At 52.9% G+C, this 140,115-nt stretch overlaps 3 protein-coding genes across 18 annotated transcripts; 2 read left to right on the top strand and 1 right to left on the bottom strand.

Moving 5' to 3' along the window:
- Nucleotides 1-35,745: 35,745 nt before the first annotated feature.
- Nucleotides 35,746-69,768, top strand: DDX6 (DEAD-box helicase 6). Of its 4 annotated transcripts, none has more exons than XM_055130833.1 (14): nt 35,746-35,842; nt 38,848-39,317; nt 43,742-43,805; nt 44,797-44,901; nt 50,223-50,352; nt 52,142-52,288; nt 53,459-53,553; nt 56,528-56,650; nt 56,976-57,104; nt 57,911-58,027; nt 59,978-60,041; nt 61,556-61,657; nt 63,737-63,919; nt 65,523-69,768. In XM_055130833.1, exons 2-13 carry the CDS (start codon nt 39,118-39,120, stop codon nt 63,910-63,912), a joined length of 1,452 nt encoding a protein of 483 aa, XP_054986808.1. In that variant the 5' UTR covers nt 35,746-35,842; nt 38,848-39,117; the 3' UTR covers nt 63,913-63,919; nt 65,523-69,768. The 4 variants fall into 4 exon arrangements, with proteins under 4 accessions (XP_054986808.1, XP_054986807.1, XP_054986806.1 ...); XM_055130832.1 differs by lacking the exon at nt 35,746-35,842 and adding an exon at nt 36,166-36,278; XM_055130831.1 differs by lacking the exon at nt 35,746-35,842 and adding an exon at nt 36,356-36,492.
- Nucleotides 69,769-81,343: 11,575 nt separating this feature from the next.
- Nucleotides 81,344-89,187, top strand: TREH (trehalase). 2 transcript variants are annotated; one of them, XM_004604732.2, is made up of 15 exons: nt 81,344-81,432; nt 84,756-84,856; nt 84,976-85,120; nt 85,198-85,285; nt 85,771-85,871; nt 85,968-86,060; nt 86,160-86,276; nt 86,375-86,497; nt 86,669-86,718; nt 86,900-87,097; nt 87,577-87,794; nt 88,007-88,118; nt 88,482-88,594; nt 88,809-88,862; nt 89,006-89,187. In XM_004604732.2, the coding sequence occupies exons 1-15, from the start codon at nt 81,344-81,346 to the stop codon at nt 89,156-89,158; spliced, it is 1,755 nt and encodes a 584-aa protein (XP_004604789.2). In that variant the 3' UTR covers nt 89,159-89,187. The 2 variants fall into 2 exon arrangements, with proteins under 2 accessions (XP_004604789.2, XP_054988868.1); XM_055132893.1 differs by lacking the exon at nt 85,968-86,060.
- A 173-nt stretch (nt 89,188-89,360) lies between these two features.
- Nucleotides 89,361-136,154, bottom strand: PHLDB1 (pleckstrin homology like domain family B member 1). Of its 12 annotated transcripts, none has more exons than XM_055130447.1 (27): nt 136,022-136,154; nt 128,643-128,723; nt 126,854-126,977; nt 125,767-125,937; nt 116,215-116,340; nt 113,585-114,933; nt 110,344-110,625; nt 109,444-109,584; nt 109,085-109,222; nt 106,951-107,079; nt 106,477-106,632; nt 104,827-104,937; nt 104,634-104,723; nt 104,091-104,234; nt 102,190-102,360; nt 101,780-101,920; nt 100,699-100,839; nt 100,474-100,576; nt 99,773-99,817; nt 98,986-99,259; nt 98,714-98,804; nt 96,226-96,372; nt 94,315-94,431; nt 94,102-94,204; nt 91,169-91,254; nt 91,027-91,059; nt 89,361-90,378 (listed from the first exon to the last, which is right to left on the bottom strand). In XM_055130447.1, exons 2-27 carry the CDS (start codon nt 128,700-128,702, stop codon nt 90,238-90,240), a joined length of 4,614 nt encoding a protein of 1,537 aa, XP_054986422.1. In that variant the 5' UTR covers nt 128,703-128,723; nt 136,022-136,154; the 3' UTR covers nt 89,361-90,237. The 12 variants fall into 12 exon arrangements, with proteins under 12 accessions (XP_054986422.1, XP_054986410.1, XP_054986416.1 ...); XM_055130435.1 differs by lacking the exon at nt 136,022-136,154 and adding an exon at nt 134,088-134,212; XM_055130441.1 differs by lacking the exons at nt 102,190-102,360; nt 136,022-136,154 and adding an exon at nt 134,088-134,212.
- Nucleotides 136,155-140,115: the final 3,961 nt, after the last annotated feature.

Below are 140,115 nucleotides of genomic sequence, written 5' to 3'. Positions count from 1 at the left end.
ATTCCATTGTATAGATGTACCAGAGTTTCTTCAACCAGTCATCTGTTCTAGGGCACTCGGGTTTTTTCCAGATTCTGGCTATTGTAAACAGTGCTGCGGTGAACATATAAGTGCATATGTCACTTCGACTATACTTTTTGGCTTTTCTGGGATATATTCCCAGCAGTGGTATTGCTGGGTCAAATGGGAGCTCAACCTCTAGTTTTTTGAGAATCGTCCATACTGTTTTCCAAAAGGGCTGAACTAGCCGGCATTCCCACCAGCAGTGTAGAAGGGTCCCTTTCTCCCCACATCCTCTCCAACAGCGGTTGCTTTTGTTCTTTTGGATGTGTGCTAGTCTCTGTGGTGTGAGGTGGTATCTCATGGTTGTTTTGATCTGCATCTCTCTGACGATTAGTGATGTAGAGCACTTTTTCATGTGCCATTTGGCCATTCGTATCTCTTCCTTGGTAAAGTTTCTGTTCATTTCTTCGCCCCATTTTTTGATGGGGTTGGATGTTTTCTTCTTGTAGAGTTCAACCAGTGCTTTATATACCATTGATATTAACCCCTTATCTGATGGGTATTGTGTAAATATCCTTTCCCATTCTGTAGATAGTCTTTGTATTCTGGTCACTGTATCTTTTGCGGTGCAGAAGCTTTTTAGTTTAATGTAGTCCCATTTGTTGATTTCTATTTTTACTAGATTGTTTAGTTCCGTGTCATCTTTGAAGATACCTTTATCTTCAATATCGTAGAGGGTTTTGCCGACCTTGTCTTCAATGTACCTTATGGTTTGTGGTCTGATGTTGAGGTCTTTAATCCATTTTGATCTGACTTTTGTGCATGGTGTCAGGTCGAGTTCTAAGCCCATTTTTTTGCATGTGGTTGTCCAGTTGTGCCAGCACCATTTGTTAAAGAGACTTTCCTTGCTCCACTTCACATCTCTTGCTCCTTTATCAAAGATTAGATGATCATACATTTGAGGTTGTGTGTGGGGATATTCCACCCTGTTCCATTGGTCTGCAGCTCTGCCTTTGTTCCAGTACCATGCTGTTTTAATTGTTACCGCTTTGTAGTAGAGTTTAAGGTTGGGGAGGGTGATGCCTCCCATCATCTTTTTCCCAAGAATTGTTTTAGCTATCCGTGGGCGTTTATTGTTCCATATAAATTTCAGGATTGCTTGCTCCGCTTCTTTGAAGAATGCCATGGGTATCCCTATAGGGATCTCGTTAAATCTGTATGCTTTTGGGAGTATTGCCATTTTGACAATGTTTATTCTCCCTATCCATGAGCAGGGGATATGTTTCCATTTCCTCATGTCCTCTTTTATTTCATGGAGTAGAGTTATATAGTTTTCTTTGTAGAGGTCCTTTACTTCTTTAGTTAAGCTGATTCCAATATATTTGATTTTCTGGGGCACAATTGTGAATGGGATTGCTTTTTTCATGTCCCTTTCCTCTGTCTCATTGTTTGCATATAGGAAGGCCATGGATTTTTGGGTATAATCATTTTAGTTTTTAAGTCTTGGTTTATAAACCACTAAGACTCTCAGGGGCCAGAGAGTTAGTATAGTGGTTAGGGTACTTGCCTTGTACATGGACAACGTGCGTTTGATCCCCAGCACCCCCTCTGGTCCCCTGAGTACTGCCAGGAGTGATCCCTGAGTATTGCCAGTTGTGGCCCAACAACTAAAAAAATAAATAAATCATTAAGGCTCTGTAAATATTCTTTACACGTGTACATTATAGTATATTAAGATTACTTTTCCTTCCCTACAAAAATGTTTTGCTTAACAACATGTCAGTAATCTCTTACAGAAGAGATGGCCCCAGTGTGAAATACAACCTCTTCACACTCTTTCCTCTAAGGAAAGTTTTTTGTAGCATTTTCAGTGGCTTTTCATAACAAACAATATAAAATAAATTATTTCGGTTCTGTTTTGGGGCAGGGGTTAGGGTTCAGGTTGGAAACATCCGAAATATGGTGGTGGGATTGGTGTTTGAATATTAAATGTAATCAAATATTGTGAACTACCTTATAAAGTGAAATTCACTGTATCACTGTTATCCCATTGATCATTGATTTGCTCGAGCGAGCACCAGTAATATCTCCATTTGTCCTAGCCCTGAGATTTTAGCAGTCTCTCTTTACTCATTCTTCCCAGCGGTGCTGCATTGGAGGCTCTTTCAGGGTAAGGGGAATGAGACCGATCATTGTTACTGTATTTGGCATATCGAATACGCTATGGAGAGCTTGTCAGGCTCTGCTGTGAGGGCAGGATGCCCTTGGTACCTTGCCAGGTTCTCTGGGAGGAGAACTAGGCTATAAAATTTGCAGCGTGTGAGCTTCAGGGAGCATTGTTTTATAGTCTCTGGATCTTGGCCATTGATGGGATTACACGGGCGCCAGGGGCAATTTGGGGGTGTGGCTGCCAAGCTACTGAAAAAATGGGGAATCTGGGTAGAGGAGGCCCAGTCTGAATCCAAGCAGGCTTGGAGATCTCAGCCCCGGGTCCCACACACCTGGGTTCCTCTGCCAGTTCCATGAAGCTCGTCTGAACGTGTGGAGAGGGGCCTTGAGCATGGCTGTGGCTGGGTTCTGGAGGTCTTCGGCTGCCGGGGCTCTGCTCGGGACAGGGAGGGAAATTTAACTCACCCTGCTCCAAGGGGCTTCAGTGAAGACAGCCAGGCATAGGGCTTTTTGACTAAAAACTTTTTGACTAAACTATCTAATTCTACAAATTGCAATTAAAAAGCTCATGCGAGGGGCTGGAGCGATAGAACAGTGGGTAGGGCATTTGCCTTACACACGGCCAATCTGGGTTTGGTTCCCAGCATTCCATATGGTTCCCTGAGCACCACCAGGGGTAATTCCTGAGTGCAGAGCCAGGAGTGACCCCTGTGCATCGCCAGGTGTGGACCCCCCCAAAAAAAAAAGCTCATACGATTTTCAGTTGTAGTATCAATATAGTAGATGACTTGCATACTCTCAGAAGTAATAAAAATTGGTAGCTATCACAACACCCTAAAGGAGAGAGAGAATAAAAGGGAATGCACCACATGCTACAGAGGTAGGGGGGGCACGGGGGCAATGGGGGATGGGAGGGATATTGGGAACATTGGTGGTGGAGAATGGGAACTGGTGGAGGGATGGGTACTTGATCATTGTATGACTGAAATGTAAGCATGAACGTTTGTAAGTCTGTAATTGTACCTCATGGTGATTCATTAAAAAATTAAGAAATTAATTAAAAAAAAACAAAGCCTCTGAAATTTTAAACAAACAAACAAAAAAATTAGTTGCTATTAGAAAAAAAAAATGTTTTGCTTCCCGGGACTGGAGAGATAGTACAGAGGTTAGGGAGCTTGTCTTACATCCAGCTGACCCGGGCTCAAATCCCAGCACCCCCTAAGGTCCAGCAAGCATGGCCAGGATCATATCTGAACACCAAATCAGTAATATCCCCTGAGCACTGCAGGGTGTGAGCCAACACCCAACACCTTCTTTTCAATATGGAAAAAAAAATGTTTTTTTGCTTTCCTGAGGTTAATAATGACCTTTCCCCATTTGCCAAGTGCTCGGTTTTCTATGTTCCTTCTAATTCATTTGTAAACTATCCCCCAGCTATGAAGCTCTGGCAATTGCTCTCGGTCCAATTCCCTTGGAATTTCCTCTACAAGGCCTTCGAGTCTTAGGTCTTCCAGAATTGTCTTCCCACCGAGATCTTAGAGCTCACCTTTCCCGAGTCTCCGGGCAGCTTCTTAGCCTATGATGCCCTCTCCCCTTTCTTGTTTTACTTCTCATGTGGGTGAAAAACACTGACTGGCGGGTGTTTTTCTTATTGTTTTCTAAATAAGTAAGTGTAGATAGGAAATCAGGTTTTAGAGATGAATGTCTTTACTCTCATACTTCATTGATTAGGGGAAATTCTCTCTTGTAAATCATTTTCCTTAGAATCTCAAAGGCACTCTTTTTCATTTAAAAGGGTTTTTTGAAAAAAAAAATTTTTTTTTTCCGATTCCCAGGTTCTCACACCTTTAAGGGAAGTGTTCCATCTACTGAGCTGTCTCCCTGACCCATAATTCTAACCTGGGGCTAATTCTCTGGCTCCACATCATTGCCTTTGGGCAGCCCTGCAGGCTCTGGGTCACTCTGTGTCCCTCCTGCTGGCCGCTGGGGCCTCTGCTTCTCCCACCTGCACTGCCACATACGATGGCTGTCACCTGTCACCAATTTCCTCTCCCATCCCCTGTCAGGGACCTGTGTGTTGCATGCACAGAGACCCTCACTAATTTTTGTGGTATGTGTGGTGTGGGGGGGGTAAAACTCAGGGTCTCACATGCAGGAGACCTGTGCCCTACCACTGAGTCATATTCCCATCTAAATATGTGCGTATATACATATTACACATATTGACACATGTTACATACATATGCACACATAACGCACACTATATACAAAGGCTGAATGAGTTTAGTTGTTTGTGTTTGGTCTTTGGAGGCACACCTCACAGTGCTCAGAAACTCCTCTCCAATGCGGTGGGTGCTCACAGGTTGCTCCTGATGGTACCCAGGGCCATGCAGTAATGGGAGTTGAACCCAGGGCTCCAGCATGCAAAGCATGTGCTGCAGCCTTTTGAACTATCTCTGCAGCTCCTGTATTTGTATGTGTGTGTGGGGGGGGGGGGCGAGGGCTGGAACCCAGGGCTTCACATAGGCAAGGTAACTCTTCTACCGAGCTACATCCCAACCCAACAGGTGTTTTTTTTTTTTTTACTTTTCTTTTCAGTTTTTGGGCCACACCTAGCAATACTCAGGGGTTCCTCCTGGCTCTGCACTCAGGAATCACTCCTGGAGGTAATCGGGGGACCACATGGGATGCAGGGGATCAAACCCTGGTGGGCAGAGTGCAAGGCAAGTGCTTTACCCACTGTACCATTGCTCTGGCCCCTGCATTTCCTTCCCATATCAGATCTCTTTTAGCCTCACAGTAACTAGGTATTATTATCACCTCATTTTTCAGTTTGAGAGAATGAAGTCTCAGAAATACAAAGCAACTTGATGCAAGTCATATAGCAATGAAGTGACAGGTTCGGGTAAGTGTGAGTTGGCCTGGCCCTGGAGTCTGTGCTCACAGCCGTCTTGTTCCTCTATTGTCACCTCACCCAGGAAACAGTGCTGTTCCCCTTCCTGCAGGCGGCCAGGCCTGTCCCAGGCACTCAGTTCCTTCCTGCCCACCTACGCACTCACACACATGTGCACGCGCGCATATACACACACACACACACACACACACACACACACACACACACGTGCGCTCGCAGTCTGAAGGCTGCCTGCATGCTCTGGCCTCCCTCCTTAGCCAGGTTGCTAGTCAGATTCAGCAAATAAAAACACAGGAAGTAGTTCCATAGGACTCTCAGGTAAACAACAAATTACTATTATTGCTAAGTCTGTTCCCATGACAATGTTTGACATATGTTTATGCTAAGAAATTATTCTTTACTGAAAGGCTCTTTTTTTTGGTTTGTTTTGGTGCCACACCTAGTGATGCTTATATGCATGTGTGTGTGTGTGTGTGTGTGTGTGTGTGTGTGTGTGTGTGTAATTGTATCTCCTAATTCCTGCCTCTGCACTCAGGAATTACTCCTGGCAACACTCAGGGAACCATATGGGATGCTGGGGATCAAACCCAGGTAGGCAATGTGCAAGATAAGTGCCCTACCCACTGTACTGTACAGGCCCTGAAAACCTCATGTTAAGTGTGTCCTGTACATGATCTGCCAACTCCATCTTGATCGATGTCACTTTTTTTTCTTTTCTTTTTTTTTCTTTTTGGGTCACACCCGGCGATGTACAGGGGTTACTCCTGGCTCTGCACTCAGGAATTACTCCTGGCAGTGCTCAGGGGACCATATGGGATGCTAGGAATTGAACCCGGGTCGGCCCCATGCAAGGCAAATGCCCTACTCGCTGTGCTATTGCTCCAGCCCCAAGTTTGTTTTTTTTTTTTTTTTTGCTTCACTGTCACTTGTTAATCCATCCATTCAGCATATACCATAAATCAGGAACATGTGTGATGTGCTACAGGGATTATGGTGGGGGGAATCACTTCCTGTTGGGCCAGGAGATGACTCAAAAGGCTGGCGTGCAGGCTCTGCATGGAAAGCCCCCGGTGCACCCCAGTACTGCATGGTCCCGCAGCCCTGCAGGGATGGTAGCACCTGAGCTCCTCTGGGTGTGACCCAATTAAAAAAATTAATAAATAACTTTCTTCTTCTAAGTATTTAGTTCTTGTTGTTATTTATGTGATAATCTAGCACATAAACATACTGAAGCCTTTTGTGCCTTTAAAATAATTGTTCAGGGGCTGGAGCAATAGCACAGTGGGTAGGGCATTTGCCTTGCATGAGGCCAACCCGGGTTCGATTCCCAGCATCCCATATGGTCCCCTGAGCACCGCCAGGGGTGATTCCTGAGTGCAGAGCCAGGAGTAACCCCTGTGCATTGCCAGGTATGACCCAAAAAGAAAAAAAATTAAAATAATTGTTCATGGGGCTGGAGCGATAGCACAGCGGGTAGGCCATTTGCCTTGCACGCAGCCAACTGGGGTTCGATTCCCAACATCCCATATGTTTCCCTGAGCAACGCTAGGAGTAATTCCTGAGTGCAGAGCCAGGAGTAACCCCTGTGCATCTCTTGGTGTGACCTAAAAATAAAAAATAAATAAATAAAACCAAAAATAAAATAATTATCCGGGGCCGGAGAGATAGTACAAAGGGTAGGGTGCTTGCCTTGCCTGCTGCTGATCTAGGTTTTCCCCCTTGCATATCATATGGCCCCTCAGAAGTAACCCCTGAGCACCGCCATATGTGGTCCAAAAACAAAACATAAAATAAAATAAAAATAATTGTCAAGGGCCAGAGAGATAATAGAAGAGATAAAGCGTCTACCAGGCTTGCATGGACCTGAGTTCAAACACCCGGCACCACTGAGGGTCCCCCAGGCACCACCAGGGGTCACTCCTGAGCACAGAGCCAGGAAGAGCCCCTGAGATGCCTGTGTGTGGTCTCCCCCCAAATACACAATAAATAACTTTGTCAACATGTTTCTCTTTCTTAAAACTACCTTATATTTCTTCTCTACTCAGCCAAGATCAATTTTTGGGGGGTGGAGGATCCCACAGTGCTCAGGGTGACCTGGGACCACTCAAGCGATACTTGGCTCAGCTGTAAGGCCCAAATAGTTTAATTCACAATGCGGCCGCTGTGACTCATGCCCAGTGGTGCTGGTGACTACATTAGTGCTTCGAGGGACCCTGTGGTAGTGGGGATCAAATTTGGGGCCTCCCAGGCCAGGCATGTGCCCCAGCCCAGTAAGCCATCTTCACAGACTCAGCCTTGATGCTTTTGTTGTTGTTGCTGTTTGTCTTGATTTGGGGGCCACACCCAGCGATGCTCAGGGCTGATTCCTGGCTCTGCACACAGGAATCACTCCTGGTGGTGCTCGGGGGACCCTATGGGCTATTGGAGATCAAACTCGGGTTGGCCTGTGCAAGGCAAGTGCTCTCCCTGCTGTACTATCGCTCCTTCTCCAACAGTTCGGCTGCTGTTTCATTTTGTTCTATTTTTTTCCAGCCGGGATTCTTCAGGGGGATTCTCCCCCTCTTTACTTTTCATTCATCTGAAAGATAGAACGAAGAGAGGTGGGAGAGATTGTGCAGGGGGTAAGGTGCTCTCCTTGCACGGGACAACCCCTGTTTGACCCCTGGCACCTCATTGCCAGAAAAGACCTCTGAGTGCAGAGCTGGGAGTTGCCCCTGAGCACCACTGGGTGTGACCTGATCCTCCTGCCCCCAAAACAGAAGAGAAAGAGAATAAAAATAAAGATCAGTGATTTAGAGTATGAATTACTTTGGGGGTAAGGGCACATCCGGCAGTGCTCAGGGTTTACTCCTGGCTCTGTGCTCAGGGATCACTCCTGGTGCGGCTCAGACACTACAGAGGGTGCCAGGGATTGAACCTGCATCTACTGTGTACAAAGCAAATGCCTTACCTGCTGTACTATGAATATGTACATATTCCAGAATATTCCAGCATTGTGTGACTCAGCTAATGGGCTCATCAGCCATCTATCCCAGAAGCCTTGAGATTTTTCTTTTTTTCTTTTTTTGCTTTTTATTTTGGGTTACACCCAGCGTTGCATAGGGATTACTCCTGGCTCATGCACTCAGGAACACTCAGGAATTACTCCTGGCAGTGCTCAGGGGACCATATGGGATGCTGGGATTCGAATCCGGGTTGGCCGCGTGCAAGGCGAATGCCCTACCCGCTGTGCTATTGCTCCAGCCCTGAGATCTTTTCTTTATTCCACACATTATCCCGCTGAATGAAATTGATCTGCTTTTTTAGGGGGGGAAGAGTCACACCTGGTGATGCACAGGGGTTACTCCTGGCTCTGCAATCAGGAATTACTCCTGGCAGTGCTCAGGGGACCATATGGGATGCTGGGAATTGAACCCTGGTCGGCTGCAAGCAAGGCAAATGCCCTACCCGCTGTGCTACCGTTCCAGCCCCTGCTTTTTTTTTTTTTAAGGAGTATTTACACATTGTCCCCTTAAGTCCTTGCCTAGCACCAAAGCCTACCACAGTATGACTTTGGGTTGTCAGTCATATCTGGAAAATTAATATATGAAAACCCTCTTTTCCAAAATTAATACATGAAAGCCCTCTTTAAGTGAGGTCTGACAGTGAGGATATGGTTCAAAGGTCTGAGAATCTACTCTAGTATGCAAGAGGTCCAGGTTTGACCGCGGGCACCACATAGCTCCCTAAGTGCTGTAGGGGTGGGTAGCCCTCAAGCAGCAACCAGGAGCAGCCCCTAGTACTAAAGAAGGGCTAGAGCAATAGTACAGCAGGAGGAACGCTTGCCTTGCTTAGGGGACAACCCAGGTTTGGGCCCGAGTACCCCATATGGTCCTCCAAGCCCACCAGGAAGGATCCTTAATTGTAAAGCCAGGAGTAAGCCCTGAGCACCACCAGGTATGCCCCCAAACAAAACAAACAAACAAAAAACCCTGAAAGCCAAATAAATCAATAAATTAACAAGGTCTGCAGGCAGGAGTTTTTATGCAGGGAAGAATCAGGAAAGGACATGGCCCAAGCTGCTTGCATCCCTGATGGGAAGTCCTGTAGCTTCTTTTGCCCAAGTGGAAGGAAGAAGAAGGCATGTTTCCCCAGAAGCCCCTTCTAGGGGCCTGAGGGGAGGCCTTGGAATGAGGGAAGTGCATGAAGCGAATGAGCAAAGTGCAGAGAAGGGGCTGGAGCGATAGTACAGTGGGTAGGGCGTTTGCCTTGCACGTGGCCGACCCCGGTTCGATTCCCAGCATCCCAAAGGGTCCCCCGAACACCGCCAGGAGTAATTCCTGAGTACATGATCCAGGAGTAATCCCTGGGCAATGCCAGGTGTGACTCAACAAGGAAAAATAATGGAAAAGTGCAGAGGAGCCAAACCACCTTCTGATGACTCTAAAAACCATTTTGTTGGTGAAATAACTTTGTTGTTTGAGGTCAATGGTTTACATCCAAAAGGATGGGCGCTATTAGTTGCTTGAAGTTCTTGATCTCTTTATGGATCTATTCCTTTGCCTTGTGAAGAGATTCCTGCCTTACGGGGGGGGGGGCAAAGAATTCCCCAAGAAATTGAATTCCCAGAGAATTCCCAGAGAAAATTAATGTGTTCCTTCAAGAGAATGGCAGTAGGCAAGGACAAAGGAGGCAAGGTGTAAATATTCCTTTTGAAAAAAAAAGATCAATTTAATTCAGAGGGATCAGGTGATGAGTAAAGGAAAGATCTAGAGGTTTCTGGAATCGTTGGCTGGTGAGCCCTTAGCTAAGTCACACAATACTGGAAGGGCAGGGCATGGTGGGGGAGAGGGGAGGGCTTGGACATGATGGAATTATTTATAGTCATTAGATGGGAAGATGAGCCTGCGGTGATGGGACTTGGTTATCTACATCATAATGGCTGTGTGACCCCAGACCTGTTGAATTCATCTTCAAAGGAAGACTGAAAACCAGAAGTGTGAGCCCTGGAGACTAGGAAGGAAAGTTCAGGAACAAGGAAGTTTGGACATGGGAACCAGGAAGGAAAATACTGGGAAATCCTGGGTATCTCAAAATAACCAAGAGCTAGAGTTAATCTGCGCTACTGAATAAGCGTGTCATGAAATCGCTCAGGATTTTGTTAGTGTTCTCCTGAGAGTATAAGAGAATAAAGAATTATAAGCAAGAGGATTTTCTAAATTCCTTTTTTTAGGAGGCGTGGGGGGACGGGGTAGCGTGGGGTTCAGACTCTGTGTTGCTCAAGGCTACACCTGAGCTCACATTCTGTATTCTGAAGTCACTCCTGGTGGGGCTGACACTGATACCACCACCACTACTACTACTAGTTATCATTAAACTGTGAAAGAGGGTTAAGGAGACAGAGTTAGGACACTACAGAAGGGAGATAGCACAGGGGTTAAAGCTCTTGCCTTGCATACAGCAGACCCTGGTTAGTTTCCTGCACCTCATATGACCCCCTGAGCACCGCCAGGAGTGCCCCCTGAGCACAGTGCCAGGAGTAGTTCCTGAGTAACACCAGGTGTGGTCCCAACAATAACAAAAACACACTACAGAAGTAAGTAAACTAGTTGCCAAGATTATGTCTGGATGAGGGTAGGGGCGGTGGGGTAATATGTGGATGGATTCAGGAAATACTTTGGTTCGAACCCAAGGATTGGATGATGGATTGTGTATGAAAGATAAGGGATAGATCTAGAATGAGGAAGCAGAGATTGAGATCATGTGTAGGTATGCTGGATGGATTCTTTTTTTTTTTTTTTTTTTTTGCGTTTTGGATCACACCTGACATTGCACAGTGATTATTCCTAGCCCTTTTGCTCAGGAATTTCTCTTGGCCGTACTCAGGGGACCATGTGGGATGCCAGGAATCGAACCCGGGTTGGCCACATGCAAGGCAAACACCCTACCCGTTGTGCTATCGCTCCAGCCCCACTGAGTGGATTCTTGCTCTGAAGAGGCTACTCGAGAAATGCCCATGCAGTGCACATATGCCTAGGCTCTGGGGAAGGACTTGGGTGGGCGGAGAGGAACTCAATAATGAATAACTTTGTAAGTCATGGTCCCTTAATAAAAAAACTCACTGTCACTGTCATCCCATTGCTCATCGATTTGTTCGAGCGGGCACCAGTAGCATCTCTCATTGAGAGATTTATTGTCACTGTTTTTGGCATATCCAATACGCACGGGTAGCTTGCCAGGCTCTGCTGTGCGGGCTCCATACTCTCGGTAGCTTGCCGGGCTCTCCAGAGGAATCGAACACGGGTCGGCCAAGTGAAAGGTGAACGCCCAACCGCTGTGCTATCGCTCCAGCCCATAAAAAAAAAAACAACAAAAAACCCCAAAAAAAAACAATACCACCCTTAATTTTAAAAAAGGAAATGGAGCAGAGATCAAACCTGTGCTGGCAAAGGGTAAATCTAAGAAAGGGGCTCGTCTGTTTGCTGGCAATTCGCAATATGGGCACACAGGGAGGAGGGTTCAACTCTGCCCAGGCAGCAGTGGGAAGAGGGGTCAGGGAGGGAGGCCAAGAGGAATCCTGAGGGGAGAAGTTTCTGGGCTGTGTTCCCATGGATGAGGAACTGTTTTTTTTGTTTATTTTTGTTTGGGGGTCACCCCTGGCAATGCTCAGGGGTTCCTCCATGCACTCAGGAGTCACTCCTGATGGTGCTGGGGGACCATATGGGATGCCGGGGACCCAGCCCAGGTCAGCCGTGTGCAAAGCCTGGGCCTTACCCTCTGTACTATCTGGCTCCGGTGAGACATCTTAATGTGGGTGTTTTTCCCTTTTTGTTTGTTTGGGAGCCATACCCCATGACACAGAGACCTACTCCCAGCACAAAGCTTGGGGGTTGCTCCCAGGGGTGCTTGGGGGACCAGGGAGTGACGGGGATGGGGCCTGGGGGTCTGATGTGCAAAGCTTAGGCTCCAGCTCTCAGAGTGATTTGCCTGTGCCCCAGGCTGCAGGATTTGTATCTTGAACACATCCAGCCTGATGTGGCAGTTGTGTTCACCAGGCACTTGATGTGCACCCGAGACTCCAGCAGAAACTGGCCCCAAGTGACTGCTCTGACTCTGCTTCAGTCTGCAGCACTTAGCACCTATTGTGTGTCTGACATCATCGGCACAAGTGACTAGTGAATGAACAAAGGAAACCCAGGGTGGAATGAATGAACAAGAAGTAGAACTTGTCATTGACACTTGAAATATTTCATCACATTCTTGACAAGTTAATTATCGTTTTGGCTACCTTGCCTTTATTATTTCCATTTTTTTGCTGTGGGGGCCACACAGGTGGTTTTGAGGGAGAGGTAATGCAGTGCCAGGGATCCAACCCAGACCTTGCACATGCCAGGCCTGTGCCCTACTTCTCATGCCACTCTCCCACTCACGGCAATGAGGCTTTGGAGCTGCCCAGATAGCTCATAAAAGTAGCTGTTGGGAGGGCTGGAGCAATAGCGGGTAGGGCAGTATGCCCTGCATGCAGCCAACCTGGGGTTCGATTCCAAGCATCCCACATGGTCCCCCAAGCACCGCCAGGAGTAATTCCTGAGTGCATGAGCCAGGAGTAACCCCTGTGCATTGCTGGGTGTGACCCAAAAACCAAACCAAACAAACAAACAAACAAAAAGTAGCTGATGGACTGGAAGTATGTATAGCAGATAGGGTGCTTATCTTTTTTTTCTTTTTTGCTTTTTGGGTCACACCCATCGATGCACAGGGGTTATTCCTGCCTCTACACTCAGGAATTACTCCTGGCGGTGCTCAGGGGACCATATGGGATGCTGGGAATCAAACCCGGGTCGGCCGCATGCAAGGCAACACCCTACCCGCTGTGCTACCGCTCCAGCCCCTAGGGTGCTTGTCTTGCATGCAACTGACCGGGGCTTGATACCCAGCATTTCACATGGTTCCCCAAGAACAAATCCCTGAGCACAGAGTCAGGAGTAAGTCCTGAACGCAGCGGAGTGGGGCAAAATAAATAAATTAAATTAGAGTAGCTGTCGGCAGAGCCAGAGTGATAGGGGGTAAGATGCTTGCCTTGGGAACTTGGGTGACCCTGCTTCCTTTCCTAGCACCGCCGGAAGTGAGGCCTGAGCACCACCAACACCAATCTCTGCCCGCTCCCTTTCAAAAAAGCTTATTGTTAGTTTGTGGCCATAGTTTAAGGGAGTATGTTTCATCCTGGCATTGCCTGGCATCCGAGCAACACCAAACCCCAAGTACTGAGCCAGGGGTAGTATATGAAACCCACCCAGTGAGATCCCAAGCCCTTCCCCCACCCCACCCCCATAAAAGATGATAAAGTTTTGTCTATCGAGGCTTACAATGAATTGGGATGCTGCGGGCATTTTACATATATTTCTCAGGGACTCTGCTTGCAATCATCCCCCCAGAGGCAAATGTAATACTGTAACAGGTTTAGGGAATTTACCAAGCTTAGGAATCCACGCCTGGGTCTTATTATTCCGAAGTCAGACCTCAACACTCTACATAGTTTCCATTCTTCTCCCAATGCCAAAAGGCACTTTGCTTTTGCATAATTGGCCATCCCAGCCTGGAGCATGTTAGGAGCAGAGAGGTCAGTGGTCCTGCTCTGGCTGGCGTGTTCAAACAGGGAAGGTGATCTGGGCCCTGGCGGCCTGGTATTCACTATTGCTGCCATCCCTGATGTACTGAGCATGTCGCGATGAACCCATTTATATGTGAGAACTAGTTTGGCTGTTAAGAATGGGAATGACAAAACAGCATACTTGCTTTCAAACCGTTTCCATCTGGGAGAGGAGGTCTCCAAGGTCCATCTTCACATGCAGGAACCTCAGGTTTGATTTCCAACACTATAGTGAGTGACACCTGAGCACAAGGAGCCGGGGTAGCCCCTGAGCATGCCTAGCTCCCACAAACAAGCAAGCAATTAGATTCAAAGCTGGACACAGGGGGCTGGAGCTATAGCACAGCGGGTAAGGCGTTTGCCTTGCATATGGCCGACCCGAGTTCGATTCCCGGCATCCCATATGATCCCCTCAGCACTGCCAGGAATAATTCCTAAGTGCAGAACCAGGAGCAACCCCTGAGCATTGCTGGGTGTGACCCAAAAAGAAAAAAATGCTGGCCACAGCACATCAGGACTGGCCACATCCCAACTCTGGGTGTAGAGTATCTCTTTTAGGTCTCAAAGGAGACCTCAAGAGTTCTGGGGGGCCACTTTCAGTGATACTCGACCCACTGGACTGATGGTTCAGTGCTTGGGCCCAAGGATGCAGTGCAGCTGTGGTGTTGAGTACCACCAGGGCCCCCATGCTGGTGCTCAGAACCTCCAGGCCTGAACCTGATAGCCCTGGGGGTAGGGGGAAGACGTACCAGGGTTGGACTCAGGTAGGGTCCTAGCTGCTGTACTATGTCCCACATTCTCCCTAGAAATACCATCCTCAATTGGACTATTTTGCTTTAAAAAAAAATTAAAAGCATCAAATCTAATAGGATTCTAATAAAACACAAAATTAAAGAAGCTCAATAAAAGCACATTAACTAGGCAGTGTATTTTTTAAATTTTTATTTATTTATTTATTTATTTTAGGCCACACCCAGCAGTGCTCAGGGGTTACTCCTGGCTCTACACTCAAGAATTACTCCTGGCGTGCTTGGAGGACCATATGGGATGCTGGGGATTGAACCCCGGTCGGCCGTGTGCAAGGCAAATACCCTATCCATTGTACTATCTCTACAGCCCCTAGGCAGTGTTATTTTTTGTTTGTTTAGTTGGTTGGTTGGTTTGGGGGCCATACCTGGTGATGCTCTGTGGTTACTCCTGGCTCTGCACTCAGGAATCACTCCTGGCGGGGCTTAGGGGATCATATGGAGTGCAGGGGATCAAACCCAGGTCGATGGTGTGCAAGTCAAGATCCCTACTTGCTGTACTATCAATCAGGCCCTGACGCAGAGTGTATTTGGGAAATAAAGTACATAGCACAGTCTATAAAAGTAACATCTATTTTTTTTTCTTCAACCCAACATGTGTGTTAGATAGTGTGCCAGATCTATATCACTGTATCACTGTCATCCCATTGCTCATCAATTTGCTTGAGCGGGCACTAGTAATGTCTCCATTGTAAGACTTGTTGTTACTGTTTTTGGCATATCAAATATGCCATGGGTAGCTTGCCAGGCTCTGCTGTGCGGGTGAGATACTCTCGGTAGCCTGCTGGGCTCTCCGAGAGGGAAGGAGGGATCAAACCCGGGTCAGCCGCATGCAAGGCAAATGCCCTACCTAGTGTGCTATCAGGAGAGGTAGCGTGATCAAACATCTGGCTGAAGTCATAAGCCTAGTTGGCACATGAGTGAGCAGCGAACAGACGTCTTTCTTCTGTCCTTGAGTGGGTACAACTCAGAGATGAGCCAGGGCTGCCCCAAAGTCCCTCATTCAACAGACAGCATGAGGCACCTACTCTGGGCACAGTGCTCGGCTAGGAACGGCTCTGCTCTCTGCCTGCAGGATCACAAGAGAAGGGACCCCACGTGGAGCCGGGGGCACCAAGCATACGCAGATTAGCAGCGCTCAGCCCCACAGTCTCCCCTGCCCCTCCACACTGCATGGTCTGTGCCAGATCTAACATCTATTTTGTGTTTTTCCTTCAACCCAACACGTGTTAGATATTGTGTCAGATTCCTCATATACATCGTCTCATTTGACTATATCATCCAAACCAGCTAAACAAATACTTTTGAGCTTATATTTATACAAAATACCTTAGCAGTTATTTCTAGAGTCCCGATGAAAACAAGTTTATTTTTCTTCTCAGTGAACCTAGAGATGAGACAAATAATTGTGTTTGTTTGCGGGTCCCACCTGTCTCTGCTCAGCATTTGGGGGTTGTTTCCAGCCGTGCTCAATGGACTGTGCTGTACTAGAGTCAAACCCTGCCCTCCTGTATGCAAAGCATGTGCTCTAAGCCTTGGAGCATCTCCCCATCTGAAATAAGATAGAGAAAACTGCAGTGACGTGAAGCTACGAGAGGCTGTGCATATAGTCATTCTGTCGATCGTTGTCCAGACGGAGACGTTTTCAAGAGTAGACTGGAACATGGTTCCCAATGTCTTTGGAGGAACTGGGGAGCAAGCTCGAGCAATCCAGCAGAGTTTGAACAAACTCCGGGCCCCAAGCTTGATTCCTGGCACCACAGTGCCCCCCATCACCAGGTGTAGTTCTGACGGCTCCCAACAGGTCTGTCCGCAGAACCATGAGTCTCAAGGGCTGGGCTGAGCATCACCAGGAGTGGCCTCCAGGTCCATGGGGGTAGCCCCTAAAGCATAAAATCACTATGGAAAACCCCAGGCCTAATGCCAGACTGTTCTGAACAAACCAGGTTGTCTCACCTTAGCAGTGAAAGAGCAGTGAAAGAGGGGACCCCAAAGGAACATGGAGAAGGAATCAGCGAAATCCAGTCTGGAAGGAGCCCCGAGTGGGCTTGCCACTTGGCAGAACACAGACAATAAACGGGAAAGGAAAATATCTTCCTTTTATTTATGTAGAAGGATCAAGAGTGAGGGCCACAGGGCCACATAGAAGGTTCCAGGCAGGCTTGCAGGCTTTGTGGGCTGGAGCCTTTCGGATTGACCCCTGATGAGGTGAAGTCCTGAGGACTGAACTGGGAGGAAGCTCTGAGCACCCTGGGTAGTGGCATGAAAGCTTAAAATAAATGAATAAAATTAAAAGACCTCCAGTGAGGAACGCTGGATCTAGCCCTGAGGCTGTGGCCCCCACCAAAGAGGCAATAAAAAGGGCGGAGAAAGTGATAGCTCTTGACTGGGTTCCCCCACAAAATAATAAATAGATAGAAAGTATGGTTTGGTTCAGGACTATGGCTCCATGGTATAGCACCGGCCTTTGTAACTGCCTCCTGGGGTCGATGCTCTGCACCAAAAAGTACAAAAGAAAAAAAACGGAAAAGAAGAAAGAAAGACCTGGTGTGCAGGAAGGCCTATCCGAGGGGAAACAGGTAAGCGAAAGCTTAAAGGATGAGAAGGATCACTTAAGGAAGGAAGGGTCGAAGTTAGTACAGCGCGTAGGGTGTTGGCCTTGTATGTGGCCAACTGGGGTTTGATCCACGGCACCCCAGAGGGCCCCCCAAGCACCACCAGGAGTGATTCGTGAGCATCGCCACTGCCGCCGACCAGGGTTTGATTCACAACCCCCCATGTGGTTCCCCGAGCATGGCCAGGAGTGATCCCTGAGCATTGCTGGACATAGCCCAACAAACAAACAACAACAAAAGATAAAGATGAGAAGAATCAAGACATTCAAAGCAGAGGTAGGGTGACAAGGACTGTTTCCTCTCTGCAGTGACCTGTGGGTCCACCGGCCCAACCTCTTGCTGGGGAACCCCAAGACAGGGAGATCCCTGGAGTCCCAAACACTTTGAAGGGAGAGGCAGGTCCTGGAGAGGCCAAAACTCCTGAACCAGAGAGGGATGTGGGGAGAGGGACTGGGGGGAGGTCTGATGACCAGACACTGGCTGTCAGCAGGGCTGGAAGAACAGGGCAGAGGCACGTGCTGCCCAGGACAAGAGCAGAGCGGACTCTGCTAGGAGGTGCCAGTAAGTGCTCCTGGGCTCCCCTCCTTCATTTGGCCCAGGGAACATGAGTGGAAGTGGGGACAATGGCTTGTGTGGACTATTTAGAAGAAGAAAAACTGCAGCAAGAATCCAGGCTGAGTGGCTGGAGCAATAGTACAGCAGGTAGGATGTTTGCCTTGCACACAGCTGATGCAGGTTCAATCCCTGGCATCCCATATGGTTCCCCAAGCACAGCCAGGAGTGATTTCTGGGTGTAGAGTCAGGAGTAACCCCAGAGCAGCATCGCTAGGTGAGATTCCCCCCCCAAAAAAAAAACCCAAAAAATTTCAGGCTGAAGGAAGAATAAAATGATGCAGAGAACTAAAATGCAGGGAAAGAGATGGCATAGTGCATTGAAAAAGAAACAGCTTAAAAATCAAAGTGAAAGTAAAGTGAAATTTATTAGTTACACTGGTGGGGGAGCTAAGGGTGGGGGAGCTAGGGGCGTGGGGGGGTTAGGGGTGTGGGGGTGTGGGGTGGAGCTATACTGGGATTCTTGGTGGTGGGATATGTGCACTGGTGAAGGGATGGGTATTCGAGCATTGTATAACTGAGATTTAAACCTGAAAACTTTGTAACTTTCCACATGGTGACTCAATAAAAAATTAAAAAAAAAAAAGAAAAAAGAAAACAAATAGCATTAAAAAAAAAAAAAAGAAACAGCTTAAAGAACCAGGATAGGCCCAAGAGGTAGTACGGGGGAAGGCTCTTGCTTAGCACGTGACTGCTTCTGGTTAGATCTCTGGCACCTCATAGTCCCCTGAGCACTGCCTCTGAGCACTGAGCTGGGACTAGTCCCTGAGCATCACTAGGAGTGGCCTCCAAACCACCATGAACAATGAACAATAGTTTGGGGGCTGGCATCTAGCTCGATGGTAGGGCACCTGCCTTGCATGTGTGAGGCTCTGGATCAGTTCTGGGCACAGGGCAGGAGGACTAGGGTTGGGGTGGGGTGTTACATAACAGGGATTAGCCCAAAAGGCTTGGAGGGAGCACTCTGCATGCAGGAGACCAAAGCACCTCAGAGCACTGTGCCAGAAGCAGACTTGAGCATTTCCGAGTGTGGCCCAAGAAGTGAAAGAAAAAAAAAAAAAAGACGTAGATGTCACCTCAACTATAATAAAACACATAAGGAAAAAAAATAGGGTTGGAGTGATAGCACAGCAGGTAGGGCATTTGCCTTGCACGCGGCCAACCCGGGTTCGATTCCCAGCATCCCATATGGTTCCCCGAGCACTGCCAGGAGTAATTCCTGAGTGCATGAGCCAGGAGCAGCACCTGTGAATCGCCAGGTGTGACCCAAAAAGAAAAAAAAAAAAGAGTCCCTGTGATTTGGGGACTGGAGTGATAGCTCAAAGAATAAGGTATTTGATTTGCACGTGGCTGACCTGTGTTCAATTCCTGGCACCCCTATTCCATATGGTTCCCCAAGCACTGCCAGGAGTAATTCCTGAGTGCAGAACCAGGAGTAACCCTGAGCATCACTGGGTATGACCTAAAAAGTTTAAAAAAAGAAAAAAAAAAAAACCTTGGTTTCCTCCTTGGTTGCACATTAGGGTCTTAAAGATTTTTGGAGACATAAAAGGAAAAGCTGAGGGGCCAGGCAGTTGGCTCTGAGGACTGGAGAGCATGCTTGCGTGCAGGAACCATGGGTGGTCACTGTCCACCCAGCTGGGAGTAGCCCCAACCACCACGGTTGTGGCCCAAAAACCAAATAAAGGAAAATGATGCAGAGTCCCACCCAAGGTTCCTGGAATCTGACTTTTTCCCTTCCGGCTGAGACCAGGTGACAGTGTTTTTGTTTGTTTTGTCTTGTGTTTGGGCCACACCCAGAGGTGCTCAGAGCTTACTCCTGGCTCTGTGCTCAGGGTTTACTATGGTGGTGCTGGGGGGCGTTTAGGAGGTGCCAGGGATCAAACCCAGGTCAGCCACACGCAAGGCAAGTGCCTTAACCCCTGTACTACCTCTCCAGCCTGTGACACTAGTGTTTGTGACTGGGCCTTTGTTGACACTGAGTTGCAGAAACTGTGAACCCCAGGAAGGGTGTTTGGAGCAACAAACAGGGCTGCCAAGTGGTGTGGGGGGCAGGCACTGACTGGCTAGGCCCATCAACCTATTTTTAGGCTCTTGCCAGCACTCACTATGCTGACGGTCCTCACTTGCTGAGTTCGGCAAGGGCTCAGCTGAAGCTGCAAGAGACTATAGGAGCTGGAGCTGGGAAGAAAAAACAAATTACCATAACCAGACTCTAAATCTGACAGAATAAGAAGTGGTCCAGATGAAAGTCTGTAAAATAAGATTAACGACGAGATAGGGTTGATTGTTGGCGGGGCCAGAGGGAATGTAGACTCTAGTGACTGCTAAAATAATGTATGGGGGCTGGACTGATAGCACAGTGGGTAGGGCGTTTGCCTTGCACACGGTTGACCTGGGTTCGATTCCCAGCATCCCCCCATATGGTCCCCTGAGCAACGCCAGGGGTAATTCCTGAGTGCAGAGCCAGGAGTGACCCCTGTGCATCATTGGGTGTGACCCAAAAAAACAAAAATAAAATAAAATAATATATGACTACTGACATACAAGTTCCCACCTTCACAAGAACTCTAGGTCTCCTCCACACTGTTTTAAGTGGGGAAATTGAAGTTTGTTTGCCAAGAAATGGTCGCAGTATGAGGGAGATAGCAAGTGGCAGAACTCAAACTTATCAACTCCAGCAGCTGGACTAGATGAGAAAGGGACAGGGAAAGGGGAGAGGAGGAGCTGGGAGAATCTGCTGGCATTGGCCTGGGCTTCACAAAGGCCCAGCAGAGGGACTAGAGAGATGGTACAATGGGTAGGCTGCTAGCCTTGTGTGAGGCCTACATGGATTTGATCCCCAGCACCCTATACAATGCTCCAAGCCCTCTAGAAGTGCTCCCTGAGTGCAGAGCCAGGAGTAAGCCCTGAGCACAGCCAGGTGTGACCTCCAAACAGAGCAAAACAAACAAACAAACAAAACAACAAAGGCCCAGGGGAAATCAGATGAGGGAGATCCTAAGGAAAATAGTGGGTCTGATTAGAACGAAGGAAGCAGGCCCACGTACCAGATCTGCAGAGGATGACTGTGGACCCTCATCCTAGAGCCCCACCAGCAACTGCCCACGAAACCCCAAGGGGACTAAGGCATCCGAGACAGAGACACGAGCTTATCCTTGATCTGAGAAGAACATATTCAATGGATACCCAAAGAACTAATTTCCAGATCTCATTGTCTTCCCGGGCACACATCATTTTCAAATTAAGGAACAGTGTGGACTTGCTGGTATGGTGATCGTAGGAAAACTGAAGAAGCGAAATAACGAGCATTCTCTGGGTGATGACCAGGACGTAAAGAATGCTGAGACATGGTGAGGACCAAGACCCCTGGTGAGCTGAGTTAGCTGGCAGAGGTGCCCTGGAGCCTAGGGAGATGCTCTCTGGCAAAGAGAATAGAAATTCTGTAAACAAAAGCTGGTAGGTCTGCGAAAATGTGTTTGACCCTCCTACTTATTCACTCACCTTTGATATTGGCTTTTACTTTTCAGCTTGATTTTCCTCTGGAAGGGGGACATCTCTTCCCATAAAATGGTGCCTGGTGTGGTCTCCCCTGACTAAGGAAGTCTGCTGACTAAGCATTATCTGCAGTGTTGCCCTTGTGTCTTTTTTTTAAATTATTTTTTTTAATTGAATCACTGTGAGATAGAGTAACAAAGCTTTCATGTTTGAGATTCAGCCATACAATGATCAAACACTCTCCACCAGTGCACATTTTCCACCACCAATGTCCCCAGTATCCTCCCCCAACGCAACCCTCCCCCTGCCTCTATGGCAGACAATTTCCCCCATACTCTCTCTCTACTTTTGGGCACTATGTTTTGCTCGAATTTTCCCACCACCAATTTAGCCTACCTGCCAGGGGCAGACTCTAGATCATTTATTTTCCAATGCTCATTTTGAATATCATGAGAGCTCACATGGCCGCAAAAACGGCCGCACACTTCTGGGATTCTAGATTGTAAATGGTTGGGTTCCAGAGACATCTCTGTAGGGCACTAATCCACTTTGGGATTTAATTGGAAGTCTCTGGACCAGGGCTGTTGGTGCCCTAAAATGGCCCCCAGAGACAGATTGTGGGTGTGGCATCCAGGATGTTGAGCAGATGGGGAACTGGGGAGGGACAGCCCTACTCCTCTGCCACTGTGCGACCTGGAGACTTAGTCCTGGAACCCCCATATCTGGGTCTTGCTGTGGAAGCTCTTGGACGCTGGGATTTCATCTGGAGCAGGCGGGGAGCCCGCACCTGCTCCATCTGGGGTTCCCTGGTGAAACTGGCTCGTTATGGGACCCAGAGAGATCTTCTTCTCTGTGGTGTCTTCCAGGACTCACTACTGTGTCTCTTGACCAGGGCTGTTGGTGCACTAAGATGCCCTTGTGTCTTTTGAAGGATGTCTTTGCAGAGACACCCCTCAGTAGGAGTTGTGACCTCATTTTCTTCAAGTGAATATGCTGGAGAGGCAATTTACCTGCTATGAAGTCCAAGGAAAAGGGTATTTCACTCGTTGGGCTCATCTTAATGAGTGATTACAGATGCTGCCCAAGCTTTCTGGAGAAGAAGGTGGTACACTGAGTCTCCTTTAGGAGAAACCAGAATATTACACTGCAAATGACGAAAGAGGGAAAATACTCTACGAGAAAGCTAAGCCAGATGTGATATAATAATTTTATTGAGGATATAGTATGTATGGGACGTTTTCTTCTAGGTAATGAACACATTTGCTCATAGTTAGAGTTTAAAATATTATGGTTCTTGGAGCTAAAGCAATAATACAGCGGGGAAGACATTGGCTTTGTACATGACTGACCTGGGTTCCATCCCCAGCATCCCATATGGTCCCTGAGCACTGCCAGGAGTGATTCCTGAGTACAGAGCCAGGAGGAACCCCTGAGCATTGCCAGGTGTGGCCCAGAACCAAAACAACAACAAAAATAGTTCTTTAAAATTAAAAAAAAATTTGTAGAAAGGCAAATATGTTAAATACATTTTAACGTGTTGAAAACATTTTGGATTTTATAAAATGGTATCAAACATGTAGATATTCAGGTTCAAATTACCCGGAATCCTAGATTTGACACATTTTAAAGATAAAACGCAATCAAGTGCTAATTAACCTGTGCTTCTCATTTATTTGTTGATTTATTTTTTGCTCCTAGTTATTTTTAGGTAAACGAGGATAGGAAGGGAGACCAATAAAGAACATTTGCTGGGAGGTCTCCTTATTGTGACTTATTTCCACAAGGATCCTGTCTTTATTTATTTACCTATCTACTTATTTATTTGGGGGGCACACCCCGTGATGCTCAGGGGTTACTCCTAGCAGTGCTTAAGGGAAAATGTGAGATGCTGGGGATCAAACCCAGGTTCGCCACATGGAGGGCAGGCACCCTACCCGCTGTACTATTGCTTGGACCCCAAGGATTCTGCATGTTAAGGAGACTCTGAAAATCTTTGCCAATATTTTTATTTCTTTTTATTTTAAAAAATATTCTTGGGCTGGTCCTTTTGGAAAACAATATGGACGATTCTCAAAAACTTAGAAATTGAGCTCCGGTTTGATCCAGCAATACCACTCCTGGGAATATATCCCGGAGAGGCAAAAAGGTTAGTAGAAATGACATCTGCATTTGTATGTTTGTTGCAGCACTGTTTACAATAGCCAAAATCTGGAAAAGACCGGAGTGCCCAAAAACAGATGACTGGTTAAAGAAACTTTGGTACATCTACACAATGGAATACTATGCAGCTGTTAGAAAAGATAAAGTCATGAAATTTGCATATAATTGGATCAACATGGAAAGTATCATGTTGAGTGAAATGAGTCAGAAAGAAAGAGACAGACATAGAAAGATCTCATTCATATGTGGAATATAAAGTAGCAGAGGGGCTGGAGCAATAGCACAGCGGGTAGGGCATTTGCCTTGCATGCAGCCGACCTGGGTTCAATTCCCAGCATCCCATATGATCCCCTGAGCACCGCCAGGAGTAATTCCTGAGTGCAGAGCCAGGAGTAACCCCTGTGCATCGCCAGGTGTGACCAAAAATAAATAAATAAATAAAATAAAGTAGCAGAATGGGACACTAACACCCAAGAGTAGTAGAGATAAGAACCAGGAGGTCTGCCCCACAGCTTGGAAACTGGCCTCACATGCTGGGGGAAAAGGCAACAGAGATAGAGAAGGGAACACCTAGTAGAGAATGTTGGGAGGACCCAATCGGGTTGAAAGCTGCGTACCAAAAGTAGACTATAGACCGAACATGATGGCCACTCAATACCTCTATTGCAAACTACAACATCCAACAGGAGAGAGAACAAAAGGGAATGCCCTGCCGCAGAGGCAGGGTGGGGTGGTGGGGGTGGAGGTGGGGTGGTGGGAGGGATACTGGGAACATTGGTGGAGGAGAATGGGCACTGGTGGAGGGACGTAAATCAAATGCAAACATGAAAGCTCATAAGTTTGTAACTACTTCATGGTGATTCAGTAATAAAAATTTAAAAATATACTCTAAAAAATATATTTTTGGGCTGGAACAATAACACAGCAGGTAGGGCGTTTGCCTTGCATGCAGCCAACCCGGGTTCCATTCCCAGCATCCCATATGGTCCCCTGAGCACCGCCAGGGGTAATTCCTGAGTGCAGAGCCAGGAGTAACCCCTGTGCATCACCAGGTGTGACCCCCCAAAAAAAATGAAATAAAAAAATACATTGTATGGGGTGCTACACAGAGGGGACCCTGTCCCACGCTCCCTCAGTGGTACCTGCATTGAGGAGAGGATCAAAGGACCCGAGTTTGGTTTTATTGTTTTGTTCTGGGGCCACACCCGGCAATGCTCAGGGGTTACTCCTGGCTCTACACTCAGGAATCACTTCTGATGGTACTCAGGAGACCATATGGGATTCCAGTAATTGAACTCGGGTTGGCTATGTGCAAGGCTAGTGCCTTACCTACTGTATTATTGCCCCGGCACCTTAACCTAAGTTTGGGCAGAAAAAACCCCTGGGTCCAAAATCCCACCCAGGAAAGGAAGTCTGCGCTGGGTGAGTGAGGAATGGAGAGGCGGGATGGAAGCACTGTGGCAGCAGAACCAGAGTGCGTAAGTGGCAGGAGGGAAGAGGCATTATTCTCCCAGGCTTCCGATATCAGGTTCTGAGAAACGAGGCAGAAACTGACGAAGCCTAAGTCCCTACCCCTAAGTGGGGAAGACACTGAGGCCTGGCAGGAGTCAACACCAAGTGTGTCTTTGTTGCCTCTGGCGGTGCGGCAAGAGCCCCCGGACTGGAGATGAACCAGGTCTATCAGCGTGGCAGCTTATCAAGAGAATGCCAGACTGATGCTTGCTTATTCATGCCTACTGACTTGGCACAGCCCCACCCAGGCCTCTGCAAGCTCTGGCGGCAAGCAAGGGCCTTTCCCCAGACCTGTGGGACACAGCAGGGCAGAGGTTAGCCCAACTCTGGACACAGAGAACTCCTGTCTGCCAACACACAGGCTCAGTCTCCCATCCAGCAATGCCCAGAGGTTACTCCTGACTCTGAACTCAGGAATCACTTTTGGCGGACTCGGGGAACCAGATGGGATGTCAGGGATAGAACCCAAGTGGGCTGCATTCAAGGCAAGCACCCTACCCACTGTACCATCTCTCCGGCTCCTCCCTCGGGAATATCTGATCTGAAACCCGACCCCTCAAAATAGAATGAAGTTTAGTTTAGCTGCTATTCTTAGTCTCACACCAGCCTGAATTCTCAGGGGACTGCTACCCAGGTCCTTTGAAAATGGGGAGAAGGTTTTCCCAACTGACAGAAAACGATTACACCAGACAGCTCACAACTCACCCTAACTTGGTGCTATGGGCAGATCAACAAAACTCGAAGCATCACATCATCGATCACCCAGTTCTTCCTTGCTTTGGTGTTGCAAGTGCAGCCAGATACTGGCAAACGCACTGCTGCCACCACCCCAGCGGGAAGGCCGGCCAGCACATTGTATACACATGACCACGATCCCAGGCTACTCAGCCACCTGGACTTTGACTCTACATCAGCTGCCAGATGCAACTAACTCTGAGCCACAGTCCAGGTTGGCCAGACCTCAGTCCTGAGGCAGGTTCGGGTCACTTGTGACCACACGTTCTCAGTAACCATCCAGACCCGCACAAATTCAGAACCACAAACCGGCTTCTTGTTCAGATCTGCTCTTACCAGATCTCTACTGCTAGTCCTCATGTAGCACCAGCTATAATTAAAAAAAAAAAAAATTTTAAACGTAAAAAATTTTTTTAAAAAAGGAGGATTCAACTTCATACATTGGGATGAAAGCCTAGGGAGGGCTTCAAACATACCAGAACTTCTCAACTGCCTGAAGAAGACATCAGTGCAACAGTTTTAGCATTGTTAAGTGAACTGGAGCAGACCCTGGAACTGCTCATTAGTAAGCTTGGAGAAAGTTTGAAACAAAGTATGTAAAAATTCATCCAATCAGAAACAAATGAGCTAAAGAGTATATTAACTGAGCTAAAAAAAAATATATACACACTAGCCGGAATAAAGAAGAAAACAAAAGAAACCAAAACATAAAATCGATGACCCCTTCCTGCCAGAGAGATAGTACAGTGGGTAAGGTGCTAGCTTTGCATGCGGCTGACCTGAATTTTTTTTTTAATTGAATCACTCTGAGATACAGTTACATACAAAGCTTTTATGTTTGAGTTTCAGTCATACAATGATCGAATACCCATCCCTCCACCAGTGCACATTCTTTACCACCAATGTCCCCAGTATTCCTCCCCCTAACCCTGACCCTCCCCCTGCCTCTATGGCAAACAATTTCCCCCATAGGAGCATTACAGTTTGCAATACAGATACTGAGAGGCTATCACGTTTGGTCCTTTATCTATTTTCAGCACACATCTCCCATCCCGAATGATCCCTCCAACCATCATTGACTTAGTGATCCCTTTTCTATTTCAACTGCCTTCTCCCCCAGCTCATGAAGCAGGCTTTCAACTATGGAGCAATATTCCTGGCCCTTGGGTGTCAGTCTCATATTATGTTATTTTATATTCCACAAATGAGTACAGGGCTGACCTGAATTTGATCTCTGGAATCCCATTTGGTCCCCCAAGCACTTCAAGGAACAATTCCTGAGTACAGAGCAAGGAGAAAGCCCTGAGCATTGTGTAGAGTTGGTGTGTAGGGGTTGGTATGTGGGGTTGGTGTGTAGCTCCAACCCCGTCCCGCAAAAAAGAAAAGAATCAGTAGTCTCAAGGACAAGGTTCAGAACACTGTAATAAAGAAGAGGAAAAAAAGAAAAAAATTTTTGAACCATCCCATATGGTTCACCTGTGCACCACCAGGAGTAATTCCTGAGTGTAGAGCCAGGAGTAACCCCTGAACATTGCCAGATGCGACCCTATCCCCCCAAAAAATAAATTAAAATGAGAAAAACATAAGAGATCAATGGAATAGTATTAAGAGAAACAATCTTTACATATAGCTATTCCAGAAAGAGAAAATAACAGCTGAGAGAGGCCATACTTGTAAAATAGCAAATGGCAGTCAAACTAAGAAGGCAATAGAGAAAAAAAGATGAACATTCTTTAATGATTAAGGGATCAGTAAGTCAAAAGAACTTAATTCATATCCAAATGTGTGCACAATTGAAGGGGCTGAAGCATATGCCTTGCATTCTGAAGCTCCGGATGTGATCTCTGGCACAGATGCATTGAACCAGGGATAAGTAAGCACTGCTGGGTGAAGCCTAACAAACAAACAAAATAGAAAAAAAAAAGATTCCTTAAAACGAATGCAAATTAAAATAAGTTATCAAAACTTCTGGGACTTAGCAAAAGCAGTACCAAGAAAGTTCATAGTTATACAGACATGCATCAGGAACAAGAAAAAGCTCAAATGAGGACATTTCATGAAACAAGGGAAAAAATAATAAAAGAAACCCAAAATTATGAAAAGAAAGGAAATAATAAAAATTAGAGCAAAAATCAATGCAATAGAAATCAATAAAACAATAGAGGTTAATAAAATCAGGAGGCAGTTTTACAAAAGAATTGGGGTGGGAGTGATAGCACAGTGGGTAAGACGTTTGTCTTGCACGAGGCTGACCCAGGTTTGACTCCTGGCATCCCATATGGTTCACCTGTGCATCACCAGGAGTAATTCCTGAGTGTAGAGCCAGGAGTAACTCCTGAGCATTGCCAGGTGTGACCCTATCCTCCCCCCAAAAAACCAAACAAGACTCACAACCCCTTAGTTGGAGAATGAAGAAGCAAAAAGAAAACTAGTAAGTCAGATCAGCAATGAAAAGGGAGAAGTTATAACAGAAACACAAAAGACTATAAACAGTTACTGTGAACTCTGACCACTAAACTGGAGAATCTAGAAATAGATAAAGGTTTAGAATCACACAAGCCTCCAAAACTGAATCTGAGGAAGTAGAAAACCTGAACAGACAAATTATTACCAAGAAAATTGAAACAATAAGAAAAAATGTCCCCAAAAGAAAAGGTTAGCCCCAGGCAGTTTCACTTGTGAGTTCTATGAAATCTTCAAAGAGAACCAGGTATCTACTCCTTATGGTCCTCCAGAGAACTAAAAAAAAAATAGGAATTATTCCTAATAGATTCTATAAGGCCTATCTTACCCTAAAACCGAAATTAAGCAGAGCCATTGCTTTAAAAAAGAAAATTACAGGCACTTATCCCTGATGAATACAGATGCATGGATCTTCCACAGAATCTTAGTGAGCCAAACTCAGCAATATAACAAAAGGATCATGTATCATGATCAAGTGGGATTCATTCCAGGTATGTGAAGATGATTCAATGTATGCAAATCAATGTATGCTCTATACCACATCAACAAAAGGAAAGACAAAAATTATATGATCATATCAGTAACATGATACAGAGAAAGATTGAACACTCATTTATCATAAAAAAGAAAACCTCACTGAAATAGACCAGAGTTCAGTGAGTCTCTCACATGCGATCAGAAGATCTGGGTTTGACCTCTGGTATTGCAAAGTTCCCTAAGCGTTGCTGGGAATGGCCCCAGGTGATGAGCCAGGAGAAGGCCCTGGGCAGCACTTGGGTGTAGCCCCCAAACCCAACCCAACCCACTCTCTGCCGAGATGTGACCGGAGCGGCTGCATGTGTGTGGCCTCTCCGTGCTGAAAGACCATGATCCCTGAAGCCACCTATCTACTTTTGGCACCAGCAGCTTCTTGCAGAAATGTCTCTAGACTATAAACTAAGCCACGACCCCATACCGCCCCAGGAGGGGAAAGGTTTTTCTCTCTCAGCTTTTCCTTTCCCGGGGAGGGGATGCCCCCCTCTGCCCCCCCAACCCCTGGTGTGGCGACCGCCATCTTATAAGGACCACTAAAGAGAGGTACGAGCTTGCAATGATGCAATTTCTGGCAGAAATTTCCCTGTACTTAGTTACTAAAACACAGAAATCCAAGAGATATACAGACCTCATACCTCTTCATTCTCAGCAATGGAAAACAAATTATCAAATGCTTCCTTTTCAGCAGGTCTGATTTTGGGGGGGGGAAACTCCAAACAATAATAGTGAGTTTTTTTGTTGAAATATTGAATGTAATCAGAGTAAAGAGAAAGTAAAGTGAAAATTATCAGCTACACAGAGGGTGGGGGTGGGGGTGGGGGGAGGATGGGAATAGTATACTGGGATTCTTGGTGCTGGAACATGTGCACTGGTGAAGGGATGGGTATTCAATCATTGTATTACTGAGACTTAAGCCTGAAAGCTTTGTAACTTTCCACATGGTGATTCAATTAAAAAAAAAAAAAACTCAATGCACAGTAGAATATCACTCCATTCACTGGTAAGAATGACTTACATAAAAAAAAAAAAAAGAAAGAAAGAAAAGACCAGAAATAGCCAGTGTTTTTTTCTTGGTTTTGGTTTTGGTTTTTGGACCACCCCCAGGGGTGCTCAGGGTTTACTCCTTGCTCTGTGCTCAGGGATCACTCCTGGTGGGACTCAGGGGACAATGTGGGATGCCGGGGACTAAAACCAGGTCAGCCTCATGCAAGGCAAGTGCCCTACTTGCTGTACTGCCTCTGTACTGGCTCCAGAAACTGGTATTGGCAGGGATGTGGTGAGAAGGAAGCCCTCCTTCACCTTGCATGAGAATGTCATTTGGTTCAGTCCTTATGAAAAACAGTACGGAGATTTGTCCAAAAATTAAAAATAGAACTCTCACATGACGCGCAATTTGACTTCTTGGCATCTATCCTTCAAACACAAACACATTACTTTGAAAACTAATTTACCTATGTTCACTGCAGCACTATTAATGATGACCAACATGTGGAAACAACCCAAATGTCCAATGATCAATGCGCCTGCAAAGATCCTGTGGTGTACGGGGACTGGAGTGATAGCACAGTGGGTAGGGCGCTTGCCTTGCACACGGCCAACCTGGGTTCAATTCTCAATTCTTAGCATTCCATGTGGTCCCTCGAGCACCGCCAGGAAGAATTCCTGAGTGCAGAGTCAGGAGTAACCCCTGAGCATTGCTGGGTGTGACCCAAAAAGCAAAAAAAAAAAAAAAAAAGAAAGAAAAAAAAGAAATTGTGGTGTACTTACACAGTATACTACTGCTAAGCTGTAAGAAAAGATGAAATCTTGCTGCAACTTGGTTGCAACTACAAGGGGTCAGGTTGAGTGAAATAAATCAGTGGAAGGACAAGTGCCATGTTATCTCATTCATATGTGGTATATAAAGAAACAAACCAGGAACAGTTGATGTCTAATGAAAACAAATCTTAGACTGACAACTAAAGTGAGATTGTCATGGCGGGGGGAGGGGGGAGGGGGAGCAGGGAGGATGAGAGGAGTTTGGGTGGAGAGGGAAGGGGGTGGACCAGAAGTGACATAAGGAGAACAGTGGAGGGGGAAGGAGAGATAGAACAATGGGAAAGGTATTTGCCTTGTACCTAGCCACCTGAGTTTGATCTGTGGCACCACATACGGTTCCCAGAGCCTGCCAGGAGTGACCCCTGAAACCAGAGGCAGAAGTAAGTCCTGTGCACAGCCAAGTGTGGCCCAAACCACATCTCCACTAAAAAAAAAAGAACAATGGAGGGTCTTTGGCACTTCACTGATGGTGGAGGTACAGTAACTTTGTACACAAAACAACATTAACAAGTTGAAACCATGTTACTCTAATTACAATAAACACAATAAAATATACATTGTATAAAAATAAGAATCTTCCAAGAAGTTACCAAATGAGTCATTTGTACTTATGAATGGTCCTGTTAGAGTTAGAGAGACAAAAAAAGGTGTTTTGTTTTGTTTTTTTTTTTTGCTTTTTCGGGATCACACCCTGTGATGTACAGGGGTTACACTCCTGGCTTTGTACTCAGGAATTACTCCTGGTGGTGCTCAGGGGACCATATGGAATGCTGGGAATCGAACCCAGGTAGGCCTCGTGCAAGGCAAATGCCCTACCTGTTGTTCTATCTCTCTAGCCCCTGACAAAAAAGTAATGAGTCACTAAAATTGATTGATTTTGGTTATTCCTGGCTCTGTGCACAAGGGGTCACTCCTGGCAGTGCTTAGGGGACCATAAATGATGCTGGGGACTTACTCAGGTTGGCACCTTAGCTCTGTCACTGAAATTGAACCCGCAAGACCCAAGCAATCATAGCTTAAATATATACTACTTATGCTTCTCATCAGAAAACATGGCTAGCTGACATTGAAAAATTTAAGTATATTCAACTACTTTATGTGTGACGAATATTGAAAAATCATAAAAGATTTTTCTTCATGATTTTATATATATATATATATATATATATATATGGATGCTGGATGCCTAGGTGAGAATGGGCAGCAATTTCTTCTGTTACTACTTTGAATTTTTATCATGGCCTCAACCTGGTCCTTTGGGAAAGTAACAGTTTGTAAAGGCAAACCCCTATCTTTTACTTTTACTTGGTCACATTTATTTATTTTTACTTTTTTTTTTTTTTTGTTTTGGGGCTACACCCGACACTGCTCAGGGTTAGTTTGAGCTCAGGAGGCCATTTGGGATGTTGGGGATTGAACCCGGGTTGGTTACATGAAAGGCAAACGCCCTAACCACTGTACTATCTCTCCGGCCCATTGGTCTCATATTGCGAGCAGTCAAGTGTTTTGAGTGATTTGCTTAATGTCACTGTTCTTATGAAGCACAACACTTGAAGACTTGTGTCTCCCCACAGAGTTAACTTTTATGAAAACATTCCTAACCAGAAACATATCTTTCCCCATGGGCCACACTCAGCGGTGCTGGGAAAGACATGCTAAATCCCTGTGCTCCTCAGCACAGGGATCATACGGTGCTGGAGATAGAACCAAGGATGCTAGCAGGCATAGTATACGCTCAGCCCAGAGAACTATCTCTTGGCCCCTAACAAGAAATGTTTTGGGGCTGGAGTGATAGCACAACGGGTAGGGCATGTGCCTTGTGCGCAGCTGACCCGGGTTCGATTCCCAGCATCTCATATGGTCCCCTGAAAACTGAAAGGGGTAATTCCTGAGTGCAAAGCCAGGAGTGACCCCTCTGCATCGCTGGGTGTGACCCAAAAAATTAAAAAAAAAAAAGAAATGTTTCAAGAAGCACAGAGCCTTGTCTCTGCTTCTCTGCTTCCTTGAGGCAGAGCACACATTTGCAGCTGCTTCAAGATGCTAACAGGTTGTTTGCCAAGGGAAGGAGTGAAGTCCACACGCAGCCTTCCACTCAGGTAAACCGAAGATTCTCATGACATAGCACACACAAAATTGGCGTTACACTCAGAAGGAAAATAGCAATCACGGAATAGTAAAAGGTTAGGATCTTGTCAAAACACGTACTTCGCCAGGCGAGAAACAAGCCGTGACAAGCAACAAGACTGCAGTGTTATCAGCTCAGTGTCCTTTGAAGTGCTGACCACAGGGTCAGCTTTGTTGAAACACTGACCGAAGATGGGCTGGGAGACTGGGAGCAACAGAGAGGAGACACAAGGTGGCCGGCAATTGGCAGCTAATCCTGTGGGCTTTGTGGAGCTAGAAGGTGGTTGTGGTAAGACTCATTTTCTATTTCCCTTCCAAGATGTTTGCATTGTCTAGTCTTGACTATCTGTCCTTTTGTGCTGTCATTTTCAGCTGCTTTTCTCCTTTCATTTTTTTCTATTTGGGACACACAGGGGTTCCTCCTGGCTCTGCACTCAGGAATTACTCCTGGCAGTGCTTGGGAGGACCATATAGGATGATGCTGGGGATCGAATCCGGGTCAGCTGCGTGCAAGGCAAATGCCCTACCCACTGTACTACCGCTCTGGCCCTTTGCTTTTGTCTTTCCCCCTGGCAGCCAGGTCTTTTTATCAGCTCTTTTGATGTATTTGGGTGGGAGAGTGCTAGGGGTCAAACTCAAAATCTCAGTCATGCAAGTGCGCTACCTACCGCAGCTGTGTCATGTTACTTTATTTTGCATTTTGGGCCTCATGTGGTAGTGCTCAGGGCTTATTCCTGGCTCTGCACTCAAGAATCAGTCTTGGTGGACTGGAGCAATAGCACAGCGGGTAGGGCGTTTGCCTTGCCCACAGCCGACCCATGTTCGATTCCCAGCATCCCATATGGTCCCATGAGCACTGCCAGGGGTAATTCCTGAGTGCAGAACCAGGAGTAACCCCTGTGCATCGCTGGGTGTGATCCAAACAGAAAAAAAGTCTTGGTGGGGCTTGGGGGACCACATGGGTGCTGAGGATTGAACCTGAATCAGAGGAATACAAGGTAAGCACCCTACCAATTCTACTATCTCTTGGGCCCCATGACATTTTATTTTTTTCTCATTTTGTGTTTTGGGTCATACCTGGGGGTGCTGGAGGGCTAATCCCTGTTCTATGCTCTATGCTTCTGGAGGTCGCAGATTGTATATGCTCCATAGTTTTGAACCAGGGTAAGGACACAGACCAGGGTAAGCGCACCAGCACATGCATGGCAAATCCCTTACCTCCTAAACTCTTTCTCTAATCCCAGTTGTGTCATTTTGTTTGGGGGCTACTCCCAGCAGTGCTCTGGGCTTTCTCTGGGCTCCGCATTCAGGGATCACTCCTGAAGGGACCAGGAGTGGGACCAAATGCAGGTGTCAGAGATTGAACTAGGTTGGCTGTGTGCAAAGCAAACGCCTTACTTGCTGTACTATTTCTCTGGACCATCCCCGGCTGTGTCATTTTAAAAACATCTTTGAGGACATGGCTCAGCGGTATACCTCATGTCTTGCATGTATGAGGCCCAGGAATCACTCTGACAAAGCCAAAATATAATTTTGGGGTTCAAAGCATCTTCAAAGACAACTTTGGGATAGTTAAACGTTTTTCTCAGTAAGTCTGGCTTACCCTGAATTTAGTCATTTTGTGACTGTCAGCCTTTTTTGTTTTGGGGCCACACCCGGAGATGCTCTGGGGTTACTCCTGGCTCTGCACTCAGGAATTGGTGGCACTCAGAGGGCCATATGGGATGCCGACGGTCAAACCGTGGTCAGACAAGTGCAAAGCCCAACCTTCTGTACTATATCGCTCCCGCCCCGAATATCAGATTTTTTTCAGATTTTTTCTTAACTCAGTTTCTGTGTTCAATTAAAACAACTCTGTTCAGCGCTTCTAAGGAAAGAGGTTCTTTTCTAAACCCTTAGGTTCTTCAGTCTCCTTCCCACCTACTTCCTGCCCTCCCAAGTCACTTCCTGCCAGTTGGGGCAGTAGCAAACAAATCCTCCCACGTTAATATTTTGCTAAGGAACCACTTGACTCTCGAAAATGGGCGTAAAGTACGGTTAATCCCGAGCATGGGTGGGTAGAATCTGGGTGGGATTTAACAGGTTACAAATTCAGGATTTAAGAAAACTGTATTCTCAACTGCCCTTTTCACTTTTTTGCTAACTCTCGTTCAGCCGTGTGGGAATAAACACACCTACCAGCCCTCCAACCCACAAGGAGACTAGGCCCAGTAGTACATTTAGGGAGCCCGAGCTGCGCCCCGCGACCCCCCCCACCCCCCGCGCCCTTAGGTGGGCAGGACTCGCGCAGGCAATGAGAAAACAGGGCACTTTTAGGTGCGCGCGGATTGGAAGATGTGGAGCCGGAGGCGGGTAACTAGAAACCCACTCTTCACTGATTGGCTAACCGAACACATTTGGCTCTCTCTGATTGGCCCTGAGTTGGAAGCTGAGGCAAAAAACTAGGGAAGCGGGCAGTCGGGGAGACGCCGTTCCGGGTTCTCGGTTGCGGCGTTCTTGTCTTGGCTGCGCTGCTGGGCCCAGCAGTAGTTGTGGGGTGGAGTGGCCCGGCCATTCTCCTCTACATCCAGTCTCCGCTGGGTGAGACTCGGGACTTAACTCCGGCGCGACCGAGCTAGCTTCCCCTCACTTAAAACGTTTGCGTAACAGACTAGCCCTCCCGTTCCTCCTGCACGGGTTGGAAAGTCGTGAGAACAAATGCACCAACTGTTTGCCGAGTGGAGAGTCGCGCCGGGGAAGGGCTCGCCGCGGGCCTCCTGGCGCCCCGTTTCCTCACAGCACTCCCGTTTTCGTTAGATCGCTCTCGAGCCGCGAGCCCTGCCTCAGGCCAAGACTGCGTGCCCTCTTTGAGGAGCGCCCCCGAGGCCGGGTGGGTAGGGAGGCGTCCCTGTCTTTCCCCGAGGCGCGCCCCCTCGCCAGGCCGCCCCCTCCCCACTAGACCGCCGATCATCTCCCGTCCCGCGCTCCGCCGCAGGCCCGGGTGTGGCCTCGGTCCCGCGCCTCCCGAATCCGGTCCCCGTTTCTAGCCCCCCTGCCCACGCCCCCTCGGTCGGACCACCCCCCACGGTCCCCTCTCCCAAGCCTGCCACCTTCTCCAAGACGCCTCTCCCGGGTCTTCCCCGGCCGCCCCCTACACCTGCGAGCCCCGCTTCCGGGTCGGCGCCGGCGCCTGCGGGCCACGAGCGCGGCACCTTCCCGGATGGAGGCACGGCTGCAGGGGCTGGGACGCGGCCCGGCCCGGAGCTGGCAGGTCAGCCTTCCCGACCCCGAGTTCCACTTTTGGGGGGCGGTGAGGTGGGGTGTCGCGGGCTGACGGGCCCTTCCCACAGCCCCCCTGCCCCCCCCTTCGTTTCTCCTCAGCCACTTCCCCGCCCCTCCCCCCGCCGCCTTCCCGGCCGCTGTTTTCCTCGCCGGGGCGCCCGGGAGCGGGGGGCGGGGGCGGGGGGGCCACAGGCCGGCGCCCCCGCTCCCCACCGCGGCCCGGCGCCCCGCCGCGGAGCCGCCCGAGGGGCCGTGACGCCGGCGGCCGGCCCGGCTCTCGCCATCTTGCGCGAAGGAGGAGCCGCGGCGGGCGCCATGCGAGGCGGAGGGGGGGGGGAGGGCGGCGGCGGGCGGGGCCGAGCCGCCGAGTGAGCGCAGCCCGGGCGGCGACTCCGGCGGCGCCCTGAGAGCGGGCAGCGGCGGAGGTAGGGCCGGCCGGCCCGGGAGGCGGCGGGCGCGGGCGGCGGGGGCGGAGCGGGGCCCCGAGCGGCGGGGGCGGGGCGGGGGCGGGCGGAGGCCGCGGCGAGGGGCCGGGTGGGGGCGGGCGGAGGTTTCCGAGGAGGAAGGAGCCGCCGCCATTTTGGGAGCTTCGAGTCAACAATAAAGGACCGAGGGTGCCGAGCGGGAGTGGCCTCGGCGGTACGGGTCGGGGCCGCGCCGCGGGGAGCGGGGCGAGGTGCGGGCGGCGGGGGCGGCCGAGGCGGCCGGGCGGCGGGAGCCCCCTGGGGGAACTGGGGGGGGGGTGCGCGGGGAGGCGGAGGCCGCGGGCCTCGGCCCGGCCGCGGGGAGGCAGGCGGGCGGCCGCGGTGCGGGCTGGAAGGCGGGCGGGCCGTGCGCGGCGGCGGAGCGGGCCGGGGCCGACGGGGGCGAGTGGGAGCGGCGAGGGCGGCCGGGACTGGGGGGGGGGGTGGAAGTTAAGAGGGACCGCGGCGGCCCTATAGGGGGCGGCAGGGCCGCTTCCGAGGAGGAGCGGCAGCTGCCGGGTGGGAATTCGGCCTCGTAGGCGGCCGGAGGCTGATGATGGGGGTGGGGGGGAGGTGCCGAGACGTGGCGGCCAGGAGGGGCTTTCGGAGTTGAGTTTTTCTCTCCGTGGCTTTCTCGGGGGAGACCCTATTGTTTCCTCCCCGCCAGGCCGGGGCCCCGCTCTTGTTGCGCAGATACGATTGCAGGGGCCCCAACCCTTTTGTGTTTATGGTCCCAGGGAGCTGCTTGCAAGTGCGGGGTGGGGGTGGGGGGAGCCCCGCGGTGAGCGTGAAACGATTTGCCTCCAGTTTCGGGGCGCGGGTCCTCGGCTTTTCTCTTCACCCTTCTCTTTCGCTCCCCCCCCCCCCCCGTTTGCTCCCTTCCCCAATAAAACCGTCACTCCAACTTGGGTAGACCCGCTCGGAGAAACTGCGCTGCATTTTGCAAACAAAAGCGCTGGTTGGCGATGACGATTCTGTTTAGGGTGTGAAACTGTCAATTGCTAACTACGTTCTGGGTAGTGCTGTAATTAACTCCGCCGGGGGCTCCTCCCAGCCCGGCTACGTCTTGTTCCGGGTTTTTTTCTTTTCTTTTTTTTTAAAATGTAGAGAAATAACTTGCCCATCTAAATGGGGAAGAAGGGGTAGGAGGACTATTTCCTTCGGAGCCCCAGAACTGCAGTGCAGGTTTCAGTTTAATTACGAGGAGCCACCTCGGTCGCGGTCACCTTTTAGATCTAGGGACGGATGGGAGAGGTCGTCGTGCAGTGACGATTGTGTCATTTAATTCTTAGAGGCTGCCCACCCTGAGGATGCTTTGAAAACAAGTCTTGTGCGCCTCTGTGATATTGTTGATCATATTTTAAACCTGTCAACGCAGGCAACGTAGTTCCTTAAATGGAAACGAGATGGTTAATACCGGGTCTCTTTTAAAGAGGACGATCAGTTTTTGGGAGACTTTAGAATAGCTTTGTGTCTGTGATACTCAGTTTGCTGGCAGGTGAGTCTTTTCAGACTTTAAAAATGTAAGACATAAGTCATAATTTAGGGGGGAAATGTGTTGTTTTGTTGTTTGAGAAGCCTTGATGTTCAGAAAAATAATCAACATGGTAATGTATTTTGAATCGTACATAGAAACGTAAAAGAGTTAAAAAACAAACCCCACGCTTTGTCTTTATAATATAAACGTTGTACTTTTACATTTACATTTACTATAAAAATTCACTTCTGAGAGTAAAAAATTGGGAAGGCTGATCAGTAATTGGATTTCTTGGTGAATTTTATTAAAATTACTAGTTTAACTTTCACAAGCAGACTTCTTAAACAGTCAATTTTTTAAGTTTTCAATGTACTTTTTGTAAAGTATTGAAAAACAGCTACTAATTTTTAATTCATTACATTTTAAGATGGATAAAAAGATTTCGTTGGCTGTTTTAGGTAGAAGATTTCTTTTATTTAGATGTTTGTATCTTTTGACTCTTTCAACTTTAGAGGGCAAAAATTTGCGGGGGAGCTTATAGATAGGGTTGTCAGTTTTCCAAAGTCTTTAGCAGCCTGCCTTGTTCATATGTAGATCTACATGTTAATTGTGATATTGACCGAGTTTACAACTGTAATGCAAGGAAGTGTAATGAATCTCAGGGCTGGTCTGGAGACTTGAGAAAGGGAAAGGTGAATGAAAGAGTTTTCTTTAATCAGTAGTGTAACTTAACTATAGTTATCCACCTGATCTCTCTTGCTTTTGAACTATTTGAAATGTTTGTTACTGTCCTTAGCTCACTTGCTTTTTGAGCCAATTCGGGGCTTTTTTTGTGTGTTTTGGACCCTGGCTAGTGATTTGGTTGAAGCAAGGCCTCTTTTTGTTGACTTTCTGTTTCCTTTGGGTACCTGGAGTGAAACCTAGGGTGACATAAAGTAGAAAGCATATCCTATTATTTCTTAAAGTTACTCTGAAGTCCTTTCAAAGGGAAACAAAGTGGTGTTTTTTTTTTTTAACTTGCTGTTGGCTAACTTAACTTTTTCTTTGTTTCAGATTGAAGTGAGTGAATTCAGATAACTCAACCTTGTTAGAGGGCATTTTAAAAAATAAAAAGTTGATTCGGTGCATGAGAGCAAGTTACTGCTGCTTACCGTTCAAAGACTCACAGGTGCTTGCCTGCATTGCAATAAAGGACTCATATATTGAGCAAGACTTATATTTATCTCTTCGTTTTGGAGAGCCTAATAAACTGTTATTACAGTTTCTCTACTGACTTTCAAAAGTTTTGAAGTTTGAAAGAGACATCTTTACAATTAATACAGCATGAGCACGGCCAGAACAGAGAACCCTGTTATAATGGGTCTTTCCAGTCAAAATGGTCAGCTGAGGGGCCCTGTGAAGCCCAGTGGTGGCCCCGGAGGAGGGGGCACACAGACACAGCAACAGATGAACCAGCTGAAAAACACCAACACAATCAATAATGGCACTCAGCAGCAAGCCCAGAGTATGACCACCACTATTAAGTAAGTGTTGGCACTGATAATCAATATGTTTTGGGGAGCAGGCAGTTTCTTTTGTTCTTTATTGGAGATTTTATACATATATGTATGTGTATATATATGTTACATATTTGTATTCGTATGTATCATTTCAGATTGCAGAGGACCGATTTTGTTTTGTAGGTAGTAATTACTTGCAGTATTATATTTCTGTCATGATTGATATTTCATGATCTTAGGTACAGATAATAGTTTTTTAACACCTTTCAGGATTTTTAAATTATCCAAAGTAGTAAAGTTGCTAACTAGCTGAGTTTATTATACGTGATGAAATTATCAGATTCAACTTGGTTTTGGTCTGCACATTTTCTCCCTCAGAGTTAGAAGTACATTATAGCAGGTTCAAGGGGCAGTGAAAATCCATTTAAGTTTTTAAATTTAAAATAATTTTTTTTAGCTTAGAAGACTTGCCAGACATGTGAACTCCAGTATTGGGGAGGTGCTTGGCATGACTACACTGCCAGGGGACTCCATTACCCCTGAGTACTGCAGGACCCTGGAGTGTCACGACATTGCATTGCTGCCCTGAGCTTTGAATCCATTATAAAGTCCCCAAACATGGTGTCTGAGGGAGTGCACCGGGCTCTTCCCCAGCCCCCCCATTGTTGTCCTTCCCCTCCCCCATCTATAGCTTCAAATTTTAGTTGATGAAACTCCGTATTTCTGTTTTTTACTCTACATTAAGAATAAGATTTGTCTTTTACACATACCAAAAACAAGCAGTTACATATAATAGGGCACTCTGAAATTTAAGCTTTTGTCATCTTTTCATCTTTAAGTGTACCTTTAAAATTATTTGAGTGATAACTACCCAAAAATTGTTAATAGAAAACTAACATTTAAAAGACTGTTGACCTCTTTCTGTTTGGCTTTATTGTTTGTTAAGAAGCCAATCACAGTGCCAGAGAGCTCTAGCTGGTTGCATTGCTGGCATGTGGTCTGCTGAGCATGGAGCCGAGAGAACCTTACCCACCTCCACCCCCCAGCACTGAAGGTGTGGCCCAAAACAAAATAACAAAGTAATCTAGTCTTAGAGGACCAGGTGTGACCAGGCCTCAATTACAGAATTTTTTTCTCTCTAAATTATAATTTTTTTTTATTTTTTTTATTTTTTTTTTTTTTTTGCTTTTTGGGTCACACCTGGCGATGCACAGGGGTTACTCCTGGCTCTACACTCAGGAATTACCCCTGGCCATGCTCAGGGGACCATATGGGATGCTGGGATTTGAACCCGGGTCGGCCGCGTGCAAGGCAAACGCCCTACCCGCTGTGCTATCTCTCCAGCCCCTCTAAATTATAATTTATCTACTAAGTATGAATAGGCTAGCTAGTTTAAATTTTGTATATGGTGGTGGTGGGGATTGATCCCAGGGCCTCCAGGGCCTCACGCTGGCAAGACATTCACTATACCTGTGGCACCCCATTTAAAAATTTTTTTTTTTTCGTTTTGGGGAGGCTTCCCCATCGTTGCAGCGATCTGTGCAGGGGAAGCTATGCAGTGCCAGAAATGAAACCCAGGGCCCTGTGCATGTTACGAATGCACTCCAGCCCTTTGAGATATGTCCTGGCCTGACTTTTAAATTTTGTTTGGGGAGCACACTCAGTGGTCATGGCTTAGTCCTGGCTCTGCGCTTAGGAATCGCTTCTGGCAGGCCTTTGGGGACCTTTTGGGGTGACAGCTCAAATACAGGTTGGACACGTGCAAGGCAAACACTCTACCCCCTTAACTGTTGACAGATCCAGCCCAAATTTTTTGTTCTGGGATCACATCTGTGGTACTCATGGCTGGCTTCTGGCTCTGCATTCAGGGATCACTCCTGGTGGTGCTCTGGGTGCTAGGGATCGAATCCCAGTTGGCAGTGAGCAAGGCAAGCACCCTGCCAGCTATACTATCTCTGCCCCCTTTTGAATTTTTCAGGATAGAAACAAAGTTGTACTGTTTTGTTTCCAGAGTATTTTCTACTTAAAGTTCGCTTTTAGACAACAGTGAGGTTTGTTTTCTGCTTTACTTGGGATGTTTCTTTTTTCAGGTCTGGCTCATTTTTATCTTTTTTCTTTTTGGGTCACCCCCAGTGATGAATAGGGGTTACTTCTGGATCTGTACCCAGGAATTACCCCCTATGCTCAGGGGACCATATGGGATGCTGGGAATCGAACCTGGTTTGGCTGTGTGCAAGGCCGTTGTGCTATTGCTCCAGCCCCAGGTCTGGCTCATTTTTAAGTAACTTTTAAGTTTCTTCACTTCCTGGATAATAAAATCTTAACTGCCTAGATTTTTACGTTTTATCTTTTTAAGAAATCGACTATTTGGTAAATTTGACAAGGTAGCAAGCTGGCCTGCATAATGTTCCCATGATGGTTGCGCTAAGAAACTTTAGGCTTGAATGTCTTTGAAATTGATACCTTTGTTAGAGCATTTTATACTGTAGGCCCTAACTGTTCAGTACACATTCATCTTTCTAAATTAAAACTCTTAGAGATGCTTTGGGAGCCCTGATGATGTGAGTAGATATAATGGAATTGGCAGAAACTTCAACTTAATCACCATATAGTTGAAACTGTTGTTTACTTTCTTGACAATCTAGTAGTTGCTTTGGGTTTATATTTTTTATTCAAACCCAGGATTTCACACATGCGAGGCAGTATCACTAACCTCTGTCCTTGGGCCAATTTGAAGCTCATACTTGGTGGAAAATGTTTTCCTTTTGTTTGTTTTTATTATGATGTCAAGCATCCCCAGTGAAAAAGGCTTAAAAGGATACTCATTAGCAGTTAATACTGGCTAGAGATAGAACTCCTAAGTGGCCCTGGGTTTGATCCCCAGAAAGACCTCCCCCTTCCCAACATGAAAAAAAAATCCCAACCCAAAGCTAATAAGGACTCAAAGATAGCCTGAAGAGATAGAACATATACCTTTCATGCCTGAGGTCGTAAATTTAATCACTGTCACTGCATGACCAGGTTCACCCACCACAATCAGTTGTTCCAGTGACCATCCCCCAGTACCACTGGACCCAAGCAGCACCAGCGCATTGCAGATCTGAATGTTGAATCATCAGGTCCACACTTCCAGGTCAAGCAATTTCTGGAGTGGCCGAGCGCCACTGGAGGAGTTTCCCTATGTTTTTAAAAAGACTAATGTTGGAGCTGGAGCAATAGTACAGCGGGTAGGGCGTTTGCCTTGTACACGGCTGACCCAGGTTCAGTTCCTAGCATCCCATATGGTCCCCTGAGCACCGCCAGGAGTAATTGAGTACGAAGCCAGGAGTAAGCCCTGTGCATCGCCAGGTGTGACCCAAGATGCAAAAATAAATAAAAAATAAGATTAATGTTGAGGTATTTTGTCCGCTCCTGTGCTGATTTTTCACATGACTTGTATAATTCTTTTTTGTTATTTTCATTTTGGGCACCATACCCAGCTCTGCTCAGGGCTTACTCCTGGCTCCGTACTTGGGGATCATTCCTGATGGGGTGAGGAGATCGTATGGATGCTGGGGATCGAAACCAGTTCTGCCACATGCAGAGCAAGTGCCCTACCTGCTCTAGTATCTCTCTGGCACCGGGTCTGAACCTTTAGAGCCCTTGTTTTTACTTGTCACCAGAAGGAGAAAGATGCTGACAAGAGGTTATCCCGAATGAGAGGGAGCCTTGTCCTATTTAAAGGGGTTAACTACTTGATCTTAAACTTTATTACTTTCATACAGAAAGTGGGAACCAGCTTTGCCAAAGCTTTCAGTTTTTCAGGAAAAGCCAGAACTGGACTTAAATGTGAATTGTAACTTTTTTCCCCCTTTCTTTGGTTTGTTTTTGTGCCACACTATGTGATACTCAGGGTTCAGGGAGCGCTTCTGGTGGGGATTGGGTGACCAAAGAGGGTGCCTGGGGTTGAACCCGGGTTAACTGCATATAAGGAAGTAGTACCCTGCCTGCTGTGCTCTCTCTCCAACTCTGAAATAGAATTTACCAAGGTAGCTAATCTAACAGGGCTCCAGAAAGAGCTTATAGGGCTGCAGTACATGTGTTGCATGCAGGAAACTCAACTTTGGTCCCCAGCATTGCACATTTCCTGAGCACAGACCCCAGAGTAGCCCCTAGCCGTGCTTGGTACATGTCCAAAACCCACAAAGCATGCTGCTGGTCAAACAGAATGTGGGGTATCGATTGCACTATATACAGTAGTGCTTCTCTTAAGAGACTGGGTGCTTTATACCCTTCTATTCTTGATTTCTAAGTTTTACTAAATTGTTTAAGTGAATGGCAATATGTTAAGCTTATTGTCATTTTTCAAATTTATCGAGATGAGGTTTGGTTTTTGTTTCTTGCGCTTTTTTTGGTGTAGAATAGTGATGCTAAGAATTCTGGTACTTCATTAACTCTGTTCTCTTTAGACCTGGTGATGACTGGAAAAAGACTTTAAAACTCCCTCCAAAGGATCTAAGAATCAAAACTTCGGTAAGTTGACTGGAAAATTTAAGTAGGAAAATAGTGCAGAACTAAAAGTGAAGTTACTTGTATGAACAGCAGGCATTATTTACTCTTAAGTTGAAATGATTGATATTATGACTGATGAATTTCAAAAAAATTTTTATCACTGTACTTATAAAATTTGTAATATGCGTACATGTTACATTATTTGCACACAACTTAATGTATAAAATATTTCTATAGAATATACAATTTATAGAATGCACGTATATAATCTGACTTTGAATATATATTAATATAAAAGTATTCTATTAATCTATATTAATAGAATACTTTGATGATTTTTCAGTCATTTTCTCAAAATTCTCTTGCTCTTTTCAGTGCTGTAAGATCAGGCTAGGTATTAATCCTGTTTTGGGGATCAGCAAAGGAAGATGAAAAATTCTTGTAGCCTGATGTCCTTCCATAGTTATTTGGCAATAACTGGAAATACTTTTCATTGCCACTCGTGGACGATGTGGCAGAATGAGCGATTATAAATAATTCTTTTCTGGCTCCAGATCTCAATCCTGAGCTTGAGAAGTACTGGTATTAGGCTAGGATGCTTATAGGCAGTGACTCACATTTTCTGTTAATTGTCACAACATGCTTCTTCCTTTCAGTTCTTAGGCTGGTAACTAGAATGACCCTTGCCTCAAGCATTTTATTGGGGAGCAGGGGGATAGAGTAATGCTGGAGAGAAGAACTCAGGGTTCCATCAGAACCAGATTTTTATCCAGTCATGTGAGTGCAGTTGGCTGGAGCATGGGTTTTGCGTGCAGGAGGCCCCTCTTAGGTAGATCCCAAGCACTGTGCAAAATCCTGAGCCCAGCCAAGAAGGATAACTAACAAAGAGCAGTATTTCCCAACTGCAGTTGGGTCTGGGCCCTCCACACAAAAAAAAAAAAATTAGTCTTTTAGATGGATTTAAGTGTGCTTGTCAAAGGAACACAGTTAAACTTGATGCTTTTGTTCTTAGGATGTGACCTCCACGAAAGGAAATGAGTTTGAAGATTACTGTTTGAAACGGGAGTTACTGATGGGAATTTTTGAAATGGGCTGGGAAAAGCCATCTCCTATTCAGGTATTGTGGGTTTTTTTTTTTTTATCACATATAATGAGTTAACGTTTCTATTTGATCTGTGGAAATGATGTAGCATGTGTTTCCTAAGAATAGGAATATTCTGTAAATAATGTACAGTTAACTAGTTTAGCCTCAACAGTAATTTTACCTTAGCCGTCATTGATCATCTAATTTTAATTTTTCCTTTTTAAGGTATGTTTTGGTTTTAGGCCACATCCATTAGTGCTTGGGCTACTCTTAACTTTGTGCTTGTGGTTGCCCCTGGCGGTGCACAGGGGACCAAGTGCTGGCAGGGTTTGAACCCAGCCTTGGTCTGTTTAACTCTCTTTCCTCACCTTTTTTTTTTTTTTTAATCGGACATGCTTGGTTTGCTGTTTGTCTATTATTTCCATGTGATTAAATCCAAGTTGCACATTCTTTGTCAGAATATGGCAAAAGTCATGTTACAGCCTTTTCAGATTATCAACCTTTGGAAGTATTCAGTGACCGTCTATTCATCGGTGGTGATTTTGGTTACCTTGTCAAGGTGCTGATTTTATATTCATGATTACTGCTTTCTTCCTTTCTTCTTTGAAACTAATAATCAGTCTGTGGGGAGCACTGTGCAAGTTTCCTACTCTTCAGAATATCCCCCACTAAAGAGTATTGTGTAATGGAATTTTTATTCTGAAGGAATAAATTCCTGACTCTAGTACTCCTTCCATATTGAGGCCTATAAAGAGTTTTCCTTTCTCAAGATATACCGTAAGTGGAGACAAATAAATTCCTCTTTTTTGAGGGGGTGGGGGGTAACCTGCAAGTGAAGCTTGACACATGATACTCAGGGACCATGTGATACTGAGACAGGAAGTTGGGGTGTGCCCATGCTAGGCATGCACTTGAGTTTCAACACTCTCCCTGTGTAGTGTTTTCTCTCTCCCCCAGCCTTGCATTGTTTTCAACTGTCCCCAGTATTTTTGAAATAATCCCTTTTCTAGCTACTGTTTTCTGATACTTTTTATTTAGAGTGTTTTAACATTCACAATTGAGCAGATGATTTCCCATTAAAGTTTAGTCTCCCTGTTAATCAACATCCTCTGTAAAGTGATGCATTTGTTATAGCTGATACACTGATACATTATCATAGTGTATGTCCTATGAGCTGGGGCAAGTGTGTAATGACACACCCTCGATTATTCCATAGGGAATAGTCGCAGTGTCTGAAAATTCACTGTGACCCACACATGTACTACTCCTCCCTGGTTCATTTTTCTTGAGCATTTTCTGGCACAACATGATTCCAAACTTACGTCTATAGACTGATACTCCAGCTTTGCAATCAGCCATTCTTTCAAGAATCCCTAATTCCAGTTAGGAGCAGAGACCAAGATCTGAGTGCAAAGTGCATTTATTGTTTCTTACCCCTTTCAGGGGGTGGGGAGACAGGGATATAACATACTCATATAAACAGATTTTTTAATGAGTCATTTTTCTTTAAATTGATTAAGTTCCTTTTGGGGGCATACCTGGTGGTGCTCAGGGTTTACTCTTGGCTGTGTGCCCTGGGGTCAGCTACTTGCAAGGTAAGCATCTGTACTATCCCCAGACCAAGTGAATGAAAGTCCTATAATATGCAGCACTTTTTCATTGAGCAAACAAATATTGAGCAAACATGTTTCTGGTTTTTTGTAGAGATAGTTTTGTCTAATTCACTTTTGGGGCCACATCTGGCTGTGCTCAGGGCTTACTTCCGGCTCTGCAGTTAGGGATCACTCCTGATCCTGGGGACCATATTGGGTATAGGGATTAAACCTGCGTTGGCCAAGGCAAGGCAAGTGCTTTACCAGCTGCCCATCTCTCTGGCCCAAAAAGTTTTAAATACTAGGAATTCTGTGATGGCCAAGATAGATGGGGTTTCTACCCTCACAGTCTGGTGGAGAAAGCTCATCCTACAAGTAATCTCTATGTAATTGAAAATTGAAGCTGCACATATATGAAATTATTTAGGGATGATGGAGTAACTTAGAAGAAATTATGTTCCAAGGAGAGAACCTGGGGTAGCCATTGCCTAGATATGAGACTGTACTTTGTAGACAAACTAAAAGAAGTTTCACTGTATGACTGTCATCCCATTGCTTATCGATTTGCTCGAGCGGGCACCAGTAACGTCTCCATTGTGAGACTTGTTACTGTTTTTTTGCATATCGAATACGCCATGGGTAGCTTGCCGGGCTCTCTGAGAGGGGCGAAGGAATCGAACGTGGGTCGGCCGCATGCAAGGCAAATACCCTACCCGATGTGCTATTGCTCTAGCCCAAAAGAAGTTTATGAGTTGGGGCTGGAGCGATAACACAGCGGGTAGGGCATTTGCCTTGCATGTGACCGACCCGGGTTCGATTCCCAGCATCCCATATGGTCCCCCAAGAACCGCCAGGAGTGATTCCTGAGTGCAGAGCCAGGAGTAACCCCTGAGCATTGCAGGGTGTGACCCAAAAACAAACAAAACAAAGAAGTTTATGAGTAGAGAAAGTATCATGGGAAGATTATGCATCATTTTGTAAAAAATTGGGAATAAGAGAAATGCCACTGGCATGGGTTCAATCTCTGGCACCCCCATATAGTCCTTCCCAACTCTGCCAGGACTGTCCTGAGTACTGCTTTTGGAGGAGTTGTGCCCCTCCAAAATTTGAAAAAATTCATCATTAAAGCAATTTGAGTGCAAATATTAAATACATTTAGGAGACTGAGGAGACGGCTCAAAAAGTTATGCTTTGTATAATAAGAGATCCTGAAAAGTCTTATTTTAGTTTTTTGGTGTCACTTTGAACCAGAAGGATGAAAAATCTTGTTCTTAGAGACTGTTATCTTTCAACTTTGTAATTGCGTTATTTATTTGTACAGAAATAAGCACTCAAAATTTCAGTTGTGTTTTTGCTTTGGGCCACACTGGTGATGCTCAGGGGTTACTCCTGGCTCTGCACTCAGGAGTACTCCTAGTGGGGTTCGGAGGGTCATATGGGATGCCGGAGATCAAACTTGGGTCAACTGTGTGTAAGACAAATGCCCTGCCTGTTGGCACTATTGCTCCAGCCCCCACGGTTATATTTAGATTACTATTTAGACTAAACTTTATTTACATTTGTGTACTAATTAATTGTTGAAAATCACTGCTCAGGAGAACTATCGTTAGCTGTTAGGAGAATACGTTTTTTTGTTTTCTGTTTGGGCCTCACCTTGCCGGTATTCAGGGGCATCTCTTACTTCTGTCCAGGAGTGACTCAGGGTGGTGCCCAGGGGTACCCTAATGCGTCCTAGCTATTGTGGCCATGTGCAAGGCCAGTGCCTTACTTCCTATTCTGTTTGACCCCAGGAATATGAACTTTTAGGTTAGACTGCCAAAGTTTAATTCCATCTCTGTTCTTAAGTTCATATACTTATCTAAGCCCTGGTTGTAGTTTAAAAATTGAGATAGTGGGGGCTGGAGCGATAGCACAATGGGTAGGGCGTTTGCCTTGCATGCAGCCGACCTGGGTTCGATTCCCAGCATCCCATATGGTCCCCCAAGCATTGCCAGGAGTAACCCCTGTGCATCGCCAGATGTGACCAAAAAGGCAAAAAAATAAATAAAAATTGAGATAGTGTCATAGGGCTATTATGAAGACTGGTAAATTCTTGAAAATATGCGTGGTACAGTGCCTAGTCATGGCAGATGCACCATAAATGTTACAAAGTTCTTACTTCACTAGTAGTTTTATGGGAAAAAAAGAAGTTAGCAGACTTAATTCTTACTCTTAATTCCTTCCCCTCTTCCCTCATTTTGCTGAAATGCAGCCTTACCAGGTGTTGCACATCTGGTTTCTGTGGTCACACTCAGCCCTGCTGCTCACTGAAATTTGTGCCTCCTTTAGTTGTCTGAGCCTGGCTTAAACTCTTGCTTCATAATACTTGATCTTCCTAGGAGATAGTGACAAGGCAGTGGATGTGGTGAACTCCCTGGCTGCTGATTGCATGGCTGCTAAATTTAGGAGACAAAATGATCAGTATATTTTATTTTAGGGTCATACAAGGCGGTGTTTAGGATGTACTCAGGTGCTGAGGGATCACTCCTGGCTTTGGGGAACCATATGCAGTGCTAGGGATTAAACCTTGGTCAGCTGTATGAATCTGTATACCTTAAGGACATGCTCAATTGGTTTCTGTTCGTGTGTGTATGGGGGAGGGGTTGTGTTTGGTGGTGCTGGGTGAGACACATATGATGGTGTGGGTTAAACCAGGGCTATCCAACTGCAAGGCAAGTGTGCCCACCCCTGTATTAGCTTTCTGGTCTTATTTTGTTAATGTTTTCTCTTTAAACATGTTTGAGTTGGTTTGGTTTGGGAGCCACACACACCCAGCTGGGCACAAGGATTTATTCTAGCTCTGTGCTTAGGGATCACTCATTGAGATGTTTCTGGGGGGGCACCAGTATATGGTACTGGGGATGGAACCCTGATAGTCACATACAAGGCAAGTGCCTTAACTCCTGGACTGTCTCTCAGGCTCTTGTGAAAGTTCCTCAAATGGCTGAGCACATGTTTGGTGTGTGAGGGCCCGAGTGCAGTTATTAGCACAGTTAAGGGGTTGAGAAAGAGGCTGGAAGAGATGAAGAATAAGACACCAAAATTCAAAGAACTCATCTTCTCAACTTCTCAAATTTCACCAGAGCCCATTTGACTCCTGTGATTTGAGTTTTAGGCAGAAAAAGTAATTCTGGCTTGGTGCTTGTGCTCACGTGCTCACTTGCTCAGAGACCATGCTGGGGTGGGGATGAGTCCCAGGTGCTCATGGCATACGCTCTGACCCTTCGATCAGTTGCCCCAGCACAGATTTATAGTGACAGGTAAATGTCAGTTCCTGGGGCTAAACTTTTCCAGCCAGTTCTTATTGTGCAATGAGATGTTTCAGCTACAGTTTTTCAGTTTTCAAAATGTCTTCTATAGGGCCAAAGCAATAATAACTTGCATGCAGCTGACTCTGTGTCTTTCCTTGTCCTGTGTATACACTTCTATAAACAGATTTTTTGGGTGGTGTTGGGGTTTTTTTTGGGTTTTTTTTGTTGTTGTTGTTTGGTTTTTTTTTACATTGGGACATAAGTTAATATGCATTCATTGAGCAGTTCTGCTAAATACTGATTAATAATGGTGGTGATACTGATTGGTCCTTCCAGTTTATTTGCTTACTACTTATTTTTGTTTAAAACCTGCAGTACCAAAGAGGTATACCTTCAGTCTAGTTCAGGGAAGAGATGCTTATATATGCTTTTATTCTCAAGTTTGCATTATCTTGTTTCTTGTCTCTTTTAGGAGGAGAGCATTCCCATTGCTTTATCTGGTAGGGATATATTAGCTAGAGCAAAAAACGGAACAGGCAAGAGCGGTGCCTACCTCATTCCCTTACTTGAACGGCTAGACCTGAAGAAGGACAATATACAAGGTTAGTTGTTTGTTTAAACCTTGGAGCCATGCAAAAGACATTATCATTTTTTGTCAGAATTTATAAAATTTGGAATTAGCATTTATTCTTTCTTAGAACATCGGCCCAATTTTGTAAAATTGATTTCTGACTTTTTGAAGCGATCTCTGCTTTCCAAAGTACTTTAAAAGGGCCAAATTGAGTACAAGAGTTAAGGCACTTGCCTTCCATGCAGCTAACTGTTTTATCCCTGGCACCACATATGACCCCCTGAGCACTGCTGTTGTGGGTTCAACCTTCCCTCTCCCGCCGCCCCCAAATACTTACATAGAGCACACACAGGGGCTGGAGTGATAGCACAGCGGGCAGGGCGTTTGCCTTGCACGCGGCCGACCCGGGTTCGAATCCCAGCATCCCATATGGTCCCCTGAGCACCGCCAGGGATGATTCCTGAGTGCATGAGCCAGGAGTGACCCCTGTGCATCGCCAGGTGTGACCCAAAAAGCAAAAAAAAACCCAAAAACATAGAGCACACACAGTTTGGCCAACATTCCAGTAAGATACCAAAATAAGCCCTACAGCTGAGAAAGCTGTATGAGAAATAAATTTATGACATTGCTATATTGCTACTTAACAGACCATATAGGTGAATGCTTCTTGTATTACTAGTCTGTAAAAACTAATTTTATGGATTAGAAATGTAAGCGTTAAGGCAATACAAAGAAATGGATTCTCATAGTTGTGCCAGTATTTTAAACTCACAGGTTTAAGTTGGTTTTTTTTTTTTTTTTTTTTTTTTAAAGAGGGCGGCACAGCCAACTGTGCTAAGGGTTTGCTCCTGGCTCTGTGCTCTAGGATCACTCCTAATGATGCTGTTCTTATTTCAGTTTTAAACTTTGGGAACTATGAGAGGCGGGGAGAGTGCCCATAAAGTAAAGGAAGAGAAATCATGCACCCTATGCTGGGATGTGGACAGCTCTAGAATAAAACAGCCGATTAACATTTTTTAACAGCATTCGTGCTGGATAGCTATAGGCACTTCCCCCACACACACACAAGGTGGAAGTATTTGCACACTCAGAAGTGCTCAGGGTTTATTCCTGACTCTGCATTCAGTGGTCACTCCTGGCAGAGCCCAAGGGACCGTGTATGGTGCCTCAGATTGAATACTGGTCAGACATGTGTAGGGCAAGCGTTCTACCCAGTCACTGTACTCTTGCACCAGCCCTTGGAGGTATTTTATTTTTGCGTATTGAGTTCAGTCAGTCTTACTAAAATATGTTTGGGGTTTATGATTGGAAGTTTATGAGAAAGGTTTATAAGCAAACAAGGTTGATATAGCACTATTACAGAAGAAAAATCAGTGCCATTATATTAGGCTCTCTTGGGCAGAGGCGCTTATTGTTGGTTTTTCATTTTTTGGGTTTTGGTGTCAGGTAGCTCTTGGCAGTGCTTGGCTACTGGGGACCATATAATGCTTGGGTGCAGCGTTTGGAATTAAACCCAGGCCTCCAGCATGCAGAACATGCTTAGTAGCTTTGACTTACCTCTATAGCTCAGGGGATTCCACTTCTTTTATTATTTATTTTATTGTGTAGTGCTGGGGATTGAACCCACACCTTGGAGCCAGGCAAGGGCTCTCAGTTTTGTGCTTCACTTTGAGATTTACTTACGACTTCTAAAGTAGACTTTTTATGATTCACTTTTTTAACATGTCTTAGGTATATTGCAAGTGGCAGTATTTCTTGTGCTTAAACTCTTAAAAATACATGTTCGTTTTTTTTAAATTCTGTTACTTGGTATTTTTCAGCAATGGTGATTGTTCCCACTAGAGAACTTGCTCTACAGGTCAGTCAAATTTGCATCCAGGTCAGCAAGCATATGGGAGGGGCCAAAGTCATGGCAACCACAGGAGGAACCAATTTACGTGATGACATAATGAGACTTGATGACACAGGTAGGAAATAACTGATAAAAGCTGGTCTGCCTACCTCTGCAGACAGTCATTTTCTCAGTAGCTTATTAAAATTTTTTTAAAATCTGTGTTTTTTTAAATAAGGACTGATATCCTGCTGGGGCTTGTGGGGGACATGCTGTTCAGGGGTTAAACTCAGCTGTGCCGAGTATATGCTTTGCCACTTGAGCCATATCTCCAGCCCCTAAGAAGTTTTGCTTCTTAGGGTTGATTTTTAAAAAGACACAGGGAAAGATGAATAAATGGTTTTCATTCAAGAACAAAAGGCATTGATATAAATTGAAAGGAAATTCAGCCTTACTGGGAATTCTTAAAAATGTAAGTTTAAAAAAAAAAATAAGGACTGGTATTGTGCCTAATTGGCAAGACAAAAATAAATTTAATGAATAATGTAGATTTTGGGAGAATAAGCTTGCAACGTGGGAGTATAAATTGACACAGCTGCTTTAGTGGGAAATTGGGTGTCAACGTTTTGAATTTATAAATATTTTTTCAAGAACCGTTGCTGAAAAACAATAGGTAAATACGGTTTTCTATCATATGATTTGTAGTACTGAAAAATTGTAACTTAAATGTCAGGGAAGATTGATTTACTACTTTGGGGAATATTGTGAATAAAATTCCAGAGTCGTTAAAGAACAAAGCTGATGGGCAGTCATTTTCATGAAAAATTCCCCTTAATGCTTTATTGAATGAAAGATAACAGCAAGAATGAGATCCTTTTATATACAATCATGTGTAGAGTAATAGAGTTTTTAATATGTTTTCATTCTTCCTGTGCATAGTTAATTTATCTCATTTAATCTTTTGAAGAATCTTCTGAAGGCCATTGCTCTAGTTGAGACAAGCTAGCTATATTAGAAGCCTTGTGTGACTATGTTCATTAGGGATTTCATATAAATGGAACATTCCATTTTTTAGAAAATTGTAAACCACCTACAACTCTAATAAGTAAAAGTCCACCTACAAGTGAAAGGTGAAATATTTTTCTAGCCAACGTAGGTGAAGTAGAACACTCCATTCTAAAATACATCTTTGCCTATTTGTGAATCCTTTCCTCTACAACCTGTCTGTGAATGACCTAGTAAACATAAACCTTATCCCTGTACATGAGCTGAAATTAATAAGAGTGTCTGTTCTGATTTTGTACAGTGCATGTGGTGATAGCCACACCTGGGAGAATCCTGGATCTTATCAAGAAAGGAGTCGCGAAAGTCGATCATGTCCAGATGATAGTATTGGATGAGGTAATGTCTGTTTGGAGATGAGCATCATTTACAAGGCTTGTCTTGCCCTTCAAAGGAAATAGAAATAGGCATTAATAATAGTTGTTCGATCAGCTTTGTGTCTCTTTTTAGAGATGTCAGATAAAAGTTTTGAGTTGTGGGCTGGAGCGATAGCACAGCGGGTAGGGCGTTTGCCTTGCACGCAGCTGACCCAGGTTCGATTCTTAGCATCCCATATGGTCCCCTGAGCACCGCCAGGAGTAATTCCTGAGTGCAGAGCCAGGAGTAACCCCTGTGCATCGCCAGGTGTGACCCAAAAAGCAAAAAAAAAAAGTTTTAAGTTTTTGTTTTGTTTTGTTTTGTTTTTGTTTGTTTTTTTCAGGAAGTCAAAACAATTACGGGGGCTGGAGAGATTGTACAGTGGTAGGGTGCTTTCCTTGAACACAGCAAATCCTGTCTTAATCTCTGGCACCTTATGTGGTACCCCCAATCCACCAGATGTGATCCCTCTGCACAAAGCCAGGACTAAGTCCTGACCACTGTCAGATATGGCCCAAAAACAAACCCAGAAAAAGCATAACTGCAAACCAAGTGTCCTAAGTCTGTTTAAATTTTTTGGGTTGTTTTTTGTTTGTTTTGCTTTTGGGTCACACCCAGCCACGCACAGGAGTTACTCTTGGCTCTGCACTCAGGAATTACTCCTGGCAGTGCTCAGGGGACCATATGGGATGCTGGGATTTGAACCCGGGTTGGCTATATGCAAGGCAAACGCCCTATCCGCTGTGCTATCGCTCTAGCCCCATGTTTAAATTTTTTTTTGTGTGTGTGGAGAAAAGCAGTTGTAGGTTTTAATGAACCCTCCCTTAGATGCCCTCAGTGTACCTGGACACAGGCCCTCCCACTCCCTATTCTTTTTAGCTCTTCTGCTGAAGAATTTGACTTCCATGGTGAAAGATTGTTTCTGGAGCTGTCCTTTCCCCAAAACTTGGTCACATCCCCATCACACCTCATCAATGATTGGAGTCCCTACAGTCTTGTTTTTAGCAGCATGAACCCCCATCTGCCCACTGACCAAGGTCCACATTTTGTAAAGATTGACAGTTGGGCAGAAGCTTTGATTTTTCTTTCAGTGGTAATGCTTCATCCCCACTTTCTCAAAGTAACCTGCATGACCGACAGCATTTCATGGAAATGCTCCATGTTCTTATAGTAGATTTTCTATGCCATCTTCTCAGCTTAAGGGACTTAGGTCAATCTGGTACATGTCACTAACCTGCTGACTGTTTATACTGTGAGGTCCACGGCTAGTGAATACAAGATCATCAGCTACTCTTTGTGACTCTAGCCTTTAGCCTTGAGAGTCTCTGTATTTAGTTTAGTGAAAGATATTTAAAGGCAGGTGATGTCTCTAAACCCTCATTTAGTATATACTTTTATTGTCTAGGTTCTGTTATACTTATATTCTTACCTGCTTGTTTATTTTTGGGCCATACCTGGATGCTCAGAAATTAGTCCTGACTGTGCACTTAGGAATTAACTCCTGGTCGTACTCAAGGGACTATATGGGATGCCAGGGATCAAACCAGGTCTGCCACGTGTGTAAAGCAAGCGCCACATTGCTGTGCTATTGCTCCAGCCTCACTATATTCTTACCAATTTATAAGTGACTTATAAGATAACTCAGGGGCATGAGAGATGATAATAATAACAGTGAAGGAGCTGGTGGCCTGAGCACCGCTGAGGTGGCCCAAAAAACAGGCAGTATAATAGTACAGGCAGTAAGACACTGTCCTTGAATGTAGCTTTGTCAGCAGTGATCCTGGTTGGATTCTTGTATCACATATGATGACCTAAGTACCATGAGGTCCCTCTGGAGGTAACCCAAAGTCCCATTCTTCCCCTCCAAAAAAATCAGACTTATTCCTGTCTGTGTCCCTGGGATCATCCATTGTTTGGGGGTCACACTGGTGTTGCTAAGGGCTTATTCCTCGTTTTGCACTTAAGAATCGATTCTGGGGGCTGGAGTGGTAGCACAGCGGGTAGGGCGTTTGCCTTGCATGCGGCTGACCCGGGTTCAATTACCAGCGTCCCATAGGGTCCCCTGAGCGCAGAGCCAGGAGTAATCACTGTGCATCGCCGGGTGTGACGCAAAAAAAAAAAAAAATTGCTTCTGGTGGGCTCAGGAGACCATACAGGGTGCTAGGGATCGAACCCAGGTTGGCTGTATGCAAAGCGAAGCACCTTACCTACTGTATTATCTCTCTGGTCACTCATCAGTTGTTTCAGAAAACAGTATTACCTAAGAGAAGAATGATGTTTTAGAATGCATGCTTTCCCCATTGTGTCTGTTTTTTAGATAGCTATATTAAGCTATTCTTGGTAAGGGAGTCACTGAGCACGTAGTGTGATGCCACTGCACACACATGAGCCCATCGTGACAGCCCCAGTATGGGATCTCTGGAGAGGGAAAATGAAAAAGTGGGGCCAAAAAGATAAGGTCTGGGGCACATGCTTTGCATACAGAAGACCTGAGTTGCCAACACCGCATCTCCCAAACATCAGTGTGACCCCAAAACCAAGTAAATAAAAGAGCCCCTACAGTGAGTAAAAAAATTCTAATTTTGAAACCATGAAAATTGAAATTCTGAGTGGCTAATTTCTTAGCATAGTTAATAAATGAAAGATAAAATTTCATCCCAGGTAGTTTAACTCTAGAGCCTGTATTTTTCTATATCATACCAACTCCTCAGTGAAAATAATATTACAGTTTCTGTTTGGGAAACAACATCCTGCTATGAAACATTTGTTACAACTACATAGATTTTTTTCCAGAAGAATGGGTGTTTTTCCTCTCCTTTTGAATCACTCAAAATTTCTCTTTGTCATTGACCTCTGTAGTATTGTAGAGACCTTACATTTAGATGCTATAGCATCATTAATCTGATCCCTTAATACATTTCATTGTGTTCAAGATTTTCTTCTCCTTGTATTGCAGGCTGATAAGTTGCTGTCACAGGATTTTGTGCAGATAATGGAGGATATTATTCTCACGCTACCTAAAAACAGACAGATTTTATTATATTCTGCTACTTTTCCTCTTAGTGTACAGAAGTTCATGGTAAGTATAAATCTGTACTAGAAGAATGCTCTGATTCTTGTGCTCATGAGTATACACTCTTATTCATAATTACGCCCTGTTATGAAGTCATCAGGCTGATATAGCCATTGATAGTAGATAAATTTTAGATAAATTGATTATGGCATCATCCTGTGTGTAAAATACATAGTAGTTACTTAGTTGAATCTGAACCCTTCTCTATTTTAATAGTTTTTTTCTTCCGTGGCCAATGACGTGTTTTGGCAAGAGATGTATCCCTTAGAACATGAGTTTGTCAATGTTTGGTGTTTAAGACACACTCTAGTTTAAGATCTCTTTTCTTTAGAATTCCCATTTGCAGAAACCCTATGAGATTAACCTGATGGAGGAACTAACATTGAAGGGAGTAACCCAGTACTATGCGTATGTAACTGAGCGCCAGAAAGTACACTGCCTCAACACACTTTTCTCCAGGGTGAGTAAAAGGCTTTTTTTCCAGGCAGTATCCACAAGGGACTTTCAGTTATGGGCATATAATTGATAAGTCATATATACTTTTTTTTTTTTAGTAAAATTCAATGTAGTTTTAATTACAGGTGATTCCTATTAGCCACATATTTTGTGTTTACAAACTTTGCTTATCAGAATTTATTTGTAACTCAAATCAATACTTAGGAAGTCATTTGGAGATATGTGCAGTCTGACGGAAAATTTTGATAATTGGATATTCTCAGTTGAAGTCAAACAAGGCAGCGCTTCTTAGTGAACGTTCTTTTCTTTGGTCTATATAATTCCCGTTTCTGCAGTTTTTGATTGGTGATTTCACATTGAAGTGGCCCCTCAGCACAAGACTAATGTGCATGACAGAGAATGAGTTTTGATAAACTCCTTGCAGGCATGCATTGTAATGCTTTAGACTGAGTCGATCAGTGTCTGTAAGCAGTAATGTGCAGTCTCAGAGAGCCTTACCTTGTACTTCTCCCTCAGTGGACAGCAGTAGTTCTGCATTTGAAGTGGCTGTATGCGATAATTACCCATAATAATGAGATTTGACTGTATGTTACTGCTGCTGGCAAAGATGGCTTTAAGCTCTGCCCCCATAAATAAAGTTACTATATAAAAAATGTTTATCTCTTATGAGAATCTGTTGAAAATCGTGTTTTTATCCTGTCCTGCCAGTTAATATTTTCAAGATCTGACAAAAGTAAAATATATGTACAGATTTTTTTTTTTGATTTTTTTTGTTTTTCTTCTAATGAATTTCCTCCCCCCATACTTCAGCTTCAGATAAACCAATCGATCATATTCTGTAACTCCTCTCAACGAGTTGAATTACTAGCCAAGAAGATTTCTCAACTGGGTTATTCTTGCTTCTATATCCATGCTAAAATGAGGCAGGTATGTATAAAACTTGAACTTGCACAGAATTTTATGTATTTGTTTTTTTTTTGTTTGTTTGTTTTGTTTTTGTAATTGAATATTAACAGTTTTAAGTGCCCTGCCTTTTGTGGGATTGCTTTTGGGTTTTTTGAGTTTTTTTTTTTTTTTTTTTAATTCTTTAGGCACAGAAATCATTTTAATCTCTCCTGGGGTTCAGTTTTCTATCTCTACAATGAGAGTAATAATAACAGTCTTACAAGGCTAAGAGGATTGAAGTAATGTTTGAGTAGATAATTTGTAAACTGACATGCATGATACATATTTATATATTAGACTTTATTCCCTTCCTAAGGTAATTGCTAGATATGGACTATTATAATGAAACTGTACTGCAATTTCAGCGAGTCACTATAGTTAGTTGTAGGATGTAACTCAGTGGTAGACACGTGCCTTACTTGTATAAGGTCCTGGATTAAACCCTGGCACCACCAAAAATAAATAAATTTAGTTCTTTAGTCACACTGATTATGTTTCAGTTGGCATATTACATAGAAAGAGGAGCTACTGTTTTGAAAAGTCCAGATACCAAACATATGCATGGTTGTAGAAGGTTCTGTTTTGTTGTAGCGAACCAGATTTCTGATGTATCTCTGTTGCCCCTCAGTCCATGTTTTCTTTTTCTTTTCGCCTTTTTTGTGGGGGTGACATGGGGTGGGTGTTTGGGCCACACCCAGTAGTTCTCTTGGCTTTGTAGCTCAGGAATGACCCCTAGTGGTGCTTAGGGAACAATGTGTGGTGCTGGGGATCAAACCAGGGCCCATATGATGCCAAGCAAGTGCCTTCCTGTACTGTCCGTCACCCACACTCTTTGTTTTGTTTTGTTTTTTTGTTTCTGCTTTTTGGGTCACACCCAACGATGCTCAGGGGTTACTCCTGGCTTTGCACTCAGGAATTACTCCTGGCAGTGCTTGGGGGACCATATGGGATTCCGGGGATCGAACCCAGGTCGGCTGCGTGCAAGGCAAACGCCCTACCCGCTGTGCTATCGCTCCGGCCCCACCCACACTCTTATTAAACACTGCTGTAAGAAAAAGGATGCATCGTGTAAATAAAAAAAATTCGATAATAACAAAAAACAAAAAGAAGTATTTGTTCAAGTACAACATTATGAAATTTTACTAAATGGAGGTGGAGGGGCTGAGGAGATTAGATTGTTCTCAAGGCTGGTGAGTGTGCATTGCATGTGGGGTCCTTAGCATTGTCAGCAATCACCTGAATGTCAGAATGTCATAATTCAAATTATTCTAGTGTGTAATTTTTAGAAATTATTACAGGAAATAAATAGTATTAAACTCTGAAAGGAATACTTTGGAATGGAACAGTGTTGCATTGGGAAAATTCACATCTGGGGCTCAAAGAGACAGTATAGAGCTTAAGGCCTTGCAGGTGTCCCAGCAACCGTGGTTTGAATCCTGGCACTGCTTATAGTTCCTCAAAAACTCCCTCTTCGAGTATTACATGCTCTCCCCACCCCTCCCCCAAAAAAAGAAGAAAAGAAAAAACAGGACTGGGGGAATAGCTCCCAAGACTAGAGCATATATTGGAGTTGGTTTGGTCCCTAATACCACATGGATCCCCATGCACTAGGAGGTGCCTAAGCTCCCTAAGCATTAAGCTGGGTATGTGTCAGATACCCAAAGAAAAGCAAAAGAGATAAGATAGTATAAGGTTTAATGCAGTCCCTTGCCATGTGCCTGTGGCTATGACTCTGGTTTGAATACTGGCACCATATGAAGTTATGTGTGTTGAATTATTTGGGTAAATAAAGTTTCAGTACAAATAAATGGGTAGTAGAAGTTAAGGAAAGAAATTTAAAACAAGTATATTTCTACTTGATAAATATCTAATAGTGAAATAAAGGAAATTTTCAATTACTCAATTAAATCAAAGACATCACTTTGTTCTTAGGAACATCGAAATCGTGTGTTTCATGATTTCCGAAATGGCTTATGCCGCAATCTTGTTTGCACTGGTAAGTATTTCAGACTTTTGTTTCTCACCGTACTTTTGCTCTTTTTTTCCCGACTTCGGTAGAATTTATGACATAACCAGTTTACCTGGTGGCACTCAGGGGACAGTATGGAATGCCTGGAATCAACCTGGGTTGGCTGTGGGCAAAGCAGACACCTGACCCGATGTTCTATTGCTCCAGCCCCACCCTACTACTACTTCTGGAAATTTTGAATTTGAGAGTGAGAGTTCATTTCTGAATTCTAGGTTCTGTATAGGCACATTAAATTCTAGGTTCTGTATAGGCACATTAAGTATGCTTGATGTATCATTTATATTTGTGTTTGCCCCTCTTAAGCCTCAGCTTGAGGGTATGTGTGTTTTCTGAATTGTTCTAGCTTACCAGAATGAAATATATGTCATCCACAAAATGATATTTTATAATAGGCTGCATGTGAAAAAGAGGGAGTGACAAGGATAAAGCTTACAGGGGTAGAGTATATACTGGCAAAGTTCTGAGTCTCATCCCTGACACTGAATGGTCCCCAAGTTGACTCTAGTAACCCCTGGCACCACAGGGTCTCAAGCATTGCTGTGCTGGTCCTGAGGACTGAGCTATCGAGATCCCCATCTCCCCTCCCCCACCCCATCTTAAATTTTTATAGGTGAGGAATACCTGGCTAAGGTGGATTCAGAAGAGATTTAACTGGATTCATGTGCTAGATGAGTTTTCAGACTTGCAAAGAAATTGGGGGTGGGAGGGTGAGGAACCACAACCACACCTGGCAGTGCTCATGCAGTTTTAAGGATCACCAGCATAGAAAGCATGTGTTAGGCCCCATTAAACTCTTTCCAGCCTCAAAAGAAGAGTTCATTCATTCATTCTTTTATTTATTTATCTTTGCTTTCTGGGTTATTCCTGGCTCTGCACTCAGGAATTACTCATGACAGTGCTCAGGAGACCATATGGAATGCTGGGAATTGAACCTGGGTTGGCCGAGTGCAAGGCAAATACTCTACCTGCTATACTATAGCTCCACCCCCAAAAGAAGAAATTTTAACGAGAACTGGTGGACCATAGAGACAGTATGGTCTTAAACATACCTCATCTGGGTTCAATTTCTGGCACCCTATGTGGTCTCCTGAACCCGCCAGGAATGATCCTTGAGTGCAAAACCAGGAGTAAACCCTGGCATGAAAGGTAATGACAGGGTCTGGGCAGATGACTCAGGACAGAAGCACACTTTGAAAGCAGGAGACTCAGGGTTTGATCCCTGGCACTGCATGTTCTCTTGCACACTACCAGGTATGGGGCCGCGCACCCCAAGACTCCGTCCCCCCACCCCACCCCACCCCACCCCCGCGCAAAAAATAAAAAAGACTGGTTTTCGAATTCATTTGAATTGCTGAATGAATAAACTTAGTTTACTCTAGAAATATATATTAGAGTAAAATAGGACCAGAATTCACATTTAAATTGGTAGATTTAATGGCAGTTGTCTCTCTCTCTCTCTTTCCCCCTCTCCCCCCCCAAAGATTTGTTTACCCGAGGTATTGATATTCAAGCTGTGAATGTGGTAATAAACTTTGACTTCCCAAAGCTGGCAGAGACCTATCTCCATCGTATTGGAAGATCAGGTAAGCAAAAGAAAAGAAAGACGTTCTTCCTGGAAGTGTTTTGAGAAATTTAATCACTAAATGCACTAAATGTTGATTGTGAAAATAAAATGTGGTAGCAGTGAATTAAAACTGAACTTTGATGTTTAAAACTAATTTCAAATTTGAGCAAGGATGCATATTAAGAAGTGCTGAGGCGACCATGTAGTGCTGGGGATGCAACCCAGGCCCCCCACATGCAAGACACATGCTCCTTTGTGCTGTCTCGCCAGCCCTTGTTCCTTTTTTTTTTTTTTCTTTTTGGGTCACACCTGGCAATGCACAGGGATTACTCCTGGCTTTGCACTCAGGAATTACTCCTGGCAGTGCTCAGGGGACCATATGGGATGCTGGGGATTGAACCCAGGTTGGCCGCGTGCAAGGCAAACGCCCTACCCGCTGTGCTATCACTCCAGCCCCCCTTGTTCCATTTTCTTTATCCATGCACCTGTCAGTGAATGCTCGGGGTTAATTTCAAGTCTTAGTCGTTGTAAATAATACTGCAATGAACACAGGCTGGGAGCCATTTTGAATTAATTTTTGCATGTGGTATGAAGTAGGGATCAAGGTTCATTTATTTCTCCCATATGGATACTTAATTTTCTCCCATCATTGGTTTAAAAGACATTTTTTTCACCAGAGGATTGCTTTGACAACTTTGTCAAAACCAAATTATTATTATTATTTGCCAGGAGTCATCTCTGAGCACAGAGCTAGTAGGAGCCCCCAGACATTGCTGGGTGTAGCTCCCAATCCACACTAAAGTTAATTTTGTTCTACTTTCTGTTTGCTTACATTTTATTACTGGAGTTTGGGGGCCACACCCAACAATGTTTAGGGACGACACCAGCTCTGTGCTCAGGTGATGCTCCCGGGACCATGTGATGGCAGTTATTAAATCAGAGTTGGCTGCATGCAAAGCAAACTTCTCAAACCCTGTACTATCTCTCCAGCCGCTAAGATAACTTTTGAAAAGTTTTTTGGTTTATTTGTTTTTTTTTTTTTTTTGCTTTTTGGGTCACACCCAGTGCTGCTCAGGGGTTACTCCTGGCTTTGCACTCAGGAATTACTCCTGGCGGTGCTTGGGAGACCATATGGGATGCCGGGGATCGAACCCAGGTCGGCCGCGTGCAAGGCAAACGCCCTACCCGCTGTGCTATCGCTCCGGCCCCTGAAAAGTATTTTTTGAGGCAAACATCCAACTGCTGTGCTATCGACAGCGTTAGGGCGTTCGCCTTTCACGAGGCCAACCCATGATTCCTTCGCCCCTCTCGGAGAGCCTGGCAAGCTACCCGTGGCATATTGAATATGCCAAAAACAGTAACAATAAGTCTCTCAATGAGAGACGTTACTGGTGCCTGCTCGAACAAATCGATGAGCAACGGGATAACAGTGACAGTGATGTTAAGAAGAGTTGGAATACTAAATCCTTATTAGTTTGGATAAAATTCACAAATGTTGGGACTGGAGCAATAGCACAGCGGGTAGGGCATTTGCCTTGCACACGGCTGACCCGGGTTCGACTCCCAGCATCCCATATCGTCCCCTGAGCACACCAGGAGTGATTCCTGAGTGTATGAGCCAGGAGTAATCCCTGTGCAACGCCGGGTGTGACCCAAAAAGCAAAAAAAAAAAAAAAAAATCACAAATGTTAATTTGTTTTGGCAACTTTAGGCACAAATGAACATTAATGTGGTCATTTGATAGGTGAATAGAGGAACGGAAGATAGTACAGTGAGTGGGGAATTGCCTGGGCACAAGGCCTGGGTTCTATCCTTGGCACCCCTATATGCTCCCCAGAGCCTGCCAGGAGTGATCCCTGAGCACAGAGCCGGGAGTAAATCCTGAGCTTATATCTCTGCGTGTGTGGCCCAGAAACAAAAAAGGTGAAAGAGAGTGCCTTTTGCCTGAGTGAAGCCTGAAGTTATCATAAGAAGTTGCATGCACTAGAATAGCACTGGTAAATATGTAATCCTGTTTGGTTTTTCTGGTTATAGATTTGCAAAGTGCGCCTTCATTATTCTTAGCACTTTTCTATTAATAAAAATGTTTTTTCATTAGGTCGCTTTGGTCATCTTGGCTTAGCCATCAACTTGATCACATATGATGATCGCTTCAACCTAAAAAGTATTGAGGAGCAGCTGGGAACAGAGATCAAACCTATCCCGAGCAACATTGACAAGAGCCTGTATGTGGCAGAATACCACAGCGAGCCTGTAGAAGACGAGAAACCTTAACAAGCATGTGCGTACCCGCAGTAGCTAAGTGAGCAGAATATTTCAAGAAAGAAATCAAGACCCTCTTTGCTGTGGACATGTGTACCACCATTCATAATAGTAGTGGAGGGTAAACACCTGTTGGCATAACAGGAAGCAGGAAGTTCCTTGGGTAAAGTGGTCTCATTAGAGAATCCATAAGAGATGTTCTTGGATGAAGTCTTCCTAACTGATCTGATAAAGGAGTAGTACTGAAAACCAATCTAGGCTTTCAAAATAAAGCAAAAAAAAAAATCTTTCTTAGCAGTTGTGGATATTTTCTACTCTTTCCTTTGCCTGTATCAGTCAACCCTCTATTAGCATGCACTCTTGGAATTAACTGTTCTTTTGTTGTTGAGGGGGTGGGGGAAGTTTATTGTAAAGGAAAAGGAACGTCCCAACCAGGGAGGGACTTAGTATAGGACTAAATTCAGAGATTAATGTTTAAAGTGCTCTGTCTGGTTTTACACACTTTCATCTTTTGGCATTAGAAATGCTTAAAATAAGATTCTGTGTGAATATAAGTTCCTTCTCCCTGGAGGAGAGTTACCAAATTCACATTTTGCCTGTTCACTCTGAGTTATTAGTTTTGTACCTTAAAACTAGACAATATCGGGACTGGAGCGATAGCACAGCGGGTAGGGCATTTGCCTTGCATGCAGCCAACCCAGGTTTGAATCTCAGCATCCCATATGGTCCCCCGAGCACCGCCAGGAGTAACTCCTGAGCATTGCCGGGTGTGACCCAAAAAGCTTAAAAAAAAAAAAAAAACTAGACGATATTGCAAGTGTGTTGGCAAGGTATTGAAATTGTATATGCATGGGTGGGGATCGTTCTGCCCCGGGCCAGGCCGGGCCCATAAGTAGATTTTTCATAGGCTGAGCTCTGCCTGTCTGCTCTGTTGTATGGGCCCTAAATGATGTTCTAAATACTCCAAATAGCCCTTGGCAGATAAAAGATTCCCCACCCCTGATCTAAGGTAAACATAACTGGGGGGGGAAGGGGTGCGAGGTGCTGAGATGTGGGGCAGGAGCACTCTACCACTGGGCCACACCCTCATTTCTCTTTTTCTTCTTTAATTTACAGCTTGCTTCCCGGTAGAATAATCAGGGCTAGATGCAGCAGTGGGCTGGAGCACATGCTTGAGTGCAGAGGGCCTGGGCCACAGTCATCTCTCCCTGAGCACTGTGGGGGGTCACCTCTGCAGTAGTGCTGGGCCAGGCATGGCCTGAAAAACTGTGTTTTGGGGGCCACACCCAGCAGTGCTCAGGGCTCACCCTGTGCTCAGGATCATTCCTGGCAGGGATCAGGGAACCATATGGGTGTCAGGGATCAGCCCAGGTTGGCTATTTGCAAGGCAAGGCCCTACCCTCTGTACTATCACTCTGGCCTTAAAAATTCTTTTTAATAAATTTTTAGGCTTTTATTCCGTCACTGATGCCTAGCTGAAGAAGTTGCTTTCCCCTGCCTGGCTTCTACAGTTGGCAAAGCTCAGAAGCTGTTAGAAGATTTGGGGTGGAAATTGTGAAAAAAAAATGGTCCTCCTCCATGCCACCTCTGAAATGTTGATTTCAGGTTTCTTCTTTCTTCAGGCTTTGACAAAACTACAGAAGGCTCGTTTGGATCTGTGACACATCGTTTTTGGGGGGAATGCTCTTCTCTTTGTGGGTTTTTCATCTTCTTTTATTTTGGAACTATGAAGACTTAAAAGAGGTCAGACTTTTTTTTTTTTTTCTTTTTAAAGCTAGCGAAGAGAAAGCTAAAAAGAAGGAATTTACCTTTTTTGTTCCACTTGTTTGCACTGTGTGCTGACTGAAATTTAGTTGCACTAACTGCTCGTTTTTTAAAAAATGTTTTCTGGGGAAAGGGGACAAGGAAGGAGAAAGAAGAGAAGGGGAGAAACCCTAAAAAGAGAAGAATTTTGATGAACATACAAGCTTGTCTACAATTTCAGAATTCTCCAGCAGCTGACTCTTGAGTGCATTTCAACTTCTCCCTGGTTACTCATCCGTTTTTTAAGCCTGAAGAGCTTATTACTTATTTGTGCGAAGTGCCTTATGCTATGAGACCATTCAGAATATCATCTTTAGAACACAGCCCAAGAAATCAACAGTAGTAATTCTTTCCTTTTTCCTTATTTTTTTTTTTCTTAACATTTTCGTCTTTTCATTTTGGTTTCAAAGTTGAAGTCTCTCTTCCCTTTCTACCTGATACTCAAGCCCAGGGCTGGAAGATGAAACGTATTAGTGATGTTAAAACACCGTTTTCTTTTTCTTTATGTGGAGGAGTTGATATGCAACCGCAGTTCATCCGCACTGTAAATACATGTATTTAAAAAAGAAACAATCCAAGTAAAAAATTTCTTCTGGGCTGAGTAGATACCAACATCATCGCTCCCAAAGGAAAGAGCCGTCTCATTGCAGGAGCCATCTGCCCCGCCTCTGAGCTCTGCAGCAGAACACTAAAGACTGGTTTCCCAGGCGCCTCCGCCGGCAGTCACGGCACTTGATGTGGGCATGTCGGAGCTTGACCCTCTTTCCTCTGTGGCAAAGCGCGTCCCATAGAAAATTGGGTGTGTACACTTGTATAAACTTTGTAAATAAGTTTTTTCTGGGTTCATATATATATAAACATATATATATTTTTTTTTTGGATGAAGGTTGCTGGGATTAAGGGGATTAGTGTGATTATGGGAGCAGCTAAAGATGAGAGGGGCTCAGTTTTCCGCAACACTAAATTCTAGTAAGTATTTTGGCCTCTCGCTCGAGAGTGCTCGCCTTTCTAGGGACCCTGTGTTGGAAAAGGGACCCCACAGCTGGATTCACTTTTGGCTGCCATGCTGTCTAACCTTGGAGAGGCCTGCCAGAGAGAGCCAGGAAGCTTCAAAAGCCTGTCATTCCAGGTGTTACTTGAGATGCTCTCTCTGACTTTGCTTCTTCCCCCTTTTGAACTTGAGGAGCTTTTCAGACTCAGCAAAAGGGGACAAAGATGAATCTGTCTTCCAGTGTGGGGTTCTGCTGAGTGGAGCAGTATATGTATAAAGCATGGATTCGCATTTCAGAATATTAGCCAGTATAAGCTTTGGTAATGTTAGCAGTTCGGGGGACTAGTTTTTCATGGATTGCCTCCTGTGTTGGGTATGAATATTGTCCTCTGCCCACCTTGGTACATAAGCCTGCAGGAATGGGCAACCCCTGAGAGCTGTTAACTTTCATGCTACAGACAGCTGCTTGCCATCCTTTTGCTTTGTGACAAGAATAATCTGTCATTTTGCATTGTAAATTGCTGGCAAATGCTTTACAGTCAATAGTGTTGCTTTAAATTGTGCCCCTCCCAACATGCTTGATGTTTGGCCTGATCTCCAGGCAAAAGGAGTGAGATGAATCAAACCAGTGAACTTTTTTTTTTTTAATGTTTTTAATTCCCTTTTAATCCAGTGTACTAGGTCAATCAGGAGGCATCTAGAAGGGGAAAAGCAAAAAATTTAAAAAAAAAGTTGATTTCCATATTCCATTGTTTTCTTAAAACCCTAAAATAATACAAGCCCTGCGCACATCTTAATGCTTCAATTCATCTGGATAAAGAAATCAATTATTCAGAGTTGCTGTCTTGACTCTGCCTTCTTCTCAGCAGAACTATTTGTGACATACCCCAGATTCCTCGCGGATCAAACCCCGAAGATGCCTCCTGATCAGACATAGCCCAACTCCTTAGAACTGGAGCCAGAGCTGCACAGTACAGACCTAAATAGAACAAGCGCATGCATTTGGCGTCCGGGCCACGGAGTTCTGGCCAGCCACTATTGCTCACTCTACACAAACCCCAATTAACGAGTAACTATTTTTCCCAGGAAGAATGGGGGGAGGGAGTTTAAAAGGGATCAACTTTTGACCAAAAAAAAAAATCTAGCCCTTGTACTGATGCAGCTCTCTTTCTCCCCCACCTCTGGCGAGATCAGAGGGATCATTCACTCGTGAAGGCGTGTAGTGCAGTGGATCTCGCCGGGGAGGGTGTGGGTGACATACGTGCAGTCTCCTTCGCCATCCAGACTGCCTGGTGCCACATACCAGTGGGTCCCTCCTAAAGCACAGACTTGAACTAAAGTATTACTGAAGTACAGCCTCTGATGAGGAGTGGCACTTAAACTACCCGGGACACCACTATTGGACGGTCTTCTAGAGGCCACTGTCCAGTTCTGGTGCTTGACTGAATAGAAATTGTTCAATGGGAAGATGCTCTAAGGACCAGGTCCAGGCCTGGTCTTGTCTTTTTTTATTTTTATTTTTATTTTTTTAGATCCCCTCACAATAAGACATTGATACTATTGGAAATTGTTTTCATGTTCTTCCATTATTGGGTGTTCACTTTTAAGCAATTGCAATGTTTTTCCAGTAGTTAATCTGAGTGAAAATTATGCTCATCTATAGTGTGTAAAGTACGTCCAGTTTGGCCCATGGCTGTTTGAGGACTTCATGACTGCTGCATGCCTGGTGCCTCTGGGCCCGTTTTCCGCCAGTGGAGAATGCAACTTTCTTGCCTTTTCCTTGGTAGTGAAATCAATCAATTCTAAAATGATGAGAGAAGAAACCTAAACAATTCTAAATTATTTTTTCATCATCACTAAGGGTTGAGTCCAGCGGGGGGTGGGGGGTGGGAAGGTAATTGTTTATCAATAGTTTTCAGAATGAGGTGGGAGCATCTTTCCTCTGCCATGTGCTGTGTGTTTGATACCATCTAGCTTGGCTGTGAACCAAACAGCTCAGCACAAAGCTTTGAATGTCAATTGTTGGAATCAAAACATCTCATTCTGATGACTTATTTTATTTTATTTTTTTTTTAAGTAGGGGTGGGTGGGAGGTTACAGTGCCCCTAAAGGGATTGGGTGTCTGCATTAAGGATTTAGACACACTTTGGAAGCTCATAACCGCATTGGAAACTGCCGTTAGCCATACTCCTTGACCTTACAGATGAGGAACTAAAGATGAAATAAGTTCTTGGGAATTAAGCCATGTTATTTTAATTTACAACATTTTTTTTTCCAGCATTGTGTTTTGTTTTTTTTTTTTTAAGTATTACTGCGGAATCATTTTCTGAAAAAATACCTGTTAGGCAAAATTATTGGCCTCGTGGGAGCTAGTCAGTCAACATTTTGGTAAAATTAAGTGGACTTTGGTGAGCTTGCAGTTCTACTTTCTATTCTTGAACCATTTAAAAAAAAAAACTTACAAGGAAAATCTTCACCTTTACAGTCTAAAAATTCATCTTTGGGGTTCACTTTAAATGTCCAAAGTTTATATTGGTTCATGAGGTCAGAAGGAGCTCGCCTGGGCCTAGACTCTGCCCCTCCACAGGTGACAGATACCAACAGAAGTGCGTTTAAATTCTCCAGTAGACCATGCTGGGTAGGGTGAGGGAGGGGACAGGGTCGGGGAATAAGATACAGTCTACTGTATTTTAACCAGTGGTTGTGGGGGTGGGGTACCTGGAGAAAACGAAGTCACTTCCCCTTTTTTTGAAGCAAAACTAAAACTTGAAAAAAAAAAATTGTTGCTGTTCAGTAAAAATGGGGGAGAATTCCAATGTCCCTAGCCACAAGGGATCACAGTTCCACTGAGAAGTGAACAGTGGGGACTCAAAAATCGGAAAACATTTGGGGAGAGGGAAAATTGGCTTTCTGTTAATTGGCTAATGTTCCAGTGGGGCTCCATTTTTGTTGGGATGTGTTATGTTGTATGTACGCGTATATGGACCAGAGTGCAGAGTTTCTAAGGTTTGGAAAAGATGGTGAAAAGCTTGGTTTTTGTTAATTTATCTCAATAAAAGCCCACTGGAACTCCACATTTGTGTTGTGTGTTCTTAGCTGCTCTCACTCTCAGGTGGTGCGCAGTCCGAGGATGTCTACAGATGCCTTCATCTGAGCCTAGCATCAACACCACTGACTGGCATGGTGGGCACAGACCCCACTGTGTAGCACAGCCTTGCGCGTCTTCAGAAGCTGAGCACTGGATTTGGACTCTGCCCTAGGGGAAGGTTTGAGCCAGGCACACCCCCAGGGCCACATGAAACTGCTTCTCCAGTGAGGCTGAGAAACCTGGGAAGGAGGGAGAGAAGGGAACAGAACAGTCACAGAACAAGGAAGGTCCCAAGCCCCACTGCGCAGGTGATCGTACACCTCGATGGCCTGAAGTAGAGGACCTTCAGCTTGGTCCCAGGCTTTTTCTGCCTGCCTCGCTGAGGACTGCTAACCACAGTGCCCATAGCTTCCCCTTTGGGCATCGGGGTGACCTCAGAGGCCTGAAGGCATGATCTGTGCTTTGCCTGGCTTAGAACTGGGATCCTGCTTCTCACCTGTGACAAGGGCCCAGCTGCAGTCCTGTGGGCAAGTCGGGTGGTTAGTGCCACTGAGAGGGAGCCCTCTGAGCCAAACGAAAACTCACCTTCCACCTGCATGGAACAGCATCCGCAAGGTTCATTGGAGCCCTAACCCCGGTCAAAGACGAACCCACCAAACAGGAAGGACTGAGGGCGGGGGAGAGCGCAGAGGCTCGAGCACGGCCAGGCATTGTCAAGAACATGAAATAAAAGCAATTAATTTAGAGTACCACAGGATAGAAGATGTCATAAAATTCATCCACATATAAGTGCCTAGGTTGTTATATATACCACAGGCATTGATTGGCAAGGGTTGGCATGGGCTGGGGATAGGCTGGCATCCGTTAGCATGGGTTGGCATTGACCAGTGTGGTTTGGAATTGGTTGATAAGGGCTAGGTACATTTCATGAACCTGAATGACTTCCTTTTCCCTCTTTTATCCTAAGCTGCCATATGTTCACACATAGGCTGATATGAGTTGGCATACTGATGTGATTTGGCATTGGCCAGCACAGGCTGGATTGGATGGGTGATATTGGCCCTGATAGACAAAGTTTGGTACAGATTGGCATGAGTTGACTTGGGCTGGCGTGGTTTGGCATAGACTGGTAAAGGTTGGTATTGATTGGCTTATCGGTTGACATTGACTTTCACAGACAGGGAAGAATTGGCACATACTGGCATGGGGTTGCATAGACAGGCATAGAATTAGGTTGGCGTTGACTCAGGTGGCATGGGTTGGAATTATTACAGGTTTGGTGCTGACTGGTTCAGGTTGGCAGGGCAAACAAGATAACAAGTTGGCATCAACTGGCACAGGCTAGCACAGGTTGGCACTGATTGGTATGGGTTAGCACAAGAGCGTGGATTGACTTAGACCAGTGTGAGTTGGTTTAGACTGGCACTGGTGGACCCAGATTCATCAGATGCAACAGACTGGCTCTAGCTGGCAGCAACTGACATGGGTGGCGAGGCTGACATCAGCCAGGTTGGCACTGGCTGGCGTGAGTTTTGCAAGACTGACATGAGCCAGCACAGACTGGCATGTGTTGACACTGATTGGCATAGATTGGCACCAGGAGGCACATGTCATTGGTACTGGTTGGCATCGACTGTCACAGGTGGCACAGACTGCTGAGCAAACCTCCACATTCCCTGCCACCTGGTCCACAGCTCTTCCTGAGGGATTTCTTCTCTACAGTGCAGGAAAAACTCCGGTGGGCTGCAGGAGCAGTGAACAGCATCAGGGTCCTGTCAGAGTTCACGCCTCTCACTGGGCTGCAGCCACGAGAGCCTCATCTGCAGACTTGAACCGCCTCCCAAGTTTACAGGCCGCTCTGCCAGAGCAGGATGCCAGCACACCATGGATGCTTCGAGAACACTCAAATATGCCAGAGGATAGGAAATAGATCCCACAAAATGTGAAAAGGACTGGGACTGGAGCAGTAGCACAGCGGGTAAGGCATTTGCCTTGCACGCGACTGACCTGGGTTCGATTCCCAACATCCCATATGGTCCCCTGAGCACCTCCAGAAGTAATTCCTGAGTGCAAAGCCAGGAGTAGGCCCTGTGTATCGCCAGGTGTGACCCAAAGAGCAAAGAAAAAAGTGAAAAGGGCTGTTATCCCAGACACTACATAATAAAGTATTCCCGTATTTGGGGAGCGGGGGCCACACCCAGTGATGCTCTGTGCCCAGGGATCTCTCTCAGGTGCTGAGGGGACCTTAAACTGTCCCGGGATTGAACAGGGTCAGTGTGTGCAAGGCGAGTGCTTTGCCCCTGTACTATCTCCCATAGATTATTTCATAAACAGGGGCCAGCCATAGGAAGAGACGTGAGTGGCTGTGAAAATAACGCAAAGTGCTGGAGTTTGAGCCCCAAATTTGACCCCAATTCTGAATACCACTGTGTGACCCCAACAAAATCCTGCCCAAGCATCCCCGATAACAGTCCCAAGCACCAAAATGACCTAGACAGCCAGGCAGAGTATGGGCACCCCAGGCCCTTTGGCACTGCTAGGGAGCACCCCCTCCACAGCAAAGACTTGAGTTTGGCGTGAGGATGAAGAGACGCACAGGGATCACTCTGAGAAAGGTCTCTGTCTTTTGTTCTTGTTAGTGGAGTCTGTTGATCGGAAGTGCGATTTTGCTGTCATCTTTATTTAAAAGTTAGGAATGATTCAAGGCGTGACTAAATGTCAGGTTAGCCTGGGATCCATGTCGTGGGTTTGTATTTTGTCCACTTAGCTAATCTGGAACTGGATTTTCTAGAATCTCATCTTGTAAAGTTCTACTTGGGTGGATCCGTAGTGTATGAAGTTGGCTCTGCAAAATAAAGTTGGGGCTGGAGCGATAGTATAGCGGGTAGGGCATTTGCCTTGCACTCGACCAACCCGGGTTCAATTCCCAGCATCCCATATGGTCCCCTGAGCACTGCCAGGAGTAATTCCTGAGTGCAGAGCCAAGAGTAACCCCTGTGCATCACTGGGTGTGACCCAAAAGCAAAAAAATAAAAATAAATGGTCAAAGGTCTGGGGCTGGAGCAATAGCACAGTGGGTAGGGCATTTGCCTAGCATGCAATCGACCCAGGCTCGATCCCCAGTATCCCATATTGTTCCCTAAGCACCGCCAGGAGTAATTCCTGAGTGCAGAGCCAGGGTAACCCCTGAACATCGCTGGGTGTGACCCAAAAAGCAAATAAATAAAAGGTCAAAGGTCTGAAGCACAAACATGGCATGAGGAAGTTCTGGGTTCGATATCTGGCATGACAAGGTCCCCCAGGCACTGTAGGTGCAGCCCCAGTGACCTGGCGGCTGGGCGAAAAGGCACATAGGAGGCCTGGGTGCAACCCCCAGCTCTGTCTGCTCCCTCGGGCACCACCAGCAGTGACTCCCAAGCAACGAGGGGAGGCCTTGAACATGGCCAAAGCCCAAGCCAGCAAAAGCAGACGCAATCAAAGTAAGTTCCGGTTTCTCCAGCTTTCTCCTTGAGGCACACCCTCATTCTTGCTTTCTGCCCCACTCTCCTTCCTCCAGACTCGCTCTGCTCACCCACAGCAAGCCCACGCCTAAGGCCTAGCCCTTCACTGAACCCGTGCCTGGGAGAAAGGGGCAGTGGCCTTCCCTGGCCTCCTGCCTAGCCCTTGGGAGCCCCAGCCCGGTGGGTGAGCTTCACTTCCAGACAGCCCTGACAGCACTAACTTGTCCACTTGGATCGATATTTGAGGGCCACGCAGGGCTGGAGCACCTGGCCAATCGCAGGAACTCCTCCTAGAGGTGCTCGGGAGACCATCTGAGATGCAGGGATCGAAGTCGGGTCGGCTGTGTGCAAGGCAAATGCCCTCCCTGCTGTACTATCGCTCCAGCCCCTGTTTTTTTTTTTTTTTTTTTTGGTCACACCCAGCAAGGCACAGGAGTTACTCCTGCCTCTGCACTCAGGGATTACTCCTGGCGGTGCTCAGGGGACAGGGGACCATATGGGATGCTGGGAATCGAACCTGGGTTGGCTGCATGCAAGGCAAACACCCTATCCACTGTGCTATCGCTCCAGCCCCTGAAGTGAAAATTTTTATGAAAGGGGAGTGAGCCAGGCCCCAAGAGGGACAGCACCGTGACAGCCGCACTGGGCCTGCAGGATGCCCAGGTTCAAGGCTCCGACAGTCCCAGATCGCCACCGGAGCCCTGAGCTGAGAGCAGCCCCTGAGCTCTGCCTGATGTGGCCCCAAATCCAAGAACTTTTTTGTGTGTGTGTGTGTGTCACATCTGATGATGCACAGGGTTTACTCCTGGCTCATGCACTCAGAAATTACTCCTGGCAGTGCTCGGGGAACCCTATGGGATGCTATGAATCAAACCTGGGTCAGCCACGTGCAAGGCAAACGCCCTACCCACCCAGCCCCCCATGAACTTCTTTCTAATGGGAAAATTAAAAACCATCTCATGGAGCCTTACAAGCAAGGTGAACCCGGTGTGGCAGGGCTGCATGGAGAGGGGGAGAGAGAGCGGCTGTGCCCACAGAGGCTCTGAACTTGCCTGAGTTTTGTGGCCCTGAACACCTGGGCTGGCACAGAGAGGCCCCAGGGTCCGAGCCGGCTCTGAGCTCTGCCCTGTTCCCACGGGGAGAGGAAGTCATTGTGGTTGAGGTGAGAACAAGGGCCTGGGCCCCGCTGGGCAGAGCCGCCCTGCCCCCCACCTTGTACAAACATTGCTGGGTGAGCAGAAATGCAGGCACCCACAAAGTCTGGGCACCCCTCGGGGTCCGCCCTGCCCCCAACCACACACAGCTCTCAGGCATGTGAGGGTTAAAAAAAGAAGAAAAAAAAAACCAATTTTGCTCTGCAGGTGGCCTGTGGTTAGGCGGATGGGGGAGGGGAGCTCAGGCGGCCTCGCCTTTGCGCCAGGCCCTGGTCAAGACTTGGTGGTCAGACTGCAGAGAAGCAAACCCGCTGGGGTTCATCCACCTTCAGAAGCCCTGGCCGCCCCCCAAGCCTGCCCCTCTCTGCAGGCTCCCAAGCCCCTGTGGGGGCCTTGCTGGTTCTCTTTGCTTCTGGGGCCTTTCCTGCCCTAAAGACAACTGAATATCGACCTGGCTTCTGATGGTCCCCCATGCTTTTTATGCAGTGGAGGAGCAAGAAGGGAGTGTCAGCTTGTCATTTGGGGTGCAGGGGCAGTCCCTGCCGGCAGGCAGAGGGGCGTCAGACTGGGGGAAGGGGAGGGGCGGAGTTAGGTGACAATCTCCCCCCAGCTCAGAAGTCCAAGAGCACCAGGAAGTACCAGGGGTCTGGGCGGGGCCCTGCCTAAACCCAGTGCTGACCCAGGGGAGAGCCAGTAACCCAAAAGTACCAGGACCTGCGGGCGCGGCGCGTGGAGGCCATGCAGGCCCTCAGGTGGGACCAGCAGAGGCGCCTGGACGAGAAACAGAAGAACCCAGAGTTCTACCCCTCCAACCTGACGCCGCTCTGGGTCGTAGACCAGGTTCTGAAATACCTGGAGGTGAGGGACAGCAGGTCGGTGGGGACACGGGGAGGGGGGGGGAGGAGGGACCTCAGCCAGGGCGGCCCCTCCCTCCCGCACAGCCCCATTTGCCTGCCTGCGTTTCCTGCCGTGACCACCAGGCGGCAGCAGGGGGCCGGGAAGAGAAGCCCAGGAAGGGGTCATTGGCCTTTTTTTTTTTTTTTCTTTTTGGGTCACACCCCGCGATGCACAGGGGTTGCTCCTGGCTCTGCACTCAGGAATCACCCTGGCGGTGCTCAGGGGACCATATGGGATGCTGGGAATCGAACCCGGGTCAGCCGCGTGCAAGGCAAATGCCCTACCCTCTGTGCTATTGCTCCAGCCCCGTCATTGGCCTTTTTTAAAAAAAAAATAAATAAATAATGTAGGAGTACTGGTATTTATTCAGCCATTGATTTGGGCATGAACTCCACATTACTTTTTTTTTTAAATTCTATTCTGAATGTTCATTTTATTTTGTTATTTTATTCCCCCCCCCTCTCTTTTTGGATTCACTGTGAGATAGTTACAAAGCTTTCATGCTTGAGCTTCAGTCATACAATCATCGAACACCCATCCCCTCACCAGTGCACATTTTCCACCACCGAAATCCCCAGTATTCCCCCATCCCCACCCCCACTCCAACCCTTCCCCTGCCTGTGTGGCAGACAATTTCCCCTACACTCTCTCTCTACTTTGGCTATATTGGATTTTTTGACATCAGTCTCACCACCACTCAAACTCGCTGAAAAGGCAATGCTAGATGATTTGTTTTGTATTGCTTGTTATGGATAGAATAAATGTTCAGGAAATTCTGTGTCTTTCTCTTCTGGGATCGTTAGTCTATAGTCTCTGGGTCTTGGCCATTGATGAGATTACATGGCTCTGGGGGCATTTTGTGGATGTGACTGCCAAGCTTCTGGAAAACTGGGGACCTGGGGGGAGGAGACCCAGTCCTGATCCAGGTAGGCTTGGAGATCTCAGTCATGGGTTCACGCACACCTGGGTTTTTCTGCCAGTCTGCTCTCTGGTGATGTTCATCCCATCTTGGGTGAGGCTCATCTGAGCATGTGGAGAGTGGCCTCGGTCATGGCAGTGGTTGGATTTTCTGGAGGTTTTCAGCTGCTGCCAGAGTCCTGCTTGGGGCAGGGAGGGAAACTCAACCCTCCCCCCTTCAAGGTGCCCTGGTGAAGACAACCTGGCGGGAGTCAGGACATTCTGCAGTGCTCTCTTCTGGGAGCTCTAGTTTATAGTCCCTGGATCTTGACCGTTGATGAGATTACATGGCACCAGTGTGTGTGTGTGTGTGACTGCCAAGCTACTGGAAAACTGGGGACCTGAGGGGAGGAGGCTCAGTCCTGATCCAAGCGAGCCTGGGGCTCTCAGTCATGGGTTCCCACCTACCTCTGTGCTGCAGGTCCTAACTGCATCTTTTGATTTCTTTTGAGATTTATGGGTCTCTGAAGTAAGGCCAATAAATGAGCTTATATAGCTGAGCCAGAGATGGTTTGTGGGTGTCTCCCACATACCTAATTTTGGTCGTTTAATTTTTTGGTAAACTTGGCCCCAAGTTGTTTGGGTCTGGCCAAAGGCACAGCAGCAATTTTGGGGTATCTGGAAGTCTGAAGGCAGCATGAGATGATGCACTCACCCCACAAGTACAGGTTGATCTGCTGGCGGCACCATACCCCCAGGTCATGGGCCTTTAGGGGGCCCAGCAGCCCCACTGTCCCTCAGAGCCCACCCAAGTCCAGAGCACCGCCTGTCTGCAACCCTGTAGGACAGCCGGATCCTGAGCTACAAGCACAGGATTCCTGCCTTTCTCTGGGACCTGGCCGAGCAGTGGGACTTGCCCAATGCCTGGGCCCCCTGCAGGACCTGGTCATTAGAGGTAGGAGGGGACCTTGTGGAGAGGGGCAGCCTCTGGGGTTGGGAGTGTGGGGGAGGGGCCTGTCTGATGGGAGTGGGGGAGGGGACCTGCCTCAGGGGGTTGTGGGGGAGGGGGCCTATGTCATGGGAGTGGGGGGGCCTGTCTGGTGGGAGTGGGGGAGGGGACCTGTCTCATGGGAGGAGGAATCTGATGGGGGTAGGGGAAGGGGGCCTGTCTGATGGGGTGGGGGAAATGCCTGTGTCATGGGTGGGGGAGGGGGCCTGTGTCATGAGTAGGGGGAAGGGCCTGTTTTGTGGGTGGGGGAGGGGCCTATTTGATGGGGTAGGGGAGAGGGCATGTCTGATCAGGGTGGGGCAAGTGCCTGTGTCATGGGTGGGGGAGGGGGCTGCCTGATGGGGGAGGGAGAGCGGGCCTGTCTCCACTGTGCTGGGCCTCCCACCGAGCAGGCACCGAGCCCATCCCCTCCCCTGTCTGGCCCTGGCTCAGACCAGGGTGTCCCGGGCCGGGAAGGGTGTGAGCACTGAGGTCTCCTATCTCTCTCTGCTCTGGGCCCAGGGGGTCCCGGACACTCAGGCTCCTGCCTGGCTGGGGTCTAGGTCTGGCCAATTCAGCTTCACCGCGGGCCAGGGAAGTGGCTTTCCAGCTGGCCCAGAACTGGATCCAAACCAACTATGATGTCTTCTCCAGGACGTCGGCCATGTAGGAGCTGGTGAGTTGGGGGCTTCTGGCTCGGGCCTGGGGCTCTGCAGGGCTGGGTAAGCCCAGGCCTGACCTGTGAGGACAGCGGCGGCACCTGGTGGCCGAATATGGGTACTGCAGGCATCTGAGCTGCAGCCCGGCAGCCGCTCCCAAGGGCCTTGATGTAAACCCAGTGCTGTGGAAAACACTTTGGGAATTCCTCAAGCACCAAGTGTTGAGTTGCAATAGCACTGTCATAGCACTGTCGTCCCGTTGTTCATCGATTTGCTCAAGCAGGCTCCAGTAACGTCTCCATTGTGAGACTTGTTGTCACTGTTTTTGGCATGTCAAATACGCCACAGGGAGCTTGCCAGGCTCTGCCAGGCAGGCGAGATACTCTCCGTAGCTTGCCGGGCTCTCCGAGAGGGACAAAGGAATCAAACCCGGGTTGGCCGCGTACAAGGCCCTACCCGCTGTGCTATCAGAGTTGCAACAGGGCACAGCAATCCCACAGCTGAGTATAAATTCAGAAGAAGCGAGTGCAGGACTCGTACATAGGCTTCCAAGGTGTGCGGCAGCAGAATTCCCAGTAACCAACATAAGTTTCCATGCACACATGATGGTGAAGCAAAACGTGGTGAATTCATGCAATGGAAGATTGTTCAGCTTTACAAAAACATGGAGTTCTGACGTGCTACAGTGAGGGTAAATGTCGTGAACGGTACATTAGGGACATAAACCAGACGCAGAGGGACAAATGTTTGACCCGACCCCTTCCATGATCATAGCTCCTGGCATTGGAGACGCAGGGAGTAGACCTCTGACTCCCAGGGGCCGGGGAAGAGGCAGTTGAGGGGCCGTTACTCAGTGTTGGAGCAAATGTTTGTGCTGACATAGGAGGTTTGGGAATATTGTAAAAATACCGTTATTTTCTTTTTGTTTGGGGGCAGCACCCAGTGGGGTATGGGGTCTATTCCTGGATCCATGCTTGTTGGGGGGCAAAGGGGGTCTCACTCCCTGTGCCTGGGGGACCATGCAGTGGAGATCAAATCTGAGCCTCCACATGCAAAGCCTCACAGCTCCTGAGCCACGTCCCCAAGCATATTTAAACCACAATTAAACATTCCAAAGAAAATTAGTATAGCGGTAAAGGCTCTTGTTTTTTATGTGGCTGACCCTGGTTTCATCCCCAGCACCACATGCTGTCCCCAGAACTGCCAGAGTGACCCCTGGACACCTCCAGATGTGGGTCCCCTCCCAAAAGGAATTTTTAGGGTTTTTTGGGGGGCAACATTGGTGCTCAGGGGTTATTCAGTTTCTTCACTCAGGAATTGCTTCTGGCTGTGCTCAGGAGACCATATGGGATGCTGGGGATCGAACCCAGGTCAGTTACATGTAAGGCAAATGCCCTACCTGCTGTACTATTGCTCTGGGCCCACAAGAATTTTTTTTTCTTTTTGGGTCATACCTGGCAATGCGCAGGGGTTACTTCTAGCTCAAGCACTCAGGAATTACTCCTGGCGGTGCTCAGGGGACCATATGGGATGCTGGGGATCGAACCCAGGTCAGCCGCGTGCAAGGCAAACGCCCTACCTGCTGTGCTATCGCTCCAGCCCCAAGAGTTGTTTTTTTTTTAAGGGAAGAATAAAGTTTCTGGAGATGGGATGGCAGGAAGGAGGTGGGCCAGTGTCAGAGTGACCTTTGGGTAGGGAGGGATAGATCTGTGGCCAGCACATTCAGGCACTCACTAGTCCCAAGGAGAGGGACACCTCAGCACACAGCAGGTGACTGCCCAAGCACCAGCCTGGCCCATGACTGCAGCTGCCACACCTGCTCCTGACCCACTTCCCTTGCCTCCCCAGTGCTCAGGCCGCTCGTCCTGGCCTCAGCTCACCCACCCTCTGCGGCTTTCTGCCCTTTGGGGAGACAGCAGCCCCCTCACACACACTCTCTCTCTCTCTCTCTCTCTCTCTCTCTCTCTCTCTCTCTCTCTCTCTCTCTCTCCCGGGAAGGCTACTGTACCCTCCCATCTTCCCTGCCTGCCTGCACCCCAAGTTCTATGTGGGCTGCATGGCTCGAGCTCCCTCCCCCTGGGTCTGCAACCTATTCCTTCAGCAAATTTAGGGGCCCTGCGGGATCCGTGGGGAAGGTCATGCTCTGACGGGGCTTCCCGATCCCCTAGTGCCCCGCCCCCACTGCTGGCTCCCCGCCACCCGTGGCGATACCACTGGCTTTGAGTTCTACCTCGTGCCAGGGCCAGGACCTGGGCTGACTTTGCTTGAGATGTTCCCGTGTATGGTCACCCCTAGAAGGGTCTTTTATTTAATTTTTTTTTATTTTGTAAGGTTGTTCACAAAATTTGATTACGTTTAATATTCAAACACCAATCCCATCGCCATTACACCTTCCCACCACCATATTTGGGATGTTTCCATCCCAAATCCCAATTCCTGTCCCAAAGCAGAACTGAAATAATATATTTTGTATTTCTTATTATGAAAAATGCTTAATATGTTATATAAAAAAAGTATCCGTAGAGGAAAGAGTGTGAAGATTGTTCTATATTGGCAGGACCCACTAAGACCTTCTGTAAGATATCACTAACATGTTGTTAAAGATTGAGCCTTGTGAACTTTCATATATATATCTGTCAATATATATGTGTATGTAGCATTGTAGCATTGTCATCCCATTGTTCATTGATTTGCTCGAGCGAGCACTAGTAACGTCTCCATTGTGAGACTTGTTGTTACTGTTTTTGGCATATCAGATACGCCACGGTTCGCTTGCCAGGCTTTGCTGTGCGGGCGGGATACTCTTGGTAGCTTGCTGGGCTCTCCGAGAGGGGCGGAGGAATCGAGCCCAGGTTGGCCACATGCAAGGCAAACGCCCTACCCGCTGTGCTATTGCTCCAGTCCATATATGTGTGTATATGTGTATACCAACCTCTATGATTGGTTGCCTACTATTTGAACCCCATCAACTGTGGTGTGGTACTCCTGGAGAACGGGTAGGGAGTGTCTTATGGTGTGTCGTGCAACCGGCTGTGGTCCAGGAATAGGTTCACTCAAGCGTGAGGCTCAGCCTGAGTGTGTGGGGAGCGGCCTTGAGCGTGGCAGCGTTTGGGTTCTGGAGGTTTTCGGCTGCCGGGACTGGGTCTCTTGGGGTGGGGAGCGCTCTCCCAAGGAACTGGTTTATGGGTCACCGATGAACAGTGTACTGGGACCCCAGGCCAGGTGCCCATTTCCCACTGCACCCCAGGACTCTGAGGACGGGCCTGAGCCAGGCACCAACTGACACCCAGGAAGGGGGAAAAGGTGAAACGGGGCGTGGGGCACCTTGATGGCAGGAGCTGGTGAGGCAGGAAGGTCTCACCCAGGAAGGTCAGGCCCCCAGGCCACACCCCTCACCGGGACTTTGCCCACTCAGGAAGGGGTACAAGAGTCGGTGCCCAGCGGCACACTCGCCACTGCCACCACCATGCCCGGACACAGTCTGGCGCTGCCTCTGCTGCTTCTACTGGGGCTGCACTTGGGGGCCTCACAGGACCTGCCCCCACCCTGCGACAGGTAGGAGTCCCAGGCAGCTGGGGGCGCAGCAGCTGGGGCCCCTAAAGCCTGTGATGGGCCTCAGCCCCCCGAAAGGAGAGGAGAAATCCGGGTGGGGTCTCGTGGGGCAGCGGGGCCACCTGACTCCCCGCCCCCACCCCACTGTCCTGGAACTGTGGGGAGCATGCGCATCACCGCTCTGGAAACAGGCGGTCCCCAAGCCCGGATGCAAGGGGCAGTGGGGCAGGGGGGGCGGAGGGGCGGGGTGGGGGCTGCCGGGAGCTCCTGGACTTCTGCTCTGACCCTGGCGGCCGAGGGCGTGTCGACGCTCCTCCTGAAGCCTCAGCTTCTGTCTGAGTCCGGTGCTCTGAATCAGCCCGCCCGCTCCCTGCAGCCTGGGCTCGGGGCTTCTCCCCCGCCTCTGGGATGTGGCGGGAAGGGTGAAGGTTGGAGATACTGAAAACCACGGGGCCTGGTCTAGTAGGCCCAGGAGCGCCTGACCCGGGGAACCAGGAGGTCGGGAGCAGAGTGCAGGGGGGCTGGGGGAGCCTGAGCACCTGCCGGGGCTGTGTCAGGAAAACCTCGGCCCTGGGACACAGCCCGGAGACAGTCCAGAGGGGCCGAGGCTGCTGGCCGGGGCCTGAGGCAGAAGGCACAGGAGCAGGGAGGGGGCATGGGCTTGGGTATGTTGAAGGATGCGAGGTAGGGGTGAGTCAGGGCAGGGGCAAGCATCTGGGGATCAGCCACAGGCTTGTCCGAGCAAACAGGGTTCAGAGAGGCTCTGACGTGGGTTGCAGCTCAGTCAGTGCTGGGGTGTGGAAAGGCCCATAGCAGCTGTCTCGGACCCCCTGGAGGGCTCCCAGTGCTCCACAGCCCCTCAGATGGACACGAGCCAGGCCAGGGACCCGCAGAGGGGAACTGCCCTACTGGCTGAGCGACAAGGGCCCCTGTGTCCAGGCACTTACTGGGGACCCAAGGCAGATGTGGGGTATGCTCGCCAGTATCCAGCTCTCTGAAGGTGAATGGGGATGTGGGTGCCCCACCCCATACAAATATCTGATCTGGCCCCACCTTTAATAGATCAGGCAGAAACTGGGCACGTACCAATAGCTTCTGAAATGTGCCAGGTTTGGACTCAGTGGACACGGCCAGCCCTTCCCCACTCAAAGTGCTCACAGGTTAATGAAGATTTGACCAATCTTTTTTTTTTTTTCTTTTTGGGTCACACCCGGTGATGCATAGGGGTTACTCCTGGCTCATGCACTCAGGAATTACTCCTGGCAGTGCTCAGGGGACCATATGGCATACTGGAAATTGAACCCAGGTCAGCCACATGCAAGGCAAACACCCTACCTGCTATGCTATCGATCCAGCCCTAAAGATTTGACCAATCTTTGCCCTGGGCTTCTGGAGTGTCTACTCTGGGCTTACCACTGAGGACCTCAGGCTCTCGGGACAATGGAGAGACTTTGGCCACCTGGTGAGCAATGATTTGCTTGCTACCAGGGGCTGATGGAGTCCGTGCCCTTTGGGAAAGATACAAGATAATCTTTTTTTTTTTTTTTTTTGCTTTTTGGGTCACACCCGGCAATGCACAGGGGTCATTCCTGGCTCATGCACTCAGGAATTATCCCTGGCGGTGCTCAGGGGACCATATGGGATGCTGGGATTCGAACTTGGGTTGGCCGTGTGCAAGGCAAACGCCCTACCCGCTGTGCTATCACTCCAGCCCCAATACAAGATAATCTTGAGGACTGGAACTTAGAGTCCCTGCCTGGCCAGCATGGTGGCACGGACTCAAGTGCCCTGGGCCACCCTATGTGCCACGTGTGATCCTGGCCCCTCTGCTTTCTGGGCCTGGCAGCTTCCTGCCATTCTGAGCAATTTCCAGCCATGGCACTGTCAGCCCGGGGCTGACTCCTGGCTCTGTGCTCAGGGAACGCTCCTGGCAGGACTTGGGGGACCATAAATGATGTGGGGGATTGAGCCCCACTTAACCCCAGCCCCTGTACTTTCTCCCCAGCGGCCCACCCCCCTGTTGCCTTTTTTTCCTGCCAGTATAATTGGTGCACCCAGTCTGTGGGCTTCAGGGGGGTAGCAAAGCGACTTTCTGCTTGTGGACACGTATGCCGTGGGCCTGTCTTGGTTTCTGAGCCACACACAGAGCTTCAGCCGATGGCTGTGATGCGGCAGGCACCCTGGGCCCCCCGGTGCATTCTGCAAACAGGAAGCTGGCACCCTCTATCGCTCTCCCTCCACTCCCCTACCTCCTGGCAACCTCCAGAATGGTCTGACCTATTGGCCTAGAGAGTCAGGCTGACAGGCCCAGCAGGCCGCAGTTCCTGGTCCTGAGGTGACATGGAAAATTCCAGTCCCACAGCTGACCAGTCCTGCTCACTAATGACTCTGAGCACAGAGCCAATTGCAAATGAGACCCTAATAAACACACACCCAGCGCAGAAGCAGGGTGCGTGATCAGGCCGGCCCGGGTTCCGGGTCCAATCCCTTGGCCTCAAACCAAACACAAAGTCCAAAGCTTAGGGAACTTCCTCTTAGCCCCAGGAACCGGGATGTGACGGGAGCTCCGGTGCGGAGCAGTCAGTTCTGTGTGAGAATCCACCCGCAGCAGGCCCGAGAATGCAGTGGCTGAGCTGTGGCCCAGCTGCCCCGCCCGTGCCAGGCATGTGGGAGGCGCTGGGGAGCTGGGCACAACTGGGGCCCGGCCCGGCTGGAGAGGTTATGCGAGGGCAAAGGCGCTCACCTTGCATGTGGCCCAGCCGGTTCCAATCCCCAGAGCTGCACAGGAGTGATCCCTGAGCTCGTCCAGGTACGAGGGGGAAAGACCCCAAAACCAAGAATACAAATGGGGGTGGGGCACCAGCTCAAGAGCCGGGCCAGGGTGCCTCAGCTCTGGGAGTCCACCCCGGAAAGAGTTCCAGGGTCTTCTGTTTCCGACCTCGGCTGCCCTCTCGGTCAGCCCGAGTGGCCAGGCGGGGTGAGGACACCTACAGGTCAGAGCAGTTCTTTGCTTCAGAGTCAGCGGGGCCTGTGAGTCCCCAGATCTGCCTGCAGGACTATGGGGAAGCTTGGAGAACTGTGCAGGACACATGTGCGGGGACACACAGGCCACACGCAGGCACAGAGGCACACACAAGCACACGTGCTCACACGCGGGCATGGGCACACATGGACACATGCAGGCACACCGAGGCACACACACGACATATGTGAGCACACACGGGCACATACAGGCACTGCCCTGTCCCGTCCATGCCAGGGCTGGGCTCGGCCCTGTTTTGCCGCTCGTGGCCTCTGGCCTGACCCGCTCCCTCCTGACCCCGCAGTGAGATTTACTGCTATGGGCCGCTCCTGCATGCAGTCCAGATGGCCAAGTTCTACCCCGATGACAAGCAGTTCGTGGACATGCCCATGACCCTACCTCCAGGTGAGGCGCTGAGCACCTTCCACCAAAGATTGGGGCCCCGAGAACTAGGCAGAGTGGGGCTGCTTCCGGTGTGTGTGTGTTTGGGGGGGTGCTCACTGGGCCCTGATGCCTGTTCTCAGGCCAAGTCCTGCAGAAGTTCAACAACCTGTCCACGGCCCACAATTCCAGCATCCCCCGGGAGCAGCTGCAGAACTTTGTCAAGACCTACTTCAAGGCCAAGGGTCAGGAGTTGGAGGTCTGGACCCCTGAGGACTGGAAAGAAAGGTAGAGCCTGGCCAAGGGTCAGGAGGGCCCCTGCAGACAGGCTGCCCCTTGCGCCTAAAATCCCTGTGTTCCTCCAGCCCCAAGATCCTGCAGAGAATCTCGGACCCCAAGCTGCGCACCTGGGCTGAGAAGCTGAACCAGCTGTGGAAGAAGCTGGGGAGGAAGGTATGGGCGGCCCAGTGTGGGGTGCAGCTTGGGCTCCACACTGCCCCCAGAGCACGGGGTGGTGGAACACACACTTCACAGCAACTCTTCCAGAAACACTGCCAGTCCTGCCACCCGCAGTGCTGGTGCCCTCGGCCACCTTCACCCCCACACACACTGTGGAGAGGGTCTGGCGTCCCATCACACCTGGAAGAGAATGAAGACTCAGATGTCTGGGGCTGGCTGCATGCTAGCAGATCTGGGGGACAGTAGGGACCTCCCACCTGAGGGATGGGGGCTGGATAGTGGTGAGACAGGGGTCAGTCTTGTCCCTTCCAGGGCACTGGGCAGGACTCAGGGTCCAGCACACAGACCTTCACACCAAGGTCTTGGCCCAATCCCATGGCTGCTGGGATCTCCACACCCCACTTCCTGCTGCCTTCGCCTGGGGGTTCTGGGGGGCCCTGGGGGTTCTGGGCTCCCTGTGACTTATCTCCTGGTTCCAGGTAAAGGCAGAAGTTCTCAAGGAGCCAGAAAGATTCTCTCTGATCCCGTCCAGGCACCCCTTCATCGTCCCTGGTGGGCGCTTTCTCGAGTTCTACTACTGGTGAGCCACTGACCCACCCGACCACAGTGAGGGGCATGGGGGCAACCCAGGGCCAGCGGGGCACGGGGCAGAGCACAGCTGAGCGTGTCCCCTCAGGGACTCCTACTGGACCATGGAGGGCCTGCTCGTGTCGGAGATGACGCAGACGTTCAAGGGCATGCTGCAGAACTTTCTGGACCAGGTGACAACGTAAGGGGGCCATCCCTCAGGGAGGGGGCAGGGAAGCCTCCAGCTCAGGGCCTGGCCTTGGCCGTGGGGGCCTCCCTGAGCAGATCTCGTCCCTGGCAGCCTGGGCCACATCCCCAATGGAGCCCGGGTATACTACAAGCAACGCAGCCAGCCCCCGCTGCTGACCCTCATGATGGACAGCTACTTCAAGCACACCAGGGACGAAACCTTCCTACGGTGGGCTCCTTCCCCAGGCTACCCTGTACACACCCCCCACCCACACCCACACACGCACACACTCCCAGGGATCCTGACCCAGCCCCCGCTCTGCCTAGGGACAACATTGATACCCTCGCCTCGGAACTGGACTTCTGGGCTACGAACAGGAGCATCTCCGTGAGCGCAGGCGGCAAGAACTACATCCTCAGCCGCTACTACGTTCCCTATGGGGGGCCCAGGTGAGTCTGCTGGGCGGGCCGGCTCTGCCATCCTCCTTCCCCCAGGCCTCAGACGGGCACGCGGTCAGCTCTGGGAACATGGGAGGGTGCCCCAGGAGTCAAGACGGCTCAACCTCAGGCCTGAGAGGCTTGGGGCCTCCACTTGCTCGCTGCCCCCTCTGCCCCCTCCAGACCAGAGTCCTACAGCAAAGATTTCGAGTTGGCGAGCACCAAGCCAGAAGGTGAGCAGAGCCGGGGGCGGGGCCAGCGGGAGTGGGCGGGGCCAGCGGGAGTGGGCGTGGCCGTGGGTTGGAGACATCGGTGGGGTGGGCGGGGCCTGCGGGAGAGGGCGGGGCCCAGGCAGGTGCAAGCCTGACCTCGCCTCATCAATCCCGGCCTGCTGGTGCTGCCTCCTCCTCGCAGGGGAACGTGAAAATCTCTACACCGAACTAAAGGCCGGCGCCGAGTCCGGCTGGGACTTCTCTTCCCGCTGGTTCGTCGGAAAGTTGTCAAAGCCCAACTCGCTGAGCGGCATCCGGACCAGCCGGCTGGTGCCTGTGGACCTCAACGCCATCCTGTGCCAGGCAGAGGCGCTGATGAGCCAGTTCTATGCCACCCTGGGTGAGCACCCCAGGTCGAGCACAAGTAGCATGGGGTGGGGGTGAGGGCCTGATACTGGGCCCCTCCTGCAGCCAGGGAGAGGAAGCGCCTGCCCTTTTGTGTCTGCGCTAAGAATCAAACTCAGTTCCTCCGTGGCCCCCACTTGCCTAATTCCCCTGCATCTACTAATGGGGCCCATGGGTGCTCTCAGAGGGTACCTTTGTCCACAGCCTTGCCCAAATGCATTCCACTCCTTATCCCTGATCAGCTGCCGGCCTTTAGCCACAGAGAACCCCAGAGGGCCACTGGCTGCTCAGGACCCTGGGGTGGGCAGGCCACTGCTTGGCAGCCCATATTTGAGGGCTGCAGGGTCTTGGCGCCAGCAGGTGTGGCCCCTGGGCTCGGAGCTCTGTAGTCCTTGGGGAGAGTCATCAGAAAAGCTCAAAAGCAGGGACCTGAGGGCCCGGGCCGGGCCCTGCCTAAACCCGGTCCTTCCCCAGGGAACAAGACGCAGGCCCAGAAGTACCAGGACCAGCGGGCACAGCGCATGGAGGCCATGCAGGCCCTCATGTGGGACCAGCAGAGAGGCGCCTGGTTCGACTATGACCTGGACGAGAAACAGAAGAACCCAGAGTTCTACCCCTCCAACCTGGCGCCGCTCTGGGCTGGCTGCTTCCAAGACTCAAAGGTCGTGGACCAGGTTCTGAAATACCTGGAGGTGAGAGACAGCAGGTCGGTGGGGACACGGGGACCCTGCAGGACCTCAGGCGAGGGCGGCCCCTCCCTCCGGCCCTTAGCCTGCGTTTCCCACCATGACCACCAGGCGGCAGCGGTGGGCTGGGAAGTAGAAGCCCTGGAAGGCGTCAAGGGCCTTTAGAGGCCCTCAGAGCCCACCCAAGTCCAAGGCGCTGCCTGTCTGCACCCCTCTAGGACAACAAGATCCTGAACTACAAGCACGGGATTCCTGCCTCTCTCAAAGACTCGGGCGAGCAGTGGGATTTGCCCAATGCCTGGGCCCCCTTGCAGGACATGGTCATCAGAGGTAGGAGGGGACCTTGTGGAGAGGGCAGCCTCTGGGGCTGGGGGTGTGGGGAGGGGACCTGTCTGATGGGGTGGGGGAGGGGCCTATCTGGTGGTAGTGGGGGAGGGGCCTGTCTGATGGGGGAGACCTGGAGTGGGGGCCTGTCTAATAGGGGTGGGGAGTGGCCTGTCCCCACTGTGCTGGGCCTCCCATTGGGCAAGCACCGAGCCCCCATCCCCTTCCCTGTCTGGCCCTGGCTCAGAGCAACGCCTCCCACCTGGGAAGGGGTGTGAGCACTGAGGCCTCCTGTATCGGGGGGGTGAGGCCTCTGCTCTGGGCCCAGGGGCCCCCGGATACTTAGGCTCCTGCCTGGCTGGGGTCTAGGTCTGGCCAATTCGAATTCAAAGCGGGCCAAGGAAGTGGCTTTCCAGCTGGCCCAGAACTGGATCAAAACCAACTATGATGTCTTCTCCAGGACGTCGGCCATGTATGAGAAGGTGAGTGGGGCTCCGGGCGGGGCCTGGGCTCTGTGGGGCTGGGAAAGCCCAGGCCTGACCCGTGAGGACAGTGGCAGCACCTGGCGGCCGAACCTGGGTACTGCAGGCGTCTGAGCGGCAGCCCGGCGGCCGCTCCCATGGGGCTCCCCAGCGGGCTTCCCCGGGGCGGCTGTGAGCCCAAGGGCAGAGCCTTGAGGTGTCCTCTTGTCCCCAGTATAACATCACCAACGGTGGGCAGCCGGGAGGTGGAGGAGAGTATGAAGTTCAGGTGAGTGAGCTGTGTCTCGGGTCGGCCGTGCTCCATCCCGAGGGCCCTCTGGTCCCCCCCTGCCTGTGGGGGGTTCCCTGGTATGGCTGGTGCTGCCCCTCTTGGGGGCCTTCTGCCTCGCCCACTGGCCACCCTCTTTCCAGGAGGGCTTCGGCTGGACCAACGGCATGGCCTTCATGCTCCTGGACCGGTACGGTCAGCAGCTGACGTCCGGTTCCCAGACAGTGCTCGTGCAGCCGCTCTGCCTGGTGGCTGGCCTGCTGTCCACCCTCCTGCTCAGCTTCCTGTCCCAGTGACGGCCTCGCCACCACGCGGCCTATTAAACTGCTCCAAACCCACCTTCTCCTGCCCCTTCCGTGTCTGTCTCCAGAAGCTGCCCGCCCTCCTTCACCCCGCCCTCCCAAGGCCTCTGGTCTCTGTGGACAGGGGGGCAAGGAGGGGACCTGCGTGTGTGTCCCCGGGAACAGTTTCAAGGGATCATGAGCTGCCTGCCCCGTCTCCCACATACTCCAAATGCTTTATTGTTCTGTTGAGATGCTTACAAATACTGAAAAACGCCCAGCCGCCACGGGGAGGGCAGGGCTGGGCTGAGTGTTAAGGCGCAAATGGCTGCGGCCGGTCCACTCCTGCTTTCCCAAGGGCCTGGGGCGGAAGAAGGGCAGCTGGCCAGGGCCCAGGCACTGCCTCTCCCCCGCCTCCGCCCTGCTCAGACTGTCCCTCCGGAAGCCCAGGCGCGGCCCTACCTCCCGCCCACCCGGCCCCGCTTCCTCTCCCGCATCCCAAGCTCCTGCATCTTTCGGTCCATGGTCCATTGCTTCGTCCCTTCTGGCTCTATGCAAGGCACAAGTGGAAGGGGCTGGGCTGGGGCTGCGGGCTGCGGGGAGGAGGTTCGGGGCCTCCCTCCCGCAGGGCACCCCGCAGGCCTCGGCTGGAGAGATCATGGCGAGGACCCTGATGGTGAGCGTGGTAAGCCCTGGAGCGAGTAACGAAGAGAAACCAGGGGTTGGGAGGGAGAGCGAGGCGGGAGGGGACCCCGCGGAGCTGACACCCCACTCCGGATGTTGCTCGGCTCAGCCCCCCAAGGCTCGGGCCGAGGGGGGCGGCAAGAGGGGATCTTTGGCAGATTCTGGTACCGTCGAGTGCCCGGACAACGAGAAGCCAGGACGGGGCGCAGGCAGCGCCGCTTCTGGCCTCCCCACCGTCGTGGTTGGCGGCTGGTCCTTTAGGGACCGAGGTCCGGGTTCATACTTGAGCGTCTCTCCGTCGGCGGCACGGCCCTGCCTCTTCCCGAGCTGGAGAGAGCCGCATGGGGGCGGGGGCGGGGCCGGCGCCTGGTGTGGGGGCCAGCCCGAAGGGTCCAGGAGGTGCGGGCAGGTCAGTTCATGAACTGAGTGTAGCCCTCGGCGCCCGTGACGATGACGTCCATCCAGATGCGCATGGCCTCCGCCGATGGCGCCACCATGTAGTAGAGCCGGTCGTGCGTCTTCACGCAGAAGGTGAGCGCCGGGTTGGGACTCTGCCGAGAGGGGGAGGTCTGAGCCGGCCACACACAGCCGCGTCCCCCGGCTCCAGGGCTGATGGAGGCCTGCAACGGCCTGACAGCCCTTGGGCTGAGGCTGAGGTGCCCTCACATGCGTGCAGGCTTCCTGGGTGGCCCAGACCCAGAAGCGAATGTGAAAGATCCAGAACCGGGGCTGGAGTGATAGCACAGCGGGTAGGGCGTTTGCCTTGCACGTGGCTGACCCGGGTTCGAATCCCAGCATCCCATATGGTCCCCTGAGCACCGCCAGGGGTAATTCCTGAGTGCATGAGCCAGGAATGACCCCTGTGCATCACCGGGTGTGACCCAAAAAGAAAAAAAAAAAATCCAGAACCAAAGCGTGGAGTCAGGACTCGCAGCCCGAGAGAGGGTGGGCAGGAGGGCTCTGAACCCCAGGGGCATCGATGGGGACCCTCCTCCCGGCAGGCAACCGAGGCCTGGCCAGGGGAATTGGGAGACTGGTCTGTCTTAGGGAGAGGTCCTGGGCTCCCTGCTGCTCCAGCACCCCCCCTCAGGCTGGGGGATGGAGGGGGGGGGGGTCTAAGGGCAGAGTCAAGGGTGAGGTGGGGGGCACGGGAGGCGTTAATGTGCAGTAGTCTGGTTACGGGGGTGTGGGAGGGGTACCTCGGTCACCAGAGTGAAGCTGAGAAACTTCTTCTGGGAAGGGGAGACGGAGAAACGGAGACGTTCACAGAGGGAACAGGAGGGTCCCGAGCCTGCGTGTCCCCTCTCCCCCCCACCCCCGCTCTGTCCCCGGTGCCCTCACCTTGGCTGCGCTGCGTAGGTGGTCGTAGTACACCTCCTCGATGGCCTGGAAGTAGATGACCCCTTTCAGCTTGGTCTCGTGCTTGTCTGCAAAGACAGTGAGGCTGCACTGAGGGAGGCTGACCAGGCGCGGGGGCCCGTGGCTTCCTGTCTGGGGAACGGGGTGGCCCCAGCTCAGAGTCAGCCCCCCCACAGAGGGGGCCTGAAGGCACGATCTAGGCACGACCTGGGCCCCGCCTGGCTCCAAATTTGGGATCCCTCTTCTCGCCTGAGACAAGGGTCTGGCCACAGCCCCATGGGCAAATGTGGGGTGGTCAGTGTCACCGAGAGGAAGGACCACAGGCCCTCTCAGCCCAAAGCAGAACGCACCTTCCACCGGCACAAAACGGCAGCCGCAAGGTTCGTCACAGCCCTAGCCTGAGTCACAAGACTGGCGCCCACCCGGGTAGGGGGGACGGAGGGTTGGGGGAGAGCACGGAGGCTCGGAGCACAGGAGGCCCCGGTTCCATCCCCAGCCTGCATGGTCCCCGGGGCGCCATGCTGGGAGCACGGCCAGGCATTGTCAAAAAGAAAAGTGAAGGTGGTTAATAAATTATAGGGGACCAGAGCATCGGTGATAGACATATCAGATTCACAATTAAATCTTTAAAAAAAATCGTCATATAAATGCCTAGACATGGTGTATTTGATATAGTTTTCTCACGTTACGGAAAACAGAGCCCATCATAAGTTCTGTTGCATAAGGAGAAGGGCAAGGGGGACTGGAGTGACAGTTCTGCAGGGTGGGGAGGGCTTTGCCTTCCTTGTGGCCGACCCAGGTTTGATCCCTGGCATCCCATCTGGTCCGCCAAGCACCTCCGGGAGTAATGTGATCCCTGAGTGTAAAGCCAGGAGTAAGCCCTGAGCATCACTGGGTGTGGCCCAAAATCCAAATAATAAAAGAAAAATAAATTTAAAAGGTGGCAGGGTCAGGGCGGTAACCCAGGGGGTCGGGCACTTGCCTTGCACATGGCCAACCCCAGATCCCTAACACCCCACAGGATCCCCCAAGCACTGCCAGGAGTGACTCCTGAGCACCAAGTCGGGAGTAAGTCCTGAGCACCACTGGGTGTGATCCAAAACAAAAGAAATAATAAAAACAAATAAATGAATAAAATAAAACTGTTCATAAAGTGAAAACAAAGAAAAATGGGGTGGAGAGAGACTCGTGGGCGGAGCACTGGTGCTGCACACAGGAGGCGGGGCCTACCCCCCACACACAGCTGTACCCCTGTACCACCAGGGGGCGCCCGGGAGCACAGCAGGACGCAGCCCAGACACCCAGACACACACACAAAGGAGGGAAGCCTGGGGCCAGCGCAGGGTGGCAGGAAGGAGGCGGGCCAGTGTCAGTGACCGGGCGGGGCGGCACAGGCCTGCCCTGCTTGCGGCCAGCGAAAGGGACACCCCAGCACACAGAGGGCAGCTGCCCAAGGGCTCCCCCGGCCCTGGCCCAGAGCTGCAGCCCCGTCAACATGCTCCTGGCCCTGTGCCCCAGTGCCGAGGGCTGAGCTCAGGAGGCACCGGGTCCCGGCCTCAGGTCCCCACGCCTCACCCCTGAAAGCATCCCCCCCCGCCGTCCCTCCTGCCTCCCCTGCCCACACAGTCCCATGTGGCCGGGCTGGGGGCTCCTGCCTCCCCCGCTCTGGGGTCCTAGTCTCCAGGGGTCTGCGGCCCCTTTCCTCTGCAAACTCCCCGGCGCCCTGCACGGCCCCTGGGGAAAGTCTCGCCCTCCCTGTGCTCCCCGCACGGTCAGCTGGGATGCAGAGAAAATGCCAGAACCTAGCGCGAAGAGGCACAACATCAGCCAACACAGCTGAGGGAGGCCCAGAGCAGCCGCAGCCGGACTGTCCAGAGGGTGGAGAGGAGTGCCAGCGTACACAGAGCCTGACAAGACAGCGCACTCCCGCGCGGGCGCCCCCTGCTGGAGCGGCCCTGTACCACCACACCCCCAGGTGGGCGCCCCCTGCTGGAGCAGCCCTGTACCACCACACCCCAGGCTGTGCCCCCTGCTGGAGCAGCCCTGTACCACCACACCCCCAGGCAGGCGCCCCCTGCTGGAGCAGCCCTGTACCACCACACCCCAGGCTGCGCCCCCTGCTGGAGCAGCTCTGTACCACCACAACCCCCAGGCGGGCACCCCCTGCTGGAGAAGCCCTGTACCACCACAACCCCCAGGAGGGCGCCCCCTGCTGGAGCAGCCCTGTACCACCACAACCCCCAGGCGGGCGCCCCCTGCTGGAGCAGCCCTGTATCACCACACTCCTCAGGCTGGTGCCAAACACACCCTCATCCAAACATGGTCTCATTTTTGTTTCAGGCATTAACGAATGCCACTGTGTCAGGGGCCAGCCCAGGACCTACATGTGGCTTCCCATCTGCCTGCTGCCCCTCCCCACTGCCAGGCCCTTCCCTACCCTCCTATCCCCAAAGGTACCTCACCCCACCGCCCTTTCCAGCATGACCCAGGTTGTTCTGATTCTGCTAGTCCTGACTGTCAGCCTCATTTTCCTTGTCTGTGAAATGGGTATAAAGCGCTTCTAGATTGGGCAGACAGTTCAAAGGGCTGGAGCACATCTTTGGTACAGCTGCAGCTCCAGAGTCAACCCTCAAGTACTACTGTCCATGGTCCTGACCTCCTGCCAGCCCCTGGGCAGCCTCATTTGCAGCAGGCCCACCACGTTATGTTTCGGGCATCTGCCTCCCTGAGCCCGAGCCCCCTATTGCCTGAAACGTCCAGCTGAATGGAGGGTGGATGAGTGAGGAATGAACATGGTGACCCAGATGGGTTGGACGAGGCCCAGCCCTTGCCTCGCCCTGCGTGGAGCTGCCGGGGCTGCTGGCAGAGCTGGGGTGGGTGGGGGCGGGGGCCTGGGCAATCCTGCAGGAACTCACCCACGTAGTAGGAAAGGGTGCGCTTGAGCCGGTCGAAGACAAACCAGCGTTTCTTCCAGGATTTAATCTTGCCACCCATCTTGACCAAGTAGCCGCGGCAGACCTGGAGGGGAGAGGGCTGAGGAAGGACCCCAGTGCACAGCCCCCACGGGCAGGCACCAGGGCAGAGGCGGGAGCCCAGGCCCAGAGCTGTTCTGGCCACGTGGGTTGTACCTTGCTGCTGAGCACCACGTGGAGGCACGTGTCCACCCCGTGGCCCGAGGACTCGATGTGTGTCTTCAGGTCAAAGTCCTCCTTCCGGATGGGCAGGTACCGGGTCAGGGGCCGTGCCTGCAGGGGGCAGGTTCAGCAGAGGGTCCCCGGTACAGACCCCTGGGCCCACACAGCTGCCCTCGGGCACCCCCGCCATGGCTGCGCCCTGGCCCCTCCTCCCTCCCTGCAGTGAGGCCAGTGCTCTGCGGCTTAGCTACACCGTGGGTCCCTCTGCCTTAGTTTCCCCACAAGTAATCAAGACAAGGCTGTCCATGTCTCTGCTCAGGGGCTGCGTGGAATAAAGCAAGAGGCCAGATGGTCAGGCCCCAGGGAGGGGCATCCATGCAGAAATTGCACCGCCAATGCCTAGCAGGAGGGTCCTAGCCCCCCGGATCACCCTTATAGGTCCAAACCCTGTGATCATGAAGGTCTGGCTCTCCTTGAAAATTCTGATAATGGGGCGAGCAAGGCACTTGCTGTGAATGTGGCTGGCCAGGGTATGAGCCCTGCCATTGCAGGGACCCCCAAGTCGCACTGGGGGGAACCCCCAAACAGAACCAGGAGTAGCCCTTGAGCCCTGCTGGGTACGTCCCCCGAACAAAAAAATCTGATGACAGCTAGAATTCACAGTCTACTGGGACTTTTCTCACTCTTTCTTTTGGAGAGCATTAGAATGACGAGAAAGCAAACATAACTTACTAGAAACGAAGCATACAACTTCAGCTGATGCCAGAGATGACCGAGCCGCCCCTCCCTGGGCAATGGCCCTCGAGTTCCGGGACGTGGCCCGAGGCAGGACAGAACCAGCTCTGGACCAAGAGCTGAAGATTTCCTCACCCCCAACCTGTTCCAGTGGACCCCTCAGAATGTGCTGGCTGGCAGGACAGCAGGGAAATGTGGGCGTCGGGCACTGCTGGGAGCCCCAGGACCCCCCAGAGAAAGCTTGGAGACCCCCTGGGGATGGACAGCCCGTGTGCCTCTTGCAGCAGGGCTAGCTGGGGACAGACCCTGCACCTCACTTGTTCCACGCCGGCCCCTGCAGTGAAAGGGCAGGTGAGGCATGCAGACGCGCTGGGTTTCAGGGGGAACATGAGGGAGACTTGCTAAGGGATCTCACTACTGTGGCCCAGAGGTCCCTGGGCGCGTCCACGCCAGGCAGTGGCCAGAGGCCAGAGGGCCTCGGGGGACAGGGAGTGGCTGCAGCAGGCTGGGGCAGAGGTGAGGCCGAGGGAGGTCACAGGCATCACCTGACTCTGGTCTCTTCCAGGGCCCAGTATATTCCTGCTGAGCCAACCACACTGAGAGCAGCAGGGGCCCAGGGGCCAGGCCTCAGCCCTGCCTGGTTGACCTGCGGGGTCCCGGGGGCCAGGCCTCAGCCCACTTGCCTGGCTCCTGCAGGGTCCCGGGGCCCAGGCCTCAGCCCCGCCCAGCTCGCCTGCAGGGGCCCAGGGCCCAGGCCTCAGCCCCGCCCAGCTCACCTGCAGGGGCCCAGGGCCCAGGTCTCAGCCCGCCCGGCTCACCTGCAGGGTCCCGGGGCCCAGGCCTCAGCCCCGCCCAGCTGACCTGCAGGGGCCCAGGTGCCCAGGCCTCAGCCCCGCCCAGCTGACCTGCAGGGGCCCAGGGCCCAGGCCTCAGCCCCGCCCAGCTGACCTGCAGGGGCCCAGGTGCCCAGGCCTCAGCCCCGCCCAGCTGACCTGCAGGGGCCCAGGGCCCAGGCCTCAGCCCCGCCCAGCTGACCTGCAGGGGCCCAGGGCCCAGGCCTCAGCCCCGCCCAGCTGACCTGCAGGGTCCAGGGGCACAGGCCTCAGCCCCGCCCAGCTGACCTGCAGGGTCCAGGGGCACAGGCCTCAGGCCTCAGCCCGCCCGGCTCACCTGTGAGAACTGCTTCTCCCGCAGCTTCACCTCCTTCTCCACCAGCTGCTGCCTCCGTGCGCTCTCGCTCTGCAGCCTCCGTTCCACCTGCTCACGCCGCCGCCGCTCTTCCTCCAGGGCCTGCCTGCGCAGCTCCATCTCCCGCTCCTGCCCCAGAGCCCGGCTCAGTGCTCGGTGCTCAGGGCCCCCCTCTGCCTGCCCAGGCCCGGTCCCCCGCGGCACACCCAGCTCTGAGGGCCCTTGTTGGCATGGTCCCTGCTGTAAAAGCCCTTCCCCAGGCCAGAGCGATAGTCCAGTGGGAGGGCGCTTGCCTTGCACGTGGCCGACCTGGGTTCGATCCCCAGCATCCCGTATGGCCCCCTGAGCACCACCAGGAGTGAGTCCTGAGTGCGGAGCCAGAAGGAGCCCCTGAGCATTGCTGGGTGTGACCCAAAAAGCAAAAAAAAAAAAGTTATTAATTAATTTTTTAGAAGGCTGGAGCGATAGCACTGTGGGTAGGGCATTTGCCTTGCACGCGGCCGACCCGGGTTCGATTCCTCCGTCCCTCTCAGAGAGCCTGGCAAGCTACTGAGAGTATCCCGCCCGCACGGCAGAGCCTGGCAAGCTCCCCATGGCATATTCAATATGCCAAAAACAGTAACAATAAGTCTCACAATGGAGACGTTACTGATGCCCGCTCAAGTAAATCGATGAACAATGGGACGACAGTGCAACAGTGCTACAATAATTAAAAAAAATACATAGAATAAAAGCACCTTCTCACATTGAGAGTCTGAAAATAGGGGTCAATTCCCACACACACACCCGCCTTGGCTGTCTCAGCTACAGCACCGGGCGAGGGCTGCTTCTGGGCACATGGCAAGGGCCAGATGAGACCCTGAGTGTGAGTGCCCCCCACCCTGCAGGAAGGGAACCCTCCAAATAAAGGGGTTCTGGTCATCCTGTCCTGAAATCTAGGACAGCGTTTCTGCACGTACTCATGAGCCCTTCCCTCTGCACCATGGCCCTCTGCAGCTCCAAATTAGAAACTCGGGGTATTTTTTGCTCTTAGTTTGGTCTTGGGCCACACCCAGTGGTGCTCAGAGGCTATTCCTGGCTCTGTGCTCAGAGAACCACAAGAGGTGGCAAGGATTTGAACCGGGGCTCCGGCAAGCGCTCGGAGCCCCGCTCTAGCTCTCGGGACCAAATCAGACACATTATGTAGTTGAACTTCAAGTTTTGGGGAGTGGGGGGGGGGGTAGGAAATAAACTTATGAAAGTCTCTTGCAAAGAATACTTCCAAACTCATTAGAAGGAATCATGCAACGAAGCGCATATCAGGAGTGTGTCAGATCTTGCTCACTTGTTTGGGGGCCGCACCCAGTGGTGTGTGGGGACCAGGCAGTGATGGGGACAGAACCCAGGGTCGAGAGCATGTGCTCCAGCCCTCTGAGCCCTCTCCGGTCCCTGATTATGGCTTATCAACAAGAACCACCGTATCACGAACTCCCATTCTCCCTTTCTTCCGGGGAAGTTGGAGGGCGGAATCTTTCTCTTTCTTTCTTTCTTTCTTTCTTTCTTTCTTTCTTTCTTTCTTTCTTTCTTTCTTTCTTTCTTTCTTTCTTGCTTTTTTTTTTTTTGGGTCACACCCGGCGATGCTCACGAACTCCCATTCTCCCTTTCTTCCGGGGGAGTTGGAGGGCGGAATCTTTCTCTCTCTCTCTTTCTTTCTTTCTTTCTTTCTTTCTTTCTTTCTTTCTTTCTTTCTTTCTTTCTTTCTTTCTTTCTTTCTTTCTTTCTTTCTTTCTTTCTTTCTTTCTTTCTTTCTTGCTTTTTTTTTTTTTGGGTCACACCCGGCGATGCTCAGGGCTTACTCCTGGCTCTGCCCTCAGTAATCACGCCCGGTGGTGCTGGGAGACCATATGGGATGCCGGGGCCCGAACTTGGGTTGACCATGTGCAAGGCAAACGCCCAACCATTCTTTTCTAATTGGCAGACCAGGTCCCACTATCATCTCCAGAAAGACGGGAAGACCCCAAAGCCTCTGCACCCCGATATTCCAGCTTCTCCCAAGCCTGCCGTGCTCGATGTAAGCCCCTGGTCCCCTGCGCTCCAGGCCCATGTTAAGGCTACCCTGGGCGCCAGTCCCTCTGCTCTGCGTGAAGGCCTGCCGGCTCTTCCGTCCCTCTCCCCGCACCCCCTGTTCCTAACCACCCCCAGAGGAACCACCTGACCTCAGGTGGACCGAACTCAAGATTCCTATGGTCGCCAAAACACCCACAGAAGTGGACACCCCCGGGCCGGAAGCTGCCGTCCTGACCTGAGCGGGCTGGACAATGCCTCCCCACTTCCTCGTTCCCACAGAGCCCGGCCGGGAAATGCATCATGCCTGCGGACTCCCCGCCCGCCAGGAGCACAGACTTTCAAAACACTCCTTCCTCAGGGGACTGTCGCAAGGCCAGTGCAGGCGAAAGGGTGAGAGAGGGCGGCCCCCTCCCACGCGGCTCACCCTGGACTCCACGAGCCGGCTCTTCTCCGCGTGAGCTTCCTTGAGCAGCTTCTCCATCTCCTCGATCTTTCCCACGTCCAGGCCGCTGGCACTGGGGAACCGAGAGTGTCAGGGCGCGGAGGCAGGCGAGGCGGGCGGGCGCGGGGCGCGGGGCACGGGGCACGGGGCGCGGCGGGCGCGGGGCGCGGGGCGCGGGGCACGGGGCACGGGGCACGGGGCGCGGCGGGCGCGGGGCGCGGGGCGCGGCGGGGGCGGGCGGGGGCGCGCGGCACCTGGACATGTTGTCGGGCGAGCAGGCCGAGGCGGCGCCCGTGGAGATGCTGGTGTCCATACTGTCCGAGCTCTCCAGGCTCAGCGTGTCGTAGGCGTGCGGGCCCTCCTCGCCGTGCTCCCGGCCGGCCGGGAGGTGGTGCAGGATGGAGTGGTGCATGAGCGGGGGGTAGGGGGCCGTCCCGTGCAGCGCCTCCCACTGGCACTGCGCGTCCGCCACAGCCTTCTGCTTCAGCTCTGCCAGGCGCCGCCGCTGCTCCTCGATCACCTGCTGCCCTGCGGGGGGCGGGGACAGGGGTCGTCACCAGGGCCCCACCGGTCGCTCAGGCTCCCCTGCATCCCCCACTCTTCCAGCAGCTCTGCCCAGGCTCCCACCAAGCCCGCAGTCCGCCATCAGCACTCTCTCCGCAGCCTGAGTCACACCAGGCACCCCAAGCTGCCCTCGAGAGTGGGTCTGCCTGGCAATTTGGGGGGCAGGAGGCACCCGCCCTGCCTGCCGCTGGGACAGGAGCGGGACGCAAGGGCAGGAGCCCCAGCAGCACACCGGGAGCCCATGCGGACCTAGCTGCAAGGCAGAAGCAAGAACTAGAACCTCAGGGAAGCAAGAAGGGAGGCGAGGGAGGCGCAAAGCGGAGGCAGGAGAAAGCTCCGCACGCCAGCTGGGGCCGGCCGGCCACCCGCTCGGCTCAGCCTGCAGCTCTCGCAGGGAACACCGGCCGGCCTGGCATGCAGGGGCTCGAGCAGGGGCTTGTCTGAACAAAGCGAAACTCTCCGTGACCAACGCTCTACCTGCCGGGTTGTCGGTCGGGAGGGGCTCGGCAAGGAGCGACTCAGCTGGTGTGGGGGGCCGGGCAGAGGGCAGGGCAGAGACGCAGAGGGAGGAAGAGGAGAGAGAGGCAGACACAGGCTTTGAGAACAATCAGAATGTGTCCTGGGGCCCTAGAGTGAGCGGTCACTCAGCGCACCCCTCCCCAGACAGGACCCCCATCTCCCTGCTCTGCCACCACGCAACCCCCCAACCGCCCCCCTCCCTACCAGCTGGGCTCCCCCCCCATCCCAGTACCCTGCCCTGGGGCTCCTGAGAACACTCTAAGAACCTTGTTTTTGTGGGTTTTTTTTTCCTTTTTGGGTCACACCCAGCGATGCTCAGGGGTGACTCCTGGCTCTGCACTCAGGAATCACTCCTGGTGATGCTCGGGGGACCCTATGGGATGCCGGGGATTGAACCAGGGTCAGCCACGTGCAAGGCAAACGCCCTCCCCGCTGTACTGTTGCTCTGGCCACCCTTCGTAGGTTTTTTTTTTAATGTTTCCTTGGGCCACATCGGGCGTGCTCAAGAGTCACCCCAGACCCTATGGGGTTTTCGGGGTTGAACCCAGAGGGACCATCTGGCTGCCTGCTGTGCTGTTGCTGCAGCCCAGGAAGCTCTTTGAGTGGAAACGCTCTCTGACCCAGGAGGTGCGGCTGGCCCGGGCCCCGCGGCCACTCACCCTTCTGCTGCAGGGCCAGCTGCCGCTTGTTCTCGATGTCCTGCAGCGTGGCGGCCAAGTTCCGGGGTAAGCTGCCCGTGCAGTTCTGGGCTACGAGGGTGTTCTAGGGGAGACAGAAGCCGGGGCCTGAGGCTTGGACGACCCCCCGGGGCGCCCTCCCCTGCAGACAGACCCTCCTCCGCCCACCTCCCTCTCACTCCCGCAGCCCAGCCACTGCCCTCGGACCTTCGGGGACGGGCTGCGGCCCAGGGTGGCCACGCTGAGCTGAGAGGAGGAGGAGGAGGAGCCAGAGGAAGAGGGGAGCAGGCCGCTGCGGGTGCGGGGCAGAGGGCTGGCGGCCTCCCCGTCCATCTTGGAGCGGTAAACCTGGAGGGCAGAGGGCAGAGGGCAGGGTGTGAGATCTAGACTCTGCGCTGGCCCCTGTCCGCTTTGGTCCTCAAGGGCTGCGGCCAGGGGCGCTGCCAAGTCTCCCAGGGCTGAACCCCAACAGCTGCCGCTGCCGTCAGGGACCCAGCAGACACCCAGAGGCTGCGAACCCCAGGTCGCCACTGACCGGCTGCGTCTCCCCCCAAGGGGCTCCCTATCTGCTGGGAGGGGGCCCTGGACTCCCCTGGCCTCCAATCAAACACGCCCTTTTCAGTGCAGGCCCTGCTACCCTCCTCCCAGATGTGGGGTGCTGGGGAGTGCGGAGCTTCTCTGCCCCATGTGCAAGCTGTGAAGTGGGGGTTCACGGTGACACGAATGGAAGAGGAGGTGGGGGGCTGGGCACCAGGGGAAACTGAGGCACTGGGGAACAGTCAGACCCACTGCAGAGCCAGGTGTCCCCGAGGGCTGAATTTGGACAGTGCCATCCCGGGTTCTGCCGCAGGTCGACGGAGAGGGGCATCAGGGAGGACCCCCTTGCCCGTTCTGTGAGGGCAGGAGGGAGGGCAGGGGGCAGGGAGCACTGTTGCAGGAGTAAGGGGTTTCACCCTGCCACACAGCCTGAGCAGGCCCAAGGCTGCCCATTAAGTCTCTGTGTTCCTCCAAGTGGCCCCTTGGGGAAACCGAGGCAGCAAAATGCAGGTGGTTCTCCCAGGACACGCTCGTTCAAGCTGCAGCAGGCCAAGGGGGCCGGAGCCCCCTGGGCAGCCCAGTCTGGTCAGCAGAGCAGTGGCCACCCCACCCTGCTCTGGACGCCACTGCCAGAAGGCCACTCACGGAGAGTCCCGCCCTGCCCTCTCTGGGCCCCGGGGTCCCTGCTGCCCCCCCACTCCCCACACAGCGCGGTGCAGAGCTGGGGGGGCGCGGCCATGAGGGGGGTTACCTGCAGCTGCCGGCAAGCTTTGGCGGGCAGAGGCGGGGGGGAAGAGCGCGGGGAGGCCGCGGCGGGACCCGTGCCCAGCCCGGCCATCAGCTCCTGGTACCACTGTTCTAAGTCTACAGCAGGGAGCAAGAGCTTCTCCATCTGGCAGGGGCGCGGGGAGAGGCAGGACGGAGAGGGCAGGACAGGGCGGGGTAGGGGTGGGGGCGTCCGGGAGCCAACAGGAAGGAGGGAAAGGACAGAAGGAGCGGGAGGGGAGGGAAGAAAGAGCAGAAAGAGAAGAGAAACACTGAGAACACAGCGGCGGTGCAGGAGCTCAGGGCGGAGAGGCACCGGGCGGGACCCCTACCGGACGGGTGCCAGGCGGGCAGCACCCAGGGCACACACGTGGCAGGGCCGCACAGACCACCAACCTTGGGCGCAGGCGAGACAGAAGCGAAGGAAGAGGAGGAGGGCAGCCGGGGAGGAAGGCGGGTGGGCCCCAGGTCCCAGGAGGCAGACGCCCGGAGCGGCAGCCCCGGGGCAGGGCCTGCGGGTGCAGACGGGGGGCCCCACACGGCCTTTAGATGCTCAAGCGTCACGTACTTGAAGGGGATGCGGATGGAACACAAGAGGTTAGTGGGACCCCGAGAGAGACGCTGAGGGTTGGGCAGAGGCCCCCAGAGCAGCCCCTGGCAGCACCAGCTGGCGCAGGGGAGAGAGAGGCCCCCCCCGCCCCGCAGCTGAAGACAAACCCTCCTGCCCCTGACCCCCAGGACCATTCAGGGGACCCGGGCAGGGAGAGGCCCTCGGACACTGGTACCTCACTGCCAGGCAAGGGCGGGGCGGGCACGCTGGGGGAGGTGGCAGAAGCAGAGGGGTCCGCGCGGGCAAACAGCTGGAGCACCTCTGCCAGGCTCACATAGTCCTAGGGCACCCAGCAGGTGGGGGAGGGGTGGCAGAGAGGAGATTAACGGGTGCCCACAGTCCCCAAGAGCAACACTCCATGCCTCTCAGCACACCATTCCGTACACAATGCAGGGCAGGGGGCCACCCGGGAGGCCGAAGAAAGGACATGCAGAATCGGAGCCATAGTACAGTGGGGAGGGCGTTTGCCTTGCACGCGGCCGACCCGGGTTCAATCCCCTGCGTCCCATATGGTCCCCCGAGCACAACCAGGAGTAATTCCTGAGTGCAGAGCCAGGAGCAACCCCTGAGCATCGCCATGTGTGACCCAAAAAGAAAAAAAAAAAAAAGAATCAATGTCCAGGACAGACTGACACACAGACTGGCAGATCTCTGTTCTCAGGTGCCCAGAGCATTCAGATCCTGCCCCAGGCTGCCCCTGAAGGTCCATCCCTGGGGGCAGGGGTGGGGCTAGCAATGACTCTGAGAAAGTGTTCCCAGAGTACACCTGTGCCCCAAGTGTAACACTGGGGACACACTGTAGTGTGTGGCTGCTCAGACCCCAGCTTTAGGGCGGCCAGGGGAGGTGAGTGGGGAGTGAGGCCACAAAGCCCGAGCAAATGGCCTGGGGCATAGTGGCTGAGAAGGCCTCAGTGGGGGCCAGAGCGATAGTACAGTGGGGAGGGTGGGGAGGGCATTTGTCTTGCATGTGGCTGACCCGGGTTCAATCCTCGGCATCTCATATGGTCCCACAAGCACCGCCAGGAGTAATTCCTGAGCACAGAGCCAGGAGTCACCCCTGAGCATCGCTGGGTGTGATCCAAAAGGCAAAAAAAAAAAGGCCTTGGTGGGAAGGACCCTTTGGCCCAGGGTCAGCGCCAGGGAGAGGCGCGCAGAGGGGAGTGTGGCATGGCTGGGGTGGAGAGAGGGGGCTGAGCGCGCGCGTGGCGGGAGGGGCCCGAGTCCAAACCCCTGCCAGAGCGGCCCCACTCCGGCTGCTCTGTGTGGAGGTTGTTGGGGGTCATCCAAAATGCATGCTGGTGTGGGGGGCCATGTCCACCCACGCCGCTCCACCAGCAGTGACCCCTGGGCACCAAACACATGCCCGGTCAGAACAAAATCTTCAGTCTGCCCAACCCGGGGGTGCCCAAGTGGGCCCAGCCCCGAGACCAGCTTTCCTCCGGGGGTCAGAGAGAAGGAAAGGCAGCCAGCGGTGGGTCTGGCGGGCCGTGGGGGGGAGGCCATGCGGGAGAGCGCAGACGAGGCGGGCCGGCACAGGCTGCCCGGTGTGAGAGGGGACAGCACGCCGGCTTGCTCACTCACACCAACACTCGCCAAAGGGTTATTGCCACAAGCCACTCAGCTGGGCCGGCAGCCGCAGGCAGGCAGGCGGGCGGCGGGCACGGGACAGGCGGCGAGCGGCAATTACCTCTTGTGCTTTGGGGCAGAGCAGGGCGGAAGCAGCTGGGGTTAAGGGGACAGAGGCGGCCCCGGCCTGAGAAGGGGCTGGGACCGGCCCCAGAGCCGCAGCCCCCAGCCCCGTCGCTGGGGACACCGAGAGGAGTGGTTCGTCCTACAGAAAGGGCATGTGATGAGGGGGGCTCTGCACACCTCCCTGGACCCCCCCCCCCGCCACACCCGGCAGGGAGGGAGGGAGGGAACAAGGGGAGAGGCGGACCCACCTTCTCACAACGTCTAAGTGCAACAAGAGCCCAGCTCTAGACCCCAGCCCTGGGGTTTCCGGGCCAGGACCCCCAGGTCCCTCTGGCCCCCTCAACTTTGCTCTACCAGCACTGCCCCTGACCCAAACTCAGGACTGCCACCCCCCACCCTGCCCCCAAGCCTCCTGTGCCCCTGGTATTCAATCAGTCCACATGCGAAGAGCAGTCTTGGTGAGAGGCTCGAGGCCGCTCCTGCTTAATCCTGGCCCCTTGCCCGGCCACAGACCCTGGCCCCCCCACCCCCGCCTTACCTCCTTGAGGGTGGACGTGCTCTTCGGGAAGGGCCGGCCCCCTGTCAGCACGTGGTACCTTCTTTCCAGCATGGCCAGTTTCTCCTTCTCCTGCGAGCCCGGGCAGTCAGAGGGGCCAGGGAGGAACAGTGAGGAGCAAAGCCAGGATGGGACGCGCCCCCCACCCCCTGCGGACACCCCTCAAGCAGGCTACCTTCTGCAGAAGCTGCAGGGACGCGTTCTTCTCCCGGGCCAGGCGCTCCGACTCCTGCACGGCCTGTGCCCGGATCTGCCCTGCCTGGCTGTCCAGGATGGCCAGGCGCTCCTGCAGGCAGGAGATGGTCAGGCCGCGGCCACTCTCCTGCCCGGAACCCCTGAGAAACCCCTGAGCCAGCACTACTCAAGAGCCCGAACCCCTACATTTCCCACCCACAGCACAGAATCCGCAGAGTCGGACCACTTACAGCATTGCCCACCCGCCCACCAGGGCCAGCACCCAAACCCAAACCCTCTGCTCTCCTGAGCTGGCACCAGACCCCACGACAGTGCCACACACATGCTCACACACGCAGAGAGATGCACATATTCACAGGCACACAATTACACACATTCACAAGCTCACACACACACAAATACACATGCAATAGACACATATTCACACGCTCACACACATATGTACACATATGCACATACAGAGACACACACATATTCACACTCACACACAGATACACACATATTCACATATACACAGATACACAGTCACACACATTCACAAGCTCACACATGCCCAGATACATATGTACATATACACAGACACACATATTCACACACTCACATATATATGCACATATACAGAGTCACACACACATATTTAGACGCTCACACATACAGGTACACACATTCACATATACACATGCACACACAGAAAACACCCATATTCACATGCTCACACACATACACATATTCACGCAAATCACACAGATACTCACACATTCACACGCTCACACATGCACCATATACAGAATGTGCACACAGAAACAATCACACATTCACAAACTCACACATGCACCACATACAATCACATGTGCACACATATGCACAGATACAATCACATTCACAAGCTCACACATGCACATGTGTACACACATATATTCACAGACACACATCCTCACATACATAATACACACTCAGAAATATAAACTCACACACATGATACACAAATATACTGACATGCATATATTCACACGCTTATACATGGATGTGTACATGTACCCTCACACATTACACAATCATACACATATTCACACATATATGCATGCATACTTGCATGCACACTTGCATGCCCACATGCACATGGTCACACATGCATGCAGTTACAATGACACACTCACCTAACACACACGTGCATGTTCACATTCACACCCACACCACCCTCTGCCCCATGCTCCTGTCCTGGTCCAGCCGCCCAGGGCCCAGAGCAGACCATCCCCGTGTCTTCAGCTCCAGTGCTGGCCAGGACACGTGCGCCAGTCCCTTGCTACGGCCAGGCTAAGGCCAAGGGCGCCTGCTGGGCCCTGGGGCCGTCCTCCCCCGCACTGCACGGCCCTGCTGGCCCCATGACGTGTCTGCAGCTTCTCCCCTGCCCTGCCAGCACCTGGGGCCAGCAGGAGACGGCGTGGAGTCCTGTGCCGACTCCCACCCGCCCCTCCGCTGCGTTCACACACGCACATGCACGCCATCCTGGCAATGCCCCACCAGCCAGTCCTGTTCTCATCTTACAGCGGGGAAACTGAGGCTCAGAGAGGTGGAGCCCACTCTCACGAGGTCACCCGCTGGGCCGCCTGGGGCCGGCGCGGGCGCACACCTTCCTCTTGGCGACGCAGAGCAGCAGCTCGGCCTTGCTCCGCAGCAGCCCCTGGCCCGCCAGCTCCCGCTCCTCCTCGGCGCGGCTCTCCCGCTCCAGCTGCTGGAACTCCAGGTCCTCGAAGAGCTTCGTCTCCGTCTCCAGGACCTCGGCCTCCTTCAGGGCAGAAACAACGAGGGCCCGTCACTCAGCTGGCCTGGAGGGCCAAGCCACAGAGGTGGGTTCTGGGGGCCGCCGCACTGGGGGAAACTGAGGAACGGACCGGCCTCCTCCCCGCCAAACACACACTCCAACCCCCCTGGGCCTGTTGGCTCTGCCTCTTTCACGGGCAGCCCTGCCTGGAGTCACGGAGAGAAGAGCCCTCCCCAGTCCCCGCAGGCCACAGCACAGACCCTGATGTCCAGCAGGTGGCCCCGTGCCAGGGCTCTGCTCGCTTCCTTCTCGGGGCCGGGCAAGGGGGCAGGAGACACTGACCCTTCTCAGCTGCTCCTGTAACTGTTCCCGCACTGACTCGGGGCAGTTATCGAGCTGCGTCCTGAGCTCGGCGTACAGCGCCTGGTGCGCCTCCAGGTGCCTCCGTCCTGCGGCCAGCTCCGCCCTCTCCTGGTGGACGGGAGGGGGACAGGCGGGCACAGGGGAGAAACAGAACACACACTCCTCAACTCTGGCCCTGGGGGGGACCAGCAGCGGCGGCATCGGGAGGAGGGGGAGGGCACGCAGGAGGGGATGACGCAGGCAGGAGGGGTGGGAGAGAGGTGGGGTGAAAGGGCAGCATGTCCAGGAGAGAGCAGAAGGGAAACTGAGGCAGGGAGGGTAGAGAGCGAGGGGAGCGGCCAGGCGGGAGCACAGGCAGAGATGTCGGTCTCGGGCCCCCACACTGGATGCCTCTGGGCCGGTCCGAAGGAGACCGGAAGGCCCCTGTTTCTCTCCAAGCCCAGTCAGGGCCCCAGCCTACCCCCGAGATAAGCAGGGGCTGCTGCTCTCTCCCCCACGGCCCAGAGACCAACATTTCTCCTTGGGACCCAGGAAAGGCTGGGTGGGGGGAGGGTTAAATCCAGGGGTTGGGCACTCGGATGCAAAGTTTCCTCCAGCCCTACGCCCTTGGCCTCCCGCCCGCCTGCCCACGGTGGGGGTTGGGGTGCTAGTTCTCAGGCTGAACTTAGCAGGATGAGGGTTGCAATTAGTTCGGCCGTTGCCATGGTAACGGGAGCCCAGGAGCGGGTACTGGGAGGAGGTGGATGGCTCTGCCTGGGGCAGATGGCACCTCTGAGGGCGGGAAGGGGGCCGAGGGGAGGAGCTGGTGAGTCACCTCCCCAAGGACAGGCAGAGGAGACGCTGACTCCCCCCCGCCCCCCCTCACCTCAGAGTGGGGCCTTGGGTTGGGGGAGGGAGGAAAGCCAAGAAAACCTTCCTCCTGGCCACCAGCACTGCCCACCCCGGCCAGCGCCAAATAACGGGGCCAAATAACGGGGAGAGAGAGCAAAGGTCGGGGCCTCCGGGCAGTGCCAAGGTCGGTGAAAAAAACAAGGTTAGGCAAGTTTCTTCAGAAAGAACTTGGGGCTGAGTCCCCAGACTGGACCGTCCACCAGCAACCCCCGCCCAGCTGCCCTCCTGTCCTGGCAAAGGAAAACCTGCTCAGGCCAGTTGCTGGGCTGCTTGCACGACCCCCTCCGAGGACTGTCCTTACATTGGCCCGGACCCTGGAAGGCCCCAGGTTGGGTTCCTGAAGCCCCAGGGGGAGGGCAGCCTATCCCCGAGAGAGGCCTGTCAGAGAGGCCCGTCCGCGCTGTCCACAGCCAGGCCCCGCCTCGTCGGCGCAGGTGCCCCCTGCTCCCTTCTCATCAAAACCCGGGCCCCCCCCCCCCCCCGCATTGAGGGAGGGAGGAGGCAGCATTAGAAGGAGAGGCTGGGGGGGAGTTAGTCGCTGCTCAGCCCTGCGGGGGGCGTGCGGAGAGCCCGGGGCATCGATTAGAGGGGGCGTTAGTGCAGGCCTGGCTGGGAAGCGTAGAGTTAATTCGGCACAGAATTTGGGAGTGTGGTTTTAGAGACCAGAGCCAAAGCTCAAAAAAAAAAAAAAAATCCAAAAAAACAAAAAATAACAGAAGGAGTGTGGGGGGGGTGGGAGTCTTTTCAGAGCTTCAAAAACTGAGGAGTGGGAAGAGGAGGACACACTCAAAAAATTTTTTTTGTAAAAATCCAGGAGAACAAATTGTTGGGAAAATACTGTCAAGTCCAGAAATAGACGGCCCCTCCACGGCGGAGCTTTTGGAACGGTGTCGGGCACCTCGGGCGTGGCTGGCACGGCCCCTGCAGGCTGGCACGAGATCTGAAAGGGGCAGGGGCAGGAGCTGGGACCTCTGGGGGGTGGAAGCTGCAGGTCCTGAGGGCTGCTGGGAGGTGGAGATCTGACAGGCAGCTCCCAGGGCCCGTCCTGAGCCCCAGGAACACGCCGGGAAGTGGGGGTTCTCCGGGCCGCAGGGCCCCCCCCTCCAGGGCACATTCCAGGCACCACCCAGAGGTAGCAGAGACCCCAATAGAGCCCAGCCCCCAGCCCGGCCGTCCATGGGACAGGTGAGGGGGGCGGGGCGGGGCCACGGGGGGGGGGTACCTTATCCCTCTCCTTCTGGATGCCCGTCTCCAGGGTCCCCAGCTTCTCCTGCAGCTGCTCCACGGCCTTCTGCTCCTTCTGCAGCAGGGTCCGCTCGGCCTCCCTCTCGCCCTGCAGCAGGGCGCGCTCCATCTCAGCCTGGGGGCAACCGGGACACGGCATCAGGGCCTGCTGCAGGGCTGCAGGGGAGAGACCCCGCCCAGGGAGAGGGGCCCGGCTCACCCTGGGGTCCTGGGTCATCCCTTGGCTTCAGCTCACGTCCTGGGCCTCAGACCCCTGGGGCCCCGGCTCACCCCTCGGGCCCCGGCTCACCCCTCAGCCCCGGCTCCCCGCCCCCCCTGCCCCCCGCTGCCGCTCACCTCTCGGGCCGACTCCTGCAGCTGCTGCTCTAGCTCTTTCACCCGCACCTTCAGCTGCTCCACCCGCGCCAGAGCCTGGGCCCGCTCCTCCTCCAGGGCCAGCACCTCGCCCTGGAGCTTGGTGCTGGGGGTGTCCTCATGCTGGAGGCCAGAGAAGGCACCGGACTGAGATGGGGGGTTCTGGTCCCTCGAGGCCCTTGGGAAGGGCAGCTGAACGGAGACGGGGGCAAACCCCGCTGTCCGCAAGGGCAGCGACTGGGGCTCGGCTACGGGCAGTGTGGCGGGAAGGGCGCTGGCCTTGCATGCGGCTGAGCCCAGTGCACTGCGGCCACCCCGCCCCCGCCCGACCCCGCCAGGAGGAAGCAGGGCTAGGGGCAGCCCGAGAGACCAGAAAATGACAATCAGACAGGAAGAGAGATTTGGCGCTGAGGGCCCGGCTGGGTGGGGCTCCCGGGAAGGCAGGTCGTAAAGCGAATTTACAGCCTGAGCTCCTGCACACCTTTGCTTCCTGCTCGCCTCACTCCCACCCCCTCACTGGGGTCTCTTCCCCACCTGGGCCCTCCCATGGTTCCCATCCTCAATCCTCACTGGGTCCCAGCCCAGCACCCCTGCCCCTGCCTCCCGGGCCTCCTGGTACCCTCCCCTGTCCCCCATCCTTGCCCTGGTCCTCCCTTTGCCCCGTCCCCCACCCTGCCCCGCCCCCTCACCCCTGCTCTGAACCTTCCCACCTCTGCCCCAACCCTCCTCACCCCTGCCCCACTCCCCACCCGGTGGGGCCCCCCTCACCCTGCCCCAATCCTCCCCACCCCTGCCCAACCCACCTCACCCCTGCCCTACACCCCACCTGGTCCCAGCCCCCCTCACCCCTGCCCTGACCCTCCCCACCCCTGCCCTGCCCACCTCCTGCTGGGTGCTCTCCGTGCTACTGCTCTCCTCCTTCAGGTTCTCCTCATCAGAACGCTCCAGACTCTCCCACAGGCGCGCCGTGGCCCCTCCAGGCTCCTCACCACTCCGCCCAGTGCCCCCTCGTGCCCCGGCCAGGCCCCGGGAGGGCCTCCGGCCTGCCAGCGCCAGCGCGGCGGTGGCCTCCCCAATGCTGGGCAGTTCCCCGGCCTCGGGGCCCCCGTCCGCCCGGCTGTACTCGGCACACAGGTTGAGGATGGTCTCCAGGCGCTGGCGTTCCTGGGAGCGAGGACAGAGCAGGGTGTGAGGGGGAGGCCCCGGGCCCACGGCGGCAGAGCGAGTCAGCAGCCCAGAGGCCAGGGGACCGTGAAGCCCGGCAGGAGGGCCCCGAGCCCATGGTCTGAGAACGCCCAGACATGGGCAGGAGGAGGTTGCCCGGCCACCTGCTCACGTGGCCCGGCCCGCCCCGTCTTCCTGCTTCCCTTCCCTTCTCCTTCTCTCCCACTACTGGCTTCCTTGTGGACACACCCGGCCCCTGAGCAGCGACTCTCAGGGGTTGGCAGGCCGCAGTGCAGACAGACCTAGTGACCTAGGGCATCCCGAAACCCCCAGCCCGGCCCCAACACGCGAGCAGGCAGCCCAGGCCCGCTCGGCCGTCACAGACGGCTCCTGGCAGATGCCCGCCCCGGCACGAATCCGGCACACAGCACTCGCTCACCCGGATAAACACTGCCTACGGCGCAGTCGGGCGGACAGCCACAGACTGGGCTGGGAAACACCCCCAAGGCCCGCAGGGGTGCACCTGGTTGGGCCAACCTGGGCATAGTCCTCAGACCCCAAATCACCCCGAGGTTAGCCCCTGGCTCCTTCCCAGTGAGGGCGGCCAGGTCCCAAGACTGCACCCAGCCAGGTACAGCCCTCAGGCACTAGATGAAGGGCCACGCCCCCTTCCTCCCCCCCCCATTCTTACTACCTCAGCTGGGAATCTTCTGGGGCTCCCCCAGGCCCGGGCAGACTTGGCCCCAGGACTCTCTCTCTGCCCCCCACAAACTCACCCAGCTTCCCTCCTGCTCCTTGCCTACTTCCATGGCAAAAAGAAAACCAGGAACAGCACCCCAGGGCCCCCGCCCCTGCCCCAGGACCCAGATAAGCAGCCTGGCAGCAGTGGGCGGGGCCGGGCAGGCAGCCTCTGATTTAAAGTGGCAGGTGGGGCAGGTCAGGGCGGGCAGTGGGGTGTGCTCGCGCCAGGAAGGCTGGGGAGGCAGCGCAGGGAGGCCCGGCTGATCAGCCCTTTCCCAGCTCAGCGCGGGGCCCAGCCTTCGCACCCAGGCCAACCAAGGCCAAAACAAAGGCTGGGCCCGAGGCATCATACAGCAGGGAAGCCTGGCACGCAGCAGACCTGGGTTCCACTCCCCCAGCACCACAGGGGGCTGTGCAGCCCCTTTTCAATAAATATCATTCACATCCCCTGCCCCCCGCCAGGAGGGAGCCCCGAGCACGCCTGTTGCAGGGATTGGCACAAAATCGAACAAATAAACAAGGAAGAGAAGATGGAGCAGTGGGGAGCGAGGGGTGGCAGACAGAGATGCCAGAAGGGTAAACGCACAGGCCCAGGCCCAGGACAGAGGCAGGAAGCGCCCTGAGCAGGGCTGTGACTCCAAAAGAAAGGAAACAGGCTCCTGCCTCCTCTCCCACTCCCCCACTCACCAGCCTATTTCTCTCCCGCACCTGACACACGGACTGAGGGGGTGGGGGAGCCTCAGACAGTCCCGACCCCAGGATCGGGGTCCTGGGAGAAAGCAGAATCCACATGCATGTCCTCAGCTGCCCGGGACCCCGCACTCCCTGGGATCCCTGGGGAATCCCGATCCCCAGCTGGCTCCGATGCCACCTGGGAACAGCTGCGCACACACCCACTCAGGGTGGCCCGCCCGCCCCCGTGCCCCTCCACTTTCCTGGAAGATTCAGTCTGCCGCCAGCAGGGCAGCGCCCACCCAGAAAGGAGGCGGAGGAGCTTTTCTCCGTCCCAGCCCCACCCCCAACACATACACACAGTTGGAAAGAGACCCAGGCTCTCTCCAGGCTCTGAGAACTTGCTGCGGGACTTGGGCTAACGCACACCCCTCTCTGGGCCTCGGCCTTCTCGTCACTAAGACCTGCTGCTCAGGACTTCTAAGGGCGGGAGCACACGATCTGCATGCAGGAGCCCCGGGTGCCACGTCGTTCCCAGAGCACCGACAGGTGTGCTCCCCCAAAGAAAAAAATTTTTTTGTTGGTTTTTTGGATCACACCTGGCAATGCTCAGGGGTTACTCCTGGTGGTGCTCGGGGGACCATATGGGATGCTGGGGATGGAACCCGGGTCAGCCGCGTGCAAGGCAAACACCCTACCTGCTGTACTTCAGATTCCGGCCCCCCAAAAAAGAGTTTTACACATACAATTCAGGGCACTTGTCCCATATGAGCACGGCCAGGAGTAATTCCTGAGTGCAGAGCCAGGAGTAACCTGCAGCATTGCTGGGTGTGGCCTGAACCCCAACGCCCCCAAATGTATTTTATATACATGTATTTGAAGAAGGGGGTTTGGGCCATGCCCAGCAATGCTCAGGGGCGATTCCTGACTCTGTGCTCAAGAGTGTTCCCTGAAGGTGCTCGTGGGACCCTATGTGTTACCAAGGATTCGATCTGGAGTCAGCCCCATGCAAGGCACCCCTGGCCCAAAAACTTTCTATAGCAAAGACTGTGCTATGGAACAAATACAAATTAGTGTGACTTTAAAATAAGGTTGGAGGGCTGGAGCGACAGTACAGCAGGGAGTGCATTTGCCTTGCACATGGCTGACCTGGGTTTGGTCCCTGGCATCCCATATGGTCCCCCAGCACCGCCAGGAGTAATTCCTGAGTGCAGAGCCAGGAGTAAGCCCTGAGCATCGCTGGGTGTGACCCAAAAGCCAAAAAAAAAAAAAATAGAATGAGGTCGGAGCAATAGCACAGAGGGTAAGTCCTTGCCTTGCACGCAGACAGCCTGGGTGTGACCCCTGGCACCCCACGTGGTCCTCCAAGCTCCCCAGCACTGATCCCTGTGCCCCCAAAAACCAAAATAGATAGAATAAAATAAGGCCTTAGAGACTTTTGAGGACTCTGTTTGGAACCTCGAGCTACTGGTCACTATGCAGAAAGGGGGCACTGCCCGAGGCGCCCATGCACTGGCCTGCCCGCGCCGGCCGCCCACCCGCTCACCAGCCGCTCCATCTCCTGCTCGCGCAGCCGCTCCTGGCGCTGGCGCCGGTGGTACTCCAGCAGCTCGTCCTCGTTGTCGCTGATCTCGGTGATGCTGTTCTTGCGCTCCCGGCCGACGGGCACGCGCAGGTCCCCCGTGGAGAGCTTCCTCTGCACCCGGGGGCTCTGGCGGGGCGAGGGTCCCGTCAGGGAGCCCAGGCTGTAGGCGGGGCTCAGTCTGCCACTGAGGCTGCCCTTGCGGGGCGCCAGGGACTCCCCCAGGGTGGGCGAGGGGCTCCGTGTCCTGCGGCCCCGGGCACTCGACGTCAGGGAAAAGTCCTCTGGGGTGGCCCCGTGGGCAGCCCAGCGCCGGGGCCGGGGGCTCTCGGCCACGTCCCTGCTCAGCTTGGTTTCCGAGGGGCTCCGGGCAGACATGGGGGACAGGGCCCGGCGGGATAGAGACGGGCTCAAGGGAGGGAGCTCCCGCATGCTGTCCACCCCCCGCCGGCTGAGGCGGGGGCTCTCGGGGGGCGGCAGAGCCCTGGCGGCTGAGCCCTCCGAATAGGTCCTGCCCACCAGCTGGCGCGCGGGGCTAGCTGGCAGCACCCGCTCAGCGCCGGGCAGCTCGTGGAAAGGACTGGGCGGCCGGTCCTGGAGGGTGACCATCTTGCTCCGGGGGGCCGGGACGGGAGGCTGGACCTTGGGGCTCCCAGGAGTGCTGGTGGGTTGGCCCCGAGCACCGGATGCTGGGTATTCACTCAGGCTGATGGCCACCACGGGCAGCTGCCCACCCAGCCGGGGGCTCTCCGTGGCTCTGCGGGCCTCTGCCAACACCGTGGCTGCCGGGCTGTCTGTCAGCAAGCCCCGAAGGCCGGGGCTGGGGGGTCTCTCGAGACCCCCTTTCCTGCCCAGCCGGGGGCTCTCGGAGGGGCGGGCCCCACTCGGTCGAGTCTGCGGGGGCTGCAGGGCCAGATGGTAGCTGGAGGAGCGAGCAGGCACCAGTGGGGGCATGGAAGGGGCTGGCTCCTGCCCGCTGGGTGAGTGACTGGCACAGCTCCCACTGCTGGCTGGCGAGGAGAGCGGAGAAAAGGCTGGCGAGGTGTTCTCGTAGCTGGAGCCCATGGACATGGCCCCGGGGCTGGTCGGGGGAGACAGCAGGTAGCGCCCCCCGTTGGCCATCGGGGACAGGGGCGATGTGGCTGCGGGCTTCATGGGGGCCACGGTGGGCTCCCCCAGCACCAGCGAGTCCATGATGTCCTGGAGATCCTTCTCGATGGAGCTCACCAGGGAGCTGTGGCTGGCACAGGTGGCCGGGCCCCGGGGTGCGGGAGGCGGGGCGTGGTTCCCGTTCATCAGGCCTTCCGGCTCGGCTGCGGAGGGAGGCAGAGTGGCCTGAGGGGGGCTGCACAGGCCAGAGAGGACGCACCCCACCTCCTGCTGGCAAAGGCACTGCAGACGCAGCCGGGAAAGCTTGGTTCTAGCAGCCACCCCTGCCCCGGTGCCGTGTGGCCCGCCCCAAGTCGCTGGCCTGCCGTTTCCCCGTCTGCTCGTCCCTGCTGGCAATGCCAGCTGGGCCTGGTTGTGGCCGCCTCACCCCCAGACTTGCTCCCTCCCTGCCTTGGTTTCTCCACCTCCTCTGCAGCTGCTTCGGGAAGGGCAAGCAGACAGGATAGAACTGGCCAGAAGCACCGGATCCTCCCATTCTCACAGGCCGCCGTGGCGTCCTGACTCACGGCCAAGATGCAGGAACAAAGATGCCGGGGTCCCTGCTCACTGCACGGGAGGGTCTGGTTTGGGCGCTCATCTATGGAGGCCAGGCAGCCCGCAGCGGTGAAATAAATGCTGCTCTGAGCTTCCAGAAAGTTCATTAGGCCGATCCAGCATGCTCACCTCTGCCTGGCTTTAGCCACCCACCCACCCACCCAGCAGAGTCCCTAGAACCTGAGCCCAGAGGGTGGGAGGGGACACAGAACATAGTGCAGGGGTCGGCAGGGGTCTGGCTCCAGAGCCCCCAGGGGTTGGTAAGAAAAGCTTCGCTGGACCATCTGGGCCACACCAACAGGGATTCTCAGAGACAAGGGAGCTGCCGAGAACGTGGGGGCCGCCAGGACCACCCACCTGTCCTTAGTTTCCCTGACCACCCTCCGGCCCAAGCACCTGACATACAAAGTCCCGGGGATCACGTGACATCTGTTGTCACACGGACACCTGAACCGTGCAAGGCAGGGGCGGTGGTGGGGAGGAGGCAGGCATTCACCCGGGCAGCTGGGACAAGCACCCACCCTCCTGGGGACTCAGTACTTGACACTGAGCTCCAGCTGCTGCCTGGAGGTTGGCCAGTGGGGGGCTGGGGGAGGGGCCCAAGGACAGTGCCACACAGGCGGCCCCCACAGTTCACGAGGGTCCTCTTTAGGGTCCCAGACCCAGAGGGTGGCTTTTCAGGAGAGTGGGACCGAGAGTGTCGCCTGGGCACTGGGCACAGGACAGCCCAGCTGAAGCCGGTAGCTGGACATTGCCCAGGCTGCCTGGGTATTCCGTGGATGGCCCACGGCAGGTGGCACCACACCGAGATCACTGGCATTGTCCAGTCCAGGCACTTGGTATGGCTGATGCTAACCCAGGCCACCCCTGAGACCCAGCTCGGTACCTACCAGGGCCAGAGCCGTAGGGGGGCCCAGGGGCCCGGCCCCCTGCCGGGATCATGCTCTTCATCCACTTGGCTTCAGCGGGGTGGTTAAAGCGGAGGAAGGTGGACTGGCCCAGGCATAGCATGCAACCTGTGGGGACAGCAAACGCTCAGGGCCACCCGAGAACAGCCCTCACACCACCCTCACTGTGTCCCGTGGGGCCAAGAGCAGATGCAGGGAGAGGGAGCGGAGGGCCCCAGACCTGAGCCCGAGCTACACCCCTTCCTACTAGCTGACATCATGCAAAGGGGTCTGCATGTAGTTCCCTCGCTGGGAAACAGGGGCGCGCCCTCCCCCAGTGGAGTAAGCCCCAACTGGAAGGGGCAAAGATCAGAGAACATCGAACACTGTGGCCCCCCGCATCCCCTAACTGATGCCCCCATGAGCCATCATCCGTCCCTTGAACGAATCCTGCCAGGGTCCCACAGAAGCTTGGGAAACGGGGTGGGATGAGTAGTTCAACACTCTTGTTCAGGGGTCCAAAGGGAGAGTACAGCGGGGAGGGCGCTTGCTTGCAGGTGGCCGGCCCACGTTCCATCCCCGGCATACCATGCCGTTCCCAGAACCAGCCAGGAGTGAGCCCTGAGTACAGTCAACCCTGGCACGGCTGGGCGTGACTCAAAAGCAAAAAGAAAAATTCCTGTTTGGAACCTGTTTTCTGTTCCTAAGCCCCCGCCGCCCATCACCACATCATGGCCCGAGGAGAGACGGTGGCCACCGCTCAGGAGGGATGGACAGCTGGACAGACAGGAAGTGCTGACCCCCACCCTGCTTCTCTCCAACAAAGCACCCTCTGCTCCTTGGTCTCCCCTAGCATGGGGCCGGGCTGAGGCCACTGCGCCCAGACTCAGCCAAGCACATTCCCGGGCAGCAGACACAAGCCCAGTCCTGTCCAGGAACTGTGACGGCTGGGCGGGCGGGGGAGAGCATCTGGGAAGCAGAAAGCGTAGCCAGGGGCGCCCGGAGGGGTGGGGAGGCAGGTGTGCCCACAGGCGCTGAGCCTCAGCCGAGCTCCGCCTCCTGCCACACCAGGTGCTCCAGGCCGCCAGCAGAGGATGTTATTTTGGAAGCAGCCCCGCAGGCGGGCTTCCCCTACCACCCACCCTTCACACACCCCGCCTCCTTCCCACCCATCCTGGTGCCCCTCCGTGCCCCAGCTAAGGTGGCAGGGACGCTCACATTCCTGGGCGCTGAGACAGTTCGACTCAGGAGGGCGGCAAGGTCGAGGGCCACCCCACCTGGGAAGCCCCCGGCCCCACCTGACACCTGTAGCTGGGGTGGGCAAGCCAAGAAGCCCAGGGATCATCCCCATAGTGGACAAAGGCCACCCACTTCTCTGACACACCCGGCTCCTCCCAAGCAGGAGGGCACCAAGAATCTGATGGCTGATGGGGTGGGTAGGAGAGGGAGGGAGTTTCTCCAGCCAAAGCTACCAATCGGAGCTGCCGAACCAGAGTAAGCATAACCAGAATAATAATAGCCAAGCCCACGTACCCCTAATTACAACCCCAGCTGTTCCAGAAAGCGCCCTCCCAGGCCCCGCCCCTCCCTGCAGCCAGTGAACCAGCTAATTAATGATGAGTTTGCAGGGTCCACGGACCCCTGTGCACCCCGCGGAGAGGGGGAGGAGGGCAGGAGCGGGGCGGGGACAGGAGCCTGACCACATGGTCCAGACTGGGAGAAGGGTGGGAGTCTGGGCGGACCCCCCCGGTCCTCACGGCCAAGCCCTCCCAGGCAGGGGGCTCTGGCCTAGCTACCCTGGCCTGCCCTGCCCCCTCCCACCTCACCTCCACACAGGGGGTGTGGCCGGGGTGTGGCCAGGCTGCCGCGGGGCTATAAATAGTGATGCCCGGGCAGCAGAGCCCGGTCTGTATTAATAGACTAGGCCTGAGGGCAGGGGGACCGGAGCGCCCAGCTCCCGCCCAAATTAACTTTCTATTTGCACTCAGGGGCACAGGCTTCCCCCCCCCACCTCCAGCCGTTTTCCCCCCAGCAAGAACCCTCCTCTCTGACCCCTTCTGCCCCCCAACTCCCAAGGAAGCCCCGGCACCTCCTTAGGCAAAGTTGTGCCCCCTACAACCTCCACGTCCCTCCAGGACCCACGGCCCCGCTGGGCAGAGCGGAGCGCCCATCTGGGCTGAGGGGAGCAGGGGGAACCCCACACGCACACTCACAAAGGGACACAGCGCCCCGTGCCCAAGCCGTCCCTGCCTGCTGGCCTCCCAGACGGGAGGGGACCGGCCGGTCGCAGGCGGGGCAGAGGGGCCAGGCCCTGAGGTCTGGCCCGGCTCCCCACCCGGGGGGCTGCTCTGCCCCGTGCAGTGGCAGGTCCCCTGGAAAGGTGCTGCTGAGGAAGAGAAACCCTCCAGATGAGAGCCCCCCCTCCATAAGCCCACACTCCCGCTCGGAACCGCCCGGACACCGAGTCCTCCAGCGCCGAGCTCCCGGAGGGCGGGCAGGACCCCGCGGCCCCCAGCCCCGGCCCCCTCCCACGCCTGCCCCTGCCTCCAGCGGCTGGCACGGGGCTGAGAACTCACCGCCCGCCGGGACCTGGGGACGTGCGTCCTGCGGGCCCCCCGCTAGCCCGGCCCGCCGGGCCCTTTGAGGGGGCGGCTCCGGCTCCAGCAGCAGCAGCCGCGGCGGCCGCCGCCAGTGCCCGGGAGGGGCGGGCGCCCAGGCGGGGGAGGGGAGCCGGGAGGGAGGGACAAAGGAGCGGAGGAGGGAAGAGGAAGTGATGGAGGAGCGCGGGCGGGCGGGCGGGAGGATGCGGAGCGCGGGGACCGCGGGGACCCCGGGAGGGGACGGGGCGAAAGGCCAGCGGTGAACTCCGCGGGGCAGCGCCGCAGGCCACGTGGGGCAACGGGGTTCCCCTGGGAGCGCTCGTGGCCAGCAGAGTCCAGCGCCCGGGGCTGGCTGGTCAGCTGGGGCCAGTCACACCCTCTGGCCTGGGCGTCTTTATCTAGGAGACTGGCCTCAATGACAACGGAGGTTACACGCTGACATTCCGGCTCAGGCCTCGCAGAAGGTGACCCCCACCCCACCCTGCTGGGAGTTCAGGCCAGGCCCGGCCTCTGGGCAGTGTGAGGGACGCTGACCCCGTGGCTCCGCCCCCACCCCTGGAGTTTGCCCCACCCCATGACCCAGGCTGGACACCAGCAAATGCCGTCTCGCCCAGGTCCCTGGGGCTCCTGCAGGCTGCGGGGCTGAACCAGCCAAGAACCTATAACCTAGTCTGAGATCCAGATTGTCCCCTGGGGTCCAGTGGCCCGACCTGGGGACACCAGCACGCCCAGAGGCACACTCTGCGCCCTCTGCACCCCAGCTCTGCTCAGAGCTCACCCCCAGCTCTCTCCCTGGGCGGGCCACCCTGAACCCCACAGACTCCAGTTAGACACGTTCTCTCCCGTGCATTCCCTCCCACAGACAGCCCCCCAGACAGACGCCAGACCCTCCTGGGGACAGTAGCTCAGACACAGAGACCCCAGAGAGACAGCCAGAGGGCAGGAGGGTGGGGGGAGAAGATCAGATTAGGGGACATGGGGAAGGGCCATGGGTGCTAGTGGTGGTGGGCTGAAAGCTGTGCACAATCAATATCATAAATTTCTATTTAATTCTATATATATTATCTATATAATTTCGGTTGGTCACCTGGTGATGCTCAGGGCTTGCTCCTGGCAGTGCTCAGGAGACCAGAGGCAATACTGGATGCCAACAGGAGTTGTATGCCAGGCAAGTGGGTACTAGCCCTTCTCTATTGCCCCTTGGACTCTCTCTTCCACCTAATACCACACGTGTAACACCACTGGGCCAGAATACCCTATAATATTAAAACCCAGGGGTTTTGGGGCTGGAGCAATAGCACAGCGAATAGGGTGTTTGCCTTGCACACGGCTGACTCGGGTTCGATTCCCAGTATCCCATATGGTCCCCTGAGCAGCACAAGGAGTAATTCCTGAGTGCAGAGCCAGGAGTAACCCCTGAACATTGCTAGGTGTAACCCAAAAAGCAAAAAAAAAAAAAAAAAAAAAAAAAAAAAACAAAACCAAAAAACAAAAAAACCCAGGCGTTTAAAAATAAAGATGAGGGGCCAGAGCAATAGTACAGTGGGGAGAGTGTCTGCCTTGGACGCGGCTGACCTGGGCTCTATCTCTGGCATCCATAGGGTCCCCTGAACACCCCCAGGAGTAATTCTGAGTGCAGAGCCAGTAGTAGTCCCTGAGCATTGCCGGGTGTGACCCAAAAAGCCAATAATAAAAAAAAAAAAAAGGAAAAAAAAAGTATTAAAAAAAAGAAAAAAATTTAAAAAGCCAATAATAATAATAATAATAATAGCAAAATTAAAAAAATAAAAACAGGGATGAAACATGGGGTTAAGGGGCTGGAGAGATAGTACAAGATGCTGTGCATAGGGGGCTGGAGTGATATGACAGTTCAGCAGGTAGGGCATTTGCCTTGCCAACCCAGGTTCAATTCCTGGCACCTCATATGGTCCCCCAAGCACTGCCAGAAGTAATTCCTAAATGCAGAGCCAGGAGTAACTCTTGAGCATCGTGGGTGTGGCCCCAAAACAAAACAACAAACAAGACTAATGTGGATTGAACTAGTACCCTGTATGGTCCCCTGAGCACCACCAAGAGTCATTCCTGAGTGCAGAGCCAGGAGTATATCCTGAGCACAGCCAGGTATAGCCCCCAAACAAAACACCCTATAGGGTCGGGGCAGAGAGAGACATAGGACAGTGGGGAGGCACTTGCCTTGCATATGCCCAACCTGGGTTCAATTCCCGGCTCCACATATGATCCCCTGATTCCTGAGCACAGAGCCAGGAGTAAGTCCTGAGCACAGCTGGGTGTAGCATCCCCATATTAAAAAAAAAAAAAAAATGGAGTACAGGGGCTGGAGCAATAGCACAGCAGGTAGGGCGTTTGCCTTGCACGCGGCCGACTCGGGTTCGAATCCCAGCCATACCATATGGTCCCCTGAGCACCGCCAGGAGTAATTCCTGAGTGTAGAACCAGGAGTAACCCCTGTGCATCGCTGGGTGTGACCCAAAAAGCAAAAAAAAAAAAAAAAAAATGGAGTACACCCTGAGTGATAGCACAGCGGGTAGGGCGTTTACCTTGCACGAAGCCAACCCAGGTTCCATTCCTCCGTCCCTCTTGGAGAGCCCACCAAGCTACCTAGAGTATCCTGCCCGCACGGCAGAGCCTGGCAAGCTCCCCGTGGCATATTCGATATGCCAAAAACAGTAACAACAAGTCTCACAATGGAGGCGTTACTGGTGCCCGCTCGAGCAAATCGATGAGCAATGGACAGGATGACAGTGACACCCCTGAGAACTGCTGAGTGTGGCACAAACGCAAAAATAAACAAACACAGTCTCCGGACCGAATCAATCGTGCATCAGGTAGGGCATTTGCTTTGCATGTGGCCAACCCAGGTTTGATTCTCAGCACCCCATATGATCCCCCAAGGCCACCAGGAGTGATCCCTCAGCATAAAGCTAGGAGTAAACCCTGAACCCCGCTGGGTGTGGCCCCCAGACAAACAGAATACATGGTTAAAGGCAATTGCCAAGAATAATCCCTGATGGGGCTGGAGTGATAGCACAGCGGGTAGGGCGTTTGCCTTGCACGTGGCTGACCCGGGTTCGAATCCCAGCATCCCATATGGTCCCCTGAGCACCGCCAGGGGTGATTCCTGAGTGCATGAGCCAGGAGTGACCCCTGTGCATTGCTGGGTGTGACCCAAAAAGCAAAAAAAAAAAAAAAAAAGAATAATCCCTGAGCACCTCTGGGTGTGACCCCAAACCAAAAGAAATAAATAACACCATTATAACCATGAATCTACGATTTAAAAAAAAAATCGGGGCTGGAGTGGTAGCACAGCGGGTAGGGCGTTTGCCTTGCACGTGGCTGACCCGGGTTCGAATCCCAGCATCCCATATGGTCCCCTGAGCACCGTCAGGGGTGATTCCTGAGTGCATGAGCCAGGAGTGACCCCTGTGCATCGCCGGGTGTGACCCAAAAAGCAAAAAAAAGAAATAAAAAAAAATAAACCACACACACACACAGAGGAGGCTGGAGTGATAGTACAACAGACAGTACTCTTGCTTTGCACACAGCTGACCTGTGTTTGATCCCGCAACACCACATATGGTCCCTGGGCCCACTGGGAACAATCCCTGAGCCTTTGTCAAGAGTCAGCCCTGACAGCACAGCGGGTAGGGCTTGCACACGGCCGACCCAGGTTCAATTCCCAGCATCCCATATGGTCCCTCGAGCACTGCCAGGGATAATTCCTGAGCAGAGCCAGGAGTAACCCCTGTGCATCGCCAGATGTGACCCAAAAAGAAAAAAAAAAAAACAGTAAGCCCTGAGCACAGCTGAGTGTGGTCCCTAAACAAACAAACAAAAAGCGTTGGAGCCAGAGACACAGTCCAGTGGGTAGGGGACTCGCATGGCAAGTAACTAAGCTGAGTCTCTTCCCTGGCACCACAGAGGGCCCCCTGAGCCAGGGGTGGTCCCCGAGGACAGAGCTAGGAATAAACCCTGGATGTGGCCCATAAACACAACCCCACAAAAGTTAAACTCCTTAGAGAATGCTTTTCTTTCTTTGCTGCTCACCAACCCACACTGAAACTACTGTAACTACACATACACCCTCTCTCTCTGGCCCCTTCATTTTTCCTTTAGAAGGAAATTCTCTGCACTTCCACATGTACAAAGAATTCCCCTTCTAAAGGAAAAATGAAGGGGCCAGAGTGATAGTACAGTGGAGAGAGAGCTGCCGTGCACGCAGCCAACCTGGGTTCCATCCCCAGCACTCCATATGGTCCTCTGAGCACCACCAAGAGTCATTCCTGAGTGCAGAGCCAGGAGTAACCCCTGAGCATCGCCGGGTGTGACCCAAAAAGCAAAAAAAAAAAAAAAAAAGGAAAAACGAAGGACCATATAGGGCCAAATGCATGATACAGGAGGCTTACCAAAAAAAAAAAAAAAAAAATCAACCAGAATCTCCGGAAGCGTGATTCACACTCTGGAGAGTGTGCCCACCAGCTGGACAGTCCAGGCAGAGCTGGCCTATGCCTGTCAGTGAGCAGCAGGGCAGGGGAGGCACAGAGAGGTGGGAGGTGCTTTTCCTCTTTCCCTTGTGGGTCTTTGCACTTTACTGCTTTATTTACTTATTTGTATAGGTTTGGGGCCACACCTGATGGTGCTCAGGGCTGACTCCCGGCTCTCTGCTCAGATTGACTCCTGGCTTTGTGCTCAGGGCTGATTCCAGGTGGGGCTCAGGGAACCCTATGGGATGCTGGGCATTGAACCCGGGTTGGCTGCGTGCAAGGCGAGCACCCTCCCCGCTCGCTGTTCTATGGCTCTGGTCCCCTCTGTCAGTCTTATCACTGAGGCTGTTGGAAGACTTGGCCCCATTTTACAGAAGGAATCACAGAAGAGGCTGGAAGAGAGCAGCAGGCCGCGGGCACCAGGCAGGGCTCAGGCAGCAGTGAGCTTGGGGACCCGCTGTCTAGACAGCCCGGGCCCTGGCTGGGCGGCTTTCTTGGTTGTCCCTGCCTCAGTCCCCTCCGGGCCTTTCATGTGGTCTGGCGCAGTGGCCTGGGGTGGGCAGCAGCCCCAGGGAGGTCCCGCCTCGCTTCCTGCTCCTCCTCCCAGCTCCAGAAACTTCCCGGAGACCAGGCGGAGCGGTCAGCCTCCGCCTTCCCAGCTCCCTCACTTCAAGCTCCCGGGTCCGAGCTGGAAGTTGGCGTCTGCTCTGTGCCCGATGCCCCTCGGCCTGGGCCAGGCACCGTCCTCCTCCTCCTCGAGTCTGGCACTGCCAGCCCTTCTCGTGTGACGTGGGCCCCTGGCAGAGCGCCCAGCATGACCCGGCCAGAGCAGGCGCCTGATATTTCTCGGGGAGCCCTCTGCTTTCCAAAGAGGAGGGTCCCCTCTAATGGAGGGGTGGGGATGGGGGTCATGGGGTGGGGTGGGGGCGGGGCACCAGGCCGGGGAACTAATCTTCTGACACCATCTGCCCGAGCACCGACGTGGACATTCGGGTCCCACCCGTCCCCAGTTCACCTCTGTCCCTCACTCGAACATGCCGACCCATAAACATGAAAAAAATTCACATCCGGAGATGCATAAACACACAGCCCCACAGACACAGGGAGGCCGCCCGCGCACCCCTGAGCCACCCCGTTGCCAGGGAGACACACTCCCAAGAATGTCCGGAGTGGGGCCGGGCGGGGCTGGGCTCGGTGCCTCTCCCCCGAGAGGAGGCAAGGAAACCCTCAGCGCCTTGAGCCTGGGGCCGGGGGGCCGGGAAGAACACCCGCTCCATTGTGCCCGGCCGCCCTCCCCAAGGCTGGCCCGCTTCTGAGACAGGCGAGCCCAGACAAGAGGGTTTGGGGGTGGCCAGCAGGAGGGGTCTGAGGGTCCGCAGAGAGTGGGAGGGTACATATTTTACAGGGCGGGGGGGGGGGCGGGCTGGGTCACCAGGGCCACAGGAAATGCCTAAGAATTCTCTCTTGGCCCCAGGCCTTCGGGAGCACTGGTGATGCTTGAGCCGGCCAGGCCGCCTGCTCTCACCAGGGAGAGGCTTCCTGGGGGGCGTGGGGGGCATGCGCCGGGCCCAAGGGAAAGAAGCATCGGGTCTCCCGGGAAGCAGAGAGGGGAGAACGGGACAGAGAGAGGGTGTTTCCTCCAGGAGCAGGGAGGGTCCCCAGAGCACGGTGCCGCTCCTCAGTCCTGCACAGTCCAGACCAAGCTCCCACCCTGCCAAGCTCACCTTCACCCTCCCAGCGACACGCATGCCTGCCCTCCTCCTCCTCCCAGCCAACTGTCAACTCGGTTTGGGCCCAAACACACCCGGCCCAGAGCCATTGGGCCAGCCCTGGGCTGGAGGCACGAGCTTAAGAGCCTCCCCCGCCTGCTGCTTTGAAATAAAGGTGGTGGTCACATGCAAGACCCCAAGGCCACTGTCAGTGGATGGGGCCGGAGTGGACAGGCCCTCGGCTCCATGAGGCCACACAGCCTCCAGGGCAACTCCCAGATGAGAGGTGTGTGTGGGGGGTGGGGTTGGCCACACCTGGCGGTGCTCAGGGTTGACTCCTGGCCCTGTGCTCGGGGAATCACTCCTGGTGGGGCTTCTTAGGGGACCATAGATGGGTGCTGGGGATCAAACCCAATGGACCACGTGCAAGGCCAGCGCCCTCCCCGCTGTCCCGTCTCTGCAGCTCAGAACAGCTCCCTCCAGGCAGGATGCAGTGTGATTCCCTACCGCCCCGCCCCCCCACCCCGGGCACCCGAGCTTTGGGCCGCCATGCTGTGGCGCGGGCTGGCAAGAGGGGGCAAGTGGAGAAGCAGAGGGTCTGAGACACGCGGTGCAGGAGGACGTGAGCATCCCAGCTCACCGATCCGGTCGTCCTGCCGGTTCCTATGGCAACCACCGCAGACAGTCTCCTGTACCTACCAGCCCGGGTTCTGCAACTGAGACCCCCGGGCTCTCAAAGCTTACCCTGTGTGAGCCGGGTGGGCTTCCGGACAGGGAGTCCATCAATCGTGCAGGCATTTCCGCAGGGGTAGAGGGTGAGGGTACCCCGAAGGTTCTCGATATAGCAGTGTTCCGGGGCCAGGCCTGGGCCCTGCAGTGAGATGTCCCTGGCCGCAGACCCAATCACTGTCTTCCCTGCGGGCAGGGAGCGAGGTGGGTGAGACGGAGCTGGTCCCGGCCCAAGAGCCAGGGACAGGCAGAGAGGGTGGCCGGAACTAGATTTCCGCCTGCTATTCCTGGGACACTCACTGCAGACCCGCCCCCGGACCCCCCAGGAGGTGTGAGAAGCTCATACAGCTGGAGGCAGACTGGGGGGGGGGCAGAGCAAGAGGGCAGCAGGGGTTTCCTGTGGGCATGCCCTACATCTCGCCCACTGCCCCCTCTAAGGCCCTGTCCCCTTCACCCCCCTCCCCTCCTTCCCTCAGGCTCCCCTCTTCCACTCTGCCACCTGCAGACTCCCCCCCCAAACACTCACACACTCTCTGCGGGCAGCCTCCCCCCTCAGTAGGGAAGGGAATCCCCCCTGGCAGAGCCCCTGGGACTGGCATTCAGGGAATGTGGGGAATGGAGCATCGCCCAGGCATCGAGGGCAGGGGGGGATGGGGAGGAGCTGTGGGGCCCAGGGCCTGTGCCAGGGCCTTGTCTTGGGAGATGGGCCCCCCCTTCCCACTCTCCCTCTCACCACCTGCAGCCTCCACCCTCCCCTCCCCCACCCCTCCCCGCCGCCCAGCCTGGCACTGCCCTAGAGGGAGGCCCTGGCATCTAGGCTGCTGGTTGCTAAGAGCAATGAGCTCTCCTGTTTCAGTGCTCGGCGCGGCTCCTCTAAGCCGCTCTTTAATCCCAGCCATGAAGCCAGATTATCTCCCCAGGCGGATGGACCCGCATCTGGGAGGCAGGACAGGGAGGCCAGCAGCGTGGGATGGCCTGAGGGGCGTCCGCTTGAGAGGGGCAGACATTGCCTGCAAGAGCTGCCCCCTCCACCCCGGCCCCGGCCTGGGCTGGCCGGAGGGAGGGCGGGGGAGCAGCGGGTAGGGTGCACCGGGACACTTACCTTCCTCCAGGGGCAGGAGGGTGATGGCCGTGCTGAGCCGCCCGCTGCCCAGGCTCACCAGGTGGGGCTTGTCCGTCTGGACCTTCAGCCCTTTCCCCGTCTCGATCAGGTCCAAAGGGCCCTTCTGCAGGGGACGGGGCGGGGGACGAGCATCGTGAGGGGGTCCTGGGCAGCCTCTTCCCCACCCACCCCCTCTCCAGCCCTCGCCCCCCTGGAAGGGCTCCGGAGTCTCAGCGCTGAGCATTCTCCCACTGAGCGGTAACTCGACCCGCATGGAGGCCACACACTGTCCCTCTGGATTTATCTCGAGTTCTGGCTTCACTGCCCCCTTTGTCTACTAAGGCAGAAAGGAGGAGAGAGGAAGGGGGGGCAGGCTGTGCTGCACCGGAGGGGGCGGTCCACGGGGCAGCAATCAGGACCTCGCCCTGCAGGCCCAGCGAGGTGAACCAAGGGCCAGAGCCGCCGGGCCTGGTCCCACCAGCCCCTCACTGGATGGGACCCTAAAGGTAAACAAACGAAAAAGATCTCTCCCTGGGGCTGGAGATAGAGTGGGGGGAGGGGGGAGTCACTTGCCTTGCAGGAGGGCAGCCCCTTCCCCTTAGGTGCCAGGCACCGCCCCCCTCCCCCCCCTCCCGCACACAACACTGCTGAGAGTCAGCGAGGAGGGGCCTCTGAACACAACCCCCCACGCCCTCAAAATTCAAAAGACTGGCCGGAGTGATAGCACAGCAGGTAGGGCGTTTGCCCCGCACAGGGCCGACCCAGGTTAGATCCCTGGCATCCCATATGGTCCCCTGAGCACTGCCAGGAGTCACCCCTGAGCATCACTGGGTGTGACCCAAAAAGCAAAAAATAAATAAATAAGTAAATAAATTAAAATCAAAGACCTTTTTCTTTTTTTGGATCACACCTGGCAATGCACAGGAGTCATTCCTGGCTCATGCACTCAGGAATTATCCCTGGCGGTGCTCAAGGGACCATATGGGATGCTGGGATTCGAACCTGAGTTGGCCGCGTGCAAGGCAAACGCCCTACCCGCTGTGCTGTCACTCCAGCCCCAACCTTATTCTTTTTTTTTTTGCTTTTTGGGTCACACCCAGCAATGCATAGGGGTCACTCCTGGCTCTACACTCAGGAACTACCCCTGGCGGTGCTCAGGGGACCATATGGGATGCTGGGAATCGAACCTGGGTCAGCAGCATGCAAGGCAAACGCCCTACCCGCTGTGCTATCGCTCCAGCCCCCAAAGACCTTTTTCTATAAGCCTGCTAAAGCATCCCCTCCGCCATGGCCCGGTTACAGTCAATTATCAGAGGGCTGGAGGTCAGAGCGGTAGTACAGCGGGAGGGCGCTTGCTCTGCAGGCTCCTGACCTGAGTTCAAGTCCCGGCACCCCACATGGTCCCCCACCCCATGGACCCATAGGAGCGGTCCCCGAAAGCAGAGCCAGAAGTAATCCCTGAGCCCTGCTGGGTGTAGCCCCTAAACCAGAAAGTAAGTAAAAATAAAATAAATGAAAATAAATGACCAAAGGGGTAGAGTGGGACTCAGCTCGGGGTCAGTCTGTGAACGAACTCCTGACTTTCAGAGGGGATTTTTGGGTGAAGCCATTAACCTGATACTTATATGGCCTCGGTGCTTAGCAGGCCCGGGAGCTGGCCGGGCGCAGAGCTGGGGGACCCCCATACCCGGGCTCAGAGCCAGGCTAGTGTGGAGAGTGGCCCCCAGGCCCGGGTTAGCTACAGAAGCAGCCGGCCCCTCCCTCAGGGCACCCAGCCCCACACACTCACCTGCACCACAGCGGGGTTCTTGCCTCCAGGGCCCACCTGGTTCCTGTTGACCGTGTCCATGGCCCGTGGGCGCCAGTGGTCCTGGGCACACAACAGCAGGCTGGTGAGAGGGGGCCGGGGCAGGAAAGCAGGTGCAGAGGCTCTAAGGCCATAGCCCCGGGAAAGGCCCCTCCATCACCCTCACTGCCAGGATGGACGAGCTGGAGGCAGAGGGGAGGCAGCTGGGGAGCTGTCAGGGACCCCGTCACCGCCCCAGGGCCCCCACACCTCTCCAACCACAGCAGGGACACCGCCCCATCCAGCCTCGGCCAGGGCCACTGCAGGGCCCCGCTTTCAGCCTCCCGCCCCTGAAGCCCCCTCGGGGTGCAGGGTTCTACCTTAGTGGGGCAGTCAGACCTGAGGAACCCCTCCAGGGAGCCTCTAGGTGGGCATCAGCTGAGCCTGTACCTTCCCTCCTCCCTCCCTCCGCTCTGCTCTCCCTTTGTCTCTTTTCCCAGGGGTCTCAAAAGGATGTTTTCTTAAAGGAGACACAACAGGGAAACTCTCCATCACCCCTTGCTCAATTCCCAGACCCTTGGTGACTCAGCTGCGACTGGAGAACTTGGGTCCTTAACTTGACGTATGGTCTGCAGGAGGTGGAGGTCCTTCCAGCCAGGGGACCACGCCTTCTGGAGCCCCACTGTGCATTCTTTGCCACTGGGTCCCCTGCATCCTGGCTCACACTTATGTGCCCGAGACTCGTGAGCGAGGACCTTGGGGTATGATTTGCCTGTTCCTCAGCCATCTCAGCTTGCCAAGGTGGGCCTCTGGCCCGCGCTGGGAGAGGGTATTGGGGCAAGAAAGCTGAGAAGCACCCCTGCGGGGGTGGGGGGCCCCTGGAAGGGCTTCCCCCCACCCCCGCACTTTCTCTCCCAGCCATCTGCCCGGGGACCTGGGGAGGAAGTGGGCGCTGCAGAGCATTCCAAGGAGTGTCTGGCCCTCGCGGTGGGGCTCGGCCACAGAGTTACTAATTTTACCCTTCCAGCCTCCACCCTTCCGGACTCCAACTGCATGACTCCGTCACCATTTCCACCCCAGCCAGAGGAACAGAGGCAAGAGCAGAGCCCAGGGCCCACCTCAGATCAGCCTGGGAAGAGGAAAGGCAAACATACTGACTTAGACCCGGCTCCCAGCTGGCCTGGTCCCGGCCCTGGGCTATCTGGCCCCCAGGGGCTGACTTGCCAGGCTTAGAGAGAAACAGGCCTGCCAGCCTTATCAGGAAAGGCCCTCAGATTCTCCAAGGGAGAGTGGGTGGGGAAGGGGACTTTTATCTAGAAAACAAGCAGGAAGCAAAAGAAAACAACAGCAAAATGAAGGAAAGGGACTCATTTAGTGGCTAGAACTTTAGGCTGGGCTGCAGGAGCCTTTAATTCGGGGGTCACTCCTGGCAGTGTTAAGGGGTCACTCCTGGCTGTGTTCAGGGACACTTACGAATGCCAACAGGGTCCCCAGGGTCTCTGATCTGTAAATCACATGCCCACCCAGACTATCTCTTCAGCACAAGAGCTTAAAATTCTAATTCAGACTTAATTTTGATTTTCGTTGTTGCTGTTCTTTTTTTTTTTTATGGACTTCATTTTTTGTTTTGTTTTGTTTTGTTTTTGGGCCACACCTGGCGATGCACAGGGGTTCCTCCTGGCTCATGCACTCAGGAATTACTCTGGGTGGTGCTTGGGGGACCATATGGGACACTGGGAATCAAACCTGGGTTGGCCGAGTGCAAGGCAAACACCCTACCCACTGTGCTATTGCTCCAGTCCCCTTGACTTCATTCTTTATTTATTCATTTATTTTTGCTTTTTGGGTCACACCCAGCGATGCTCAGGGGTTACTCCTGGTATTGCACTCAGGAATTACTCCTGGCAGTGCTTGGGGGACCATATGGGATGCCGGGGATCGAACCCGGGTCGGCCGCGTGCAAGGCAAACGCCCTACCCGCTGTGCTATCGCTCCGGCCCCTTGACTTCATTCTTAATTAGCTGTGAGGTCTAAGACAGTTACTTAACTTCTAGTGTCAGAGTCTGTAGAAAACTGGATAATGATTAATGGCATTTATTAATTATTGAAGGTGGGAGATAAGGGGGATACATTCAGCTGTACTCAGGTCTTACTCCAGGCTCTCTGCTGAGGAAACCAAAGGTGGTGGGTTGAACCTGGGTTGATTGCATGCAAGGCAAGTGCCTCAGCCCCTTCACCATCTATGGCTTGGAGCGTCTGTGGGGCTGCAAGGGAATAGGGAGTGAGTTAATGGCCTTAAGAATTTTGGTGGGACCTGGAGCAATAGCACAGCGGGTAGGGCGTTTGCCTTACATGCAGCCGACCCTGGTTTGATCCCTTGCATTCCAAATGGTCCCCTGAGTACTGACAGGAGCAATTCCTGAGTGTAGATCCAGGAGGAATCCTTGAACATTGCCAGATGTGTCCCCCAAACAAAGAAAAATTGTCTTTTATTGGAAGGGGTTCATAGAAAAGTTCTAAAACTAATGTGTGCCGGTGGTTGCAGAGCTTTGTAAAGACACTAAACGGCTTTAAGCGCTCACTAAAATTTCATGAATTTTATTTGTTTTGTTTTTAAATTGTTGGGATTTGCCAGGGGTGCTGGGGGCCCATTAGGGCTATACCAGTGGTGCCAGAGACACAGGACTTGGCCAGGCCCTGTGCATGCCAGGCAGTGCTCAGCCCTCGGGGCAACCCCCTAAACTGAAGGTTTTCTCCCTCTTCCTTCCTTCCTTCCTTCCTTCCTTCCTTCCTTCCTTCCTTCCTTCCTTCCTTCCTTCCTTCCTGCCTTCCTTCCTTCCTTCCTTCCTTCCTTCCTTCCTTCCTTCTCGCTCTCTTTCTTTCTTCCTTCCTTCTTGCTCTCTTTCTTCCCCTTCTTTTCTCTTTTCTTTTTCCCTTCTTTCTTTTCTCATATTTATTTTTTGCTTTTTTTTTTTTTTTTTGCTTTTTGGGTCACACCTGGCGATGCACAGGGGTTACTCCTGGCTCTGCACTCAGGAATTACTCCTGGCGGTGCTCAGGGGACCATATGGGATGCTAGGAATTGAACCCGGGTCGGCCGCGTGCAAGGCAAATGCTCTACCCGCTGTGCTATTGCTCCAGCCCCTATTTTTTGCTTTTTGGGTCACACCTGGTTCATGCACTCAGGAATTACTCCTGGAGGTGCTCGGGGGACCATATGGGATGCTGGGAATCGAACCTGGGTTGGTCACGTGCAAGGCAAACGCCCTACCCGTTGTGCTATAGCTCCAGCCCCTCTTTTCTTATGTTTTTTTTTTGGGTCACCTGGAGTGGAGCCTTAGGGTCATTCACATCTTGGTGCCCTTGCTCAGGTAGCTCCTGACAGTGCTCAGGAGGCCATACAGTGCCTGGAACTTGGCCTTGGGCTGCCGCATGCAGTGCCGGCCCTCAGCCCTCTGAGCTATCTCCTTCCTCCATCTAGTTGAGTGAATTTTATTTTAGGGTTGGGGTTTGGGCTACACCCAGCAGTGCTCAGGGGGCTTACACCTGGTAGGCCTTGGGGGCCCATATACGGTGATAAGGATGGAACCGGGTCAGCCATACTCCAGGCAAGCACCTTATGCCCTGCCCCGTCTCTCCCACCCAGTGGAGTGAATTTTAAAGGTACACTATATTCTACCTCAATAAAACTGTCAGTTTTGTTTTGCTGGGGGTCACACCCAACAGTTCTCAGAGGCTACTCCTAGCTTTGTGCTTAGAGGTAATGGTGTGGAAGTGGGTTGGGGCAAATGGCAATGGGAATCAAATGGGGTCTCCTGCATCCAAAGCCCTTGCCTAGGCCGCTGGGCCATCGCTCCAGCTGGAAACTGTCAGACTTTTTGCTAGTTCGGGGCCATATCTGGCAATGTGAGTTACTCCTGGCTCTGCACTCAAGAATTATTCCTGATAGTGCTCTGAAGAGACTGAAGCGATAGCACAGTGGGCAGGGCCTTGCACGCGGCCGACCCAGGTTCGATTCCTTTGTCCCTCTCGGAGAGCCCAGCAAGCTACCAAGAGTATCCCGCCCACAGAGCCTGGTAAGCTACCCGTGGGTGGCATATTCGATATGCCAAAAACAGTAACAACAGGGGGGCTGGAACAATAGTACAGTGGTTAGGGCTTTTGCCTTGCATGCAACCGACCCGGGTTCGATCCCCAGCATCCCACATGGCTCCCTGAGCACTGCCAGGAGTGATTCCTGAGTGCAAAGCCAGGAGTAACCCCTAAGCATCGCCGGGTATGGCCCAAAAAGAAATTAAAAAAACAGTAACAACAAGTCTCACAATGGAGATGTTACTGGTGCCCACTCGAGTAAATCCGTGAAAGTGCAGTGCAGTGCTACAGTGCCCTGAGGACCATATGGGATGCCAGGAACCAAACCTGGTCGGCCACGTGCAAGGCAACTTACTCTCCTCACTGTGCTATTGCTCCAGCCTCTGTTAGACTTTTGTTATATTTGTTTTGTTCCTGTAGATTCACCTTAAATGACACTATAAACATGGCAGTTAGTAGTTCTTGAGTTTTGTGACCTTGAATCAATCCCTCCTCTTTCTGAGTCTCACTTTCTTCATGCTGTCACATTTGTCACTAAGACTGGAGCAGCCGAGGGTGTGCTCATTTACCCCGGAGAATTTCAAGTGGAGATAAGAGTGTCAATGAATAACGCTGATGAGGAACAAGAGTGCTTAGAGGAGAGGAGACAGGGTAAGAAGGAGGCGAGGGGAGAGAAAGATAAGAGAAGAGACCGAGAAGATAAGAAGAGATGGCGAGATTAGGAGCTGCAAGGACGTCTGTGACCCCAGCTCAGAAACCTAATCCAGGTGAAGTGGAAAGATACCTGGCCCTAGGTGTGGCCGACGCTGCATTGCGGCGCCCGGAGCCGCCACCTGGGGGCGCCCTCCTCGCTCGGACCCCGCGCGCGCCTTAGACGGCGGATCGGCGCTGCGCCGGCGCGCCCCCTACCGGCCGGCCCGCTCCCACCCCGCAGCGGTGCCCTCCTCTCCGCCGCGCCCGCCTGGTCTCCCACGTCGCAGCCTTTGGGGAAATCCCCCCCGCTTCACCCCCCCAGCAGAAAGGAAGGAGGAGACGCCTCGGAGGTGCAAGTGGAGGTGTCAGGAAAGGGGCACTCGAAGGAAGCCCCTGCCCAGCTCCCCGGAGCGCTCCCGGGTAGCTGCCCGGATGCGGCATCCCCGTGCGGGATGAGGCGCGGGCTGGGCCGGGCACCGCCCCACTCCGCCTCCTGGACCCTCGGGGCCGCGGGGTCCAAGCACGCTCGTGCCACGTCCTCTCCGAGGCCCCGAGGAAGGGCCGGAAGGGTCTGGCCCCGACAGGCGCCGCAGTCCCAGCTCCCCGTGGGGACCCCCGTGGGAACGCCCTGCCCCTGGCGGCGCCCCTCTGCGCGGGCCTCACCTGTGGCCGCGGGGTCCAGCGCGGGCCTCGCCCTAGGCGTCGCATGGCTGTGATCCCCGCGAGGGGAGCCCCCGGGCCGGGCCGCCGTATGTCCACCCCGAGGAAGGGCGGCCGCAGAGGAAGGAGGCGGAAGGGAAGGAAACTGAGGCTGGGCCCAGCGGGCGGAGGCCGGAACGGGGCGGGCGCCAGAGGGACAGAGGGGGTGCCTGGGGACGGGGACGCGGGGGAGCCGCGGACGGAGGGAAAACAGGAGAGCGCGGGACAGAGAGTAAATGGGGAAACTGAGTCACGCTCCTGGTGACTCACGCGGGAGCCGCACCGGGGGCTGCGGGCCGTCACGGCGCGACAGTAGGGGGCCGGCCACGGGATAGAGGCCAGGGCACCGGGCGCAGGGGCGCGGCGGGGGGTGGATGTGGGCCGGGGGCTGGGGAGGGGCAGGGGGCGCCGCCGGGAGGGGCACGTCCCCCACGCCGCGGGCCGAGCGCGGTGGCCGCCGGGGCGGCCGCCAGGTGGGACAAGGCCACAGTGTTGGGCCGCCCCGCCCGCCCTCGCGCCGGACAAGCGGCCTTTCTTCGGCGGCGGGGAGAAGGGGCCGCTTGTTTGCGCGGCCGGGAAAGGGGCGGCCCCGCTCCCCGCGGGGCAGCTGCGGCCAGGGGGGCTGGGTGTGCGCCGAGGCCTGGAGTAGGGGAGGGGAGTGCGGGGGGCCGAGCTGGAGCCGGGGTGCGTGCCAGGGGGCGTGCGGGAGGCAGCGCTGTGCGGGTGGGGGGCAAGCCAGGGCGCAGACGTGTGTGGTGGTCGGAGTGGGGGGAACACCACCCCCAGGGCTGCGCGGAGTAGGGGCGCGGGTGCGAACTCAGGGGCTACGACGTGGGGGTCTCGGGAGAACCTCAGGTGCGCGCGGCCACCCCGGCGGCCGGACAGGGCAGCGTGCGCGTGCGCGTGCGGGGGCGCGCGCGGGGGCTGCGCCCGGGGCGGCGTCGCATGAGTCAGCCTCGGGGCCTCCCGGACCGCTGAGCTAACGGGCCCAGAATGCAGCCCCGCCCGCGCGCCGTCCCCGCCGTCCCGCACCGTCCCCCGCGGGGCCCGGCCCGACGCGCGCCCGTCCCGCCGGAAGCCTCGGCCGGCGCCTGTGGCCACCGCTGCGCTTCCCCCGGCCGCGGGCGTCCCCCACCCCCACGGTTCCGCTCGGTCCCCCGCCGCGGGGACCTGGGCCGGACGCTCGAATCCCCCCAACCCCGGGCGGGCGTGGCCAAAGCCGGGGCTGAGGGGGGCGCATCCTACCCCCGGGGGCCCTACCCGGCCGCCCGCAGCCCTCGGGACGCTGGGCGCGGGCTCCCCCGAGTCCCTCCCCGACGTGCCAGCCTCGAGCCCCACTCCGCCTCTCTCCCTCCGTTCAGGCTGCCCCGATGGGAGCCGAGATGCTCCGGGGACCGCACCCCTGACCCGGACCCCCACACCCTCCCAGTGCGGGGGGTCTCGGGCGGCGTCAGTCGGTGATGGGCGGGAGGGGGAGGTGGAGGTGTGGGGCGCAGGCGGATGGCACCTCTTCGGAAAGTGTCAGGGCGCCTTCTGGGTGCCCCCAAGAATCTAGCTGGAGCCGCGGTCAGAGCCCCCCCCTCCGCTCTCCCCGCCGCCCCCGGCCCCCGGGGGAGCGCGAGGGCCCCCTCTGGCGGCGGCGCGGGCCTCGGGCCGGAGGGCAGTGCCAGCAGCGCGCGGGACAGCCGCCAAGCGTACGCGCCGCCGAGCCCCCTTCGCCCCGGTGCGCGCTCACCTGGGCCTCGCCCCGGGCTCCCGGGGGTTCTTCGAGACTTCCCAGCCCCAAGCGGGTCCCCGGAGCTCGAGCCAGGCCCCCCCGCCCCCCGGCGCTTCCTCTTTTCCAGTGCCAGCCGCGCAGCGAACGCGACCCACGGACGGGGGCCACGCCGCGTTCTTACCTCGGGGGACAGGGGGGACACCGGGCCCTTCGCCTGGCTGGCCGCGGCGGCCTCGGGCTGAGGACACTGTTGCTCTCCCCGGGAGCCCGCTGAGTAGGAGGAGAGCGCGCGGGTCCCGCCCCCCTCCCCCCAGTCCCCGCCCCAGTCCCCGTCCCGGCTGCCTGGCCAGAGAAGACGCTCTTGTGGGGCTGGAGCCCGAGGTCCCCCCACCCACTCTTTCCCAGAGCAGCACCGCCCCCCGCCTGCACAGCGCCCGCTTTGTTCATCTCCGCAGCTGGTTCACCGCCGCCCCAGCGCACCCCTTCTCCCGCCACCCCCGGCCGCCCGGTGGCTTGGGCGGGTTCTCTTAAACACCCGAGACCCCCGACTCTCGCGCCGGCTCCCGGGGACCCTCCTAGTGGCGGCTCAGTCACGTACTCCGGGACAGTTTCTGCGTCAGGGACGCCAGCGCTGCCCCCTCTCTCCTCGTCTTACCTACCCCAAGCCCCACCACAAAGAGCTGTAAATAGAATAAGGGGATGGGTCACCCGCACTCCAGGCGCCCCCATGCTTTCCTGGGGTTAGGCGGGAGCTCAGGAACGCGGACACCGCCCCCTACCCCAACCGGTGGGCTCTGAGCGGGAAAGCGGGAGGAGAAGTGTTGACAGGTGACACACCATGGGGTGGGGGGTGGGCTCGTCGGGAGAAAGGAGGGGGCAGCAAAACCCTCAGGAGCACCTAGAAACTGGGCCTGGTTGCAGTCCTGCTCTCTCTCACCCGCACCTGGAAACCCAAGCCTGACAGCGGAGCCGGCCCAGTCCTGCCAGCTCTTGCCCCAGGAGACTGAGGAGGTGGCCCGGGGCTGAGCTGAGCTAGACTGGACAACCTCTTTCACCTTGCTCAGCCGGGACCCCTAAGACCTTCCTCACTGCCGGAGGGGCGGAAAACCCCGCGCCCCTACCCCACAGGTTGGCATGAATTTCGGTGTGTGGGGTGGGGTGGCGTGGGGGGAAGCTAGCGAAGAAGAACCGGCCTTTGGGATAAACACATCTTGTTCTGATTCACTAGCTTTAGTTTTGCTCTCTCCGGTCCTCCCTCCCTCCTTCCCCAGCAGCAGGGCACTGGGCTACAGGAAGTTCTGGTCACTCATTGACAGGCCTGAACTGGTGGGGGGGCTGGGGGGGCAGGAAGGGCATGGCTGGAGGCTCTGGAGCCCCACAGAGGGCAAGAAAGGGAAGGGTGGTCTTCCTAGCTATGGCTGGCAGTCACAGGCCATTGACGGCCTGCACTGCGGCTCCCAGGGGGCAGAGAGTTTGGGAGGGGAACGAGACGCATATCCTTCCACTCTGGAGACCTAGGAAAGTATTTTGACTCTGGCTACCTTTCCGGAGGCAAATTACAACAGTAATTTTGAGGCTATTCTGGTTTAAAGAGGAAAAAAAAAAAAGAAAGGAAAAAGAAAAGAAAGAACAGGCCAAGGAACTGGCCGTGCAGTCTGGCTGCACACTTTGCAAACAGAGGCTGGGGTGAGTCCCAGCATCAGAGGGTCTGTTGAGCACCTCTGGGAGTGACTCCTGACACTTACCAGGTGTGACCCCAAAACCAAGAGACGCGTCCCCCGCCCCCCCCCAAAAAAAAAGTACAAAATGCAAGAACCAGCATCTGAGGATGGGCTCTCGTCCCTCCGGAGGAATTTCAGGAATGAGCCTGTCCCAGCTGCTGGGACAGTGACACAGCACCCAGCCTCTCTGGGTCCTCACCCCGGGATCGGCACGTCATGTCGCTCTGCCCCGGGTTCCCACAGTGAGAGCACTCGGGGGACCACAGACCTCCCGCCCCCAGCCGCCCCACATCTGGAGCCCATCAGGCTCAGTGCTCCCTCCCAGTTACGCAAGAGGTCGAGCAGCTGGGAGCTCGGGGAAGGGGGAGGAAGAGAGAAGAAAGCGGCCAAGCGCCTTCCAAGCCGGCTTCAGACTTTCCGAAGTGGAAGCAGGGGGAGAGGGCAGGGGCTGGGTGTGGAGGGCGCGGCGGGGACTCTGCACTTGGCTACCAAGGGCAGCAATGGATTTCCACACCCGCCTGCCCCGGCCCCAAACTTCCCACCTCTGTCCTCCGTCTCATCTCAGAGTGCCCAGGGGGTGTGTGTGTGCGGGGTGGGGGGGTGCAGAAAGTGGGTGATGACTGCTCCTCAGAGTAAGTGCGTGCGGCAGGACCCTTTCCCAGAAAGCTCTCGCTCCTGGCCTCTCTGGGTTCTGAAACCGGTATCCTCAAGCGGCGTAGGTGGGATGCAGAGAAGATGCCAAGGCTGCCGCTGATTTGGGAAAAGATTCAAACCTGCCTTCAGCAGCTGCAAAGGAGCAGCTTTTTCCTGCGCTTGTTTAGAAATTGCACAATTCACACTTCTACCCAAGGCTAAGATTCCTCCACGCTGAGTGGGACATCTGGGCAGGATGTCTCTCTCTCTCTCTCTGGCTCAGGACTCCTGCCGGAAGGAACAAAGAATGGGAATCCATGGCTGGAGTGTGTGCGAGAGCCCTGGGTTTGTTCTCCGCACCACCATGTCCCCCACACCACTGCCAGGTGTGACCCTCCCCAGGCAAGGATTGGGAAAGGACGTTTTTCCATTTCTCTCATTCCCTTGGATTTGGAATGGCATTTTCAAATAGCTCCTTTGTGTTTCTAGACTTGCAGCAAGTCTTAACTAAACACTTAACCCATATCCCACCACCACCAAGGTGAAAATCTTTTTTGGTTGGAAGCACAAGTGCCGTGAGGGGAGTGGAGGCTGTTTGAAAAGGCAATTTCTGTCCGCGAGGCCTGTCCCCGCACTGTTCACTAACTCCTCAGGGTGAGGGTGGGCCTGTCACTGGCAGATGCCCTCTGCACATAACCAACCTACCTGTGGCTCTGCTCTAAAATGGGGCACCTGAATGAGTTGAGAACCTTGGAAACCTTGAGTGCTTTGTTGAAAAATAGATTTCCAGGGCCAAGACAGTACAGCAGGGAAGGCGTTCATTTGCCTTGCACACGGCCGATCTGGGTTCAAATCCCTGGCATCCCACATGGTCCCCTGAGCACAGAGCCAGGAGTACAGGCCCTGAGCTCTGCAGAGTGCAGCGGTAAAACATAAAAAGATTTCCAAGGGAGGCTGCTGAGTTATTTTTCTAAGACATGGTAGGCCAATGAAGTTTGGGAACCTTTATTCTGAGGTTTCAAAGAAACTCAGCAGTAGAGGGGCTGGAGAGATAGTACAGCAGGTAAGGTGCTTGGCTTGCATGCCACAAATGTGGGTTCCGATACCCACCACCACCACCGGTGGTTCCCCAAGCACCATCCCGGGTTATTCCTGAACAAAGTCACGAATAGCACCAAGTGCTGCTGGGCGTGGCACCCCATCCCCCAATTACATAGTGAAACAGAGTCAGTTGAGTTTCTGCTTCCATTTGTGATTCCTCAGGTTCCCCTTAACTCCAAGGAGGTCCACAGAGTATCACTTGTAGTTAGCATGTCTTAAAAAAAAATGGCGTTAAGAATGGTTCAGTGGTTGATTGTACTTCTATTTGTCTTCTTAGATGGGGGCTCCATGTCTTTTTTTTTTTTTCTTTTTGGGTCACACCCGGCAATGCACAAGGGTCACTCCTGGCTCTGCACTCAGGAATTGCACCTGGCGGTGCTTAGGGGACCATATGGGATGCTGGGAATTGAACCCGGGTTGGCCGCATGCAAGGCAAATGCCCTACCCACTGTGCAATTGCTCCAGCCCCTCCATGTCTTTTTGTTGTTTGGGGGCCACACCCAGTGGTGCTCAGGGTTTACTCCTGGCTCTGCACTCTGGGATCAATCCTGGTGAGCTCAGAGTGCTGGTGATAGAACTTAGCTACAGGATGCTGGTGATAGAACCTCAGTTAGGCGCATGCTTGGCAAGCAAGTGCCCTCCCCGCTGTGCTCTCTCCAGCCCCTCCCGCTGGTTTTCTGCCTCTACATAAACCTGCCAGACAGACTCTCTTAAGAAAGGGATTCTGTTAACAGCCCAGCGGTCTTTCAGCCTATGCAGTGTGAGCAACTTAAAATGAACAGAGAGTGGTTTCCCTGTGAGACACACAGAGGTGATAGAG

This window comes from Sorex araneus, chromosome 3, assembly GCF_027595985.1.
Source record: "Sorex araneus isolate mSorAra2 chromosome 3, mSorAra2.pri, whole genome shotgun sequence".
Taxonomy (NCBI): Eukaryota; Metazoa; Chordata; class Mammalia; order Eulipotyphla; family Soricidae; genus Sorex; species Sorex araneus.
The sequence above is the reverse complement of the archived record's forward strand: the minus strand, read 5'-3'. Positions and strand labels throughout refer to the sequence as shown.

Bases quoted from the DNA above. Each gene is read 5' to 3' on its own strand.
- DDX6 (XM_055130833.1), top strand. From the start codon at position 39,118: ATGAGCACGGCCAGAACAGAGAACCCTGTTATAATGGGTCTTTCCAGT. The intron at 44,902-50,222 runs GTATTGTGGGTT...TGTCTCTTTTAG, and splicing joins AAAAGCCATCTCCTATTCAG to GAGGAGAGCATTCCCATTGC. The intron at 50,353-52,141 runs GTTAGTTGTTTG...GGTATTTTTCAG, and splicing joins GAAGAAGGACAATATACAAG to CAATGGTGATTGTTCCCACT.
- TREH (XM_004604732.2), top strand. From the start codon at position 81,344: ATGCCCGGACACAGTCTGGCGCTGCCTCTGCTGCTTCTACTGGGGCTG. The intron at 86,277-86,374 runs GTGGGCTCCTTC...CGCTCTGCCTAG, and splicing joins AGGGACGAAACCTTCCTACG to GGACAACATTGATACCCTCG. The intron at 87,098-87,576 runs GTGAGCACCCCA...GTCCTTCCCCAG, and splicing joins CCAGTTCTATGCCACCCTGG to GGAACAAGACGCAGGCCCAG.
- PHLDB1 (XM_055130435.1), bottom strand. From the start codon at position 134,132: ATGCGACGCCTAGGGCGAGGCCCGCGCTGGACCCCGCGGCCACAG. The intron at 109,223-109,443 runs GTGAGCGGCAGC...GGTTGCCCCCAG, and splicing joins TGCAGGAGTCGGCCCGAGAG to GCTGAGATGGAGCGCGCCCT. The intron at 91,255-94,101 runs GTGAGTTCCTGC...CTGTCTTTGCAG, and splicing joins CACCCTTTCCTACTACGTGG to ACAAGCACGAGACCAAGCTG.